At 36.3% G+C, this 144179-nt stretch overlaps 1 protein-coding gene and 1 pseudogene across 1 annotated transcript; one reads left to right on the top strand and one right to left on the bottom strand.

Moving 5' to 3' along the window:
• Positions 1-28225: 28225 nt before the first annotated feature.
• On the bottom strand, positions 28226-139046 carry IPCEF1 (interaction protein for cytohesin exchange factors 1). The gene is made up of 11 exons (XM_049764744.1): positions 138992-139046; positions 136833-136949; positions 129404-129622; positions 128600-128769; positions 81844-81917; positions 79456-79527; positions 74780-74838; positions 73204-73292; positions 58714-59083; positions 34457-34650; positions 28226-30004 (listed from the first exon to the last, which is right to left on the bottom strand). Exons 1-11 carry the CDS (start codon positions 139044-139046, stop codon positions 29798-29800), a joined length of 1626 nt encoding a protein of 541 aa, XP_049620701.1. The 3' UTR covers positions 28226-29797.
• Positions 35760-37096, top strand: LOC125996238 (elongation factor 1-alpha 1-like; annotated as a pseudogene).
• Positions 139047-144179: the final 5133 nt, after the last annotated feature.

Raw genomic sequence — 144179 nt, 5'->3', positions numbered from 1 at the left:
AATGATCAAACAATGGAAGAATTACTCAAAGAATGGGAACAGATGAAAATAGAAGTTTATGATAAGCTCAAAAGAAACAACTTAAGAATCATTGGAGTCCCAGAGACCCAGGAAAAAAATCTCCAGGAAGAATCAACAGTCAAGAACATCATTAAAGAGAAACTACTAGAGCTAAAGAATACATGCAATCAAATCCTGCATGCCCAAACTAAAAGAGACCCCAGAAAGAAACACCCCAAAACACATCCTCGTCAAAATGACGAATCCCACAGATAGAGACAGAATTCTGAAAGCAGCAAGATCAAAAAGAGAAATTACATTCAAGGGAACATCCTTGAGATTTACTGCAGACCTGTCACCGGAAACACTCAAGGCAGTGGTGGTACATAGTGACAAAACTCAATGAAATAAATGCTTCACCTAGAATACTGCACCCAGCAAAACTCACTTTCCGGTTTGACCGAAGAATACATAGTTTCACAGAAAAAAACAGCTCAGAAACTGTACAGACACAAAAACATTCTTAAAAGAAAAACTGAATGGCCTACTTTAAGACAAGACTGACCAACAGACACACCAAACTCTGATATAAAGATGACACTAACTCCCAGAATAATTCTTTCTCTCAATATCAATGGACTAAATGCACCATTTAGGAGACACAGAGTGGCTAAATGAATCAAAAAACTCAATCCAACCTTCTGCTGCCTACAAGAAACACACCTGAATAGTCAGAACAAACATAGACTCAAAATAAGAGGCTGGAGGAAAACCATCCAAGCAAACAACACCTATAAAAAAGCTGGAGTGGCCATACTAATATAAGATGATGCAAACTTTATACTTAGGAAAGTTGTAAAAAACAAATATGGACATTTTGTATTAATCTAGGGATACATACAGCAGGAAGAAATCACTCTCCTAAACATATATGCACCGAATGAGAGGCCAGCAAAATATTTAATAAAATTGTTGACAAATCTGAAAAATAATATCAATAACAACACAATAATTGTGGGAGACCTCAATATGGCATTGTCACCACTTGACAAGTCAACCAGACTGAAACCCAACAAGAATATACTAGACCTGAACAGAGAAATGGAAGAAAGAGGCCTAGTAGATATATACAGGACACTCTACCCCCAGAAGCCCGGATACACATTCTTCTCTAATGTACATGGGACATTCTCCAGGATAGATTACATGCTAGAAAATAAAACTTACCTCCATAATATCAAGAGGATAGAAATTTTGCAGGTTACCTTTGCTGACCACAACGCTCTGAAATAATATGTGAACCACAAAGGGACACAGAAGAAAAACTTTAATACCTAGAAGTTAAACAGCCTAATACTGAATAACCAGTTGGTCTGAGATTAAATCAAAGAGGAAATCAAAACCTTCCTAGAAACAAATGGCAATGGAGACACAAACTATCAGAATCTATGGGACACAGTAAAAGTGGTACTGAGAGGAAAATTTATAGCTTTGCAAGCACACATCAGGAAAGAAGAAGGGGCATACCTGAACAGCTTAATGACGCAGCTCATAGAATTAGAAAGTACTCAACAAACCCAAAAAATAGGGAGAAAGAAATAACAAAGCTGAGAAAAGAAATCAATGAAGTTTCCACTTCAAATCCAAAAAACAATTCAAAAGATCAACGAAAGCAGAAGTTGGTTCTTTGAAAAAATAAACAAGATTGATAGACCAATGTCAAAACTAACAAAGAAAGAGAGAGAGAGAGAAACTTGATAACTCGTATTAGGAATGAAAAAGGAGAGATCACTACTGATTTCGTAGAAAATCAAAGAGTAATCAGAAACTAATTTGAGAAACTCTGTGCCACTAAAAATAAAACCCTGGAAGAAATTGATAAATTCTTGGACTCATAATCTTCCACGGATGAATGAAGAAGATGTAGCATATCTAAACACACCCATCACTATTGAGGAAATTAAGACAGTAATCAAATGTCTGCCCAAAAACAAAAGTCCAGGCCCAGATGGATTTACTAGTGAATTCTTTCAAACCTTTCAAGAGGAACTACTACCAGTCCTGGCAAGACTCTTTCAAGAAATCAAAAAAACAGGAACACTTTCAAATAGCTGTTATAAAGCCAACATCACCTTGATACCTAAAACAGACAGAGATGTTACGAAAAAAGAAAATTACAGACCAATATCGCTGATGACTACAGATGCAAAGATCCTCAACAAATCCTGGCAAATAGGATTGAATGCCTCATTAAGAAGATCATCCACTAAGATCAAGTAGGTTTCATCCCAGGATTGCAAGGCTGGTTTAACATTCGTAAATCTATCAACATAATACACAACATCAACAACAAGAAAAATTAAAATCACATGAACATATCAATAGACGCAGAGAAAGCATTTGATAAGGTCCAACACCCATTCTTGATCAAAACTCTCAGCAAGATGGGAAAGGAAGGAACCTTTCTCAATATAGTTAAGGCCATCTACCACAAGCCAGAGACAAATATTATCCTCAATGGAGAAAAACTGAAAGCCTTTCCTCTAAATTCTGGCACAAAACAAAGCTGTCCTCTCTCACCACACCTATTCAACATAGCACTGGAAGTACTTGCTATAGCGATTAGGCAAGAAAAAGATATTAAGGGAATCCAGATAGGAAAGGAAGAAGTCAAGCTCTCACTGTTTGCAGTTTTCTACTTAGAAAACCCTAAAGTCTCTACAAAAAAACTTCTAGAAACAATAGACTCATATAGCAAGGTGGCAGGCTACAAAATCAACGCACAAAAATTAATGGCCTTTCTATACACCAATAGGAATAAGGAATAAATAGACATTAAGAAAACAACCCCATTCACAATAGTGCCACACAAACTCAAATATCTTGGAATCAACTTGACTAAAAATGTGAAGGACCTATACAAAGAAAACTATAAAACTCTGCTCCAAGATATAAGAAAGGACACGCAGAAATGGAAGCACATACCCTGCTCATGGATTGGCATGATTAACATCATTAAAATGGCAATACTCCCCAAAGCATTGTACAGATTTAAAGCGATCCCTCTAAATATACCCCATGACATTCTTCAAAGAAGTGGATCAGGCACTTTTGAAATTCGTTTGGAACAATAAACACCCTAGTAATAGCTAAAGCAATCATTGGGAAAAAGAATATGGAAGGAATTACTTTTCCCAACTTTAAACTTTAATACAATGCAAAAGTTATCAAAACAGCATGGTATTGGACTAAAGACAGGTCATCTGATCAGTGGAATAGGCGTGAATACTCAGATAATATTCCCCAGACATACAACCACCTAATTTTTGATAAAGGAGCAAGAAATCCTAAATGGAGCAAAGAAAGCCTCTTCAACAAGTGGTGTTGGCACAACTGGCTAGCCACTTGCAAACAATTGAACTTAGACAACCAGTTAACATCATGTACGAAGGTAAAATCCAAATGGATGAAAGACCTCGATATCAGACCCGAAACCATAGATATATAGAACAACAGGTAGATAAAACACTCCAGGACATTGAGACTAAAGGCATATTCAAGGAGGAAACTGCACTCTCCAAGCAAGTGAAAGCAGAGATTAACAGATGGGAATATATTAAACTGATAAGCTTCTCACTCAAAAGAGATAGTGCCCAGGATAGAAGAGCCACCCACTGAGTGGGAGAAACTATTCACCCAATACCCATCAGATAAGGGGCTAATCTCCAAAATATACAAGGCATTTTGGAACTTTGCAAGAAAAAACATCTAATCCCATCAAAAAATGGGGAGAAGAATTGGACAGACACTTTGACAAAGAAAAAATACATATGGCCAAAAGACACATGAAAAAATTCTCCACATCACTAATCATCAGGGAGATGCAAATCAAAACAACTATGAGGTACCACCTTACACTCCAGAGATTGGCACACATCACAAAGAATGAGAACAAGCAGTGTTGGCGGGAATGTGGAGAGAAAGGAACTCTTATCCACTGCTGGTAGGAATGCCATCTAGTTCAACCTTTATGGAAAGCAATATGGAGATTCCTCCAAAAACTGGAAATCAAGCTCCCATATGACCCAGCTATACCACTCCTAGGAATATACCCTAGGAACACAAAAATACAGTACAAAAATCCCTTCCTTACACCTATATTTATTGCAGCACTATTTACCATAGCAAGACTCTGGAAACAGCCAAGATACCCTTCAGTAGATGAATGGCTAAAGATACAGTGGTACATATACACAATGGAATATTATGCAGCTGTCAGGAGATGAAGTCATGAAATTTTCCTATACATGGATGTACATGGAATCTATTAAGGTGAGTGAAATAAGTCAGAGAATGAAAAGACGCAGAATGGTCTCACTCATCTATGGGTTTTAAGAAAAATGAAAGACATTCTTGCAATAATAACTTTCAGACACAAAGGAGAAAAAATCTGGAAGTTATAGCTCACCTGATGAAGCTCACCACAAACAGGGATGATTTTAGTTAGAGAAATAACTACGTTTTGAACTATCCGAATAATGAGAATGTACGAAGGAAATAGAAAGCCTGTCTAGATTACAGGCAGGGGTTGGGTGAGGAGGAGGGAGATTTGGGACATTGGTGATGGGAATGTTGCACTGGTGATGGGTGGTGTTCTTTACATGACAAACCCAAACACAATCATATATGTAATAGAGTTGTTTAAATAAAAAAATCAGAAAAATAAATAATAAATAAATAAATAAATAAATAAATAAATAAATAAATAAATAAAAAGAAATGAGAGAAGGTTTTGTGAGTATTTTGAACCTTGACTCTTCTAGTACTATATTTAGCTGAATGGAATAAAAATGTATGTGAGATCTGGACAAATCATTTTGAAAGTTAAACTGATCTGATTTTTTGCTCGTCTTCTATTCCCTCTCTACAATACCTTGAAGAACCTTTTATCCCAGCTAAATATTTAGACCCTCAGCCCTCTTCCTGAGTCCTCTTCCACTAATGGTCCAGCATTCCCATAGGAAGAAACCAAGCCACAGGCAAAACAAGACTCAGAGTCCCCAAAACAGATAGAAAACTTCATGAAAACTAGAAATACCTTTTTAGAAGTTTTACTCCAAGCAATTCTCATCCAGATGATATGGATGGGCCTAGATTTTGAAGGGATTCCAGCCATTGTCATGCGAAGGTGAAAAAATAAGACAAGCTACCATGGTGTTTAAATTAAAAAAAAAAAAAGCAAGTTGAGTAGAAGGAAGCTGCTTACAAGTACTTCCCCTCAAAAGATTCCCAATTACTGGTAATTGAAAATTTAAAGACATTTGAAGGCCACTTCATTTAAGTTGTTTTCAATGATCATGGATAAATCTGTTCATTATGAGATTGTGAATATTTATTGAAAGAAAACTACGTAGTCATCCCATTTGGTGATTTAGATTAACCACATTTAATCTTCACAACCACCTTAGCAGTTAAACAACAGCAATCCATTTTACAGCTAAGAAAGTCAAGACTAAGACACTATGTTCCCCATAATAAAGCAGAGAGTTAATTATTTCAAAACTGCACTCTTACCTGCCATATCACACTACTTCTGTCAAAAATTATTTTTTGAAAGTAATTGTCATCTGTAGACAATGTGCCAATAGAATATAAAAAATGGATTAAAAAATACAGGTAAAGCGGACTTATTATAAGATTATCACTGTATACAATGAAAAAGAAAGGATAGAATATTTGTAAATTAAAATTCACATTACCATGAATATGTTTGTTTTCTGTGGTATTATTTTTTTTGGGGGGGGCACACCAGTTAATGCTCAGGGGTTACTCCTGAGTAACTGGAGAGTAACTGGAAGTCAAGAACAGATATCTTTTCTGTTAGAATATTATAGACTATCTAAGGAAGTCACTCCTGGCTTGAGGGACCATATGAGACTCCAGGGATTAAACCGAGGTCCATCCTGGGTCGGCCATGTGCAAGGCAAACATCCTACCACTGAGCTATCGCTCCGGCCCTGATCTGTAGTATTCTTTATAATAATGAATACATTATTTTATGGGAAAACAAATACACTTTCACATACCATTTATTTAATCAATTTATTTTCTGTTAAAAACATGTTTATAAAATTTTGACATAATATGTTAAACAGAATTAATTAGCCAGGACCATCTGCCTGGAATATTAAAAATTTAAAATAAGGGAGTGGGGTGGGATGGATGGAGATTTGGGACATTGGTGGTGGGAATGTTACACTGGTGAAGGGGGGTGTTCTTTACATGACTGAAACATAATCACAATCATACTTGCTTTTTGTTTTTTGTTTTTTTTGGGGGGGTTCCTTTTTTATTTAACCAACTTTATTACATACATGGTTGTATTTGGGTTTCAGTCATATTTGTAATCAAGATGTTTAAATAAAGGAAAAAAAAGAAATTTAAAATAAAAATATTTTGTGCTGTTTGTAATTTGACATTATCTTTCAGATTCAAATGGAAACATATGTATGGTTTTTATAAACAATACATATTAAGTATGTCAAACAGCACAATACTTTTTATCTGCTCTGATAATTCAGAAAAATAAAAAGTTACTTCTGTCAAATTTGGTCTGGAAAAAGAATATGCAGGTAAGATGAAAGAAGTATGGAAAGGAGATTAGTGGATAATAAGGAGCATTCGAGGCAAAGGGAGTCTCAGATGGACAAATAGGACCAGAGCAATGACTTGTGTTTAAAATATGGCAATGAATGCTAAACAGAGTCACTTGTGCTAACCCCCAAGTGAAGACTCAGTTTGCAGTTTTGGTTTCTTTCTGATACAGAATTTTAAACCTATCAATTTTAAATCTATTAATCATCTGAACAGAAAATGGCCTTGCAACAACTCTACACTTTTTCTGTTATACAACTTTCTAGTTTCTCTGTCCCTTTAGGCCTGGCTTTGTAGGGAACACTGGGACTCCTTTCTATCCACTAGGTTGCATGCTGAAGTCATGAATCCCTGAATAAAGCTAACAAGATCTATAAAATTGACTGTGTTTTTTTTTAACACGCTGAAGATATAGATCTCAGTGTGAAGACTAACCTCTCTGCTTCAGGGAATCAGCATCCACAAGTAGTATTTAGTGATCCAGTTAGCATCAAAATTAGAAAAAATTATCAGAACTAGAAAGAGATAAAAGACAGTCTCATGCTACAAAACGCTTAGAGGTCAATGTAAAACAGGAGAACAAAAATAGCAGAGTAATAAAAATTCTAGCAGAGTAAAATACTAGCAGAGTAATAAAAATTCTGAGCTTTAGTGTCACACTGACCAGGCTTATCCCCTTATATTTTCCACTGGCATATTCTGAAACTTTGAACCTATTCCTGCATCTGCAAAAATTGCTAATAACTAATATGATCATTTGTGTAGACAATATAGAAATCTTTTAGTTAAAATAAAATGAAAATTAAGTGGTTTCAAATAATGTTAACATTTTTGGATACCTTTGTACAGTATTTAGTGTTGCACAATAGAAGCCAAGGCCCAGTCATATTATATCAAGGAAAAACTTTTACTGGCAATTTAGGAATAAGAACCAGATAAATCAAGACTAGGGAATCCCTCATATTGTGCACATAAGAATCAATAGTGTGCAAGACCCCACTCAAGTCAGGTCTATTTAAATTGGGCTTTTACTATTGTAGTTCTGATTGGTGGAAAGTTCTACAAGCAGTGATTTGTCAGAATTCAATCTTAGATGACTTTTGGGCTCACTTTTTCTAAGAGATGGACACATGTCAACATGCTCAAGGGTACATTGAAAACTATGCATTGGGATTACAATAGACTTTTTTATCAAGACTCAGATGACTCTATCTTATTTTATTTTTTTGCTTGTTTGTTTTGTATTATGTATACATTTATTTTGAGTTTTGGGGTCATATTCAGCTGTGCTCCATGGATCATTCCTTGCTTCACACTTAGGTATCAGTTTCAATGGTGCTTAGCATGACCATAGTGATGCTAGGGATCAAAACAGGTTGGCAGCATGCAAAAAAATGTCCTACTCTCTGTGAGATTGCCTCAGTCTTACATGTCAATCTTGTTTCAATTAATAGTTAAAGTCATCTGATTATTTTAAAATTAAAAACAAGCAATATGTGGGCACTGCACCATATGAATTAGGTCAGTTAAGTCTTTGGACAGAATTCTTTGCCTCCCATCAAAACTTATAAATGTTTCCTGCTTTTCTGATATGCTTCTTTTGAGGCTTAACCCATGAACAAAAGAAATGTTGAAATTTTACTTTATCTACCTTACTAGATACATAATGTGTTTGTTACCTATGGATAGAGGAAGCAGAAAGAAGTAAGATGGAAAAGATTCCTGACTTTTGCAGCTAAACAAGTTCAATAATCCAGCAGAAAGATAAAAAGATAATCATATGTGTACCAAACATTAGAGAGGCTGGAAGAAGGAATGCATACCTCTATTTGTAGACTCAGAAATGGTTATGCTTTCTGGTGCATCTCAAATTCATTGAGGTCTAATCCAGTTTATTAAGTTTCTCTCACTCCCTTTCATTTTGAGTTTTGCTAGTAGTTTATCAATCTTGTTTATTTTTTTCAAAGAACCAACTTTTGCTTTCATGATCTTTTGATTGGTTTTTGGATTTCCATTTCATTGATTTCTGCTCTAAGCTTTATTATTTCCTGTTGCCCACCTATTTTTGGTTACATTATTGATCATTTTCTAATTTTATAAGCTGTGTCATTAAGCTATTTATGTAGGCTCCTTCTTCCTTCCTGATGTGCTTGCAAAGCTATAAATTTTCCTCTTAGTACTGCTTTTGTATACTCACAAATTCTGATAATTTGTGTTTTCATTCGCATTTATTTTCAAGAATTTTTTTATTTCCTTTTTATTTCATCTACAGTCCACTGGTAGTTAAGTAGTGAGCTTTTTAATTTTCAGGTGTTAAAGTTTTTCTTCTGTGTCCCTTTGTAGTTCACTTGTATTTTCAGTGTCCTGTGATCTGAGAAGATAGTCTGTACAATTTTTATTTTATGGAGCTATGTTTATGGGCCAGCATGTAGTCTATCCTAGAGAATGATCCATATGCATTGGAGAAGAATGTGTATTCAGTTTTCTGAGGAAGGAATGCCATATATATATTGACTAGGCCACTTTCTTCCATATCTCTTTGCAGAGCTAGTATATTATTCTTGCCTTTCAGTCTGATTGACCTATCAAGAGCTGACAGGCTGGTGTTGAAGTAACCCATTATTATTGTGTTGCTATTGATGTCTTTTTTCAGATTTGTCAATGATTGTATTAAGTATTATGCTGATCCAAAATTGGGTGCATATATGTTTAGGAGTCTGATTTCTTCCAGTTGTACATACCCCTTGATTATTATACAATGTCCATCTTTGTCTTTTTTAACTTTTTCTGAGTCTAAAGTTTGTGACATCTGATAATAATATGGCCACTCCAGATTTTCTATGGTAGCTGTTTTCTTGGATGTTTTACCTCCAACCTTTGATTTTGAGTCTATGTTTGTTCTTACTATTCAGGTGTGTTTCTAATAGGCAGCAGAATGTTGTATTCAGCTTTTTGATCCATTTTACCACTCTGTGTCTCTTAACTAGTGTATTTAGTCCATTGATGTTGAGAGAAATAATTGTCATGGGATTTATGTCATCTTTGTGTAGAAGTTTTATGTGTCTGTTGGTCTGTCTTATATTAAAGAAGACCTTTCAGTTTTTCTTTTTTGAGGCTGGTTTTGAGTCTGTAAAGTATCTGACATGTTGTTTATCCATAAGATATGTACTTCCTTCAAACCTGAAAGTGAATCTGGCTGGGTGCATTTTTCTAGGTGGAGCATTAATTTCAACAAGTTTAGTCACTACATCCCACCACTTCCTTCTGGTCTGGGGGGTTTCTTGTGACAGGTTTGCTGTAAATCTTAGAAATGCTCCTTTGAATGTAATTTTTCTTTTTGATATTTATGCTTTAAGCATTTTATTCCTATCTATGGGAATCATCATAGTTACTAAGATGTGGTTTTTCTTTTTTTGGGGGGGGGGATGTCAGGTCTCTTTTAGCTGGTACTCATAGGGCATGTAGGATTTGGTTGCCTGTAATCTTTAGCTCTGGGAGATTCTCTGCAATGATGTTCTTGAATGTTTTCATCCTGGGAATTTTCTTCCTAGGTCTCTTGGACTCCAATGATTCTTATGTTATTTCTGTTGCGTTTATCAAAGACTTCTATTTTCCTCTGTTCATATTTTTGGGTATTTTTCCATTGTCTGATCATTTGCTTTAAGGTTCTTTTCCAATATCTTTTGTTGTATGGAGTTGTTATGCATCTCATTTTCCAGCTTATTGATTCAGTCTTCAGCTGCTCTTACTCTGTTGGAGAGGCTTTCCAGTGAGGTTTTTATTTCACCTACCAAGTTTTTCAATCTTGTTATTTCAGTTTGTACTACTCTGAGTTCTATTATCATATCCTCTTGATTCTTATTTGTGGCTCATTCAGCTCGATCAATGCTTTCCTTGAGTTCTATGAGGATCCTTCATATTTCTTCTCTCAACTCCTTATCTGAGAGGCTAAATAGATAGCTGGCACTTTTCAGGTCATCAGAGCTGCCATCTTCATCCCCTATGCATGGTGTTGTCTTGCTATGTTTCTCCATTGTCACGCTTGTAATATCGTGTTTTCTACATGTTGTGGTGGGGTTCATTGGCTAGAAGATGTGCATGGCTGTGTCCACTGCTCTTCCCTTCATGGGCAGAGACAGCCTACCTCATTGACGTGCCTTTGGAGATGTGTTTACTGGGGTGTTTCACTTCCACCTCAAGGATCAGATCAGAGAAATGAGCAGAGGCCATTTAAAATGTCTCCAGTGCCAAAGCACATGGCCACTTCACTAATGGCCCTGCTTCACCTCTCCTCTATGATTCTCTGAAGAGATACTTATATGACCATATCTAACTCTAACTATGGTTTTATTTGTTCAGGACTTTTTGGGAGTGAGTATGGAAACCCATCCATCCCAATTTCTCATACTCCAAACATTCTGACAACTGAAAACAAGCCCCACAAAGGACATAGAATCAGTAATAGCAGTTGGAATTCCTGGACACATGGTTAACTTTGTAGTGACTCAGTAACTCCAATTTTTTTAAATACTGTAATGCCTATAGGAACGCAACAATTTAGATGCCAGTGTGCATCTGAAGCAACCTAATGTTCAAAACCAAAAGAAATAATAGAATGTTTAAATATTTGCTTAATAGATTTAGATGCTATGTTTGGTATATTTATATTTATAATTTGTATATCTTCTTGTTGGTGTGACATTGGCAGGGTGGGAACTTAGCCTACCTCTCTTTCCAAGATTGCCAGCCTTCAGCTGCATAGATGTTGTACCCATAATTTTTAGTGGCTTGGTTTAAATCTCTTTCAGTAATAGTTAAATCTAAGGATCTGGCCAACTGCAGAAAAATGCAATTGTGGAGCATGTTTTCAGCTGACAGGTCCCTTCTGGAAGTCCCAGGATAAATATTCTTATTATGAAAAAACTATTTTAGGGGCCAGAGCAATGGCGCAAGCAGTAAGGCATCTGCTTTGCCTGTGCTAAACTAGGACAGACCATGTTTAGATCCCCCGGAGTCCCATATGGTCCCCAAACCAGGAAAGTTTTCTGAATGCATAGCCAGGAGTAACCCCTGAGCATCACTGGGTGTGGCCAAACAAACAAACAAACAAACAAAGAACTATTTCAGGGGCTGGAGTCATAGCACAGCTGTAGGTAATTTGCCTTGCATGCAGAGGACCCAGGACAGGCCCCAGCATCCCATATGGTCTTCAGAGCCTGCCAGGAGTGATTTCTGAGTGTGGCCCTAAAACAACAACAAAAATATATTTTGAATAAAAGTCTAGTTATGGCTCTGTGATTTATAAGAATTAACTAATGGTAAAGTAAACAGAATCAGGAAATAGTAAAGGTTAAACTGATATGCTAGAAAAACAACAAAAATATGGAAGATAATAGGAGTTATTTTGCTAAAATAGAATTGTTTTTAAATGAGAAAACCATTATCTAGATTAAAAAATAAAAATAAATAATAAATGATTCATTTTAACAAGCATCACAAAAATATAAGGAACACTAGGCTACTAAAAAGAATTATATATTAACAGATAGTATAGCCGAATGGAAGCTTAAACATTTCTTAAAACATATGATATGTCAATACCAAATTGGAAGGAAAAATATCTGAGTAACAATAGAATAAATTAGTAATAAATACACTAATAATAAATAAATAACAAAAAGATCAATATCTCTTGGTTTCTCTGCTGGAGCCTACCAAACAAAAAAATTTTAATAGCAATTATTTTCAAATTCTTGCTAAAGATAAAATACTTCCAAACATGCTTTAAAAATTCACAATTAGGGGGCCGGGCGGTGGCGCTGGAGGTAAGGTGCCTGCCTTGCCTGTGCTAGCCTAGGACAGACCACGGTTCGATCCCCCGGTGTCCCATATGGTCCCCCAAGAAGCCAGGAGCAACTTCTGAGCGCATAGCCAGGAGTAACCCCTGAGCGTCACAGGGTGTGGCCCAAAAACCAAAAAAAAAAAAATTCACAATTAGGGTCCTGAGAGATAGCACAGTGGCAATTGCCTTGCAAGAGGCTGATCCAGGACCTAAGGTGGTTGGTTCGAGTCCTGGCATCCCATATGGTCTCCTGTGCCTGCCAGGAGCTATTTTTGAGCAGATAACCAGAAGTAATCCCTGAGCACCGCCGGGTGTGGCCCAAAAACAAACAAACAAAAAAATTCACAATTATCCTAATGCCAAAGCAAAGCAAAGATACTATGAGAAAAATATAGACAGATTTCCTTGAGTAAAACAGATAGATATATATTCCCAACAATTTGTAGCAAAATTAATTCAATAGTACATTGAAAGAATTATATATTATGATCATGTGGGATTTATCCCTGGTATACAAGGATGTTTCAGTCATACAAAACAATCTAATATATCACTTTCTAAGAAATAAAAAGAAAAATTATGACAATCTCAGCAAAAGATGCACTTATCATGATATTGAACATCTTAATAAATTATGTGTACAAAATCATACTTTAAATTAATAAATGTGATATACATTAATCCAACAGTGACATAGTTCTCAGTAATAAAACGCTGAGAACTTCATACTTAAAATCAGAATCTGTCAGGAATGCATACATGATCACTTTTATTCAATATCATACTGAAATCCTTATCTTAACAGTTGAGACAGAGAAAGTCATCCAAATCAGAAAAAAAAAAATAAAATAGCTCCTTTTTGTAAGTGATATGGTTTTATATAAAGAAAATCTAAAGAGACTACAAAAAAATTGTCAAAACTAATACAGGAACAGAGTAACTCAGAAAACAAAACCAGCACACAAAGATCAGTTTTGTTGTTATATACTAGCAATGAACTAATAAAAAATGGAATAAGGGGAGTAATTTCACTAAGAATAGAATCACAACAGAAAAGATATGGAATCAGCCCGTGTCCATTCATTGATAGATGTAATTAAAATATGGGCTACACATGTGGATAGAGAAGTCTATATATTTCAATTAAACACATGGAGATCTATAGTCACACTTTACATAATTATACATGTTTATATATCTATAAATTTAGGAATTGCACACAATGAAAAATACTGTTTTATCTTTAAAAATTAGAAAACCCTATCATTTACAACTTAAATACACTTAGCAAAATGTATGTAACTCAGGCGTAGAAAGAAAAACATTGAGAATTCATTTGTGTGGAATTTATAACAGTAGAACTCAGAGAAACAAAGTGTAGAATAGTAGCTGCCTGGGAAGCAGGGATGAGTCAAAGGGGAGATATTTGTCAGAATTTAAGTGAATAGCAGTCTACTTTATGTATGATAATATTGATTAAAAACACTGTACTATGTGCTTAAATTTATGAAAAGATCATGTATTTTCTCAATACAAATAAATTATAAATGCAAAATTTAGTAGATATTGAATATTTTGACTATAATAGTCATTTTGCAATGGAAACAAAGAAACTTTATCATAAATGGCATCAATCGTACTTCATTAAGTCTAGAAAAATAGACAATATTATACTTAATGCAATTTAAAAAATAATAGAAGAAGAATCTGATAAATTTCGATATGTGCTTTGAGTAGGTACTGGTAAAAATAATAGACAGATCATATGAATAGAATAGAACAGATAACCCAGAAATAAGACAAATTGATCTTTGATAAAGGTTCAAAAGCAATTCAAAGGAGAAAAAAATAGCTTTTTTGCCAAATGAGTTGAAAACAGTTGGACACAAAAGCAAAACAAATGAATCTAAATTTATAAAGTTTGTATCATACCTGTTCAAAAATAATTATGCTGTCTTGATTAGATACTAATAATAACACAATGTTAGAACAAAGCATCTCTGCAAAATTGATAGAAAGATTTGCTTAATTTGAATGTTATTGGTGAAGAAAATGGTGGAGAGAATCTCATGCCATTTGTTGTGATAAACATTTTGTAATGGTGAAGATTACTAAAGTAATTTAAATTCCAATAAAGATTTTGTATAGATGCAAGTGAGCATTTTATAAAAAAAATATTTTAAAAATCAGTGTTTTCCATGTAATTTCTAATGGATGAAGTGTGACATTCATTCATAGTTTGGGTGAATGCTAAGGTTACAGGCTTAGAGTTGGAAGGAAAAACATTTTGCTTTCTGAACTCATCCAGGGCTAAAAACTATTCATCAAGGAGAAATATATCTTTGCTCTGCTTCCTATGCAGCACAGAGCAAAATGCAACTTTCCATATGAAAGAATCATGGGAGAATAACTTTCTTAAGATAGGTTTCACAGAAAAAAATGTTCAGAGAGAGGGATTTCTGATAAGATGATGTATTGCAGACCCTCTCCAGAGAAGGGCACAGACCCAGCAGCATACAGCAAGTGAAGAGAGCTAATGAACAAGTGGTCTCTATGGTAACTGGTTTTAATATGGTATCAGGGGTGCTCTGAAGTACACATTGTACCACTGAGTTTTTCTGCTCTTAAGATAAAAGAGATGGATTTTTGTGCTCCGTATTAAACAGTTATTGGTTACAGGTTGTTAAAAAAAATATGTGGGAACAGGAGGCAGGAAAACAATCTCTCTAGGGAAACATGAACATGCATGGGAGTTAAAAGTCAAACTCCGGAGGTGTTTGTGCTATTCTGTTAGCAGCCAACATCTTCTGGGATTGGGATAAAGGTGTCTGGGTGTCTGGACAGAGAATATAATCTAGATACTGTCAACAGCCAATGGAATTCATCCCCTGTTTTATCTAGGTCCTCTTGTTTTTCATATAAAGTTTAATCATTTATTGATGTTTAACAACAGTATCCAAGCAATATACTAAGAGATGAATTAGAGTCATAGACTATAGACCTACTGTGAAATTTATTATAAAGTCCGAAGCAACATGTAATTTCCCTCAATCACAGTGCATTTTAGATTTCCTTTTCCTCACATTTCTCTATAATATTCTTTCCCCTCATACTGGAGTTGCCTGAGCCCACACTATTTGGCCCCTAGTTAACTTACCAAATAGGTTCCTGAAGTTGGAATTTTACTGAAAAAGTATTATTGGGAATGGAGGTACAATCCCAGTAGATCATCTGAATAACAAATATATTAATCCTTCCTTTATTGTTTAGCAATAATCCTAACTCTTGTAATTTTTATGATCATTGATCTCTGACAATGTGGAAGATCCATTCAGTGATGCCTTTGAGTGTCCTGAAACAAGGAATCCAAAGTAATGAAGTGAGAATTATAGCTTTAGATTTTCTGAGATTCAGTGATTGAAGCTCCACCATTAAACTCACAAGTTTAAATCTGTAGAGTCCAAAAATCTTTGCGAGTGGAGAGATAGGATAGTGATAAGCACTTCCAGACATAATTGCTAAATACATAATAGATAGAAATATGGCATGAGTGTGCTGACCTTTGCGATTTCCCCAAATGTGGGAAAATCGACTGTGTAATTTGTGGTAGTGGGGGACTGCATGCATGCTCTCCCCTGAAAAAGAGAAAAAAATATATGGCATGAAAATAACTGTGAGTGACCTCTCCCTAAAAATGTACATTTGAAATTTAAATTTTGTGGATAAGAAATAAAAAATTCCGAACTGTATTACTTAAAGTGATTAAAAAAAACTGGTCTGTTTTTTATCCCTGGTTCCCCTTTACTATGTAATTTAACCTGTTTTCACCAGGATACATTAACTATCCTATTCATGTTTTGAAAAAGCAAACATCATCCTAGATGGAGAAATAGTATTCTATACTCACTGGGTCCTTATGCTGGTAGATATATCAACAATACTCTCAAGAAAATTTTCCAAAATTTTCAGTCCAGCACCTTCTGAATACACAGTATATTATGGAACTTTTGGATCCCATGGTTTATTCTCACTGCTTTGATCTCTTGACCATGCATTTGGCTGTTTATCTAAATAAATGTGCTTGGCTCCCTTTGCTGTTACAAAATACTTTAAATCAGACAATTTAATACCATACAATCTCACCATTGTAGAGGCTCAAAGTCTGATATTTGGGAGCCAGTAGGGTAGAGAATTGGTGAGAGGTTTGTTAGATAGCAGACTAACTTTTCCTTGTATCACATGTCAAATGAATGGGATAGATTTCTGGCATCCTCTTCTGAAGGGCACTAATGTTACCCATAAGGGTTCCAACTTTATGTCCTGATTACTTCAAAATGTTTCAACCTTTAAATCTTACAGCCATGACCTGGAATTGAACTTAAACATAAAAAATTTGAAAAAGAACAACATTCAGTCAATTACAGTCATGTTATATGATATTCCTTGCACCAATTAGTAATTCTGTGAACCTTGAACAACCAAGTTGACTTAAGTTCTATAGAAAAGGAAAGCAAATCCATTTGTAGATTCCTGTCAATTCTAAATAAGAAGAAACAGTGCCTTTATAAACCTTACCAGCTTGACAACTAGTAGGTACTAGGTCTACTAAAAAGCATGATGACTTTTTATGACAGCCTCTATCTAAATTACTACTGAGCAACACTTAGCCTTCATGAGAGAGTTTATATTTAGGATCTCAGGATTAACCTCATCTTTGCCACCATGCTTTCTTGGGTTGGGAGCCATGACACATAACAGTAGCCAGCAGACTATGAAGTGACACACATTTTGTCCACTTGGTTATTTAGTGTCCCTTCAGATATAAATGCTCTCTTTTATATATTAATTCCAATCCAAAGATTAGAGTGTTCTGCCTTGTACCTACTTATAAGGGAACATCCTCAACTGTCTCCTCCAGCTCCCTCTTCTTCGTAGCCTATATGACTTACTATCCCATATTACTTGGGCCATTTCTCTCTGCACACACATTGAAGGATTCAGATACATTTTCTGAAGCACTGACTCCAGAGAAGTTTTCAGAGTGACATATCAATGAAGCTTTAGCGAATTGTAGATAATTTTCAACCTGAACTCACTCATGACAACCACTAATGAACTAAGTTCAGGTACTTTTTACTCTGACTTGCACTAAGAAATTTTACTATCAGATCAAATGCGTTTGCTGAAGAAGTGACTCTACTCACAGTCTAAGTAACCGAATCATCTTTGTAATTTTATAGCGCCCTCTAGAGATATTCAATGTGCTCACATTTAACAGTTTCCATGTTTACAAGTCTCTGGAAACCATCCTAAATTTATGTCTAACAGCACTTGCTTCTTGGGGGATGCTTCTGGTTGAAAAGTCAGCTGATAATATATATTTAGATTCTCTATTATCAGTTATATCCTCCAGAGTTGACTAGCATGCCAGGAGATATTTTGAATGGCGATTCTTGTTACATATGCATGACTTTTTTCCAGAACCCCTAGATACATGTGCTGTAAGTTTCATACTAGTAATTTTTGTAGACTTCACACTGCTTCTTTCTATATTGTGTACATCTCTGCATGGGACCTTATAGGTCATATGGCCTGAGGGATAAAACTGTTTGTTTTTAGCCTATTTCTGCTGAAGAGTCAGTTAGTAATCTGGGAACCCCTTATGAGTAGGAACATACCAATAAATTAACATACTCAATAAATTAAGTCAAAACAAATGCTTAAATACAAAATATCTTGCCTTGAACTTAGTAGACCTTTTCTAAATATAATACTTCCTTAAATTATATTACAATGATATCATAAATGTGAATTGCTCCTGACTACCCTCATCACAATGGATCTTGAAGAGGCACAGAGTTGTGTGCAAAATGGATATTAAAAGGGCACAGATTTCTTTTGTTTGTTTTTCGGCCACACCTGGTGACACTCGGATGTTACTCCTGGCTATGCACTTAGAAATCGCTCCTGTCTTGGGGCACCATATGGGACACTGGGGGATCGAACAGATGTCCATTCTAGGCAGATGCCCTACTACTTGTGCCACAGCTCCAGCCCAAAAAAGGCACAAACTTTTGAAAGGACAAAGTTTAGGATCTAGAGAGATGGTACAGCGGTAAGGCATTTGCCTTGAATATGGTAAAGCCAGATTTGATCTCTGGTGTCTCATATCATTCCAGGATCATAGCCAGAAGTGAGTTCTAAGTGCTGATTTAGAAATAACCCCTGAGCATGTCTGATGTGGCACCCAACCCAACAAAAATAAAAAGACAAATTTTATATCCTTGAGGTTGCATATACTCTAGGAAAAAAACACTATAACACCATCTTCACCAGTCTCAAATTGGGTTTTGGTTAAGATTTCATAATTCACCATTTTATGTCAAGGGGGTAAATTGAATATATGAGTAGGAACCACTACACTTGTGCCTTAAAATCCCTCATATTGGTACAATCTTTTAAATTGTTCTATGTTGTCACATGATGTCCAAGATTTTCTTTGTGAGAAAAATGTTTTTTTCTCTAGACCTGGCCCAAAAGATTAAACAAGGAATTATTACTCCCTTTTGAGACTGCCAACCTGAACCTTCTTCATGACCATTATATGTTAACATATATTCATGGAAGCCAGAGTAATAATACGTGCCTTGCATGCAGGTAACCTTAGTTCAATCTTCATCATCGCATATGGTCTCCTGAGTACCTGGATTAACCTCTGAGCATTGCTGGGTGTTGCCCCAGAACAAAACAAAAATATTTCAAATATATATCACATATACATGTCCTTGCTGACTTGTCATATATATGTGAAAAAGACCCATATAACCAAGACCCTTGTCTCGGGTCTCATGGCTGTAATTTTTACTAACTTATTTGTAATAGGAAGCTACTACCTATCCTCTGTACTTCAGCATTCTTCCATCCTGTAGCCAGTAAAAAAAATTGTTCCCTTACATCACCTACTTACAAACTCAGCCATGGCTACCATATGCTTTTAAAGATGCTGATAATACCTTGACCAATTTTTTTTTATTTTGGGCCACACCCGATGATACTCAGGGATTACTCCTGGCTATGTGCTCAGAAATAGCTCTTGGCTTGGGGGACCATATGGGACACCAGGAGATCAAACTGCAGTTCGTTCTGATTCAGCTGAGCAATGGCTCTGGCCCCAACCAACATTATTCTTGGTAAATAGTGTTCTCCTACTTGGTTCACCAAGTAATATAATCAGTGGCAAATTTCCTAATCTTAGATACAATAAAAATTGTGGAACTTGTTTTCCACTTTGTTGACTTTTTAATCTTTCTCCACATTCATCAAAAGTAATTCTGAGAACTTCACTTGATTAAATATGACTTAATAAATGTCTAAGCTTCTAAAAAAACCTTCTCAGCAGTATGTTGAACCTCTTCACCACAACTTTCATCAGAACATCAAATCCTGTGTCACAGAAGAGATGTCAAGTTCTAGGACTACTTACAGCATGAAGTGTAGAGTCCCATACTTTCCAATCATAAATTCAATTTTCCTCAGTGTATTTATCCATGTATTTCCATATGAATCTCTGTTTTCCCCTATGAGGTTCCTAAATTTGATTTTGATGATCAGTCAAATCTCTATGAAATTCTATAACTCTTAATTTAAACTTGAACCAGGTATCCAACTTTCTTAGTCTCTGACTACAGAATTTTAGTGTTTCTCTAAATGTTGTGAAATATCTCCCTCCAACATTTGCTTTAAACAGTTAATGAGTAGATATGAATCCTGTCATACCCCTCCTGGTCGCAGTGGTACTTACCAACAACTTTCATGCATATTTTGTCAATAGAGCCAGTGAAACATGAATTTCTTTCCATATCTTGCCTCATTTCAACATAGGATAAAGGTCCTAACAATACACCATTACAGTACAGTAGGGTCAATCCAATGTTCAACAAACTGGTTCAGCAACCAAGGAGCTAGATCTCTCTAATGCCCATCAATCTTAGAATCTCTCTGTTCAGGTTCCATGTTCAGTACTAAGTACCTTGAGGTACTTTAAAGAAAAACCTGAAAGAGTCCTGTGGTGTACTGTAGGAAGGTGTACAGGAGGAAGTGAGGGAAACTGAATCAAAATAGAGAAAGGTGATTAAGGCTAAAGTTATAACTGTTAAATCATTTTGCATGAATCCTCAGTAAAGCTCTGGAAATAGCCGTACACCAGAATAGGACTCAGCAGAGACTAAGGACTATTTTCTTCTATGCCATCTGTTAACCATTGGCAATGGTTACCCTATTTGGGGATGAACAGCATATTATCTTGACCTACCCACAGTTAATTATGGACCATTTTGGAGATGGGATACTATCACTAGGAAACCTCATGTTACTTGAGGCTATAAGCACAGGCTGTGTGGTAGCATGTGGGCAGGTCATCTGGAGCACTCACCACAGACTTCTTTGGCACAAAAATTAATAACTGACTGAGTAACCTTCTCCTCCCTCCACAACAGTGGGTGTCCCCCTAGACTTCTCACTCTGGACAAAACTGCTGAGACACCCTAAAAAGAAACTTCAGTATTGGTATAAGACTATGAGTTCCTAAATATCTAAGATGCTCATCAATACAAGTTGGTCTGTTGTCTTTAAAAAGAAAACACAAGCAGCCTAGTCAGCAGTGATTTGCAGTGGCCAAGACACAAAAATTTCGGTGCTCATTGTTGGACAGCAAGATCCATTCATTCAAATGTTCATTCCCTTTCTCAGAAGGCAAGGTCAACTGGTCAGTCTGACATAAGCAGCAAGCTCATAAACCCCTGATTTGAAGACCTGAACTGTTCTTTGCTTTATGATACCTGGATTTCAAGACGGTTTTTTATTTTATTTGCTTTATTTAAAGAGCATGTATCACATAGTAAACAAACCGTATTTTCCGGCATATGAGAGGATCTGTCAGGAGAGAAAGAAAAAGAAAGAAAGAAAGAAAGAAAGAAAGAAAGAAAGAAAGAAAGAAAGAAAGAAAGAAAGAAAGAAAGAAAGAAAGAAAGAAAGAAAGAAAGAAAGAAAGAAAGAAAGAAAGAAAGAAAGAAAGAAAGAAAGAAAGAAAGAAAGAAAGAAAGAAAGAAAGAAAGAAAGAAAGAAAGAAAGAGAGAAAGAGAGAGAAAGAAAGAAAGAAAGAAAAAAAGAAAGAAAGAAAGAAAGAAAGAAAGAAAGAAAGAAAGAAAGAAAGAAAGAAAGAAAGAAAGAAAGAAAGAGAGAGAGAGAGAAAGAGAAAGAAAGAGAGAGAGAAAGAAAGAGAGAAAGAAAGAAAGAGAGAAAGAAAGAAAGAGAAAGAAAGAAAGAAAGAAAGAAAGAAAGAAAGAAAGAAAGAAAGAAAGAAAGAAAGAAAGAAAGAGAAAGAAGGAAGGAAGAAAGAAAAGAAGGAAGGAAGAAAGAAAGAAAGGGGGGAGGAAGAAAGGAGGGAAGGAACGAGGAGGAATGAGGGAAGGAAGGAAAGAAGGAGGGAGGGAAGCAAGGAGAGAAGGAAGGGAGGAGGGAAGAAGAGGGAAAGAAGAAGAGAAGGAAGAAGGGAGGGAAATAGGAGGGAAGAGAGAAAGAAAAGACAGGTGAAAGGAAGGGGGAAAGGAAGGAAGGAGGGAAGAAGGAAGCAGGAAAGAAAGGAAGAATGGAGGGAAGGAAGGAGGGAGGAAGAAAGCGGTGAAAGAAGGAGGGAAGGAAGGAGGGAAGAAAGTAGGGGGAGGAAGGAAGGAGGGAGGGAGGGAAGGAAAGAGGGAGGGAAGGAAGGAAAGAAAGAAGGAGGGAGGGAAGGAAGGAAGGAAAGAAGGAGGGAGGGAAGGAAGGAAAGGGGAAGAAAGGAAGGAGGGAAGGAAGGAAAGAGGGAGGGAAGGAAGGAAAGAAGGAAGGAAAAAAGAAGGAAGGAAGGAAAGAGAGAGGGAAGGAAGGAAGCTAGGAGGGAAGCAAGGAAGGAGGGAAGGAAGGAGGAAAGACAGATGGAAGGAGGGAAGGAGGGAAGGAAGGAGGGAGGGTAGGAAGGATGTAGAGAAGAAAGGAAGGAAGGAAAGACAGATGGAAGGGGGAAGTAAGGAAGGAGAGAGGGTAGGAAGGATGGAGGGAAGGAAGAAAGGAAAGAAGGAAAAGGGAAGGAAGGAAGGGAGGGAGGGAGGGAGGGAGGAAGGAAGGAGGGAAGGAAGGAAAGAAGGAGGGAGGGAGGAAGGAAGGAAGGAAGGAAGGAAGGAAGGAAGGAGGGAGGAAGGAAGGAAGGAAGGAAGGAAGGAAGGAAGGAAAGAAGGGAGGAAGCGAGGAAGAAAGGGAGGAAGAGAGGAAGAAAGGAAGGAAGGAAGGAAAGAAGGGAGGAAGCAAGGAAGAAAGGGAGGAAGAGAGGAAGAAAGGAAGGAAGAAAGGAAGGAAGGAGGAAGAAAGGAAGGAGGGAGGGAGGGAAGGAGGGGGAAGGAGGTAGGGAAGGAAGGAAAGAAGGAGGGAGGAAATTAAGGAAAGAGGGAGGAAAGGAAAAGGAAGAAAGAAAGGAAAAAAGAAGGAAGGAAGGAGGGAGGAAAGGAAGGAGGAAAGACGGATGGAAGGAGGGAAGTAAGGAAGGAGGGAAGGAAGGGAGGGAGGGAGGAAGAGGGAAGGAGGGAAGGAAGAAGGAAATGAAAGATGGAGGGAAGGAGGGAAGGGAGGGAAGGAAAAAAGGGAGTGAGGGAGGGAGGGAGGAAGGAAGGAAGGAAGGAAGGAAGGAAGGAAGGAAGGAAGGAAGGAAGGAAGGAAGGAAGGAAGGAAGGAAGGAAGGAAGGAAGGAAGGAAGGAAGGAAGGAAGGAAGGAAGGAAAGATTTAGGACATACCGCAGTTCAATCCCCAGAGTCCCGTATAGTCCCCAAAGCCAGGAGCGATTTCTGAGCACATAGCCAGGCGTAACCCCTGAGCGTCTCTGAGTGTTGGCTCCAAAACAAACAAAACAAAAAGTTGACCTGATATTAAGGTCTAAAGAAATCTAGGGTCTCTGTGAGTCAGTCTGAGGAGTAGGATAAGCAGGAAGAAGTACTTTGTAGATAAAAGTTAGGTCAAGAATGAAGTGGAGGAGATTTGCCCAAACTCCCTTGAATTTCCAGCCCCATATGTCCCCCAAGTTTCACCAAATATGGCCTTGGAGCCCCCTTCCCAGCATCACTGAGTGTGACCTTGGTGTTTCCAAGCATCCCTGCATTCTCAGTATTAAACTGCAGTTTAAAAAACTGAATATTACTGAGAATAACCCGGGGCATCCTGAGCATGGTTGGGTTCCTCCTATTTTCCCAGATGAGAATGTCTTGAAGAGAATCAAGGAAATGTCTTCCTTCAGCCCCTGGCCTCTAGAAAGAACAGGATCTTGCAAACACTTTGATTTTAGTCCAGAGAAATCAGTGTCAGACTTGTGACCTACAGAAAAATGCATTTTCAAGCTGCTAAATTTATAAATTTGATAGTTTATAAATATATAAATTTGATAGTTTGTGTGAGCGATAGATCAGTCACACAGAACTGGAACACACAAAAATTGGCACTGTTTCTCTGTGGAAACCTAGACATGTCTTGTGGTGTCAGGATGGACCCAAAAACAGTAGGAGGTGGAGCTCAGTACATAAATGAGAATGAGAAGAGGAAATAAAAAAGCATCATTTTTTTTTTGTCTACAGACAGCTAAGGGGTGGTACCAGACTCATTTCCTCTGTATAGTGGATACAAACTAAAGCATTATAGTAAGGACTCAATGTTGTCTCTGTTCCCTTTCACAGAAGTTCCATCTCTATTTTCAAGGAAATTGTATGGCACAATTCCCTCTGAGAAGAAAAATTCCCTAAACAAATTTAGAATGGGCTAGTCAAATTTTGTGGAGCAACAGTAATTTATAAATATATATATTGGTATTAATACATCAGGAAATGAATAATCAAAGCAGAACATTTGTCACTTAGCTATTGAAATAGGTATTAGCTTAGAAATAGATATTTTCCAAGACAGGCAAATCTTTTATTTGGGATCATCAAATGTAGACTCAGGTTTCCCATTGCCACCAGAGGGCGCGAGAACCTTTGTGAAGATCAAAGTTCAGTCATCAATGTTACACACAGCAAGTTAGGAAATGAAAACCAGTTGTATATTTCACTTTTTGTCCCCATGTCGTTTGACTATATACATTTTCTCTCATTTTTATTTGTTCATTACAAGACAACCTCAAAAGCATAAACAGTAGAAAGGAACCACGCCTGTTTTTGTTTTTCATTTAATCAGAGGGTAGGAATTTTTGACAAAATATGAAACCACAGTGAAAGTTAAGGTATTTTCATATTGACACTTGTCCCCAAATACCATGCAGTGCTGAAAGTCACATCGTGGTCATGCACAGACAGTAGCTCCACATGGGGTCACAAACTCCTGAATGTGGTGAAAGAGCAGAAAATGGATATAGGGGCATGCTTCCCCAGAGGACTGAAGGGAAGAACAACCAATTGACACCCAGCAGTGAAGACCCCTCAGAGCAAAAGAAATGAGGGAAGAAGCAGTGTTCTATGTCCAGTCTATTTTCTATGTATCTCTGTGGTGAAGAGAGAAGACATGTAAGAAAATTGTTTCCCTCACAGGTCAGATTTTTCCTCACTAGTACCAGGACTTCGTGGGAGAGGTGGGATTAGTCCATCTTCCATGGTTCTTTGCAGGAGTCATGATTTTCTCTAGGTTTCTGGAACTTTACTCTTCGATGATCATCTAACATTTCTAAGACCCAATTCCTGCGGTGAGAAAAGTAGACCAAGAACAGGAAAAGAAATAAATTGGAACACCTCAGTGGAATACCATTGTGAGGCTGGAGGATACAGCCTATGGTAGTACGTAGATATACAAACTTTCCCCATAGAATTACTTTGGGGAGAATACCCACACACACACCTACAAAGCTTTTCATCTTCACTGTGGCCCCCATGACTTTCCCATGCCACCTCTCTTCAAACACTTAAAAGCATTGTTTTGCATTTGTTGTTTCCATTTATTCTTCCATCTCTAGAATATTATTTGTAATTGAGTTAAAGGCTACTTCAGGAAATCACATGAGAAGAAATTGACAGAGGAAGGTTCAGGGCCTAAGCCCCCTGACTAAACTCAATCTCTAAAGATATTTCCTGGCATGCTTTGAAAGAAAACAAAATCACATCTCACTTCTTTGTAGCTCTTTCTTCCAAGCACCTCCCAGCACCCAACATGTGGTACCACTGATAGAAAGAAGAGAGGAATAACAGAATTAGGAGGTTAAAAACCCAAGCCCAAATTTAACATCTAAAAAACCAGTGACTTTGGGGGACAAGAGTACAAGAAAAGCCTATGCACAGGAAAAGAGTCCCACCACCACCATGAACCCCTTTCAGTGCCTGGAGACACATATGTGACCCCAAAATCCCAATCTGCTTTCTTTTTTTACTGAGCATGTATTTATATGCCTGCTAAAAATCATCCCACCCCATGAACTAAGGCTTATTGTACACTCGAAGTTAAACTATTGGGGACCCCACAGTGGGAGTTGGAGGGGAATCCAATCCTAGGAAATGGATGACAATCCCAAGGAAGGAGATTCAAGTTCAAGGTCAGCTAGTGCCTTTAGGGATTTTTTCCCACAACCCCACTTCTCAGCATGTATTCTCCTTCATCTTAAGACGTCCTGATAATTCACAATTGTCCCACAAAGACCACTTTGAGGTGGTTTTGAAATTCCCTGAGCCATACCCATGGCAAACAACAAAGTGCTATGGAAATGTAAGGCATTGGCTTCACGTTGAAATCAGACTTGCTACACCGTATCTTTCTTTGGCTTTCTGGAGTCTTTGCCATAATATGTTGTCCAGGCCTTTGATGGTCTGCTGAGACTGAAACAGGAAAGAACAATCAAGAGCAACAGATGTTTTTCATTGCCAGATAATCATATTTGGGTACAAACTGGATGGGTGCTGCAAAGAAGCAACCATTAGAAGTGTTTTGTCAGGCACCAGTTTGGGTCTAAAGCTACAACCGAAAATTGTGGCCTTCTGTAGCCTCAAAAAGGGGTACATTGTGAATTCCACCCCAAGGAGGTCCCCAGCTGTATTTTGATGATGCTCCAAAATAATCCCTACCTTCCTGGAAGGGGGGGGTCAATAGTCTGCCATGAAACAATCCTCAGATTAGTGAAGAGGGCTTTCCCCCTGTTGACCCCATAAACCAACCCAAAGTATACTTCAGAGATGGCATAATCCCTAGTAATAATTTGGAATAAACCAGTTTTCCTAATATCCTTTGGATCAAGAAATGGTGAAAGCCAGCAGAAATTAGCATTACCCCTAAACAGTGTTACAGAACATGTCACCCACATTCCCTCACATCCCACAGCTCTTCACCCTCCTCCTAATGGCCTCAAAGAAGCAGCCTCCTGCTACATAAAATAGAACAGAGCAAAAGCTCTTAAAGAGGAAAAACCCTAATGGGTCTCCTCTAAGTGAGGAAGATGCAGAAATGTGCAGTTCAGCTGACATTTTGATTGGGAGATTCAGCCATACAACCAAGCTAGCCAAAAAGGGAAAAGTATACCTAGACTAATGGGATTATAAAAATCAATAGAAAAGTTTGAGCAAGCAATTTCGTTGGACAAATCACTTCTAGTTGGACAACTAGTTGAAGGGATTCTAAGGAAAAGAGCCCTAAAAGTAAGTTCAATGATTAATGTAAATTAATATAAAGCCAGATAGTACAGCAGGGAGGGCATTTGTCTTGCATGCAGCTGACCCTGGTTAGATCCCCAGCATCCTATATGGTTCCCTGAGCCTGTCAGGAGTAATTCCTGAGTTCAGAGCCAGGAGTAATCGCTGAGCACCTCTGGGTGTGGTAACCCCCCCCCCCCCCGCCAATAAAAAGGCTTAAGTAAAACAAGTCCTGACCAGAAGCACCTGGAGCACTTCAGTGCAGTAAAAACTATTTCAGAGAGCATTAGCTGGTGTTGCAAAGCAAAGAAAATAGCAGGGAAGAACAGTTCATGTCTCTCCACTGTTTTCTGCCTTCAATACTGGCTTATATTGTGAATCCTAAACAACCCCCCATATTAACTGCTGCTAATTACAGTAATAATCAACTATTGAGTAAAAAAAAGTTCAAGCACTGATCTCTTAAAACAATAACAGTTTGCAGAGTTCAACCTGGGTTTCTAATAGTGACCTCTCTCAGGTGCCAACTGTCAAACTATCTCTTTTATATGACCCCCACCACCACTTTCAGCAGGAGCTCTGAGATGTAGCTGGTCCAACTGACCTGAACTTATCTTACAGATAAGTAATTACATATGGTACTAAATGGCAGTATATCTTGTTTCCTGTTGGTTACCCTCTTGTTTCTGATGTTGCTGTTTTTTATTTACAAAGCATTAAAGCTTCTTAGTAAAGGAAATATTCAACAACTATTTCCATTTACAGATCAAGATTTACGGGGTTATTTTCATCTGAATGTCAAGCCACACATTGACTCTAGCAAGTAAACTGTTATGCTGACAATCTGCTAAGGGTAAGACCAAAAAAAAAAATGTGGGTTTGAGGTGGGATGTGGTTATTCTTACAGTGAGAAATGCTAGTGATGATTAGTAAAGGAAGATTTTCATATTGTTTCTAGAGTACAATATTGAGTTCTCTTGAACAACCGGCCCCAATATTTCATTAGTCTTTGGACAAAAACAAGCAAACAAACCAAAAACAACCTATATGACATGTTTCATTTGGTTTAGGGGTTGTAGGCATAAATGGCAGAAAGCTTAAAGTTTTGCTACGGGGTAATCTAAAATGAAAGTTCTTTTCTGTTTCCAGAGTGAGGTACCACTAACAGAGAAATCTAAACTCTGAATTGACAGAGAGAGAGAAAGAGCAGAGAAGATGAGAGATTATTAATACATGCCCCACATTCATCCTACAAGATTTCCTGAGCATTCTTCATACATTAGAGTGCAATATAATAGTTCCAGTGAATCAATAATATTCCAATTTCTCTCAAGAAAAAAGCACAGACTTTGAGGTTATATATTGAGCAAAACATGATAGCATATCATCTTTTTAAACACTAGTAATTTGATATTCTATAAATATCTTAAATAACATATTATATATAGCTATTCACATAAGACTCAAAAGAGCACATATAGACATACAAAAATAAAACAATCATGATTTAAATCCTTAATTGGCTTTGTTTGGTTTTTGGTTAACATTACTAAAACCATTCAAATGCCATCATCACCATGGCCATAGCACCCCCGGGGAAAATGGATATAAATTCATGAGGTGTGTATGTTCTATACTAGCACAAAAGAAAGCTTTCCTTCTTGAACTTACTGTTTCCCTCAGGGAGTTAGAAATTATGGACTCAATAGAGGTCTCCAAGTTTAATGAAATAGCTGTTTTTAGTTTTACCCTTGAAAAGGAAGAGACTAATCAGATTCCATATCCCCACCAAGTAGCAAATAAAATTATCAAATTATAGTTTGATTCCTCAAGTGGAATACAGAAGATGCCTTCTCATGAGCCTTCACAAACACTATGTATCATCAAGTAGTTCTTCATCACGAGAAAAGTCCCAATATTCTGAAACAAAAGCAGGACAATTCTACATGGCCTGCTCCAGTGTTGCTATAGAAACAGTTCTCCATTCAGCAAAGGGTTTAGAGAATTCAACTTCCTGGGAAGGAAGAATATTTGTACTATTCTCTGGGAATATAGAATCTTTCTAATTGAAGAGAAGCAGTTGTCCATTGGTTTGGTTTTTTATTTGGGGGCCACACCCGGTGGTGTTCAGGGCTTCTCCTGGCTCTGCTCTCATGAATCACTCCTGGCAGTTTGGGGAAGTTGGGGACATAGCAGGTTGAGATGCTGGGATTGAATCCAGGTCAGCAACATGCAAGGCAAATACCCTACTCATGGTACCATCACTCCATTTTTTTTCTAGGAATGTTAATCCCTAGTAAAAGCAGTCTTCTGTCCAAAGAACATGGTAAGTCTCTTTAGAGCAAGGAACAGAAGAGAAATTTCTCACATCCCACCTAGAGCATTCATTCCATAGCTACAAGCTGCCAGAAGAAACAGAAAAACTGTTCAATGGCCTCAATCTCTTCAGGTTCCATGACATCACTTCAACCCAAGTTCCAATTCTCTTGTGTCATCGAAGATGCCTTGTTAGAGCTGGAGTGATGGTTGAAAAAGAAGAGGGTTTTAGTCTTCCTTTACAAGGGATAAGTCACATTTCTGGCAACATCTGAATAGTTGCTTGGGGTAAGTTATAAGGGTCTGTTCTCAAATGGAACTTTCAACACAGACTGAGGAGGGTGGCTCTTCATGTTCCTGTGTGGTGTCTTCAGGGGCTGATGTAGATAAGCGCTGCTGCTGATAGATGTCCTGGATCAGCAGAGTGTTCATCACCTTCCATTCCCTGTACTTCCTGGCGGTCAGTTTGGGATCATCCAGCAACTGGTTAATCATGGCCAAGTCATGTTCCTTGCACTAGACAAGCAGAGAAAAGGGAAGAGAAGAGAATGGGATGAAGTATCTTAATTTCAACAAACTTTCTTCTACTCATTATCAAATGAATGCATACATACAAACTCTATTTTGAAACTGAGAAAATCCTTCTCATAATGTTATTTATACATATAATTTACATGTGTTATATTTTATGTATATGTGTTGCATATATGGAATATCTATACTTGCATATAAATCTAAAATTGTTACCATTTGTTTCACCTAAACAAGATTTATGATTGTAGGTTAATACAACTATTAGCGACAACAAATGTATTATTTGCACTCTATCATTCACTTTATATCCTATTTTGAACACTTTATCATATTTTTATTGTCCTACTTATAAAATGTTCAAATAACATAAATTTCAAAGGAAAGTATCACATATAGCATTATCTTAGTAGTGAGAGTTATCACTTTGAAGCAAGATAGTCTTGCTTGAAATAATAAATCTGGCTTTTAGTATGAAGAGGAGAATTGCACAGTGCAGCAAATACATAGCTTAAGAGGGATAAGGAACAGTAGAGAGTACCGAGAGCATTGGGAGGAAAGTAAAACTTGGTAAACAGGTGGTATTTGTCAGAATCCAACCAAACCAGAAAAACTTTCTTCTCTATGATCTTACTATCTACACCTCACAAATCTGAGCAATAGTACTTCAGCCAGGGTGTTTGCCTTGTACACCTGCTGATCTCAATTCAATCCCCCAACACCAGATGGTTAGTTTTCTGAGCTCTGTCAGAAATGATCCCTGAGCAAAAACAAAAAAAAACAAAACTACACTTCAAAGAAACAATCATTTCCCCAAAACCATACTTTTGTTCACTTGAAGTTCTTCAGTTTTACTTTGTGCTTAAGAAATTTTGACATTTACTTTTAGAAAGAAAACTTGCTGTTTTCATAGAAACTGAGATATACTCATATTAATAAATATAGAAAATATATTTCTAAAAGAAAAAACAGGTCAACCACCTCCTCTAAATCTGATCAAAGATTTATTTAGGAAAGGTTTTCTTGAACTTTGGGTTAACATTTCTCATATGATTGTCATTTCTCAAAATTTTAAATTTCTTCCCAGAATTGGCTCAATTCTGTCAGATATTTTTATGCATAAAATAAAAAATACTAGAGACAAGAATAGAAATGAAGAAAATTAATGAAAAACAAAGTCAGTTGAACCCTTTCTAACCAACCAGACATAGCTACTCAGCAGCATCACAGGAGTACGGCTGTGCTTCTCATCAGGGGTGCAAAGAGATGGTTTACCCACTGCTTTGAATTGCTTCTACATCTTCCTTATTTTCTGCCAGGAAGTTAAGATGGAATTCCCCAAAAGTACTGTGAAAGAGAAAATGCTAAATTTTGATTTTTCTTTCTAATGCTATTGCATTGTCTTGAGTCAAGTCTGAAACAGTTAAAATGTATTCTATGAGAATAGTTAGGGAAAATGAAGAGCTTGTTTCTCTTTGGATATATCTGGGTAAGTAAACCAAGACAAAGTTCTAGTTGAACCCATAAAACATTCATTTCTACTTAAGTCAAAGCTAGTGGGTGTGATGCTACCTGGTCCCTAACATTTCTGGTAAAGGAAATGAAATGAAGCAAGTGTCATTATGTACTGCATAAATAAACAGTACATGCCACTTCTCATCAATTTCCATAAAGTTCATCCTGGGAAAAGACTTCTCTTTGGGGGAGGTATTTTCCTGTAATTTACATAAACACAATTATTAAATGTCTTCCTGTTTCTACATAAAATTCTGTGGTCTTTAATTGTTTGTGCTCTAGTTTTAAATACCCCCATTATTATTTAATAAATAAAAGTATAGACTGCAGAAATTAAAATAAATGTGCATATTGCAAATTTAGCATATGATGAATTATAACTTGGATATATTTTAAAAGAGTGATTAGAAGGTAGTTCTCAAAGTTTTGTATATGAAAAGACACATTTGTATGTAATTGTTTTCCCCCAATGACATTATTAACGTGCTTCTTTCCCCCAGTAAAGCCAATTCTCACATCATCTAGCTTCCTGTCTCATCTGGGAGGGCTGGAAGCAAGAACACCTACCCAAGTCACATCCAGAGAATCCTGACTCAGACAGTTAAATGGTGGTTTTGCTTGTAGTTGCTTGCTGGTATTTTTGTTACATCACAATAGATAAGTAGCAAAGCAAAAAGGATGCTACTGAGCTAATTGATTCTATGGCCATCATCCAGAAAATATAAGGGAGCAAATAGAAACCTAAGCATCTATAAAATCTTTGATTCTACATAGAACCTGGGCTTACTGTGGCCAGAAAAGAGAAAGATCTATGTAGGTCTTGCTTTCAGAGATGTCTGTTCTATGGAAAGCTGAGATCATTCTTTATCTGGCTAGAAATGTCCTCAACTGTTCAAGCTCACCTTAGACTCTAGTCACTATTTTTCCCAACGTAACAGTAATATGTCATCCTCTATTATATATTTACTTATAATAGTTGCTCCTTCTCAAAATGTATTCCTTCTCTTTCTCATAGTCTTCCTCTCTTACACAAGTCAATTTTCAATGCCTCTATGACACTGTCTCTAATAGCCTCAGGATACAAAAATACTTCAAACTTGTGCCAACTGCAATGTATTCTAATTCTTTTCCTCTTCCTTCAATCAATAGGGTACATATTCATTCCATAGGGTCTCAGTACCCTAGAATAGCACCCAAACAAAACAAAACAAAAGAAGATTCAGGAAATATCTGTTCAATGACAAATGTATCTTCTCATATCAGTTATCCAAGCAGAGCAGTAGATTTCTAACATGCTATGACATATATATTGAATGACCACACATATTTATCAACTCTGTATTTTCAATCAAATTTAACATTTTTGTCATTGAAATGAGTGGGAAGAAAGTCTTTCATCACCAAAGAATAGGGTGTTTTCTGATTTTGTGATTTTTTAATAACATAATAAAAAGACACATTTGTCTTTTATTTAAATGCTTCTTATAGGGGCCGGGCGGTGGCGCTCGAGGTAAGGTGCCTGCCTTACCTGCGCTAGCCTAGGAGACGGACCGCGGTTCGATCCCCCGGCGTCCCATATGGTCCCCCAAGCCAGGAGCGACTTCTGAGCGCATAGCCAGGAGTAACCCCTGAGCGTCACCGGGTGTGGCCCAAAAACCAAAAAAAAAAAAAAAAAAAAAAAAAAAAAAAATGCTTCTTATAATCTTTTAAGGAACTGATTTTCCCTGTTAATTAAGAGTATATCTGAATTATAGTTATATCTCTGTTACCTAGTACTTTTTCATTGCTTCCTGGAGAAGAATTCAGATATTTAATCTAAAAGGGCATAACAGGAATTCTTTGTAAATTGAGAGATCTATCAAGGCTTTTCAGAATCCACAAATCTGTTAATTGAGGAGTGTTTCACAAAATACTCTGGTTGCTTACAGTGCATGAAATAATCTGCATTCAAAGTTAGAGTGTATCTATTATTACGAACCATTTTAGTTTCAGGTGGCCCCTAAAAATAACTTTAGTACATCTGACACTGTCCCTTATTCCTATTGTGAAAACATCTACGGGTGTATTATCATAAATTGCATTTCCAAATGCCCAGTTCTCACTGTTTCTTGAATCCACATAGTATCACTAAAAAGTACTATTATTGCTTTCTCTGAAATGAGATATATTCTTTGGGAAGTAGTATCATAGAATGAAACCTTTTATACGTCAAATGAGATTGGACATTTTATTAATATAACTCTATTATCAACATCTTATTGACATAGTTTTGAGGCAAAACAAAAAGAAACAATTCACACAGGGCCCTGCTCTCCAGAAGCTTAAGATTTGAAATTTTCCATTAGAGAAAATGCAGAAATCAAGGTATTGTCAAAAAATATGTTGGCAAAATGTGCTAGAACTTTTAGAAAATTAAGCCAACTCACAATAAAGATAATATTTGCTTTCACTGTAAAGCCCTTCAGCCACATAAGCACATTGTGTGTGCAAGAATTTTTGCACACACAAATCTCTGTAGCATTAACCCTTCCCTACCTCTATAGACCTCATCCACAAACTGAAATGTGCTACCCTTTTAATAATATCTTTAAGCACCATGATTACAAACATGTTTGTAGTTGGGTTTCAGTTATAAAAAAGAACAACCAACTCCCTTCACCACTGCAACCTTCCCACCACCAATGCCCCCCAAGTCCCTCCTCCCCATCCCCTGCCTGTATTCAAGACAAGCATTCTATTTCTCACACTCACTAGCATTATCATGATAGTTGTGAGGGTAGTTATTTCTCTAACTACACTCACCACTCTTAGTGGTAAGCTTCATATCCTTGGCCAGTCCTTCCTACCCTCATCTCTATTGTTTCTAGGTATTATTACAATAACCGTACTGCAGTGCTCTGACTCTAGCCTGAAATGTGTTACCTTTAATGTGCTATTCAACGTGCGAATTTTGTGGAGTTTCTCATTGATGGAAGGATTTTTGCACCGCTTCACGAAGGATTTTCTCAACTCCTTTTTTGTTGAAGGGCGTCGGTCACCAAGAGGAGATAGACTTGCTTGCTCTAATGATTTGTAGAGCTTCTCCATTTCATCATCTTCAGACACTTTTGTTTCATCTATTACAATTTAAAAACCAATAATAGTTACTCCAATTTTAAAGTCAGGGACACAATATTAGACAATGCTATCTTAAAACAAGATCCTCTAATCCCCCTACATCAGTTTTTCTATTCTCCAGAAGTATGAGAAGATACATTTGGACTGTCCAAGCTACTCAATTTCTTTGTTCTGATGGAACCCTGTGGCCACTTAAGGAAGTGAGAGTTTATCTGTTCAAGACCTCTCTTGCAGCTCCTTGGCTTATTGGCAGCAAAACACAAATCTTTATATGTAGATATTGTTTATGCATTCATGAAAATGTCCAAATTTTCTACTTTTATAAAGAAACTATTGAATTAGGAACTCACTTTGACAATTTAATCTGAACAAATTATATCTGTGATAATACTACCCCTAAAGAGAGGATTCTTGGGGTTAGGTTTACTATAAGAGTATTAAAGAACAAAATTAACTCATTAGAATTCTATCAACTTACTATTCCCAATCATTTGCGATCCCATACTAAATATATTGGCACCATCCCAATGTCTTTGGAGCTCTCAATCTATTATAATACTAATATTAATCTAATATTTAATTCAAATATAACTAAATTAAACATTGATATGATTTATTTAAACAAAGAGTATTCCTCATTCCAGTTCAAACTTCCAGTTTTTTTCTAACCATGCTTTTCCAAAATTAGCCCAAATAATTCCAGGAACATGATTCCACTCAGGAACCATGAGGGGTCCCATGTGCTCTATTTTCCTAATCAATTATATTGTTTTTGCCATAATCATTGATTCATGAATGAGCATATGCTTTAGGACAAATCAACAAAAGTCAGAAATTCAGTTCTGCAACTTGGATTTTGGGTATTATAGAAGCACTATCTTTTATTCCAAAACTGAGTGATGTGAAATACTACAGAAATTATTTCAAGAACGTGAGAATGGTGTCAAGTTACTGAGTATAATTGAGGCATAGTTTATGATTATACTATGGAAAATTTTCAGCTAATTGGTTGACTTTCATTAAAATAATACTCAGGGTGCTTTTTTACAACAGGTTTGTCATCAGAACATAAGTGTCATGAAAACTGCACAGTTAAATGCAAACCCAAATGGGAAGGGAAAAGACTCATATCAACATCATGGTCATTGGGCATATCGACTTTAGCAAGTCCACCACCACTGGCCATCTTATCTACAAATGTGGTGACTACAACAAAAGAATATCAAGAAATTTGATAAGGAGGCCACCGAGATGAGAAAGGGCTCTTTCAAGTATGCCTGGGTCTTGGATAAGCTAAAAGCTGAGCATAAACATGCTATCACCTTTGATATCTCCCTTGTGGAAGTTTGAGACCAGTAAGTATTATGTGACCATCATTGATGTCCCAGAACACAGAGACTTTATTAAAATATGACTATGGGCACCTCTCAGGCTGACTGTGCTGTCCTAATAGTTGCTGCTGGTGTAAGTAAATCTAAGGCTGGTATCTCCAAGAATGACAAATCTGCAAGCATGCCCTTCTGGCTTTCACATGTGTGAAGCAGCTTATTGCTCTTGTTAACAAAATAGATTCCACTGAGCCATCCTACAGCCAGAGGAGATTTGAGGAAATTGTCAAGGAAGTTAGCACCTACATTAAAAAATCAGTAACAGCCCAGATACTGTAGCATTTGTGTCAATTTCTGGTTGGACCTGTGACAATATGCTAGAGCCAAGTACTAACATGCCATGGTTCAAGGGATAAAAGGTCACCTGTAAAGATGGCAATGCCAGTGGAATAACGCTGCTTGAAGCCTTGTATTGCATTCTGCCACTCACTCATCCAACTAACAAAACCTCTGTACCTGCCCATCCAGGATGTGTACAAGATTGGAGATAATGGGTCTGTCCCTGTGGGCCAAGTTGAGACTGATGTTCTCAAACCTGGCATGGTGATCACATTTGCTTCAGTCAATGTTACAACTAAAATCAAGTCTGTTGGAATGTACTATGAAGCTCTTAGTGAAGTTCTTTCTGGAGATAACATGGGTTTCAATGTCAAGAGGTTTGTCATGGCAATGTGGCTGGTGATAGCAAAAATGACTCTCAAATGAAAGCAGCAGACTTCATTGCTCAAGTTATTATCCTGAACCATCCAGGTCAAATCCATGCTGGCTATGCACCTATGCTGGATTGTCACACAGCCCACATTGCAAGTTTGCTGAGCTGAGGAGAAGATTGATCGTCATTGTGGGAAAAATATGGAAGATGGCCCTAAATTCCTGAAGTCTGGCGATGCTCCCATTGTTGATATGGTCACCATATCAACTTGAGAGCTTCCCTGACTAACCTCCCCTGTGTCGTTTTGCTGTTGGTGACTTGAGATAGACTGTTGCTGTGGGCATCATCAAACAGAGGACAAGAATGATGATGACAACACTATTCATAATAGACAACTTAAGATAGGAAGATCCTAAATGTTCATCAGCTAGTGAAGGGAAAAAAGATAGATTTGCATAAAATGGGGGATTTATTCAACACTTGAAAGAAATAAGATTCTTATAAATATTAAGATATAGATTAACATGAAAATATTTCTTTATAAAAAAGTCAGTCACATGTTGTATTAGCCCATTTATGTGAAATGTCCAGAATAGGCATATTAACAGAGACAAAAAGTATATTTGAGCTTGCATTAACTAGGAAGAGGACAGCAGGAACTGTTACTGAATACAGGTTTATTTCTAGGCTGCAAAAATGCTTCTCAAATTTCATTGTGAATATAACTGCAAAAATCTATGCATAAACTACCATATTTTTGACTCTATAAGACGTACCTGACCATAAAATGCACATAGTTTTTAGACAAGAAAAACAAGAAAAAATATTCTAAAGCAAATGATGCAATGCGAGACAACATCAGGAGAAGGCAGCTGGAACAACCAGCCTGTGAGGCCAAAATATATTTTCAATATGCTAATCCACAACTAGTTAAACACATTTATCTAACTTTTTTACATCAGCAAAAATAACATTTTAAACACTTTTTGTTAATATAAAAATATAAAAGTCGTAGCAATGAACAAAAAGTCTTAAACCAAAGCTTTATATGTGAGGGTAAAGTGCATTAATTAACATGATTGTTCATACTATGTAGTATGCCTGTGCAATAAAGGGGCATAACATTAAGGATATCAAGTGGTTAGTAAATGCTCTCCTCCCTTGCACTCAGACTCAGATTCAGGCATTCACTCCATAAGATGCACAGACATTTTCCCCCATTAGGGGTGGGGGGAAGAGTGTCTTATGATATGAAAAGTATGATAAAATTCCATAGCAAGACTCTGGAAACAACCAAGATACCCTTCAACAGATGAATGGCTAAAGAAACTGTGGTACATATACACAATAGAATATTATGCAGCTGTCAGGAGTGATGAAGTCATGAAATTTTCTTATACATGGATGTATATGGAATCTACTAGGCTGAGTGAAGTAAATCAGAGAGAGAGAGAAACGCAGAATGGTCTCACTCATCTATGGGTTTTAAGAAAAATGAAAGACATTCTTGCAATAATAATTTCAGACACAAAAGAGGGAAGGGTTGGGAGTTACAGCTCACCTCATGAAGCTCACCACAAAACAGGGATGAGTTTAGTTAGAGAAATAACTACATTTTGAACTATCCTAATAATGAGAATGTATGAGGGAAATAGAAAGCCTGTCTAGGGCACAGGCAGGGGTTGGGTGGGGAGAGGGGAGATTTGGGACATTGGTGATGGGAATGTTGCACTGGTGATGGGTAGTGTTCTTTAAATGACTGAAACCCAAACACAATCATGTATGAAATCATGGTGTTTAAATAAAATATATATAAAAAGAAAAGTATGGTAAAATTGGACTTTTGTAGCATATAAAATAGATCTCAAGAAAGCTTTCAAAGTGAACTTTTATTACTAAAAGTGGAAATAGCATATGATCTATCAATTCTACTCCTAGAAATATCAGGATATAAAAACACATGTGAAAAAACATTTACATTTCTATGTTTATAGCAGCTTTATTCATAGTAGCTACAACCTGGAATTAACCTAAATAACCACTGACAAGTGGCCTGATAAAGAAATTGTGGTCTCTGTATACGATGGAATATTAAGTTGCAATTTTATAAAAGATCAAATTATGCTTTGGGGAATAAAATGGACAGAACATATGGAGATTATGCTCAATGAAATAAATAAGGAGTAAAAGGAAATTATTAAAAATTATTTCATTCAGATGCAGACTATAAATAACTAAGGGGGGAAATGGAAAAATACAAAAAAACTAACTCAAACTCTGCAAAAATTTGGAGGAAGGGGGTGAGAGGAATAAGTAGGAGAAAGGAGCTGAGAGTATGAGTATAGGCATCATTTGTTAGATGATACTGGAATTTCCAGGGTGAATATGGTGAATCTTTTGGAAGTAAAGAATGATGAAGCTGAAAGTTTATTGTTATTGTCATTCAATAATAAATCAATTTTATTATCTGAATTTTTTCTCTTTTTTAGCATTAATAACTATATTTTAAAAGACCTATATATTGGAAAATCATTGAAAGTTTAGTCAATAAAATAGAGAAGCAAAATAGACAATAAGTGTGTATCTTTATAACTCTACACATATACTTCAATCAATTGTCCATAAGTATAACTTAGTTTTATCAGCAAAACAAATTGAAACACGAGAGCATGTTTTATTCAGGGAATTAATATTTCATATATAGTGGAAACATTAAGCTTAAAACAGTCCTCTAGAAAACCTTAAAAGGTAAAATAAAAAATATCTGAGCCATCAAGTATATAACAAAAAAATTAACAATTTTCTTTATATTTCTGTAGTTACCAAGGAACTCAACTATGCTTCTAAAGATTATGATAGAAAATAAAATTTTAAATTTTAAAATTATAAAAATTAAAAATAATAGAAAATAAATTAGTTTATAAAGATGGTTAGCTAAATTTTGTATGCTAAAGTCACAATAACTAGTTCAACAGATACTAAGGTAGGAACAAAAGTAATTTCAGAATCTTGGGATAACATGGCATAAAAAACATTTTTCTTCTGGAAAGAAGGCTGACACAACTGGCTGTGTTCAGGCCTAATTACTGGCTCTTTTCTCTGGGGTCACTCCTTGAGGTGCTAAGGGAATCAGGTATCAAAATTCAAATCTGGGTTAGCCACATGTTGTACTTACTATTTCTCAGGCCCCCAAAGTACATTTTCTAAATGAAAAACAAATGGGCCTATTTTCCTTTTTGATAATTAAATAATTATTTATTACATTGAATGTATATATTCTTTTTATGCTTAAAAGGTTGTTCTTTCTTCTCTTTTTACCAGCATACACATTTCCCCCTGATATTTGGGGTGATAGGAGGCAGTATGCATGCTGGTGTGTGTGTAACTCGATCCTTTAAGAAATAATGGAACCCTGAAACATAATCCTTAAGGTAACATGAATCTTATGGATTTACTCTCTTCAATACAGAATTCACATCAAGTATAACCAAATTCTGTTCCAAAGTAGAATATTCTCTATTTAGACTTACTTAGAAATTGGAGTAACACTAAGGAATAAGGATGTTCATAGGAGGTTGGAGCTGTTAAGAAGGTGAGAAACTGTGAGCTGTTAAAAAAAAGAGAAGGAAAAAAGAAGAAACATGGTACCTCTTAGCTATTCATCTCTCCTCTGAGAACACCTAAACTTGCTCTGAGAGAAACTCTGTCCTTTGCTGACCTGTTTCCAACCTTCCCACAAACTAAACAACAGAATAACCAATGGTAACTCGAGGCACTAAAAGATACCTTGATGGATTTTTGTGTATGGCTGAGATGAAGCACATATTGCTAGCTCCTTGATGTGGATCCTATCAATGGTCTACACAAGTCCATGATCTGTTCAGATACTTAATGTTGTTTCTGCTAGTGGCCACTGCTGAGGTCTTCTGGGGCCATAAATGAGTATTCAACAATAACATGAGCAATGATCAATAATATCATAAATCAGAAAATACCCACAGGCTCAAGCACACAATAAAACACAGCTCACACCTGACTGGAGCAGAGCTAAGAGTCTATTCATTGACACACGGAAGGGGCAGTGCTGATTTATTAACCCTCTACTATCCTGATACCTCTAAGATATATCTGTGCAGTTAGCTTTGAAAAATATATCTTTTTATGTATACATTTCTTTTCAAATTGATAAGTTCCTATTATAAAGTTCCAGATCATTTTCATTACTTGGTCAGAATGATCTTTTTGTTTGTTTGTTCCGGAGTCACAACTATAGATGCTCAGGGGTTACTCCTGGCTCTAAAGAATTACTCCTGGTGGTGCTTGAGGGTAAGAGAATGCCCGGGATAAAACCCAGGTTGGCTATGTGCAAGGCGAACACCCTACCTGCTATACTAACACCATAGCCCCAGAATAATATTTAAAAAACAAAAACAAGAATAAAGATTCCCAGAAACCACCACATACTGATTTCTATCCCATTGGAAAGAGAAGCCAAGTTCATTATCTCCACCTGCTTTGTCTTCTGAAGCAAAAGAAGTAAATTTAGTCTGAAATCAAGTGTTTCCAAGGTCATCACTGTCCTTTCTCCCCAGTGCATGTCCATCTTCTCACAATAAATAGAAGAGTCCATTTTTCTGTACTATAGAAGCACTTCATGTTCTGTCTCAAACACTGGGTCTTTGCCAAATTGCAGCCAGAAAACATCACATTTTAGTATAGCTTATATATATATATATATATATATATATATATATTATATATATATATATATATATATATATATATATGTAAAATGCAGCTTCTCATTCTGTAAGTCTGGAGTTTGCTGAAACTCAACATTTTGGAAAAAATAAACTCAAAAGTTCAAATCTGTCTTGAGACAGCAGAACTGCTTGTCCTTGAACCAAACTTGCCTTGTTCATTAGAAGACCACAGATACTAGAAGAATGGCTAGAACATTGAGACCCAACAGAACCAGACATTTTTTCTGTGGTGGCACCCAATTTGAAAGGAACCACATTGGTTTTACTGGAAGGAGAATTTGAAGAAGCCCTGCTCTAAAGCAATATGTTACCAGGGTTGAGTTTGTGGGAATTTGAAGTAAGTATTAGTGAATCTCTCCATCCACTAGCCTTGCTCAAATTGTCTCCAGACATGAACAGCCTCCAAACATAGATCAGAATAAAATCATTTCGGGGCCGGCGAGGTGGCACTAGAGGTAAGGTGTCTGCCTTGCAAGACTTAGCCAAGGAAGGACCATGGTTCGATCCCCCGGCATCCCATATGGTCCCCCCAAGCCAGGGGCAATTTATGAGCCCTTAGCCAGGAGTAACCCCTGAGCATCAAATGAGTGTGGCCCGAAAAACCAAAAAAAAGAATAAAATAATTTCACTAAAAAAAAGGAATCGTCAATGGTGTTTGAAAGATAATTCCATGGGCTTTGAGCATGTTTCTCATACAAAAGGACTGGGTTCAATCCTCAAATTTTTCAGGAAAAATTCTCAATCCTGTAGCCAGGAGTAGCTCCTGAGTACCATTGGTGTAACCCTCCAAAACAAAACAGACACTGAAAAATAAAGAAACAGTAGATTTTTAATAAGATCCTCTGGGTGACTTTTGCAAAATGAGACAAAACAACACTTTTAACTAGTGGTTAAGGGCTCTCTTCTTTCAAGATTCTGCCAAATGAATGAGCCATTCCTGGCTCATCCTCCCACATGGCCCAAGCTATTGTGTGCTCCTGACAAGACAGGCATGCTCTGGTGGGCCCAGAATCTTACTGTCGAGAACACTCTACGCAGATTCTCTCTAAATGCTACATTTGCAACTATGCCTCCCCCACTATTCTTATTTTTGGTATTTCCTGGTGCTTTCTAGCCTGTGGTTTTTCTTTCTCTATTTAGAACATAAAAGCTGGCTTCAGGAGATGGTGTGTGGAGGAAAATATTCATATGCCCTATTTCATATCCAATTTTGAACAGAAACATTTCTGCAGTTTGGAAAAACTCAAGTACTATCCCAAGGAATATCCTGTTAGCAGCTGCCAAACATAAAGCACTTAGAAAGGTTGAGGCAGAAAACTGTTCCTTGGTGCCTATGCAAAGTGTCAATGTCAGAAAGGAAAGGCTCTTATTACAAAGAGAGGAAATGACTACATTGTCATTCAGATATTCTGAGACCCCTTTTAGAATAAATGTTATTCAACAGAGCACGTGATGGTAAGAAATGGAAAGTTTTTTTTAAAAAAACAGGCTTTCTCTAATTAGTGTATCTGACACATTTAGAGCAGAGCAAAAGACTTCAAATCAGTGACAGAGATAAATAAGGAGGATTCATTTTTAACAGTATGGATTCTACTGACCCAGAAAGTTGGCATATTACAATTTGCAAAAAAGGTAACTCGTTCTCATGTCCCTGCTGCTTATAGAGATAGTTATCACAAACAGATATTTTACAATGTGACAGACCCTGTGAACTACTTTTGCTAACATGATATCTTTGTCATCGTATTAACCTTTAAGGAAAATGTTACTACCCCTATGCTAAAGACAGAATGTCAAGACATGGAAGATTAGAAAAGAATGACCAAGGTTGTCAAGAAATAAACTGAGATTCCAAGCCAAAATTTCTTGTTTTAAATATTATGCTATATGGGGCTGGAGTGATAGCACAGTGGGCTGGGCCTTACATGGGCCAACCCAAGCTCAATATCAGGCATCCCATATGCCCACCCATCCCCCCTAAAGTGCTAGTATGATTCCTGAGTGTTGAACCAGGAGTAGCCCCTGAGCATCACAGGTGTGGTCCAAGAGCCAAAAAAAAATACAATGCTATATGATATATGTAATTGTTTCTTTCCTTTTGAATTTAAGGATTTATTTTGAAGACTATTTTAAAACAGGTACTACAAAGTCACCAAACTGGCCAAACCCAATAGCTGGCAGGAATAGATGAGTCGATTGAAGGCTCAGATCCCTATTCCGACTATTCTATCTTCCAAGAGAGAAGTCTGCTCCTAAAGTACACAGCTTTTTTATCTCAAATTCACAACCATAGAACACCTTTACAGGAAATATAAAAATTCATATATGAAAATATATGAAAATATAAAAATTCATATATGAATTTTTATATTTCCTGTAAAGGTGTTCTATGGTTGTGAATTTGAGATAAAAAAGCTGTGTAATTTAGGAGCAGACTTCTCTCTTGGAAGATAGAATAGTCGGAATAGGGATCTGAGCCTTCAATCGACTCATCTATTCCTGCCAGCTATTATATATATATATATATATATATATATATATATATATATATATATATATATATATATATATAAATCTGGTCAACCACCTCAGAAACAGGTGAAATAATCAGATTCTCCTTGCTTGGGCAAGCACTTAAAGATCATGAACCAGCGAAATCAGCAGGTAAGTCACAGTCAAAATGATTTGTGGCGTTGTATACACCATCAAATGCTTAGAATTGGGGAACACAGAGTTGGGAAATACTAGTTGGAGAAGAAATGATTTTAAAAAGCAAATAAACAAAAGTACATACAATAAGTTCTAGATGATAAAATTCAACTAGGAAGCTTGTTTCCTTCTAAGCCTGGGAGAGAAGTAGTCCTACTTTTATTTCCTTCCATTTCCTATATTTGCTTTACCTTCCCTGTGAGAAGAGTGAACATGCTTTTTCTCTGGGATATTTGATATTTAAACTAAGCAAGATAACTCAATACTCTTCTGTTGTTTGTTGATGTAATGGCTAAGAACAAAGTTATGCTATCAGGTAATCTTCAATAACATTATTTTGTTTTATTGTTTTATTAGCACCTAGCAGTAATTTTTCTTTTTATAAATAATCTCAGGCTAAGTTCATTTTCCAAATATCTTATACACAGCTTTAAATTCTTAAAATAAACATATCATTGTTTTTCAAAAATGTATTTATCCAGACAACTAATCGTGAAAAGAATATCAAGAGCTAAATCATCCCAGGCAGGAGAACTCTGGAGCCTTCTTGGAATGAGGACAGAAAGATTCCCTCCAGATCTTACATTCCCCCATTAGAAGGCCACATTCACACTCAACATTTTCTGCATAAAAAGAGCCCAGCTACAAAAGTAATCTTAAAAAAAATGTGATGCCACTGAATCATCCTAGGTAGACTAGTTTGGGCTGAGAACTCTGGGGCCTTCTTGGAATGGGAGCAGGAAGATTCTCCCTTTCTGCCTGAAGGCCAAGTAGCCCACCCACACTTGACACTTTCCACCATATAAATGACCCAGATTCACCACTGAACCTCGTCAAGACACCAAGCCATCAAATGTTCCAATTCCATCTATTAAGGTCTATTTCAGCAGATACATAACTATCCACTGTACAAACAGTGAAGTGATATTTTAAAAATATAGAAGATACACCTTCTATACCAACCCACCTCCCCAAAAGAGAACATCCCATGATAATTAGAACAGAGTTCAATTTCTTGAAAATTCATTGGCATCCACATAAGTCAACTGCTATGAAGGTCTTAAATTTCTTCTTATAGATCTCCAATTCCAGAGGTCTGATTGAGACAATAGCAACTGAACAGGTCTTCCAGAAACATAATGAAAGACTCTATCCCAGGCTCCATCCTAGGAGCAACATAATGACCAAGACCACCAACTACAGAAGATGGATTAAAATGACACTGAAGAAACAGAACTGCTAGAACCACAAAGAAAGACTTCATCATAAGCTTCATTCCTTGAGCTGTACAGACACCAGGATCTCTATATACAGAGGTCTGATTATACCATCCATGACGAAGCAGAAGTCTTCCATACACCACAAAAGCACTAAGGAGAAGTAAATGATCATGGAAGAAGTCTATAGTTAATCCCATGACAGTATACTTCAAGGGTGGAGAAACCCTGTATCTCCTAGGCCAAGGGAATTCCCTCTATAATGTCCCCAATAGTTACTATGCCTATGCAGGGGGGGGAGGAAAAAAAAGCACAAAATAATCTTTTTATCCACTTATATATTTAATTATTGGTTGATTTTTTTGACTTCTTTATTTTGATGTAGATATTGAAGTTGATGTCTCCAATTTTATTTTATTCTATTTTATCTTTCTCTTTGTTTTTGCACTCCAGCATGGTTTGATTTCAGGGCCAAGACTATTGTGTGGTGCTTGTCTTAGTTGCTGCAGTGCTCACTGGATATTTTATTTGATATTTCTTTCTGTATTGTTGCGGTGTTTCAATTACCTTTTTCCTGTCCTTTCTCAAACTGAGGTTGAAAACCTCTAGAAGGACTCTGCCCATTTTCAGCTTATTTGATTTTTTACCCCATTCTATTGCTTTTCTTTCCTTCAAACAAAACCACATAACTTGAACTATCTAGCTCCACCTCTCAAATAGAGGGGGAAACTAGGGAGGGTACCAGGACCAAACAGATATATGATCACTAGTAGTAATCTAGACACAGAGGGAACCAGTTACTTTAACAGCCCAGGGAGTGATGGTGGGGAATATGGGTTGCACGAAGGGAATGGGGGTGGAGGAAGGATAAATTTGGTGATGGGAATTCCCCTGATTCAATGTTAATATGTACCTAAAATACTACTGTGAAAGATATGTAAGCCAATATGGTCAAAATAAAAATTAAAAATAATTCTTATATTTTCTTGATCACTACGATCCAATAATATTGATTCTTTTCCTTGAATGGCAAAAATGTACCATTTCTAGAACATGTGCACTTCATGTTCTCTCTATTCTGGGTACTTTTACAGGTACAGTTAATGTTATAAACTCCTTACTGTTCCAGATCAGTCCTCCCTGATCAATGTCACGAATAAAGGTCTTTTCTACATCAATTCTCTCCTTTCATGAACACTTACGTTTTTGCCTTATTGAGTTTATTCATTATCAAAAATCATTCTACTTATGTATTCATTAGCTAATTGCCTCCCTACCTTTCTCATATCCATACATGCCACATCCAAACAACAAGTTCTATATGAAGGGACTGTTGCATTCATTATTATTAATAAACATATCTTCAAATGCCATAACTGTGTCATATTGCAATTTTTAATATATATATATCTATTGAATGGGCGCTGTTTGGTAAAAAGTTCCATTCCGTAATCTCATTCAAATTTTTCCTTCTATCTGTATATAAAATAATCTTAGTGAGGTAACTTAGGTAGAGCAATTTTTAAAATATCAATAAGGAGTTTACTTATTGAATTCCAAGTATATAACTAGCAATAAAGTAATAAAATAATCTAGTTTTTAAATTTTTAAAAAATGTTCTAGTTATTTGAAAATAGAATTCTAGTATCATAAATAAAAATGAAGGGTATCTGCTTATGTTGTGGATGTTGAAAAGCCAAAAAATCTAATACTTTAAAGAATTCTATGACACAATTTTATAAATTAGACCCAATAAACCAATCACTTGATAGACTTGGTACCAAAAATATATGTATAAAGGAATAAATACATCTATGTATTATAATTAACACATATATAAATTAGCATAGATGTATAAATAATAACTTTCTGAAATCTTTTTAGAAAGTCTCAAGAGAATTAACTGGTGATTTTACGAACAATTTGAGAGTGATGCCAATTTTCTACAAGCTTTTTCAGAAAATAAAAGGAAAACTTCCAATTCACCAGTTCACAAAATCTTCACCAATTTAGTATAGCTGAGGCAAATATATTTTAAAAGTTCAGAGACAGTAAATGAAAAAATTTACTAATATTTCACATGAGCACAGCAAAAAGACTTTAATAAAATGTTAATAAATTGGGGCTGGCAAGGTGGCGCTAGAGGTAAGGTGTCAGCCTTGTGAGCGCTAGCCAAGGAAGGACTGCGGTTAGATCCCCAGCGTCCCATATGGTCCCCCCAAGCCAGGGGCAGTTTCTGAGCGCTTAGCCAGGAGTTACCCCTGAGCATCAAATGGATGTGTGGCCCGAAAAACCAAAAAAAAAATGTTAATAAATTGAAATATAAAAAGAATTATATAGCACAACCAAGTAGAATTAATCCCATAAAAGCAAGCTCTCTTAACATTTGAAAACCAACTAACAAAATGCATCAATACCAATTGGCAAAGAAAAATAATCATCTAAATTCTATCAATAGATGCATTTTACAGTATCTGATACTCATGTTAAAAAAATCTAACTTAAAAAAACAGCTCTTAGTAAACTCAGAAAAATCAAAATACCCTAAATTTATAAGTAATATATGCCCCAAATACTTATATCCACTTGCTTCAAACTTTTGTGAGTTAGAGAATTAGAAGTTTCCACTAAAATTAGGGACAAGGCAACTCTATCCCCATCCTTACCAGTTATTCCGAACACTGAAGTTATAGAGAATTCAATTTTTAAACTGAAAGGTAAACATATTGAGAAGAAATAAAAATGTTTTTCAGTTGACATGAGCTATTCTGGGAAATACAAAGACAGTATCAAGAACGATTTAAACAATGTCAGTGAGTGAGGGATGTAGAAAGCCTGTCTCTAATACAGACAGGTGGGGCATGGGGGAGGGAAGAGATGGGAGCATTGGTGATGGGAAGGTTACACGGGTGAACGGGGGTGCTCTTGTTATGACTGAAACCCAACTAAAATTGTTTGTAATCACAGTGTTTAAATAAAGAATTTTGTTTAAAAAAAGAAACAAAATAGATAAGCAAACTGAAAAAAAAAACAATGTACGACAATTAAATTTTCTCTAATAAAAGTGAAATAAAAAAAAGTCAATGATCTTTAAGACTCAGGGAAAAGGAGGACTGAATAAGTAAGGTAGATAGAGCTCTGAAAAAAAAGGTACACTGTAGGATAATATATATTGGTAGTCACACTTATAGTAGTCACAGAAAATGGTAGTCATTATGCATTTACCCCAACCCCTCAAATGTTGAATAACCATACACCCTATCAAAAACTATGGACCCCAGGTTATAAAGATGAGTTAATATAGTAACATCAGTTTCACCAAATATTCTACTTTAGTGTAAGGAAAGTTGATAATGTAGGTATGATAATTATGGGGCAGGATCAATGGGAAATCACTATACTTTCTGCTTAATTTTGTAATGAGCTCAATATCTAAAAATATATCGATTTTTTTCTTAAAATATTTAATAATTGTGCAATGTTTCTAAAAATGTTGTTAATTGCTTGCTATGATCTATGTAGTTTTTGGCAAATAAACTCTTACTACCTTTAGATTTAACTGGGAAAGCAAAACGAAAAAAATAGAAATTAATAATGGAAAGATAGTGCTGAATGACCTCAAGGACTTTAAACTCTTGCCCTGATTATAAGGGTAATTTGGAATATTGACATGAGATTTGTTCTTTTTAGTTGAGACAGGGCACATAGTAGAAAAGATATGTATGCCTATTTTCAGATTACTTCTGAAATCATAGTTTAAAAAAATCCTAAAAACAGGTATGTGATGATCTAGAAACCTAATTAAGTATATATAACACAAAGAACAAGATCAGTCCTAATACAACAGCTTCTTAATGTATATCTCCTGATTTCCCTTTTTACCCCATATTTTATTTGTTTCTTATTGATTAGATTTTGTGGCTTAAAATACTGTTAATAATGGTTTCTCATGCATATAATTCCAACAACTCATCTATCCTGTGTACCCATCTCCTCCCACGAACCTTAATACCTCTTCTTCTTAATACCTCCCCACCAATTCAATTGTGTGGATCAATTCTCTTAATTTTTCCTTGTGTCCTTTTTTTTTGTTACTTGCTATGTATCTTTATGTCACACATAAAAGAGAGATTTTCTTCTGTATATATTTCTGACTGATTTCACTCAGCACATACTCTAATTCTATCCAGGTCATTACAAATCACATGGTTTTGTTTTTCCTTTAGGTTGCATAGTTTTCCATTGTGTTTATATACCACAACTTCTTTCTTTTATTTATAGTAGAGCATTTGTATTACGTTCACATATTTGCTATTATACTAGATGTAGTGATGAATATGGGTGTGTATATAATCTTTTAATGACTGCTTTTGTGTTTGGGGCATAAATGCCAATAAGTAGTATCATTAAAGCTAAAAGAATCTTCAAGGATGAAACACCATTGACCTAACAAGTAGAAGCAAAGATAATCAAAAGCAATATATTAAATTAAGAAGTTTTTGTAACTGCATCAAGAAAAAACATGTTTAAATAGGGGTTGTTGAGAACACTCTAGGTCCCAGAGTATAGCGATGAAAAGGAAAGAAATTGAATAGAGGAGGAGAAACACAAATATGAAAAGATGGAGGACAGAGGCCAAGAAGTCTTAGCTGCATTGGTGGTGTCAAGAAATAACAGAACTAAATATCCAGGCAGAGTCAACAACAATGAAAGAATAAGATCCAAATTTTAACGACAAACATGTAAAATGGGTCTGTTATGCTATCAGGCTGGGGTTGGGGTTAGAAGGTGGCCTACCACCGTTCTGGTATTGAATTACTCCAAAGAGTGCTCTCAACATCCAGATGACTTAGCAACAACCTGCTTGTAGGGCAGGTCTCTCCGTATCTAATAGTGAGGTGAAACTAGAGGATGCTTCACATCAGCCTGACTTCGATGAAGGAAATGCACAGAATCCAGAATCTTTGAATACAGGAACCTGACACCACCAACAGCTAAATTGAAAAAAAGTTTCACCGGGACTATGGATAATGACTCAGGGGTTGGACAGACTGGTATGCCTGGATCCCAGAGTCGGTCTTATGCCAATAAACTTCTGGGGTGAGGCCTTCTTGTAATCAGGCCAAGGATCTTTTTTCCCATTTTCCCCATATTTTTCTGGGCCTATGCAAACAACAGCAATTGCCACTTTTATATCTTTACTACTGTATTTTTTTAAACACTTATCCTTTAGGGGAAAAAATCAGCTTACTGAACTTAAAAAAAAAATAACTGTAGTAGAATGCCTGTCTCAAATATATGCAGGGGATGGGAAGGAGGGGGAACATTGGGGGTGGGAATGTTGCACTGGTGAAGGGGGAGTGTTCTGTTTGTGACTGAAACCCAACTATAATCATGTTTGTAATCATGGTGCTTAAATTGAAAAAAAAAAAAAAAAGGAAGGTGGATGGACTCTGGGAACTTAGGTGGATGGAGGTCGACATTAGTGGTGGGATTGGTCCTGAAACATTATATGTTTCAAAGCCAGCTAATTAACTTTGTAAATCATAATGGTTTTAATTTAAAATTTTTTTTAATTTTGGCCACACCTGACAAAGCACAGGGATTACTCCTACCTCTGAGCTCAGGAATCCTCCTGGTGGGCTCAGGGACCATAGAGGTTGCTGAGGATCAAACCTGGGTTAGCTACATGAAGACAAATACCCTACTCATTGTACTGTTGTTCTGGCCCCCTGAATAATTTTTTTAAAAAATAAAAATAAAAACTTCTGTGCCTCAAAGGAAATAACCAGAATACAAGGACAGCCAATGAATTGGGAGAAATTATTTACCCACCGATCATCTGATAAATGATTAAAATCAAATATATATAAGGTACTGATAGAACTTTACGAAAAATACACCCCTTAAAAACTAGAAAGAGATGACCAAAATCTTCTTAAAAGAATTCAACTGGCCAAAAGTCATATGAAAAAATATTCTGCATCACTAATTATCAGAGAAATGCAAAGCAAAGCAATAGTTAAATATCAACTCATACCAAAGATTGGAAAGTATCAAAAAGAACAAGAATAAGCAATCTGACATGGATGTAGGGTCAAAGGTGAGAATGTCAACTAGTTCAGCCTTTCTGTAAAACAATATGGGTCTTACTTAAAATTTTAGAAATTGGCCTTCCACTTGAACCAGCAACTTCATTTTTTGGACACTATCCCAAAGGCCCCAAAACAAAATTGAGCAAATACACTTGTACCCTACACCTCTATGTTCTTTAGAGTGCTACCAAAATAGCCAAAATCTGGAAGCAACTCAAGTGTCCATGATGACAGGATAAAGAAAGCATGGCACATATACACAATGTTATATTACTCAGCGATAAAAATCTAAAGTCGTGAAATGTGCCACTACATGAAGGTACCTGAAGAGTATCACACTGAGTGAAGCTAGTAAGAGAGAGTGAGAGACTCACACAGTATGATCTCTCTCGTGTGCAGGATATAAACACACATAATGGCAGAATACAAAAACCAAAGGACAATGGAAACAAAGAACCTGAGAAGTGATATTCAGTAGGAAGCATGCCACACTTGAGGGGTTCGACAACAGGACATGGAGAGGACAACATCTATGGTGGAGGGAAGTGTTCAACCAGGAGAAAGAGATGGTGCTGAAAGGTGGAATATGTTGAGTATGAACCCCTGTCAGTGATAGTACAGTAAACAACCATGCAAATGGATATATGTGGGACCGGAGCAGTGACACAATAGTAGGGCATCTCTGCCTTGCATGCGCTAACCTAAAACAGAGCGCTGCTCGCTCCCCAGGCATCCCATATTGTCCCCAAAGCCAGAAGAGATTTCTGAGTGCATAGCCTGAGCGTCACCAGGTGTGGCCCAAAGACAAAAAGGCAAAAAAATGTATATATGTATGTATGTATGTATGTGTGTATGTATGAAATATATATATATACTTATTTTTAAAAGTCTCTTGTAGAAGTGGACTGGTTAAATGTGAGGCAAATGGAGGTGAACAAGGAACACTGGAGAAGGTAATTGGACATTGGTAAATGACTTTGGTGTTGAAACATTGTATGCCTGAAACCCAACCATGAATAACTTTGTCATTTCATGGTGACCAAATAAAAAATAATTTTAAGATGGTATCATCATTGTTATGTCTACCCTACCTTTTAAAGTCAATAGAATTTTTCAAAAGTATAGTAGTTTTGCTGCTTAAATAAGATATTATTTTTTTAAAGTATAATAGTTTCTAAAACATTGAAAATGTGTAGAAAAACAGAAAAATGTGGCTCCAGTTTTGTGCCACTATGATTAGAAATTCTTGTAATTAATCTATTGAAATTAACTAGCAACGCGGTCAGTTTTCAACTTCTTCACTTCCTCATTCCTCTGTGTTCTCTTTCCTCTCTTTGTGCACAGCTACTCTTTTTTTTAACCTAACAGTTATTTTATATATATATATATATATATATATATTTATTTATTTATTTATTTATTTATGGTTCTTGGGTCACACCCAGCAGCACTCAGGGATTACTCCTGGCTCTATGCTCAGAAATAGCTCCGAGCGAGCCTGGAGAGATAGCAGAGTGGTGTTTGCCTTGCAAGCAGCCAATCCAGGACCAAAGGTGATTGGTTTGAATCCAGGTGTCCCATATGGTCCCCCGTGCCTGCCAGGAGCTATTTCTGAGCAGAAAGCCAGGAGTAATCCCTGAGCACCGCCGGGTGTGGCCCAAAAACAAAAAAGAAAAGAAAAGAAAAGAAATAGCTCCTGGCAGGCTCAGGGATGCAATATGGGATGCCGGGATTTGAACCACAGTCCTTCTGCATGCAAGGCAAATGCTTTACCTCCATGCTATCTTTCCAGCCCCAGTTATTTTATTTTTTTTGTCAGTTAGCTGATTGTAGAGATAAAGATGCACAGTTACTCTTATTGAGATTTTTATTTCTACATTAATTCCTTCAGAAATACATCTTAGGGCCTCAGAAAAAATAATGCATATAATTCTATATTAAGTAGAGATCAATATGTTACCTTTTTCTTAGCTTCTTACTTCCAAGAGATATATTCCATAATCCCATGTCAATATCTGAGGTAGCTAGATAAAACACTATAGTATCTGTAAATTCACTTGAAATCCTGTAAACATTTTGGCAACATTGCGAAATTCTAAAATTGATATCCTTTATGTCATATCCCTAAGATTGTGGCTATTCTAGAACATTTCCCTAAAAATGCTTTTTATTCAACCTGTTTCCTATGTTGAAAATCCATTATGGCAGTCCTTGTGCTTCATAATTTATTGACATCAATTGGGTAATGGCTATTATTTCTTTTTTCAGCATCTGGGTCCTGGACACTCCATTCATAGAGTAAGTACAAATGAAATCACCTCCACACTATTAGGAGAATGCAAGTAGAGCTACATAATGTATCTTATCACATTACAGGCAAAGTTATGGACCAAACGACCTCTCACAAAATAACATGTGAGTAAACATCCATTGTGATGAGCAAAGTTGAAAATCCTATCACCTTTTACACACTATGCTTTGCGGACAGGTTCATCCAAGAATCCAAATAATCATTTGTCTCTAAACTATTCAATGTAGAAAAGCAATAGGAATTAGTTCTTAACCCCTGATTTTTTAAAATTTGCTTATACTTCAGGGGAGAACTATTTGAAACACTATATAAATTCAGTGAGAAATAATTTTAGCACAATTTTATCACAATTTACCATAACTTTAAATGCATATCAAATATCAAGTATTTTTCTTATTTTTTACATAAAAATAAGGATATTATATGTGTTGGCAGCTTGGGTTAGGAACATTGACTAATTTTGGGGGGAGGTCACACCCAGCAGCATTCAGGGGCTACTCCGGGCTTTACACTCAGAAATCGCCCCTGGCAGGCTTGGGGGACCATATGGGATGCCGGGGTTCGAACCACTGTCCTGCATGCAAGGCAAATGCCTTACCGCTGTGCTATCTCTCCGGCTCCACATTGACTAATTTTTTAAACATAATTTTTATTTTAATTGTAGTGGCTTACATATTGTTCACAGTAATATTCCAGGTACATCTTTACATTGAATCAGGGGAATTTCCACCACCAAATTGTCCTCCCACAACCGCTCCCATCCTGCCTTCCATATCCTACACTCTTCCCCCCAGGGGCTGATAGAATGCGTGGTCCCCTCTGTGTCTAGTTAATTACTTAGTGGGCTTATAACTGTTTGGTCTTGGTGCCTCCATTATTGCCCCCTTTGACTAATTTTTAAAAAATATTTTGAGTGGAACTAGATAGTATAGTCAGTAAGCACTTCCTTTGCTTGGCCAACTTAGGGTTGATATCTGGCACTATATTTAGTCCCCTGAGTCCCACCAGGAATGAATGATCTCTGAGCAGAGAGTCAGGAGTAACCCTTGAGCATCACTGAATGTAGCCCAATAACTCTCCACCCCCAACCATTTCAAAATATATTATAGGATCAAAGCCAACATATCTCTAGCAAACATATCTCGAGACTGGAATTTAATCTCAAATTTCAACTCATATTTCAGACCATATCAACACTTCAATCATTATCATAAAATTACATGAACAATATTTCAGACAGAAATTTTTATCAGAAGCTATAAAATAACAATATTGATAGTGACAAAATTGAAATACTATCATCTCCAAAACACACATTTAAAATGCACTATTCTAAGCAATCTTATTACTCACCAGTAAGTTATTTCAAAGACAAGCAAAGAGACTAGGTTGCAGTTTCCATAGCAATGACTTTATGTAGTTTAACTCTTCTGGTAATTCAACCAAATCCCCAAGAGAAAAAGAATATGATCAGCAAAAAGTTTGTGACCTATGACCACTGTCAGCAAATTGGTGAAGAGAAAATAGCTTAATTTCCTCTTGTACCAATCAAAATACCTTAATATTAAGTTACTCAATGAATCATGTCATTTTGGATTGTCACTCTGTACTTTATTTTTCTCTAATGGCACAATAGCTTAAAGGAATGAGAATCATGCTTTGCACACACATGACCCTGAATTCAATTTCTGATACCTAAAGGCTACCTGAGCACCATCATGTATGGTCCAGTTAACACAAGTATCATCAGGTTTGTACATCATATTAACCTGTGCCAAGGGGACAATTATCTTTAGCACAGATCCAATGGCCCTGAGTATGACAGAGGAAGCCCCTATCTAAATAGCTCAATAAAATAAATAAACCTACTTCCCTAGGTTTCTCCTTGAGATTTAAAAAAAAAAAAGCCATCAGTAGTCTGCCAGGTATGTACTTGCCTTCTCCCAGAATATATCACAGTGGCAAAAGTAAACTTTTTTCACGACTTCCAGGCTATTGGTACATTCTAAAGGAAAAATCAATCTATAGGATTATATCTTGGGGAAGAATTCAAATGGAATTTTGTGGCCAATATTGGTTTTGAGACTATCCTTATCCTAGGCTGTTATATATTCACAGGAAACTTTTTAGTTTTTAGTTCCTTATTTTCTATAATCCCACCAGTTCTACTCCTAGAAGCACTTCTTACAGACTATCTACTTCAAAATGCTTAAATTCTCTCTTCAGTATGATAAGCTTCATAAGAAAAAGTACTGTGATAAAAGCGTGCAATAAGAACACAATACCTCATGAAAATTATAGCTAAGTGAGTAAAGAATCCTAATGATAACCGTATAGTTTTTCCAAAGAGCTTGTTTTATTCTGAATTTGCCTCGAGGTTAAATTTTTATGCTGAACCTAAAATAATTTCCTTCATGATTGCATCACTGGCTTCCAATTTTGTATCTACTTTGTAATTCAAAAAATAAACAAAGGAGTTGAGCCCACACTACTACATAATAGTACCACACACGGTCCTACCCTGAACAATAGTCTTGATTTCCTATATCCTTCTATAATCGATTCATTATATCTTTCCGATTTCATTCAACTCTAACAGCAGGTTATTTTGCTGATGTATTTATTTCATTAACTCCCTCTAACATAAAATATTTTTCTTCCCTGGGTCCAGAAAGATAGAACAGTGGGTAGGTTATTTGCCTTGTACATACCTGACCTAGGTTTGATCCCAGCATCCCATTTGGTCCCAAAAGTAATCTAAGTGCAGAGCGAGGAGCAATCCCTGAACACCTCTGGGTGTGACCCAAAAACAATACAATATATATACATATTTTCTGCCCTAAATTACCAGTGTCCAATGAAAATTCAATTAGAAGTTAGGCAACTAACTGAAGCATATTAAGTAAGCAAGTAACAGAAATACATTAACATCTATAGAAGCAATCATAGGCAGTTTTTTTTTGGGGGGGGGGCACACCCGGTGGTGCTCAGGGGTTACTCCTGGCTCTCTGCTCAGAAATAGCTCCTGGCAGGCACAGGGGACCATATGGGACACCGGGATTCGAACCAACCACCTTTGGTCCTAGATCGGCTGCTTGCAAGGCAAACGCCACTGTGCTATCTCTCCGGGCCCCAATCATAGGCAGTTTTAATCTGGAAAATAGTTCCCAAACTTGGCATCCATAGTCAGATTTTGAAGGTCCCTAAGCAGTACGCAGTAGTATCAGGATTTACTTTCAGTAATATTAAGTCAAGCAGACTGAACAGCTCAATGTTGAAGCCCAAGAAGACAGAGCTGCAAACTATTAAATCATACCAGTAATGCTTAGGGCCCTCCAGTGCTACACCTTTAATGATGCCAGGCTTTGAACCTTGCCTGAGTGCATGCAAAGTATGAGTCTCTAACTGCTGAACTAGCTCCTCACATATTTAGGGATGCACTCCACCCAGTTTATGCCACATTCCTGTCTCTGTGCTCAGAGATCACTTTTGGAAGTGCTTGGAGGGACTATCACATGGTGTCAGAGATAGAACCAGGGTCATCTGAATAAAAGAAAAGGAAACTTCTGCACTATCTCTACAGCCTAGTATATAATTTTTATTTTATTAAAGCACCAAGTTATTTACCATTGGTTTTAGACATAGTGTTCTAGCACCAACCCACCCACACCACCATCCTAGCTTTGTTGAAATGTGGATTTCCTGTTTTCAGTGTTGTTGACTCCATAGCTATACCAGTTCTTTATAACACTAATGTGTTCTGGTTCTCTTGACCCTTGATACCCATCTATCTTTTCTCTTCATCTTCCCTTAGATTCTTTCCTTCTCTGCAACCAAGGGTGATCTAGCCATCCCCACCTTCAAACATTGCTTTCCTTCATCCAGTTCTTCTACATACTACAGATATCCTGAGATATCCTGTGGTATTTCCTTCTTCTCTAGTATATTTTTAAAATATTGTGTGCTCATACCTGTACTCACATGTGCACACACATAACTGGATTTGAAGTAGTAACTCTTCATCTAACTCTGAAACCTGTACCAGGTTAGTAGTTAGTAGGATACACTCCAAAATATGAAACTTTGAAAGAAACTTTGGGCTAGTGGAGAGAAGAGAGTAACTATCAGGTCGGTATAAATAGGTGTCCAGGGATTTATCCAATCATCTTTGTCTTACCAGCAAACCAAAACAATAAAAACCAGGCCCATCATTCTCACATTACCAACTGTCTTATTCAGATTACACTCATTTTACAACAGAATAAACAAAGCATAGACCATCAGAAAAGACTTATCATGGCAGAAGACTCATTTTTAAGTTAGGCTGAATAAAAGCTAATGAGCACAGTTTTCAGAAAGCTCATGTTATTAATTCTACACTCCATTAACTCTTTTCTTTGTTAAGACTATAATGGTTTTCAGCAATCTAAGTTTTCTTTTGTTTAAAAGGTCTATTACTGCCTTGCAAAAGCTTACAAATTGTCTTTCTACTTACTGCAAAGTCACCTTCAGAAGCCTACTAGCAAAAGGACTGAGCTTCTACTCTGACCCAAAGATAGTGCTTGCTCTAACTTGATTTAGAACAATTAGTGCAATGATAGGAATTTCAGTATAAAATTCTAACCTTACAAGCTCAAAGCCTTGGACATGGAGCTTTTCTTTAGATTTGGCACCAAAGTATTATTCTTTTCATCAATATCAATGCTCTAAGCATTTGGTTAGTGGATGACTAAATGCCCTTGAAACTAGTTTTTGAGTATAAATTCATCTATAGAACTCTCTTGGACTAGGTTCCACTTGATATACTTGGTTTAATTACTTAATGATGTTTCATGACCTTAAATATGCCTTCTTCCAATTTACATGAAGGTTCCATCTCACAGAGAAATACATTCTTAACTTAGAAGTGAGCAATGTCTTGGTTTACCTTTGTCTCTCGTCTTTGATCCAGGAGGCTTGTCGGGGACAGTGAGATGGTCTAAGTTGCTATTCAATGAAGAAGTGTCATCACTGGATAAAGAGTTCAAAAATCCACTTTCAGCGGTGACACGGCTGTTTTCTGGGGCCTGGTGACTATTTGCTTCTGAGGGTACAGGTGAATGAACCTGCACAGAAAACATCAGAGGTTGCCCGACAGCTTCAGCAGCAGAACTGTTGACAATAGCGATCCAGGATTGTCTTTCTTTGGGTAAATTAGAAGATGATGTGCTGGGTGTCGCCATTGCATTTTCCAAGGAAGAGGAGGAGCGTGATGTTTCACTAAGTTTGGGCGAGGATGAAGATGCTTTCTGTGCAACCTAGTTTTCAGAAATGAAAGAGCAACAACAATAAAAAAGGTATAAATAAACCATGATTATAAAAGCATTTTCTACTTTTTTATCATTTATTTAAGCACTGTGGTTACAGAAATGTTCAGGATTGGTTTCAGTCATGGTATGTACTCGGTACTTCATCAGTGCAACTTTCTCACCACCAACAAATCCCATTTCCAGTCCACTACCCACTCCCTGCCTGTCTCTGGAATAGACATTCTGCTTCTCTCTCACACATAATCTCTCTCTTTTTCTTTTCTGACATTATAGGTTGCACCATTTTCATTGGGGAGTGCCATGCATATAACTTAAAGGTACATGAAAAATGCTCCACATCACTAATCATTGGGAAAATGAAAATCAAAATAAAATGAGTTATCATCTGATGGCACAGAGACTGGCACACATCACAAAGAACAAGAACAACTAGTGCTGGTGTGGATGCAAGGAGAGAGGAACCCTCATTCACTGTTAGCGAGAATGCTGTCTAGTCCAGACTGTCTAGAAAACAATATCATTGTTCCTCAAAAAGTATTTGAGCTCCCATATTATCTAGCAATAAAACTTCTAGGGATATATCCTATGAGCACAAAAACACAATACAAAAATGCCCTCTGCATTTCTATGTTTATTGCAGCACTATTTACAATATCCAGGATCTGTAACCAATCCAGGGACCCAACAACAGATGAGTGGCTAAAAAACTGGGGTACATCTACACAATGGAATACTATGCAGTCATTAGGGGAAATAAGGTCATGAAATTTGCTTATACATGGTTGAGCATGGAGATTATTATTCTGAGTGAAATGAGGTAGAGGGAGAGGCATAGACAACTATAGTCTCAGTCATTTGTGAAATATAAGAAAAATAAGAGACAATATGGTAATAATATCCAGAGACATTAGAGAGAGGGTCTGGGAGGACCAACCCATGATATAAAATTTTTACCAAAGTAAAATTTGCCACAAGAGTTATGAGTGCAGTTAGAGATCTAATTGTACTGAAAACTATCATGACAATAATAGTTGGAACTGATCACTCTGGACAAGAACTGGGAGCTGAAATGTTGCTGAAAATAATATGCATTCTCTACTTTTCAATGAAAGTGTTTACACTGGTGTATCCAAACAATCTTTTATCAATGATAAAAGATTCGAAATGAATAAAAATTACTGATATAGTTACACCTGAGTGATACTCATTATGTCATTTTCTACTATCAGTTGTGTAACATAACCTTACTTTCTTAGGATAGGAAAATAAGAATTTTCCCCATTCTTCAATCCATAAATTTCAAAGGTATCATCAAGTAATTCTTTAAGAGACTGGAGGATACTTTCAACAATCAGTTAATCAATCAATAAACTAGATATGCATGACTATTATCTAGGTGAGTCAAATGTCTTAAGAAAAGTCATAAAGAGAAAGAAAATTTAAAGTTGGAGACAAAAAGCAAAATCTATTACCTGAGTGGAGAGAGAAATAAGGGTCAAACATTTATATTTAAACAAATTTCTTTTATAAGTCCCTCAGCATATGACCAATATCAGCTCATAACTACAACATATAAAAATACAGACAGAAGTGAGAATACTGGTGTTGGAATTAAAAAAAAAATTGCTGTGCCTATGCAAACAACAACTACTGCCACAAACACACATTTTTCAGTGTATCTCTTATCTTTAAAAAAAAAAGAGCATTCTAAACCTTCTGCTAATTTATTAATGACTTTGTTGGTGATATAACAATTTTCATGAATATAACTGCTGCTAATGAACTCTCCTCTTTTTCCAATTCCTTTTATTTTAGACTTTCTAATTGCTTTCTACTTTTTAATAACTTTGCTTTCTGTCATCCTGAAACAAATGTTTTATGATCAGTTATGTCAATTATGTGATACATTTTCTTTAAATAAATAAATTTATTAAAATAAAAAATTTAAAACTAAAAAAAGAGAAACCATCATCATTATTGTAATGACAATAAAACATTGCAGATGTGTTCACTCCTCAATAATTAACTAAATTAAATTTTAGCAAAGTAGATAAGAATATAGTTTTCTTTATAAACTGATTTGCTTATTTTTATTGATTGAGGCTCTAATTTACAATACTGTGATCAGTGTTTTCTCATGCATGTAATTCCAAAACTATGCTCATCACCAGTTCACCCATCTTCGTTCTTCAAGAACTCCAATGCTCTTCCATTCAATACACCCAACCACCAACTCTATTTTGTGGGTTAATTCTTCTTTGACCTTTGTGTACCATTAGGTTCAATATAGGAGTGAAATTATTTTGTATCTATTCCTTTTTTTCTGACTTCACTTAGCATTTTTAACTTATTTATTTATTTACTTATTTTTGGGTTTGGGGCCACACCCGTTGATGCTCAGGGGTTACTCCTGGCTCTGCACTCAGAAATCGTTCCTGGCTCAGAGGACCAGATGGGATGCCAGGAATCAAACCCAGGTCCGCCATGAGTCAGCAGCATGCAAGGCAAACGCCCTACCACTGTGCTATCATTTCAACCCCTTCCTGCCCCACCACCCTGCCTCTAGAATAGGCACTGTTGCCATCCACAATTTCCTAGTGTTCCCTTCCCTAACTAATCCCCCACCAGCAATTCAATCTCAGGTTCTTTACTGAAAAGTAGTTCTCTAGCTCTTTATTTCTATTCCCTTTATGACTTTGTTATTTCCTTATGAAGTATCTATGAGTATGAGAGAGATAATTCTGTGTCTATCACTCTTTCTCTTCCTCTAACTTCTAATTTCACTAAACATAATATTATCCAGAGCCATTGACATAGCAAATTGCATGTCTTTACTTTTTCTTACTGCCAAGCAGTTTTCCATTGCATATATGTACTATAATTTTTTTAATCAGTAATCTGTTCTTGAGCATTTGAGTTGTTCCCAGATTTTAACTACTGTGAATAGTGCTATTATTTATAATAAATAAAAATTGACAATGTCTTTTCTGGAGACTTAAGTTATATTCCAAGGAGTGGGATTGTTGAGTCCTATGAAATGTCAATTACTAGTTTTTTGATTAATGATCATATTGACTTCCAAAAAGACTGAATCAGTTGATATTTCTACCTCAAAATTTCCTATATAGTAGTTACAGGTGATTAATCCTGATCCCATGATCCCAGGGTCTGATGGTGCATTCACAATATGAGTTCATAACTGCTTCTGAGATAATCCATTGTAGTTTAACAATGGAATGGAATGCAACTTTATTTGTGTTTAAACACTTGAGATTTTTATTTCTAAATTATAAAATTAAAGGAATTTTAAATATCTTCATTCTAATAAACAGACTATCTATTTTTCAAATTAATATTGTTTTTCTAATTTCCTTTCTTTTTCTATAGGTTCTTTTTATAGTACAGCTTTAACTGCTATGCTATCTCTCTGGACAATAGTGTAGAATATTAAGACTGCTAATTCTCTAAATTCTTTTTATTTAAGTTGCTTGAAAAAAAAGTTTGCAAAGAAAAAATAATTTAAAATGACCATTCAAAGACTAAAATTAGAAAGAAATGGCTCAATATCAAATGATTAAGGAACATTAGTCAATATATATAAATAGAAAACACAAAAGTAACAAGACAAAACATAATAAAATTAAATAGGCTTTTCTTTCCATGTAATGGCTACACCTACGTACAAAAACAGACCCGTCAATTATAATCAGGCCCTTAAAAATTGTGAATTTTATATTAATATCAGGTGCTATTTTCTACTCTAAAACAATAAAAAAGTATTATTCCTCGAGGTCTTATCTACTAGGGATTAAGAACCCATGTATTTTATAATACAGGGTGCCTCCCACCCTGAAAATGTTCCATGTGGACCCAACTTAGACTCCATGTGATCAGAGAACAACTGCTTGATCCTGAGCCCTAGAGCCCAGACATAGAACGGACACAATTCCCTGCAACAGAACCAGGAACCAAACTACCTCTGGGACCCAAAAACCACAAAAAAAGAAAAAAAAAAAAAGAAAAAAAAAAAAAGAAATTCCTAACACCCTTCTATCACCTACTTGTGCCAGTTTTATATGACATCTTGACAAAGAGGAACCGGTAACAGCTTGGTCTAAGAGCAGGCTATCCTATCTAATCACATAATGGTAAGAGGAAATCAGAAGACATGTCATTCTTTGATCTGTGCAAAAACAAAGATCGCTAAATACAGAAGACAGACTTTGACAACCATGACTGGGCAGAACTTATCCTGGGACCAATAAGAAAGACCCTAGTCTAGGCTTCGGCCTAGGATTTGTACAATAACCAACATATCTAATTTCAGAGGTCTGACTTTGACAACTGTGACTGAGCAGAACTTCTGGAAACATAATGACTCTATCTTAAGCTTCATCTTAGTAACTGTGCAAAAACCAAGACCACCAATAAAAGAAGACTGATTACAACAGTGGTGGAACAGAACTACTAGAACCATAAAGAAAGGTGCTATCCTAGGCTTCATCCTATGACTTGCTACCAAGATCTCTAGTTAGAGGCCTGAATCATCAGCCAAACTGAGCAGAAAGTTTCCTGGCACCATAAAATGTTCTTGGGGTGTGAAAAGACGTGTGCACTGAGCCTGTAATTATTCCCATGAAAATATGCTTCAAGGGCAGAGAAACCCTGTATCTTTTAGGCCAAGGGAATTCCCTTTCTAATTTCCCCAATATTTACTGTGCCTATGCAAAAACAAACAAATAAAAACAAAAAATAAAACCCTTGCCACACCAGCCCTCCTTTCTTTTATCTTTCTTTTGTTCTCATGGTTATTTTGTGGTTGTTGTATTTGTTGCTGTGGTGCTGTTTTGTAGTTGCTGGTTTTGGTTTTTTGTTTGATTTTTTTTGTTTGGTTTATTTTGTTGTTGTTGGTGGTGGTGGTGGTGGTAGGATTTTTTGGGGGGTGGGTTTTTTTGGTACATTTTTCTTCTTCTTTTTTTCTTCTCTTCTTTTTATTTTTTTATTTTTTTTTTTGGTTTTTTTTTTCTCTTTATTTGGATATCTTGATTACATAAATGATTGTGATAAGGTTTCAGTCCTATAAAGATCACCCCTCTTCACCAGTGCAACATTCCCGCCACCAAAGTCCCAAATCTCCCTCCATCCCACCCCACCCCCACCTGTACTCCAGACAGGCTTTCCAGTTCCCTCATTCATTCACTTGATTATGGTAGTTCTCAGTGTAGTTATTTCTATAACTGTGCTCACCACTCTTGTGGTGAGCTTCATGGAGTGAGCTGGTGTTCCAGCTCTCCTCTAATTGTCTCTGAGGATTGTTACAAAAATGACTTTTATTTTTCTTAAGACCCATAGATGAGTGAGACTATTCTGCGTCTCTCTCTCTCCCTCTGACTTATTTCACTGAGCATGATAGATTCCATGTACATCCATGTATAGGAAAATTTCATGACTTCATCTCTCCTGACGGCTGCATAATATTCCATTGTGTATATGTACCACAATTTCTTTAGCCATTCATCTGTTGAAGGGCATCTTGGTTGTTTCCAGAGCCTGGCTATTGTGAATAGTGCTGCAATAAATATAGGTGTGAGGAAGGGGTTTTTGTATTGTATTCTTGTGCTCCTAGGGTATATCCCTAGGAGTGGAATAGCTGGGTCGAATGGGAGCTCAATTTCCAGTTTTTGAAGAAGGACTCCTCTTAGTTTTGTGTGTATATGTGTGTGGTTGTTGTTTATTTTTTGTTGTTGTTGTCTTTATTTTAAAATAGAACCACATAACTTGCATCATCTTGTTCTACCTCAAATTGAGGGGAAAGAATAGATGGTAACAAAACCAAACAGTTGTATGAACATTGAGTAGAAATAAAAAAGGATCAGACTTAAACACCAACCCCAAAGTCAATGACGACCGAATTGCTACCCAATCTTCAACAAGCTATACACAAGGGGATCAATTATACTAGTAGTCCAGGGAACAAAGGAAGGAGATACTGGGAACAGGGCTCAAGGGAGGACAATATTGGTGTTGGGAATACCTCTGATTCAGTGTCACTCTGTACCTTAAATATAACCTTAAATATAAAGATTGATAATTCACATGGGTCACAATAAAAATTATTAAAAAATAATGTTTCTGAAACTCACTGATCTTTTAATAATAAGATAATAATAATAAGATAATAGGATACTAACTCCTTAACTCCAAGTCATAGAATACAGATGACTTTAGTGACACTGCCTTATCTTTAATTCCTATCCTCCTGTCCCAATTATTTTCTTCTACCTACTCAACACATTCTATCCTCAAACAATGGCTATAGTATTTCCAAAACAAACTATATTAGATATCACATTATTTTCTGCTTGAAAATTCTCTAATTACTGTCCATTACATGTGAAAAAGTAGACAGCCTATTTTTTATTAGAATGTGCTAATAACCCTCTATGACACTCTGCAGAGACACCAATCGAAGCAGATCTCCAGGTATACTGGTATTTGGGCTGACAGCACCGGTTGGATAAGTGTAAGCACCCTCCTCCCACCTTCTTGTACTTCCAGAAAGCTTGGATGCCATAAACACTCTATAAAAGCTGCTGTACCAGCAAGACTACTTGGAATTCTTGAACTTTGCAGGCACATTGAAGACATGCTGAACCTCCAAATTTTAATATTGTCATTCCCATGGGAACACACTACTTTAGATAACAGCTTATATCTAAAGCCACCTAATATTTAGAAACAAAATAATTTAACAGAATGACCATCTAGCAACAATGACCTCATTGAGAGGTACAATGATTTTCTAATTTTCTTGTTACTTTCTTTTCTTTCTTCTTTCTTTCTTTCTCTTTCTTTTTCTTTCTTTTCTTTCTTTCTTTCTTCTTTCTTTTCTTTCTTCTTTCTTTTTTTCTTTCTTTCTTTCTTTCTTTCTTTCTTTCTTTCTTCTTTCTTTCTTTCCTCTTTCTTCTTTTTTCTTTCTTTCTTCTTCTTCTTTCTTTCTTTCTTTCTTTCTTTCTTTCTTATTTCTTTCTTTCTTTCTTTCTTTCCTTTTCTTTTCTTTTTTAAATAATTTTGCTCTCACTTACCTGAAAACAAATGTATTATGATCAACTGTGCAAGACATGGTCTTTAAATAAAGTAAGTTATATTTTAAAAAGAATTATTCTACAATTTTGGGGCCAGAGAGATAGCATGGAGGTAAGGCAAAAATTATTCTACGATTTTAACTCCTCAGCAAGAGCTATTGTAGTTCCCTTCGGGGAATGCCAAAGAAAGCATGAAAGAGGTCCTAAAATACCATGTCTATGTTTGACTGACACAGAATAAACTGAGAAGTGGACTGATAAAATAGGAAGTAAATATGTGAATGCTGGTTTGATAAGTACTAAAATCAGGTAAATGTCCAATCACTAAGTTTATGATAATTTTTGCATCTTGCAGAAAAGGACTTATCTTAACCTCATATTCTTATAGATAGTTACATGTCTTATATACAATCTCATTTGTTTTAGTTTATGTCATGCTTATATTGGAAGATCAAGTACACTTTAAGTAACTTTGCAAGCTTCATATACTAAGATTGTTGGTGAATGAGTTATTGTGTCAGGGGTTGCTTCTTTGATTTGTGTTAGATAATTAATTTTTTTGTAATTTGGATGTAAAAAGATCTATACTTCTGAAAAGCATCAAGCCATGAGAACTATCCTGTTAAAATGCATGATATACTAGTAGCTGGAGTTATAAATATTTATCTTCTAAGTTTCATCATATCCATGCAATTTATTCAGTGGCCTACTTTCCAACCCTATTAAAATCCAGTCATTGCATATCTCAACCATTAGTCTCTTTGCATCTTAGCTCATCTCTCCTGACCTCTGCTAAAAAGCAACCTGCCCAATTCTTTCAAACTGGAAATTTATCACATCACCCCTCTGCTCATAATGTTCATACTACCTTAATAATTCAAAATACCAAAGACCCTAGCTGCTTCTTATCACAAGGCCACTACGAGAATTCACTATAACTAACTATTTTCATCTTGGTTCACTCGGTTACAGCCATGCTGACCTCCTGAAATTACCATCTAGGCACCATTAAGATTTAAACTCAAATTATTGCTTTAGCTTGGAAAGTTATTATTCACTGATACCACTTAGCTGATATCATCTTTGAAAGCTTTTGCCTAGATCTCAGTTCTCACTACAGCCTGTCCTGGCAGCACTATTTGTTCTGACTACCAAAAATTAAAACTTTTCATAATCATGGTCTCCCTCAAAAATTCTTCTCTGCTTCCATGGACAGAGTATTTATTTAAGATTTTTATTGCTATAAGGATAAGGAAGTAAACCAGGCATCCAAAGACAGATGAGTGGATAATGAAGTGTGGTATGCATATGTAATGGAACACTACACAGCCATAAAAAAGTGATATAAACAGGCAATTTGTTGAAACGTGGATGCGACGTGGGAGATCTCACCCTAAGTGAGATGGGCAAGGACAAATACCAGATGGTCTCACTAAATCTGTAAATTATAGAATAACATAAAAAGAGACCAGAAGGTATCAAACATGTATAAACCCTTGACTCCTGACTATAGAAACAAAAATGCCAAGGAGGAAAAGAAATGAAATGAAGGACAAGAAGATTATCTGGCAGTAACAAAGAGGCAAGAATCAGGGACTTTGAAACCCAACTATGGTGTAAACATGAGATAACTGTGAATATCTAAACCACTAGGCCCAACACAATTGTCAGCATGGGACTCAAACTACAATAATAAAATCTAAAAATGTTCCTGTATGAGACGAAACATGGGCCATTAGTGGAGGAACAACAAATACTTGTGGTGGGATTAAAGTTGTAAATCTGCATAGCTAAAATTATTTGGCAATAACTTTTTTATTAAATTTATTTAAAGAAAATGCATCACATAGTTGACATAACTGATCGTAATATATATGCTTCAAGATGTTTGGCAATAACTTTTTAAATCAGAGTACCTAAGAGAAAAAAAGTAATATTGGATCTTCCAGTGCAAGTCTCACTCAATTAATACTTTGGCTTTGGGAAGGAATTAATTTATAATAATTAATTAATATTAAGTTATATTTTCACATTTTGTTTCCCAAATATTTCGATGAGCTGTTTTTAACAAATATTTATTAGGTAACAAAAAAGCATTGGAACAGGACCATGGAGAAATAATGATGGGTTAAATGTACAACTGATTTGGGTTTAATCCCCAGTACCACATGATCCTCCAAGAATTTTTGGTGTAACCCTGAAGTTTCCCATGGTTCTAATGGCTCCTAATACTGAAAGGTCTAAACATTACTATTGTTTGGGGAACTTCAAGAATTTCTACACAGGGAAATCTGCAGTGTTTCTGAGTTTTATTTTTTCCATAAGCCTGTGATCCCTCACTTCTTTTTAATTTATCTATGAAAAAATTGATATTCATTTCATTATCTCTTCTCTGAGGCATTCTCAAGTATCAGGAATATGACCAAAACTTCTCCACTGATGAAGATCAGAGGTATCTATTGTTTTCTACAATTCAACATATAAGAAGCAAAAGTCAAAATAAGCTATTGATAAAGTCAAAGTTTTATGCTTTGTTCAATGCCCTTAGAATAATATATATTTAATTTAATGTAATTGATGGTCTAAGAACTTTTAGAAAATGTTCTTGTTACAAGAAAAAAATCTAACCCCATCAAAAATGGGGAGAAGAAATGAACAGACACTTTGTCAAAGAAGAAATACAAATGGCCAAAAGACACATGAAAAAAAATGCTCTACATCAAAATTATCAGGGAGATACAAAGCAAAACAACTATGAGTTTGTTTTGATGATGAGACTGGCTCACATCAAAAAGAGCAAAAACAATGCTGGTGGGGATATGGAGAGAAAGGAACTCTTATTCACTGCTAGTGGGAATGTTGTCTAGTCCAGCCTTTATGGAAAACAATATGGAGATTCCTCAAAAAACTGGAAATTGAGCTCCCATTTGATTCAGCTATACCACTTCTAGGGATATACCCTAGGAACATAGAAATACAATTCATAAATTTCTTCCTTACACCTATATTCATTGCAGTGCTATTTACAATAACCAGACTCTGGAAACAACTAAAATGCCCTTCAATGGATAAATGACTAAAGAAAATGTGGTACATATACACAATAGAATATTATGCAGCTGTCAGGAGAGATGAAATCATAAAATTTTCCTATACATGGATGTACATGGGATCTCTTATGCTGAGTGAAATAATTCAGAGGGAGAGATAGACACAGAATAGTCTCACTCATCTATGGGTTTTTAAAAAATTAATGACATTATTGTAATAAGGCCAGAGACATTAGAGTTTAAGGGCCAGAAAGACTGGTTCACAATATGAAGCTCACCACAAAGAGTGGTGAATGCTGTTAGGGAAATAACTACACTAACAACTAGCATGACCATGTTAATGAGTGAGAGAAGTAGAATGCCTGTCTTGAATACAGGCAGGGATGGGGGAGGTAAGAGGAGGCACTGGTAGTGGGAAGGTTGCACTAGTGAAGGGGGGGTGTTCTCTTCATGACTGAAACCCAACTACAATCATGCTTATAATTATGGTGCTTAAATAAAAATTTATTAAAAAAGAAAAGAAAAGAAAGAAAATGTTCCTAAATATTTGTAATTCATTATTTTAAAATTAAGGTTTATTAACCAAAATGTTTTTGAAAAACTGCAGAATTTCATATAATTCATTTTTGGATAATCTATATTCTATTGTATAATGAGTTAAACAACAATTTATTCACATTCTAGGTAAATAAAAAGTTATCATGATTTATTCCATCTAGTTGAGTAAATAATTTAAATGTTATTTCAGTAAAGTGTCTCGCAAGTCTGTTTTTTCCAAAACAAGAGGAAACAAAAACAAAGTCTGCAGGAAAATATGTGAGCAGGAGAAACATATTTTGCTTCCAAGGAAATCTTATCTTATTTGACATTTATATATTTCAAATATTTCCCCAAAAATTAGCCTAATGACTGTCCAAAAATAGCTAAACTTAGAACCTCGAAGAAATAATATTTTATTTATGACTGAAAAAATTCTAAATAATTCTTCTACTTTGAAGAACTAACTTTAATTTAGTAGCCTCAGAAACATTCCATCATTTATAAGGTTTGAAGCAATCAAGGCCTGATAATCACCAAGGCTGAAGCTATGGTGAACAGGATTTTTACCCTCACTCAAAATGGCAAAATGTAGTATGTGTTTAATATATTATTGTTAAAATTATATGCTTTTGTGTGTTTGTATGTTTTGGCAGGTCACTACGTGGTGTGGCTCTCTGACTCTCACAGTTTAAAATTTTGGCTCTTTGTGTTGAACTTGTTCGCCACCCCTGTATTAGTCATTCAACAAAGACAATTAGGTTGTTTTGCTTTAAAAAGCAGATGTCAAAGTGCTAGAGAGATAGCACAGAAGGTCAGGCATTTGCATTACATGCAGTTGGCTCAGGTTCAATCCCCAGCACCATCAGGAGTGATTCCTGAGCAGAACTAGGCATAATCCTTAAACAGCATCAGGTGTGGCCCCCAAAACAATAAATAAATCAATAAATTAAATTATTTAAAAAGTTAAAACTGTAGAGGTTTGAGGTCAGAGCGGTGGTGCAGCAGTAGAGCATTTGCCTTGCACACAGCTGACCTAGGACAGATCTCAGTTCGATCTAGGGCGTCCCATATGGTCCCCCAAGCCAGGGGTAATTTCTAAAGCATATAGCCAGGAGTAACCCCTGAGCATCACCTGTAAAGGCCTAACAATGCTCTTAATAATCTGTAATATTTGTTTGCTACTATATAATGGGAAATGTTAGCACCTGAAAACTAAACTAAATCATACAGGGAAAGGCACTATGAGAGGAGTGGGAATTTCTGGGAGAAAAGGGAAGATAACCTAAGTAAGTGTGTGATATTGGTTAAAATTGGATAGGAAGACAAAGGCACAGAAAAAAGCATAGCCATGAACATATACATACTCAGAGAGTAAGAATTTATAAATATATACTTCTCTATGAAGTTAGTAGATAATATGTTGCCCCTACTCAATACTAGAGTTATGATTTTTATGTACAATAAAGGGTAATCAACCAAAAAATGTATTTCAACATACCTGTGAAATTTCTTTAAATCTGCAGAAATCCCAAAATTTGAATCATATAGAGTAACTAAAAGCCTTTCCTAATTTAAAAACTAACATCAAAAGAGAAGAAACACTATGTAATGAAAAAAGATTAAAAAAGATATATGCATTAATTCTCACTAAAAAATCTAAATATTTCCATATTCAAAGTTAATTGTATTTATAACATGCTTAATTTGAACCAATTATCTATTAGAGAGATTTTCATAACATTTTCCTTCAACAAATGCTTATTTATATTTTGAACATTAGCCAAATAAATTAGACAAGAGACCATAATTTCACATTAAAAATATAAAAATAATGGTTGCCATTATTTACATTATATAACTATTAAGCTTGACTTAATGATAGTTTTTAGTAAATAAGCTTTATTTATTATATGGAAGTACACATCAGATAAAGCTTCATCATACAAAATGAAATGTTCTTTGAAGCCAAAGCCATAGTTGAGAAGGTAGGGAGCTTGTCTTGCATGTGCTGACCTGGCATCAATCCAGAGCCGCCCATATGGTCCCCTAAATACCACCAGGAGTATTACTCAGGAGTAATTCCTGAGTGCAGAGGCAAGAATAACCTGTGAGCATTGCCAGGTGTGGCCCCAAAACAAAAACAAAACAAAGTGTTCTAGCTGAAGAGAGGTAGTAACTGAAAGAAATTTCATCACCTATCAGATTCCACAGTTTTCTGGATTCTTGAATGAGTGACATTGCAACATAATGAGAAAAAATATGGTCTAATAAACTAAGCACACTAAGATTTCCATTTGAGATATTTATTAATTATCTGACCCAGCCTTTGTACCCCTCAGGACCTTTGTTTCCTATCTATGAAAGTAGAATAGCAGTGCCTGCTTCATCAAGAAACATTCAAAAAACGTTCAACAAGACGTTTTAAATCCAAAACAAATGCTCTAATCACAATGAAAGAAATAAATCTGATATACTGAAATCAAGAAAACTTATGCACTTACAAAAAAGAAACCATAAAATATTTTTTCAAAAAAATTAAATTTCTGGAGTGGGAAATGAGATTTTCCCCTGTCAACAAACAAAGGAGTAATACATAGAATAACTAAAATATCGTATAAAAACATGGTAAAAATGCAGTTAAAATAGACAAAAGAGATAGTTGCATTTACTTAATGAAACAGAAATGGCCTGTACACTGGAAAACATCATTGTGCTCAGTAGTAATCAGTGAAAAACAGTCTTAAATATAACAGTTCTCAGGATTTTAGGTGATTTAATGGCTATATACACTTATACAAGTTCTGGCACTTAGTTGGTATAAAAATAAATAATCCACTCTCTCAAAAACCCTTTGAGACCTCTTTGGAACCATCACTATCTAATCAATGAGCATTCAAATCACTATCTAGTCAATGAGCATTCAAATATAAAGCAACTCTCTAGCACTTTAACATACATTAAGAACTTAAACAATACTTTGGAAACTTCCAATGCTTAAAGTCAAACTAGGTCTTATCTTGAGTCTTATGCTTTATATATATTTGTTCATCTTCTGCTTTGATTTTATATCATCCTAATGCATGCTCTTAGGTACTTTCCATTCTTTCTGAGTACTATTAGGGTGTACACACATTATAAAACGCGTCTTTAGTGACAATGGCTCACTACTTAGAATCTTTTAGCTTTTTTCTAATAAATCTCTTGAATGGGGTACATCTGTGGATTGCACACAAATACTCTTGTGTTTGTCAAACTAGTGAGTAATTGGAAAAAGCTCAACACCAGCACACTGAGGACTGGATTCCCCTTGATAATTTCTTGAATTTAGTGTGTTCTCAGATTCTATCAGCTGAGATCCTCTCTATGTAGTTGAATGGAATGTTGTCCATGCATTTGTTCCAGGACCCAGGACCCTAATCACAGAAATACATACCAACGGAGACAGAGTATCTGAAGAGTTTGGAGGAGGTGTTGTCTCCCCTGCTATTTCAGGATCTTCCTGTTCACTCTCGCTGTAACATTCTACAACGAAAGCAAAAATCTTTTCAACTTTCAGCAGCAGCACTTATTCCATAACTCCTGAGCAGAGGTTTTTAATCCATCTGGCCACTTCCATTCTAATCCAATTCAGAAAACAGCTTATTTAGTGAGCAACTTGTGCAAGGGGAAATTACAGGGGGAAACTTCTGCCCTCGAATGGCCAATGTGCAGAAAAAGATTGACCAAAATGATCATAAACATTTTTTTCAAAAGAAGTATAAATCATATAATAATAAAAGAGAATGACAACCATAATAATGTAATATTATAATTTTGATTATCTAAGGATAAGAAAACCCGAGTTGGGAACACAGTGTGAAGAAAGTACCCAGCCAAGAGTATAGGTTGAACCAAATATCCCGAGATCTCCATGGGTTATGATGAAAAGTAGAAAAAGCTGAAAGATTATTTGAAGCACTTTATATATCAATGCTTTTACATTGTTCTTTTCCTTTATAATCTATAAAGTTACCTAAATATACAATGGCATTTAGTTTATGGAAAGGGTTTTAAGATGTTAGTTAGAACACTGATTTCACAGTATCATATTGTACTTCTTTTGTTCTTTTAAGCCTAGTTATTCTCTTTTCTATTTCTAAATTTAATATTTTGTGATATGTTCACCTAAAGTTTTAAATTGGAATAATACATTCCAATTTTTAAAATGTATATAGTTGAAACATTTTAAAAACAATGTTAGTTCTGGTGGCCTAGTACCTGAAGCTTCCTCTTCCTGTTAATAAAGAATATTATTAAAAATATATATTCTTGAGGCCTGTGCTATAGCACAGTGATAGGGTCTTTGCCTTGCACATGGCTGACCAGGAGGGACCGGGGTTCGATCCCCATTTTTCCATATCAAGAGCAATTTCTGAGCAAAGAGCCAGGAGTAACCCCTGAGCGTCAGTGGGTGTGGCCCAAAAAACAAACAAACAAAAAAAGATATATTCTTGTATCCTTGAGCCCTGGAAGTTTTTGGCCATATAGCCTGTGTCAAAAAAATAAATAAAAAATTTTGTGTCCCAATCTGACCTTCAGGCTCATAATATATTCATAGAGAAATCATGTCAGCACATACCTGGTGGAAATATGAAAATGTCAGAGAGGAAATAGAGGGGTGGACATTGTTCATCTATTCTAGATCATGACAAGGTAGTGTCTATGAGTAAGACCCCAGTAAGTGGGGCAATATAACATTTTCTTTGCCTATTGCTCGAGATGTCAGTGGAGTTACAGCTGCTAATGTGTGGGTGAAGTGTGAAAAGCATTCATAGCCAGGATGGGAAGCTCTATTCCATGTTGGTGAGACTGTGTGAATGTCTGTCTCTACATATTTTCAGATAATTTTAAATGTCAAAGTATGTTTTTTTGGGAAGACTATACATAGAATTTGACATTGTTTTCTTATTACATTTCATCATACACAAAATATTCTTGCTAAAGTTTCAGAAATTTAAAATCAAGCATACCTTCATCCTTTGTAGTGGATTCCTTGTGGATTACAGCTAATCCGAGTTTGTTTAACCACCTAAAATTCAGATAGAAAATAAAAATTTGACCAAAGGAAGTTTAACAACCCCCTAAATATTCACTTTGTTGCAAACCCTGAAATAAGAGGTGTTTCAGACTTTGTAATAAAGTTAAATCATAATTCTATAATCAATCAAACATTTTCAAAAGCAGCAAAAATATAGTTGGAGTACTGTGAGCAGGATGCTAGTACCTGGTTGACCTGGATTCCATCCTCAGGCCCCATAAAGGTGCCCCAAGTCCTACCAAGAGTGATCCTTGAGCTAGAGCAAACACTGAGATTTTCAGGATGTGGTACAGAAACAAATCAAAATTAAGAGGGAAGTCTCACTTTGCATGGGATCAACCCCAGTTCTGTATATAGCCCCCTTATACTGCCAGGAGTCAAACCCTGAGCCAGGAGTACTGTATTTTCCAGCGTATAAGACAAGTTTTTGAAAAAAAAAAAAAAAAAAGTCAACCGAAAATCGGGGATCATCTTATACGCCGAGTATATCCCAAAAAATGTTTCAATATGCCGCTAAACTCAGTCAATCCAAGCAGGCTTTTTATGCATGCAAATTAGACAATGTTCTGGACCCAAATCTACACTGTAAAAAGTCTGCTCAGATTGGCTAGTGTCAGAGAAGAAGGTTATTACAGTATAACCTTTGAACATTTGCTTGTTGTGATTGCCTCACTGTGGTACATGAGCACAGGAACACATGCAGCACATGCAGCACAGGAACGTTCTGTCTGATACAGCGAATATAGGCCTAAATCTATGTTTTAACTGCAAAATTAGGGGGTCGTCTTATATACCCAGTCGTCTTATACGCCGGCAGATATGGTATATCCTGAACATCATCAGACGTGTCCTTTTTCCCAAAAAAGATAAAACAGAAATATGTCTGTTTTATATATTCCTAAATATATAACATTATACTTCAAGATAAAATATAATCTCCCTCTCAGTAACAGTATAAGTGACTAATTCCCCACTCTTTTCCAATTTTCTGCAAGTTTAAAGATACTTTTTATTATCCATATTAAATTATTTTTTATAAACCAGAACATTTTGTAGTGGCTTAAGTTATCTAATATCTATAAAAGCAAATTCATGATCTTATATTTCATTTTAAATTTGCATTTATTCTAAACTTATGATGCTTTATGAAGTATTCAACATGCTACGTTTCCACTATCTCAGAAATATCTCACATTCCCAAATTTACAATTGCCAATTAATTCAGAATCTTATTCATCTCTCAAAATGATATGTTCTAGCTGTGTTCAGTAATTTGTAGACATTATTATATAACAAATTTAATGTTGAAATAAAGCAATTTTACTAAGAACAAAGGTAAGTCCAGTCTCTTTCAAAAAGTTCCCATAAGTATTATGTTAAGCAATAACTATCTAATTTTTCCTTAAAACTGAGTTACAACAGGATCCAGATCACGCCACAGAAAATCAAAAATGCTTTTCAAGAACCAACAGAATAATAAGTAAAATGAAAACAGGAAATCATAAAAGCATACATTAATAAATACTTATTTTTAAGTGCATATTCAGATATGGGAAATATTTTTACCACTAAATTAAAAAAAATTATCACTAAATTCAAAAATTTGAAAGGATATATTCTTATCCTCTGTTGGGTTGAACTTGAAAATATATAAAACCAGGTTTTTGTTTTGTTTTGCTTTCTTTTTTTCATCACACCCGGTGATGCTCAGGTGTCACTCCTGGCTATGTGTTCAGAAATCGCTCCTGGCTTGGGGGACCATATGGGATGCTAGGAATGGAACCAGACTAAACATTTGTTACTCCTGGCTCTGTACTCAGAAATTGCTCCTGGCATGAGGGACCATATGGGATGTTGGGAATCAAACCCAGGTCTGTCCTGGGTCAGCAGCATGCAAGACAAAAGACCAACTGCTGCGCCATCTCTCCAGTCCCTATAAAACCAGTTAAGTGGACAATTTGATGATACTAACCAATTTTGAATATCCATCCCCTTTACCCAGCATCTCTAATTATAATTAAAAATCCTGCAAATCTTCACCTTTACATATAAAATTAATTGTGCAAAAATATTAATTCAATGTGGCCTATATCCAAAAAAGTCACATTGATACAATATAGTTATATCTATTAATAGTGAGATAGAGAAATACTACATAATCATATATAGTATTACAATGATGCTAATCAAGAGAATGAAATGGGGCTTATCATGAATGGAAAATCAAATTGTTGAGTATACAAAGAAATCATGAACAATTTGTTTAGTCTGGTTGAATATAAACTAACCTGTTTATGAAAACTGAAAGTAAAACAGAATAATTTTTCAGTCAAAACAAAAATGTTTTGAACTGATAATACTCAAAAGAAAAAAATTATTTCTAAGCTCAGGGAAAACTAGAATTACAAAGAAATAAAATGTAAATAATAAAGAAAACATACCACTTAGTTTCTCACCTAAAACACATTTTAATGTGAAGCTTGATTGTTTAGAATTTGGCTGTTTTCTTGAGTACCTCCTTTACTTACCAACTTAAAAATAAAATTGAACACCAAGAAAACTTTGTGACTAGAGAGATGGGATTACAAAAAGACTTATATTTACATAAAAGCAGATGACAGCTGTTTCCTGGGTCTTTGTTGTATATTAAATTGAAGTACGTCTGTGTGTTGGAGGAGTGCAATGTTAAGAAATTGATGTACAAAACAAGCACATTCTTCCCACAAACACTGTCTGAGAAAAGCAGCTACTCCAGTCTTGTTTAGAAAGCAACTCTCTCATTATTCTTAATGCTTAGCCCTGAGCTTTTAAATTGAGGGTCCCCACAGAACACGAGGCATTTCTATTAAACTTAATTGCCCTTCCCTTCATAGTCCCTGAGAAATATCCCCACCCAAAATTCAGTTATCAAAGAAGAGGAGCTAAAACTAAATCCATCACTCCAGAGGCCACCCCCGCCTTCCCCAATATTTATGCCTCTCACTGAAAAATACCCAGATACAACAGCATCTAGATAAAATCAGCCTCATATCAGAAAGTAAGCTTTTCAGATATGATTGCAGAATGAATCTCCCCCTTCCTGCCCCACCCCATCTCCTAGGAGAAGGCAAGATTTAGCATCAAATGCAGAGACCCATTATTAGCTACTCAAAGAACCATAGTCAGGACCAGAAAGATAATGTAGGGATTAAGGCACTTGTCTTGCATGCAGCCAATTTTAGGACCTCCACATTTAAAACAAAACAAAAACTATTTAAACTAATAGGAGTAAATTATGATATTATATATTAACAAAATTAGGATAACTGCAGGTATGATAGAGCCATGTACATTGGAGAGGCCAGATTGACAGTTTTCAAATATGAGCTTCATTCAAAGATTCCATAGCATGGAGTTATGACATCTTAAAATTCCATTTTCAAGTCACATCTTGTTTGTATGTCAAAATGCTAGCATATATGTTATCATGTAATAATAATATTATTATCCAATAACAATTTACTTGTTAAACAATATTAAATATTAATTTATATATTAAATAATAATAAATAAATAAAATATAATAAAATAAATTTATATATTAAATATTAAAATATTAAATATTAAATAACAATATTACTTGTTAACAATGAATATTGGCATACAAAATGAACAAATATTGAACCCTTCATAACAGAAATGAGAAATCATTTATTTTCTTTGATATTATGAAAGGCTTTGATTTCAAATCATACAGGGCACACATGTAGTATGGATACCTATTCCTCATGAAACCTTACTTGCTGTTTTGATAGAAATCTACAAAGAGAAAGCAAGAAAATGGCAGAAAGCTAGACATATAAGCAAAAAGTAGAGAGGTGGGTGAATAGAGGACTAAATAACTACTCTGTGTCATTTAAATGTCAAATGGGCCTGAAATAGAACAGATTAAGCTAAACATGTAAGAGCCTCACACATTTATTGATTTAAGAATATATTTTTCTATATATGGGGGAGAGTGAGTGGGAAAATAGTAGATAATCAAATACTTAGCAATGATTTGATGAAAATAAAAATTTGTCTCATGCCTCTGTTTTGGGACAAAATAAAGATACTCTGAAAGAGCAATCCAAAGGATGGATGGCAATGATGGAAGTAGAAATTAAGTTGGAGATACAAGAAATTATTTTAAAAAATCCAGGGACAATGGGAAGCTACAAGGACGATTTGATGGGAAGTGTTGGCAATGAGAAAAGGTCAAGAAAGACCAGTGGGAACTATTTGATGGTTTCACTCCAGTAAAGCTTCTCTCTACCACAGAGCAGGTACCAGATTGGGGTGACTTTAAGTCTTTCCCACACTACTTTCACACTTCAAATTTGCTAATCAATAGAATTTAAGTTACTAATAAAATAAAAAGAACAATTTTCTTAATATACTTATATTGTATGAATGTTTTTTAAATACTTCCAAATATTAGATAAACAGCAAGAAAATCTGGTTCCAAGAGAGTCAATCTAAAAGCAGCAAAAATAGAATAACTGATCTAAACAAAACATGTTAAAAATTCAACATCTCACCAAAAGAAATCTATATCCATAACATGATATAGTAATTTCCTATACTTACACATTCATTTCCTGCAAATTCTCAGCAGCAAAATAAAAGGTCTTGACCTGTGGGTGGCTGATCTTAAAAGCACTTGAAAGAGGGAAAAGCATAAATACAGAAATTAGTTTTGTAATAATCAATAGGAAATAAAAGTCAAATACAACTATTATAAGTCCATCTACTTTTGCTTTGCATGTGGCTGACCTGGGTTCAATACCCAGCAGCCCATAAGGTACCTTAAACACCACAGAAATGATTCCTGAGTACAAAGTCAGGAGTAACCCCAGAGTATCCACTGAGTGTGACAAAAAATAAAAACCACATAAATATATAAATATTGGGGGCCGGGAAGATGGCGCTAGAGTTAAGATGTCTGCCTTGCAAGCTCTAGTGTAGGAAGGACCGCGGTTAGATCCCCCAGTGTCCCATATGGTCCCCCCAAAGCCAGGGGCGATTTCTGAGCGCATAGCCAGGAGTAACCCCTGAGCGTCAAATGGGTGTGCCCCCCAAAAAATATATATATAACTATTGTCCAACCGTAAATGAAAAGGAGAGGTCAATTTCCCATGATGGGAATCTAGAATTGCACCAAGTTGACGTAGAGAGATAGTTATAGCAGATACGGTGCTTGCCTAGCGTGCAGCCCACCTGATTTGATTCCCAATACCACCCTCAGTCTCATTAGGAGTGGTCCCCAAGCAAAGTGTCAGGAACAAGCCCTGAGAACTACCAGGTAGGTCCCCAAAATTAAAACAGTCAGAACCATGTCAAGATTGACCAATAGTTCCTACCTAAAATATATACATATATAAAATATATCCTACCTAAAATATATTTTCATCTGTGAACTGCTTTGTTATAAAAATTACAGCCAATTAAAATTTAGGAAACAGAAGTATTACTTCAAAATTCTCAGATTTACTCCTTTAAGCAAAATAGTCAGTTTTTTTGATCATATCGTTGTAAGAAAGTTATTTTCAGGATAACAATATATATACATATAAAACTACAATGACAATGGGGCCAGCGAGGTGGCGCTATAGGTAAGGTGTCTGCCTTGCAAGCGCTAGCCATGGAAGGACTCGGCGTCCCATATGGTCCCCTCAAGCCAGGGACAATTTCTGAGCACTTAGCCAGGAGTAACCCCTGAGCATCAAACGGGTGTGGACCAAAAAAAAAAAAAACCCTACAATGACAAAATAAAGTCAAAGCCTTACTCAGCTCATCCTCTGTTAATAAAATAAAAATATAAGGTCATAAATATAAGGTCATGGTAATTTGTGGACTTTTTAAAAATTGAAAACATTGAAGATAATATACCATGTGTTTCCACTCTACTAAATTTAACCAAAAGTTCTGCAATATGGGCCATGTGTGGGTTTTTTGTTCCAATAACCAGTTTGGGGCAAAACCACAAAAGTCTTCCCCCAACACACACACACACACACACACACACACACACACACACACATCAATTTGAATGTACAACTGCATCAGAGAAGGAAAAACTTGATGTTTCTTAGAGAATAAGAAAATAAAATGTTGCTATGACCTATAGGGAAATGTACACTTCTGTAAAAGGCAGGAAAATGATGTCCAAGAAGGAACTTAAGAAAAGGTTAATTGAAAAAGGTTATGAAGAGTAGGTCTAGAGCTAGCTCTCCATTGAACTCCAGTTTGAATCAGAGTCTTAGCCATTACCTTCTCCATAAAGCCAGAACTACGGGAGCCAAAGAGATGGTAAAGTCAGCAGAACACTTGTATTGCATGGAACTGACTGGAGTTTGTTCCGAAAACACCAGTCTTCTGAGTCTAATCAAAAGTGATCCCTGAACATGGCCATATGTGGCCCCAAAATAAAAACAAGCAAGCAAAGAAAAGAACAGAACCACAGACTGGTGGTATCATTACTTTCCATTGATTATCAAATCTTTTGGATTTCATTTACAACAAGATGTAAACTTCATACCTAGGATGTGCCACAGAATTATATTTCAAGTACTACTGATGCTTCTATAAAATAAGCAAAATTAGTCAGAATTTCATAACTGCAAGTCTGCAGGGTAGCATTCAACTAGTCTTCACTTGGACAAAATCATGACATCTGTCATCCTAGCCAGCCTTGAACAAGAGCTTATTTTCCATTCCATCTCAAATACAGTTATCAGCAACATACCATGCCAACGCTCCTTGGGGTTTTAATATCCATCTGCTCCACAAAAGTAAATTCCAGAAAACAATATGTATCTCCTATTTTTAGGGTATCAAAAAGCTTCTCTGTTGAAGGTACAAATGCATAATGTTCAAAATTTTTTACACATTTGCATGCTGCTTTCACTGATTTCCAAATCACCACATCACATTGTGCAGGGATAAAATCTTTGTGGGAAATTACAGACAACTTACTGCTTTTTCTTGCATTCAGATGCTCTTTCCACAGTGAAATCAGGAAGGTTGACAAATCCATCGGCTTTCTCTGCCTGAAATTAATATATAGCATATATATAAGTATATAAACATAAATAAATAATCATAGATATTGGAATATTGTGACCACATATGTGGAATAGTAATCATAGAAGTGAAGGAAATTCAAAGATGTCCCATAATAGGGATTAGGCTTATTTTGAATATGTAGTTGACAGAAATTAACAATCTACAGATAAATTAGCTGGTATCTGTAAGTGAGAAGTAACATGGCAGCTCCAGGATAACCAACAGGTGGTGTGCAGAGGCCCTGCCCTGTTTCCTTCCCCAAATCTACCCATCAGCTCAATGTTTTCCTGGTCCTATAGCCTCAATCTTTCTTGCACTCGATCGCTCTAGTAAATCAAAAGCCCCCAAATGAGCTGAACATTAGAAACATAAAACATAAAAAACCAATTTTAGAGTTAGTAATTCCATGCTCTTATCACTTAATGGTTGTGGTGAAACTTATATCAGCTCCAGTGAATATAATACAGCTGAGACATGTCCCACAACTATCACCATGTCAGCTCCATAGACTCATTTTCTTCTAAAAGCTGGGACACTCTTTGGGGAGAGAGGTCTCCTTGCCCTGCCAAAACCTCCGTAGCCTCATCCACAATGTACAATTGCTGTCACTCCAATGGCCCAACTTCATCACTTTACCACTGACCTCTGTAGAGATGCCTAACTGACCAAAAACACAGGGGTTCCATTTTGGGGACTGGGAACTCTGGGGTTTTTTTCTCAGTGAGAGCAGACAGGCTCAATCACTTTTCCATAATTCCGGAAACTCTGGCAGCCACAGTAATGTTCCACAACCACCACCAGACACAGATCCTGAAATTCCTGGAATGTGGCCACAATACAGCTTCAAAACTTTCCAATACTGACACTCCAGTAGTAATGCACCAAATTATAGGTCAAAATAGAATAAAAGCCACCTAAGATCAATAACAAAGCCAAAAATTTAGAATAATCAACTAACAGCAAACAGCTTATTAAGCCTTCAGAAAATGACTTAAAGTTTCAATTATGAGATTTCATTGCGAGAACAATCTTCACAAAATTTCTTTTACTAAAGTTTTTTCAATAATTCTACTATAACTTAGTTGTAACAAGCAATATAAGGTAAATTATTTCATGGTTGTCCAAGTGGGCAGGCTTGAGAGTGGCTGGGCAATTGGAGACAATGTTGAATGGAATGATACACTGGCAGTGGGATTGGTATTGGAGCATAAAATGCCAGAAACTATGAGAAATTATGTAAACCACAGTGTTTGAATAAAGTAATCAAATTTTGTTAAAGAAGAAAGCAACACAACTGACATTTGTCAAATATTTTTTTCTTCTGATACATCTATAAGAATGTCCTTGGGCTTAAATCAGAAAGCCATATTATGGGAGAGATGAGTTCTATGATATAGTCTAAGGAGTTTTTTCATTATTAAGAAAAAAGTTTCCAAAGAAATGACACTTGTGAAAACAAAGGATAAATTTTTCTTTTAAATAGAAATCACAGGATCATATCAATAGACGCAGAAAAAGCATTTAATAAGGCCCAACACCCATTCTTTTTTTAATATAATTTTTATTTTGATCATAGTGGCCTACATATGTTGACAATAATATTTTAGGTACATATTTACATAAAGTCAGGGGGGTATTCCCATCACCAAATTGTCCTCCCTACACCTCCGTTTTTGTCCTACCTCCCATATCATCTTCCCTCACCCCCAGGGTTGCTAGAATATGTGGTCCCCTCTGTATCTAGCCTACTACTTAGTAGTCTTGTGCCTCCAATACCCATTCTTGATCAAAACTCTCAGCAAAATGGGAATGGAAGGAACCTTACTCAATATAGTTAAGGCCATCTACCGCAAGCCAGAGGCAAATATTGTCCTCAATGCAGAAAAACGGAAAGCCTTTTCTCTCAATTCTGGAACAAGACAAGGCTGTCCTCAATGCAGAAAAACGGAAAGCCTTTTCTCTCAATTCTGGCACAAGACAAGGCTGTCCTATCTCACCACTCCTATTCAACATAGCACTGGAAGTACTTGCTATAGCGATTAGGCAAGAAAAAAATATCAAGGGAATCCAGATAGGAAAGGAAGAAGTCAAGCTCTCACTGTTTACAGATGACATGATACTCTATCTAGAAAACACTAAAGACTCGACCAAAAAGCTTCTACAAACAATAGACTCATACAGCAAGGTGGCAGGCTACAAAATTAACACACAAAAATAAATGGCCTTTCTATACACCAATAGTAATAAGGAAGAAATAGACATTAAGAAAACAACCCCATTCACAATAGTGCCACACAAACTCAAATATCTTGGAATCAACTTGACTAAAAACGTGAAGGACCTATACAAAGAAAACTATAAAACTCTGCTCCAAGAAATAAGAGAGGACATGCGGAAATGGAAGCACATACCCTGCTCATGGATTAGCAGAATTAACATCATTAAAATGGCAATACTCCCCAAAGCATTGTACAGATTTAATGCAATCCCTCTAAAGATACCCATGACATTCTTCAAAGAAGTGGATCAGGCACTTTTGAAATTCATTTGGAACAATAAACACCCTAGAATAGCTAAAGCAATCATTGGGAAAAAGAATATGGAAGAAATCACTTTCCACAACTTTAAACTGTACTACAAAGCAATAGTTATCAAAACAGCATGGTATTGGAATAAACACAGGCCCTCAGATCAGTGGAATAGGCTTGAATACTCAGAAAATGTTCCCTAGTCATACAATCACCTATTATGCTGAGTGAAATAAGTTAGAGGGAGAGAGAAAGATGCAGAATGGTGGGGGCCGGGCGGTGGCGCTAAAGGTAAGGTGCCTGCCTTGCCTGCGCTAACCTTGGACGGACCGCGGTTCGATCCCCCGGTGTCCCATATGGTCCCCCAAGCCAGGAGCAACTTCTGAGCACATAGCCAGGAGTAACCCCTGAGCGTTACTGGGTGTGGCCCAAAAACCAAAAAAAAAAAAAAAAGATGCAGAATGGTCTCAGTCATTTATAGGTTTTAAGAAAAATGAAAGTCATTCTTGCTATAATAACTTTCAGACACAAAAGAGAAAAGAGCTGGAAGTTACAGCTCACCTCATGAAGCTCACCACAAACAGGGATGAGTTTAGTTAGAGAAATAACTAAGTTTTGAACTATCGTACCACACCTTGGTACATTCAGGCATTACTCCTGGCTATGAGCTCATAAATCACTCCTGACTAATATCTAAGATACACAAGATACCGACAGAACCAACAAGAAAATAAATATCTAAACCCCTCAAAAATGAGGAGAAGAAATGAACAGACACTTCCTCAAAGAAGAAATACAGATGTTCAAAGGGTACATGAAAAAAATGCTCCACATGACTAGTCATAAGGAAGATGCATATCATAACAACAGGTACTATCTCATTCCACAGAAACTGGCACACATCACAAAGAACAAGAAAAATCAGTGCTAGTGGGAATATAGAGAGAAAAGAACTCTCATTCACTGTTGGGTGGAATACCATCTAGTCCAGCTTTTATGGAAAACAATATGGAGATTCCTCAGAAAACTGGAAATTGATCTCCCATATGATCCAGCAATACCACTCCTAGGGATATACAATAGAAACAAAAAAACACAGTACAGATATGCCTTCTTCATACCTATTTTCATATTAGTGTTATTTATGATAGCCAGAATCTGGAAACAACCAGATACCCAACAACAGATGAGTGGCTAAAGAAACTCTGGTACATATATACAATGGAATACTATGCAGCTGTCAGGAAAAATGAAGTCATGGCTTTTTTATACATAGAAACTATTATTCTGAGTGAAATGTGTCAGAGGGAGAGAGATAGACACAGAATAGTCTTGCTGATCTGTGGGATTTTTGAAAAATAAGACAGTATGGTAATAATATCCAGAGACAATAGAGATGAGTGCTGGAAGGACTGGCCCATGATATGAAGTTTACCACAGAGTGGTGAGTCCACTAATTAGATAAATAACTATACTAACAATCATGACAATGGTAATGAGTGAGAGAAATAGTATGCCCATTTCAAAGACAGGCAGGGTTGGTGGAAGAGGGAGTTGGAAGGTGTTGATGGCAGGAAGGTTTCACTGGTAAAGGGGCATGTACCTTTTATGACTGAAACCCAACTACAAACATCTTTGTAACCATGGTGCTTAAATAAAGATATTATAAACAAAAGAAAATGCAACTCAAATGAAAACACATCATTCCATAAAGAAAAAAATTGTTATCTAAACTTTCATCTCTCATACCTTCTTATACAACTCAAAACTCACAAAGGACACTCTACTCCTTAGGAAAAATTATATATACACACAGATACACACACACACACACACACACACACACACACATATATATAAATACATACTCATTCACTCAATTTATTTCTTGGCAATCTGTTAAATTATTATTTAATTCACCAACCCTATTTTAAAGAAAATGCCAAGTACTCAAAATCACAAACTGTTTAAGTCAACTTTGTATATAATCTCCTTTCTATAGTTCTCAACTGGTGTTATAAAAATATCTAATTTTTGCTCCTCGGCCTCCTGGCCACGCTGCTGCTCGGTGGGGCTGTGGCCTTGCTAGCCTGCTGCGCCTACTTCCACCGCCAACACGGCGCCATGAGTGTGGGGTGCAGGCGGGGGGACCCCAGGCCGTAGTGGCCGCTGCCTCTCAGTGCCTTCAATCTCACCTTTGCAGGGAGAAGAGCCCAGCAGCACCCCAGGGCCTGGGATCAGGCTGTGCAGAAAAGCAAAGTTAAATATAAGAACACTTCATTCGGTGACGTCAGGCTGGGAAAATCCACGAAACTATAATTGCCCACTGGGACCTGACTGAAAAATTGTGAGTGCTGCCTGTGTGTGTCTGTCTACTGTCCTGCTGCTTGAACCTCTTGGGAGTGGGCTGAAAAGAGGCTCCAGCAGAGCACAGCCTCTCAGCTTCGCTATGCGGCCATGCATTCTCTCTAAGAAAAGAACACCATCGCAACAAGAAGAAAAATCACTCTAAGAACTGTGCTGTATCACTGAAGCAAGCATTTCTCTACAGACTGTATTCTCTGCTGCATGCCCGGCCTAAGATTTGATCCAGTGTGAGGCTTCATCCACGAAGGACTCCCCTCCCTTGGAGGCAAGTCAACTCATCCAGAAAGGGCGGAGCCAGAGGAGTGTGGCTGCCTGCATCATTTAGCAAATGAATACCACCACAACACTTAGAAAAACCAACAATACAAGTGTGAATATGGGGAAACAACGCAGGCTAGCATCAGACATAGAGAATGAAGATGACAATGGTGATGAGGAGATAATGACCAGCCAACTAATCAACCTCTCAGATAAGAACTTTAGACTAGCAACATGGAAGATTCTCAACGAACTCAAAGAAACCATGGAGAGAGTTGAACAGAACACTAATAAGAACCAAGAAAATATGAAGACAGAAATCACAAAACTCCAAACTGAAATAACACGTCAACTAACAGGCCTGAAAAACTCAGTAAACAAAGTGAATGAAAAAATGGATAAGCTCTGGGACAGGGTATCAGAAGGTGAGAATAGACTTGGTGCTGTAGAAGATGAGATAAATAACAATTCCAAACAGTGGGAGAAATTGGAAAAAAAACTTAAAGCAAATGAACAGACAATGGAAAAATTAGTCAAAGAATGGGAACAGATGAAAATAGAAGTCTATGATAAGCTCAAAGAAACAACTTAAGAATCATTGGAGTCCCAGAGACCCAGGAAGAAAATTACCAGGAAGAATCAATGGTCAAGAACATCATTAAAGAGAAACGTCCAGAGCTAAAGAATATATGTGATCAATTCCTCCATGCTCGAAGAGTACCAACCAAAAGAGACCCAGAAAAAATATCCCAAGACACACCCTAGTCACAATGACAAATCCCACAGATAGAGACAGAATTCTGAAAACAGCAAGATCAAAAAAGGAAATTATATTCAAGGGAGCATCCTTGAGATGTACAGCAGACCTGTCACCAGAAACACTCAAGGCCAGAAAGCAGTGGTGGAATATTGTGACAAGACTGAATGAAATGAATACTTCACCTAGAATACTGTACCCAGCAAAATTCACTATCCAGTTTGACAGAAGAATACATGGTTTCATAGACAAAAAACAGCTCAGAAACTTTACAGACTCAAAACCAGTCTTAAGAGAAAAAATGAAAGACTTAATTTAAGACGAGACTAACCAAAAGACACACCAAATTTCAATATAAAGATGGCATTAAATCCCAGGACAATTCTTTCTCTCAACGTCAATGGATTAAATGCACCAGTTAAGAGACACAGAGTGGCTAAATGGATTAAAAAACTCAATCCAACCTTCTACTGCTTACAAGAAACGCACCTGAATAGTCAGAACAATCATAGACTCAAAATAAAAGGCTGGAGAAAAATTATCCAAGCAAACAACACCCATAAAAAAGCTGGAGTGGCCATATTAATATCAGATAATGCAAACTTTATACTCAGGAAGGTTGTAAGGAACAAAGATGAACATTTTATATTAATTAAGGGGTATGTAGAGCAGGAAGAAATAACTCTCCTAAACAAATATGCACCGAATGAGGGGCCAGCAAAATATTTAATACAATTGTTGACAAATCTGAAAAATAATATAAATAACAACACAATAATTGTGGGGGACCTCAACATGGTTTTGTCAACACTGGATAGGTCAATCAGACTGAAACCCAACAAGAATATACTAGACCTGAGGAGAGAATGGAAGAAAGAGGCCTAGTGGATATATATAGGACACTCCAGCCCCAGAAACCTGGATACACATTCTTCTCCAATGTACATGGGACATTCTCCAGGATAAACTACATGCTGGCACATAAAACATACTTCCTTAATATCAGATAATAGAAATTTTGCTGACTACCTACGCTGACACAAGGCTCTGAAATTATTTGTGAATTCCAAAGGGACACAGAAGAAAACTTTAACACCTGGAAGTTAAACAGCCTCATACTGAGTAACCAATGGGTCCAAGATGAAATCAAGGAGGAAATCAAAAGGTTCCTGGAAACAAATGACAATAAAGACACAGCAAAAGCAGTACTGAGAGGAAAATTTATAGCTTTGCAAGCACACATCAGGAAGGAAGAAGGAGCTTAATGACACAACTAATAGAACTAGAAAGTGCTCAAAAAAAGGACCCAAAAATAGGGAGAAAAAAGGAAATAACAAAGCTGAGAGCAGAAATCAACAAAGTGGAAAACCAAGAAAACAATCCGAAATATCAACGAAAGCAGTAGTTGGTTCTTTGAAAAAATAAACAAGATTGATAGACCACTGGCAAAACTAATAAAGAAAGAGAGAGAGAAACTTGGTAACTCGTATTAGGAATGAAAAAGGAGAGATCACTACTGATATGACAGATATTTAAAGGGTAATCAGAAACTACTTTGAGAAACTACACCACTAAAAATGAGAACCTGGAAGAAATGGATAAGTTCTTGGACTCTTATAATCTTCCACTGTTGAAGGAAGAGGATGTAGCAAATCTAAACACCCCCATAACCATTGATGAAAAAAAAACAGTAATCAAATGTCTGCCGAAAAACAAAAGCCCAGGCCCAGATGGATTAACTAATGAATTCTTTCAAACTTTCCAAGAGGAACTACTACCAATCCTAGCAAAACTCTTACATGAAATTGAACAAACGGAAACACTTCAAAATAGATTTTATGAAGCCAACATCACCTTGATACCTAAACCAGACAGAGATGCTACAAAAAAAGAAAATTACAGACCAATACCGCTGATGAATGCAGATGCAAAGATCCTCAACAAAATCTTGGCAAATAGGATTCAATGCCTCATTAAGAAGATCATCCACTATGACCAAGTAGGTTTCATCCCAGGAATGCAAAGATGGTTTAACATCCGTAAATCTATCAACATAATACACAACATCAACAACAAGAAAAATAAAAACCACATGATCATATCAATAGATGCAGAGAAAGCATTTGAAAAGGTCCAACACCCATTCTTGATCAAAACTCTCAGCAAGATGGGAATGGAAGGGACCTTTCTCAATATAGTGAAGGCCATCTACCACAAGCCAGTGACAAATATTATCCTCAATGGAGAAAAACTAAAATCATTCCCTCCAAATTCTGGCACAAGACAAGGCTGTGTTCTCTCACCACTCCTATTCAACATAGCACTAGAAGTACTTGCTATAGCGATTAGGCATGAAAAAGATATCAAGGGAATCCAGATAGGAAAGGAAGAAGTCAAGCTCTCACTGTTTGCAGATGACATGATACTCTACCTAGAAAACACTAAAGACTCGACCAAAAAGCTTCTACAAACAATAGACTCATATAGCAAGGTAGCAGGCTACAAAATTAACACACAAAAATAAATGGCCTTTCTATACACCAATAGTAATAAGGAAGAAATGGACATTAAGAAAATAACCCCATTCACAATATTGCCACACAAACTCAAATATCTTGGAATCAACTTGACTAAAAATGTGAAGGACCTATACAAAGAAAACTATAAAACTCTGCTCCAAGAAATAAGAGAGGACACGTGGAAATGGAAACGCATACCCTGCTCGTGGATTGGCAGGATTAACATCATCAAAATGGCAATACTCCCCAAGGCATTATGCAGATATAATATGATCCCTCTAAAGATACCCATGACATTCTTCAAAGAAGTGGATCAGGCACTTTTGAAATTCATTTGGAACAATAAACACCCTAGAATAGCTAAAGCAATCATTGGGAAAAAGAATATGGGAGGAATTACTTTCCACAACTTTAAACTGTACTACAAAGCAATGGTTATCAAAGCAGCATGGTATTGGAATAAGGACAGTCCCTCAGATCAGTGGAATAGGCTTGAATACTCAGAAAATGTTCCCCAGACATACAATCACCTAATTTTTTATAAAGGAGCAAGGAATCTTAAATGGAGCAAAGAGAGCTTCTTCAACAAGTGGTGTTGTCACAACTGGCTAGCTACCTACAGAAAAATTAAACTTAGGCCCCCAGCTAACATCATGTATGAAGGTTAAATCCAAATGGATGAAAGACCTCAATATCAGACCCAAAACCATAAGATATATAGAACAACACATAGGCAAAACACTCCAGGACATTGAGACTACAGGCATATTCAAGCAAGTGAAAGCAGAGATTAACAGATGGGAATATATTAAACTGAGAAGCTTCTGCACCTCAAAGGAAATAGCGCCCAGGATACAAGAGCCACCCTCTGAGTGGGAGAAACTATTCACCCAATACCCATCAGATAAGGGGCTAATCTCCAAAATATACAAGCCACTGACAGAATTTTACAAGAAAAAAGCATCTAATCCCCTCAAAAATGTGGAGAAGAAATGAACAGACACTTTGGCAAAGAAGAAATACAAATGGCCAAAAGACACATGAGAAAATGCTCCACATTACTAATCATCAGGGAGATGCAAATCAAAACAACTATGAGGTACCACCTCACACCACAGAGAATGGCACACATCACAAGGAATGAGAATAAACAGTGTTGGCGGGGATGTGGAGAGAAAGGAACTCTTATCCACTGCTGGTGGGAATGCCGTCTAGTTCAACCTTTATGGAAAGCAATATGGAGATTCCTCCAAAAACTGGAAATCGAGCTCCCATATGATCCATCTATACCACTCCTAGGAATATACCCTAGGAACACAAAAGTACAATACAAAACCCCCTTCCTTATACTTATATTCATTGCAGCACTCTTTACCATAGCAAGACTCTGGAAACAACCAAGATGCCCTTCAACAGACAAATGGCTAAAGAAACTGTGGTACATATACACAATGGGATATTATGCAGCTGTCAGGAGAGATGAAGTCATGAAAATTTTCTATACATGGATATACACGGAATCTATTATGCTGAGTGAAGTAAGTCAGAGAGAGAGAGAAAAACGCAGAATGGTCTCACTCATCTATGGGTCTTAAGAAAAATGAAAGACATTCTTGCAATAATAACTTTCAGACACAAAAGAGAAAAGAGCTGGAAGTTCCAGCTCACCTCAGGAAGCTCACCACAAGAGTGATGAGTTTAGTTAGAGAAATAACTACATTTTGAACTGTCCTAATAATGAGAATATATGAGGAAAATGAAAAGTCTGTCTAGAGTACAGGCGGGGGTCAGTTGGGGAGGAGGGAGATTTGGTGGTGGGAATGATGCACTGGTGAAGGGTGGTGTTCTTTTTATGTTATTTACATGTTCTTTACATGACTGAAACCCAAACACAATCATGTATGTAATCAAGGTGTTTAAATAAAATATATTAAAATGTCTAATTAAAATACATTAGGTTCTAGTAATGTACAAATAACAAAATTTAAGAAAATTTCATGTAAATGCATGTTCAAAGAAGCACTATTTTCAATGGCCTATAGGGAGACTCATATCACATGTACAACAGCAGAAAAAAATGCTATGATAAATTCTTTTACAATTTTAGTCAGCCATAAAAATAATGAAGTATTAGGACATGCTACAATGTCGATGAACTTTGAGACAATTAAGCAAATTCAAAGAAGCCATACTGAAAAGATCTCAGAGCATGTGATTTTATTTACATGAAATACAATAAAAGATAAATCCATGGAGACAAAAGCACAGATCAGGAGCTCTCTGAATTGTTTCAGAGAATGGGGATAAACTATATAAAGTGATGACCTTTTCCTTAGGGTGATGATAATATCTCAGAGCTAGATGAAATAGTTATTGCACAATGTGAGTATACTAAATATAAAGTAATCATCTACTTTTAAAAGGTTAAACTGTATGAGTTACACATCAATGTAATAATAACCTATGTTAAACTATTTTATATATGTTCCTATAATTGGATTAGAAAAAATTGATATCCATAATTTGTTTCTCTTTTTCCCATTCATTGCTGTGCTTACTGTTCTACAGAAAATGTGCTAACCTGAACTCCAATACCTTTCAGAACACTAAATTACATCCATCTTTGTCAGCTCTCACTTAACTGAATGCTCCTATCTGATGTTAATGTCAACTCCTTTTTTTCTCTTGAAATGTTTATATCTGAATTTTCTGATTTTACATTACTGCATTTCTTCTTTTAACAATTTCTTTCTCTCTTTCTTATGGTCTTTTCCTGTCAGCTTCCTGTCAGTCTAGGTGTTTCCAAGATTTCTCATTTCCAAGATTATCTCATCATTTCTAACATCTCTAGGGTAGGTCATTTAGTGTCACCATCACACACATATCTCCAAAATCCATAACCCAAACTGGGACATAAGTCTGAAAGTCCTGTACCAAATAACCAACTATCCCATGTAACTATGTATATTGGCATCCCAAAGTCTCTATTAGACTGAACGTGTCCCATTTTTCTCAAATTCTAATATTAACATGCTAATACAGAAGGTTGCAGTAGTAGAAATAAACCCTTCAGGAAGTAATTTGGTCATCATAAGCATGATGATCCCAAAATGAGATATGTGCTTATAATAATAGAAAGTTGACTAGAGTCTCTTTTCTCTTCAGTATGCAAGATATAGCAAGAAGACCACGATCAAAAGAAAAATGTCCTCATCAGACACAATCCTGACACCACCAGACACCATTCTGATCTCTGATGACTTAATATCCATAAATGTGAAGTGTCTGGATAAGTCAGCCCATCTGTGGTAATCTTATAGTAGCTCAAATTGATTAGAACATTTCTAAGTGTGACAACTGCAAACCAGACTCATCATTCTCTTCCATAATGCTTTGCTATTTTCTCTCTAATGAACATAACTCTGCAAGAGTTCAGAAAAAGAAACAATGAAAGACATCTCTAATCCCAGTTTTCCTCTCAGCATCCAAGCTCATAATCACTACCTCATACAATGGCTCCCACTCTTAGAGCGCATCTGTCCTGCCATTATCTTCTACCTCCTTTAGCTTTCCATGAACTACTGCTAGTCTCCTCAACCAACCCCCCCAATTCAATCGTATCATCTAATTATCACTCAAATTGACTTCACAGCAAATCTTAGCTCACGAACATTCTTCACATCACATTTTTCATTAGAATTGTGCATGGTTCCTAATGGCCCTTGGGTAAAATCTAAGTGTTTTACCAAAACACAAAAGACCCTATGCAATTGAACCTTGCTTTGATTTCACAGTTTCATCTCCCTCAGAGTCCAACTCCTTTACTCAACCCAAAATGAACAGAAATTTAAGTCAAATTAAAATAAAAATAAAAGTCAAAGCAATCCTTCCAATGAACTGAATTAAAACTGACACCCAATTTTATGCTACTTTTAGTCTAGGCGATTTTCTTTCAGAACAAGAAGTCAGTCTTAAATAACAATATAAAAGTCTACCAACAAATAATAAAAAGATATAGGTGTAAAAGAGAAGTTTTCATTTGGTGGGCTTCATTTATTTGAATAATTGAAATAGCTGAGATTCCTTTTGCCTAGCTATGTCTTTCTTTAATCAGGATAGATTATTGTTCCACCAATAATGATTTTTTTATTATCAAGGTATTTTATTCATCCTACTGAAAATATTCAATCTGTCTTTAATAAATCTCTGTCTCTTTCAAAAAATATCCTTACAACCTTGGCTTTCAAACATATGTTTAAAAATGACATCTTAATGAGGAAATTATCAACCTCCTCTTCCTCTATTTCCTTCTTTCTACCCCACTCAAGTTTCATTTCTTCAATCTTAACTAAGTATTATTCAACTTTGGAGTATAGAAATATTAGAAAATATATATACTAATATATATATCACATACCAAAATAAAAAATTGTATTCATATATAATTTCTATACATGCAACAGTCTTTTTTATTTGTTTTTAAGTCACACCCAGCAGCGCTCAGGCTCTATGCTCAGAAATCACTCCTGGCAGGCTCAGGGGACCACATGGAATGCCGAGATTTGAACCACCGACCTTCTGTATGCAAGGCAAAAGCCTTACATCCATGCTATCTCTCCGACCCCCACATGTAACATTCTTATAAAATGTAATTAAAGGAGGATATTACATTTTAATACTTACATGAAAAATAAATATTCTTTGTCATCATACAGATTGGCTTTTTCATACTACAACCACCTTGTAAAATAGAAAAGTGACTACCAAATGAGTCACATGTAGAAAGATAGACAGGTAGACCTAGAAACATGAGATATATATATATATTACATATATAGATATTGATCTAAACATAGATATATATTTTTCCAGAGGCTAAGTAGGTTAAAGAATATCAAACCATAAACAAATAAGGAAAATTATTATGTATTGTATAGTATAAAGAAAAAATAAACTACCTATTTTAGTGGCACCATTTTTCTATGATTCTAAGAAAGCTGATTTTATTTAATGCTACAATAATTCTACAATTGAAGAAGTACCTTAGAATTTAGAATTTAAATTCATTTCAATGTAGTATTTTCTCCTAAAACCTATTATTAAATTGTAACTGTTTAATTAAATATAACCTTAAGAAAAAATAGTTGAATAGTCAAAATACAAATCTATTTGTAATATATTTGTAATATGGTGCTTCATGTGTGAAGGTGAATTTAAGTTAATACTTTAAACAAATTTGAGTTACTCAATGGAGTCAGAATCAGGGTAAATTGAAACTTCATTTATTTCATAAATTTGTGGTTCATCGGTTCTGCCCTAAAATCCCAGCACATACAAAAATGACAAAGTATACTCTAAAACAAATTGTCTATTCTGATGTCATCTTGGCACAAATACCCTAAAGTAAGATTTGGGAGCACAAAAGAAACCTGCATATAGGAAAAGCAACAAGTAAGTGATATGCAAATTTAAAAAATGCCTTTGGGGGGGGGTTGGGGTTTGGGTTTTGGGTTACACTCTGCGGCCCTCAGGAGTTACTCCTGCCTCTGAGTTCAGAAATCTCTTCGGGAAGGCTCAGGGGACCATATAGATGCTGGGAACCAAAACCAGGTCCAATCTGGATCTGTTTCAGGTTGGTTAGCCACGTATAAAGCAAACGCCTGCCACTGTGAAATTGCTCCAGTCCCCTAAAAATTGCCATGTATTTAAAGGCTAAGTGAAATTTCTAGTTCTTTAGAGAAATTCTGCTGGTGGTAACACAAATGGGTACTACCACCAATGGGAGGATACTGAGTAGAAACAAGCAAAAATGAATCTACCCTTTGATCCAGAAATTTCATGGTAAGAATCTGGTCTAAATATACAGAAATGGACATAAAGAATCTAAAATTCTATCTTCTATGACTAAATTACAATGAGCAAATATGAACTTGACATATATACCCAGAGCTTAATAATTAAACTACAATAAAAGAAAAAAAAAAGCTTTGGAATATATATATATATATATATATATATATATATATATATATATATATGTTACAATAGATATAAGTGTATTGACAATGTGTAATCAAAAAGAAATGGTATATGAGTTAGTGTGTTTTTTTGCTTGTATTTGTAAAAAACAAATAGAAAAAAATTTGAAAGCGTGAAAGGAAAAAAAAGGGTAGAAAAGGAATGAATCAAAGCTTATGTAGTAAGTTGCCACTTTTATATAGTAGTGAATGTGAAATTGGTCACTTATATTTAAAAGATTATAGTAATATTTTTAATATTTAAAAGATATGTTTTAAATGTATTTAAAGTACTTTTAAATTTTAAAGAAAAAGGGCAATTTCCCAAATTAAAATAAATAGAAATTAATGAATCTCTCTAGCTATAGATGATTACAGAAACTTCACCAAAAGCAATTTCTTCAAAAGACCTTAGGGCACAATAGAATCTAGAGGCCTAAACTTTAACAATCTAAACTCAAAGGGGCCTGTTATACTGGCAGGCCAGGGAGCAAAGGGTAGTGGTATAGGATGCATTCTAGGTCCAGTGGTGGAGAGAGGTTGACACTGGTGGTGGGAGTGGCCCTGACTCACTGTATATCTGAAATTCAATTATGAAGGACTCTGTAGATGACAATTTTTTTTTTTTGGTTTTTGGGCCACACCCGGCTGTGCTCAGGGGTTACACCTGGCTATCTACTCAGAAATAGCTCCTGGCAGGCACGGGGGACCATATGGGACGCCGGGATTCGAACCTGGATTAGGTCCTGGTCCTGAATCGGCTGCTTGCAAGGCAAACATCGCTGTGCTATCTCTCCGGCCCCAGATCACAACTGTTTTAATAAAATAAAATTTTATATATATTATATATATACACACATTGCAGATACACAGGAGGATAACAGAAGAGAATAGGAGTTGAAGACTGAGGTTCCTATCTCTATGGCCCAAATGGGAGTATTAGTGGAGCCTAAAGCTCCAAAATGATGGTCTGGTGAGATACAGGCCTGGAAGCAAGTGTTGACACAGGAGACAATTCACATAGGGAAGAGATACAAAAACAGGTTCAAGAAATCCAACACTCAAGCAAGGAATTCACCCACCCAAGCTTTCTGCTCCTAAGAAGAAATGCAGCTTAGTGGAAGACCGAAGAATGAGCCTCTGCCTTCCTCAGACCCCTGCTTTTACTGTTAATTTCTACCTTTACTATTTTGCATAGTACATATGTAAGATGTTGTGTGACAAAAGTATTTGATAGTCAAATAATGAATGTTAAATAATGTTAAATAAATAAATAAAATAATAATAAAATAATGATTTGTATGGCCTTGGGGCACATCATTTTTAGGAGATGTAGGTTGTGGAGATTTTTAATAGTAATGCTGTTATTATTATTTGATAGATTATTTATTAGGTTTTGTTTATTTTCCTTTCCTCTCACATTGAAGGATTTATGAGTTTCACCCTCCTTCTATGAGATTTAGTTCATGATACTGATCAGTTCTGATAAGCAGCTCATCTGCTTTCTGGCAACAAGAAGTTGCCATGTCATGGAGGAAATATTGTGTGTATGTGTGCATGTGTAGTCTGTGTATGCATGTATGTGTGTAGAGGGCAGAAAGATTAATCATACCAAAGGACCACAGCTGACAAAACTGTTTAGTTTTTAATCTAAAAATTTAATTTAGATCAGAACTTAGCAATCAGCTAAATAATTATTTTGGTGGGGATTGGGGCCACATCTGAGAGCACTAAGGGGTTACTCCTGGCTCTGTGCTTAGAAATCATTCCTGGCTCTGGGGACTATAGAAGATGCCAGGGATCGAACCCACATCCATCCTGGGTCAGATGCATGCTTGGCATATGCCCTACCACTGTGTTCCACTCAGGACCCATCAACTAAATAATTTTAATACACACAAGATTATCTGAACTGAGGGCTGGATCAGATAGGGCTTTTGCTTTGCACACAGCTGACCCAGGTTTAATCCTGGACATTCCATCCCCTACACTCCATCTGCCCACCTGCCAGGAGTGATTTCTGAGCACAGAGCTGGAAGTAACCCCTGAGCACCACCAGGTGTGGCCCAAAATCAAAAACAATAAAAGCAAACTATAATATGATGTTGTGACTGCCCTCTGGGTAATAACCATAAGAATTGAAAGCAGGGTCTTACAGAAATATTTATAGACCCATATTTCTATCATCATTAAATAGCTAAAAAGTAGGTAAAACCCATTGTTTCATCAGCAGATGGGAGTGGATTAAAAAAAAACAAAAAAGAACATCTGGGCTGAGGTAGAAGAGAATCTGCAATCAACCAATTGCACAGAAGAAGGAATCCAATATAAAATTCAGAATATTTTGACAGAATCATCTAACATGTGATCTTGGGCAAAGCACTTAGCTTCTCTGGTGAGTAAACACACAATGAAAAAGCCCAGAATAATCAGAAATTCAGGTGAATCTATATTAACTAGAATGAAGATAGAGTGAAATAGTTCTGTCTGCTGAATGACTAATGCTTCACTGTTATTAATTCTTTACACATAATTAGCAAAATCAGTTTAAAATGGAAAATAAAAAAGATAGGAATGACCCAGAAACCCTAAGGAGAAATACAAGAAAGTTTTTGTACTGCCCATTGTCTGCCAAGTTCTCTATATCGCAGTTCTGTGTCTCAATCCTCCCTGCTCTTTTTTGCAGCATCCAATTAATTTTGGAAAAAAATATTAGAATTCTTTGGAAAACAATGAATGATAATAAGCTCACTGCATCCTAGTGTACACATATCTAGGGTACATTTTTTAAATTAAAATAGCTTCACGTTTTGCATCTCTCTAACATTACCCAATAACTATAATGAGATTCTGATCCAAAGGGACTAACTTCTTACAAATGTCTAGAAATAGCTGCTCTACATAGAAAGCACTTAGTAAATGTTTCTGAGTAGTAAACAGCCCCAATTTCCTAATGGACCCACACATTACTGGTATGATCTTTTTCTTTCTTTCTTTTTTTTTTTAGTTTTGGGATATCCTCAATGGCCCTTTGGTGTTTACTCCCGGAAAACGTGGGAGACCAGATGGGATGCCAGGGATCAAACCCCAGTGGGCCATGTGCAAAGCAAATGCCCTACATGCTATGCTATTGCTCCAGGCCCCAGGCCCCACCCCATCCATGAATATTTGAAGTGGAGTAAAGATGTTTCATGGTGATTATCAGGATGTAGCCGAGAATGATGAGCTCCAGCTAGAAGGAGAAAGGACACTAGAGGCTGCATCCGCATCTACTGTCATGGTCTCAATCACTTCACGCCTCCTCTCCCACCTATCACCCCCTCGAAGCATACTCACTTCCCATAAACCCACTGCCAACATCTGAATCTCTATGAGACAGGGTTTCTTTGATACCAGATTCCACTTCTCTTGTCCAGAGGAGCCACGGAGCGACGGAGTGTCCCCCAAAACTTGGGAATAACTACACATGTGAGTATAAATCCCCCAGCTCCCCTACCTCATGTTAGCTCAACTGCTCAGAGATGCATATATTTTTTATTTATTTATAATGTATTTTATAGGTTCTCAAAGTTTCCACCCCCAAGAATTAGCTTTAGTAACTACAGTTATTACTTACTTCTATGGAGAATTTTATTAGCTAACTCTTCACCTTTGATCACTTCCCCAATCTCTTTCAAAGTATTTCCAGTATCGCTTCCCAAATAAACTGTATACCCAAATTTTCTCAGGGTCCTAAACCTAAACCAAGATGCCTTTTCTCTCTCTAAAAATGTTTCTACCCATGGTTCTTCCTCAGATACAACTTAACTGCTCCTTCCATACTCTTTCTTCATCATTCACTCCTAAAAGTCACCAAGAACAAGTTAACTGACTGATATGTAAGTGGGTGATGACCAAGTAATTGATGGGCATCTTATTCTGTGATTTATAAGTCTGTTTTCCTAGTCAGCCAACTATTACTTACTCTTACTATTCCTTCACCCTGGACTCATATCTTAATTGAAATTAGATTACTATCTAATAGTATATATTAGAAATTAGATTACTATCTAATAGTAGAGAGATAGCATGGAGGTAGTGTATTTGCCTTGCATGCAGAAGGACAGTGGTTCGAATCCCTAATATCCCATATGGTCCCGAGCCTGCCAGGAGTGATTTCTAAGCATAGAGTCAGAAGTAACCTCTAAGCACTGCCAGCGTGCCCCTCCTAAAAAAAGAAATTAGATTACTAGTAAACTTTCTGGTAGTCTGACATATGAAGACTGTTACTTTGGAAGCTTACTCAGTAAAACACTTGTGTAACTGATCTCTTTCATACAAAATACATGAAGGACAAGCTTAGCATGTGAAATCATTCATGATCTAGTGTACCCAATTTCATTCTGGACATGTTCTTTTGGTTTTTGAGGTTGTTTTTAAAGTTTTTGAGGGGCTGTTGCTCTCCCCTTCTCAGGGTTGATCTCTTCAAAAGTACAGTCAAACAATACATAAACAAGAAAGTACTAAACAATGTCAGTTTTTCTTTAGGAAATGAGCCCAATACATAAGATGCAGAGGACGATACTACATAAAGTAGCCACCTCTTATAGTACTACCACATTGCTTAGGACTCTAGATGGAAAAACTACATGCATCCTAAAATGCTCCAGCCACTATCTAACCCTGAAACCTTCATTTAGCAAAGATCATCTCTGTCAGTGATGAAGTGCCTAGAGATTGCAAAACCTTCCAACTCTGATCACTGGCCCAATTTTTTTGACTTATTTTACCTTATTTACTTATTTTTTATTTCTCTTCTCTCTTATCCTTTGTGTTTCCTTTCTTTCTCTCCTACTCTATATTTAAGCTAATTATTTATATTTTCTTAATTCAACTATTTCTTAAGAGCTCAGACCCATCCTATGAGGGTCAGGCCTCCAACAACAACTTAAGGATAGATCACTAATGTCTGTCTTTATGTGGCATGAGTTTGTAGACAGTGGACTCCTCTTTGATTGTCAAACCCAAAATGTAAACAATCCATGCCAATAGTGTATACAGCCCCGTTTATATATTATCCCTCCTCCTCCTTCAGAAATCCTTCTATAATTTCATCCCCTAATCATGATCCAATATCCCTCCTTACTCAACCCTCTGTATCCTCAGTTCTTAACTCATTAGGTACTAAAACTGACCTCCTGCCCTAATAAGCCACCACTAGCTCTCAAAGCAAAAGGACACCCTTTCAGCCCCAATTCTCGTGCCCCGAAAAGAAACTACAACCAACACTCCTGCTGACTCATGCTTTGTAGCCCTTCTTCTCACTCCCCCAAATGTAGACTGTTGCATGCTACCAGATTCAGCTCCAGAAGGACCCCCAGCTCAAGGACACTACCTGATCCCTTAATGTTGCAAATCATTTCCCAAACTCAACAAGACCATAATGTATGATGAAATTGTGCTCTGGATTTCACACCCACAAAAATATCTTTAAAGACTTAATGGGGAAGCCTATATTTCCTTTATATGTTTAATACCTCTATAATAATACCTCTTAGTCTGCTTATTCCCAAAAGTAAGGTAGCTTCTTACATCACTTTTTTCTTTAATTACTTTTTAAATTTATTTAAATTTTTTCTTCTATTTTTTTAGTTTATACTTTTTTCCTTAACTTCACCTGTTTTGGTTCTTGCCTGGGATAAAAGCTCAGGTCTAAACAAGGGCACAGAGATTGTGTAGCCTGTCATTCTTACCCACAAAATGCACCGGTAATATAATATGGTGCCTTTTCTTTTTGCAAAGGCATACTAAAAAAAAGAAAAATTTTATGTATAAAAACAAGTTCTTATCTACTAGGGATAAGAACTCATACATTTTATTATAAAGGAGTGCCTCCCACCTTGAACATGTATCATGTGGACCCAACTTAGATTCCATGTGATATGATAGCAACCGTCCAATCCTGAACCCTAGATTCCAGGCATAGAATGGACACAGTTCCCTGCAACAGGACCAGTAACCAAACTCCCCCTAGGAAATTCCTAATACTGCTCTGGCATCAACATGTGACAGTTTTGATATGAGGAAATGGCAACAACTTGAGCAGGTTGTCTTATCTCATCACCTAAGAGTAAGATAAAATCAGAAGACATGTCATCCTTTGATCTGTGAATAAAACAGGATAGCTAACTATAGAAGACTGACTTTATTCTAGGCTTCATCCTAGGATCTGTGCAAAAACTAAGACCACTAATTACAGAAGACTGATTACAACAACAATGATAGAACAGAACTTCTAGACCCACAAAGAACGAATCTATCCTAGGCTTCATCTTATGACCTGTGCAAATACCAAGATCTCTAGCTACAGAGGCCTAATTTTTATCATGCACAACTGAGCAGAAAGCTTCCTGGCACCATAAAAAGACCTTGGGCAGTGAAAATGACTGTGTACAGAGCCTATAGTTGTTCCCATGAGAGTATGCTTCAAGGACAGAGAAATCCTGTAACTCTTAGGCCAAGGGAATTCCCTTTCTAATTTCCCCAATACTTACTGTGCCTATGCAAAAAAACAAAACCACAAAACCTTGCCACACCAACCCTCCCTCCTCTTCTGCTTTTTATTTTTTTGTTCTCGTGGTTATTATTTGGTTGTTGTTTGTTTGTTGCTGTTGTGCTTTTTTTGTTGTAGTTGCTGGTTTTGGTTTTTTTGGTCGTTTTTTTGTTTGTTTTGTTGTTTGGGTTTTGTTTTTGTTATGTTTTTCTTCTTATTTTCCCCTTTATTCTCTTGAATTGATATTTATAATCTCTAGATGGACTTCTCCCAGTTTTTTTTTCTTTCAAACAGTACATGACTTGAATTATCTTGTGCTGCCTCATAAATTGAGGAAAGGGGGAATGGATGGTACCAAGACCAAACAGTTGTATGAACATTGAGTGGAAATAAAATATGGTCAAACTTAAACACCAAACCCAAAGTCAACAACAACAGGATCGATACCCAATGTACAACAAGCTATAAACACAGGGGATCAGTTATACTAGCAGTCTAGGGGGCAAAATGGGTAGATATGGGATGGATGCTAGGAACAGAGTTGGAGGGAAAACAACACTTGTGGTGGGAATATCCCTGATTCATTGTTACTATGTTACTTAAATATTACTGTGAAAGACTCATAATTCATTTTGTTCACAATAAAACTTAAAAAAATAAAGAATAAAATACTAAACAGAAATAAAAATTTTAATTAATATAAAGAATTTGAGTTAAATATAATTACTATCAAATAAAATCTGTCTCTCTTAGTCTCTAATAAATGTTACCTACCAGACAGGATTAGATAAGTGATAACAAAACAGTAAATAAAGAACCTTATTTAAGAAAATAAAAAGTTTGTATATATGCTGTCAATATTATGAATTTTAACTAAATATCAGGGTATATGTCAGTATATCAATATCTTCTTTATACATCTTTATATAACTCCAAATATTTTCAAAATATTTTTATGATATTCATATTATAACATTAAGATACCATTTATAGTATTTTAGTATTCTTTTATAGTATTCTTTATAGTATTCTTCTATTTAAATAGACACAAGAAAATAAACAAACCAATTTAAAAATATAAAAAGACAATTCCACAAAGAAGATGTACAAATGGAAAAAGAAATAAGCATGACAAGATGCTCAAGATCAAGAACCATTAGTAAAATGCAAATTGTAAAGCACTGGTAGAATTGTGCAAGAAAATAAAATAAACAATCCCATTAAAAATGGGGGTAAGGGCCAGAGTGATAGCACAGTGTAGGGTGTTTGTCTTGCACCTGGCTGACCCAGGACAGACCTTGGTTCAATCCGCAGGAGTCCTATATGGTTCCTGAACCAGGAGCGATTTCTGAGTGCATAACCTGGAATAATCCTTGAGAGTCACCAGGCGTGGACCCAAAACAAAAAAGGAACAAAAAATGAGGTAAGATATTAACATAAACTTCATAAAAATAGACATGCAAGGGCAAAAGATTTATGAAAAAGTTCTCAGCATCACTTTTATAAGAAAAATGAAAATAAAGAATAACAGTGAGATACCATCTCACACCAGTAACTGTAAGACAAGCACTCACCACAAAGAACAAAGGTTGATATGGATGTAGGAATATAGATGTAGGAATAACTTCAGGGGCAATGTAATCATTCATTCTTTTCAGGAAAACAATATGGACATTTCTCAAAAAACTAGGAATTCACTTTTTGGCATAGACCCCAAAGACCCAAAGACTCTATTCAGAATAAACACCTGGGTTCTTTTGCTCTTTGCAGCACAATTCACAAAAGCCAAGATCTGAAAACTGTCAAAATTAGATGACTGAGTAAAGAAACTATATATACACAATGGAACACTACTTGACCATAAGAAAAGATAAAATAATGCAATTTTAAGATACATGGAAAGATCTAGACTATCAAACAGATAAAATCAGGAGAGGAGCAGACAGAGAATGATCTCTCTCATATTGAAATACCAAGAAAGGTTGTAAGGGAATAATAAATAAATGCGCAAAGGCAATAGAAACGGAAAATTTACTTTTGTAACAATCATAACTTGTGTAACAATCTTACCAGCATAGGAAGATTGGCTGGAAGAATTGGATAAGGTCGGAACTGAAATAATAATGTAGGGAATTTGACATTGGTGGAGTTAGAATGTTTCAGATGTAAAATCCCACAATTAACAGTATCCTGAATAACGATGCCTTAAAATTAAATAAAAATACTACTATTATGAATAATAATAATAAATAACTAGTATTGGCAAGGGAATGGAAAAACTGATATGGTATGGTGATATGAAAAATAATGTATGCATTATAGAAAACACAACGGCAGTTTCTCAAAGAATTAAAAAGTGAACTCTCATATGATGTAGTGATTGCCCTCTGGGTAATAACCATAAGAATTGAAAGCAGGGTCTTACAGAAATATTTATAGACACGTTTCCATCATCATTACCCAAAGAGCCAAAAAGTGGATAAAAGCCATTGTTTCATCAACAGACAGGAGTGGGTAACAAAATATGGTATATACATTTTTATTGACCTATGCTGATATATTAGTCTTCAAAAGAAATTCTGACACAGGGTACAGAGTGGATGAACTTGAAAATGTCATGCTAAATGAAACAAGCCAATCACAAGAGAACAAATAATATTTAGCATCGATTTTATGAAAGCAATCACATCCACAAAGATAAAAAATGTAAGATTGCATGGATTGAAAAAAAGGAGAGTTACTCACTAATGGGTACAGTTTCTGTTTAGTAAAGTGAAAAGTTTGACAGCTGCTTATACAAAGACCTGAATGTACTTAATGTCACTGAACCACACTTTTAATCAGTAGTTACTGCAAAGGACAGGGAGAAAGATGTCATTAAGAACAAAGGGCACACACAGGCTGATTCTCAAGTATGACAAACTAAAACCTATAAAATGTTAAAATGATGATACACTGAAGTTCTTATAATGTTGCGATGAACATACACAGAAACCTGCATAATATTAAAATGATGATGCACTACAATAAAAGAGAGAAAGGCAAAAAATATTTGAAATGGAAAATTCTGTGAGGTTAGCAATTCATCACATTAAAAAAAAATTTGGGACCAGAGCAATATTACAGCAAGTGGAGCCTTGCATACAGCCAACTTGAGAAAAACTCGGGCTTGATTTCCAGTATCCCATATGGTCTCCGGAGCCTGCCAGGAGCAATTTGTGAGTGCAGAGTCAGGAGTATCCCCTGAGCACTGCAGCATGTGGCCCAAAAGCCAAAAAATAAAAAATAAATACATGAAGATTAAAAATATAGAGAGGGGCTGGAGCAATAGTACAGCAAATAGAACACTTGCCTTGCAAGCCACTTACACAGGTTCAATTCCTGGCATCCCATGTGGTCCCCCAAGCCTTCCAGAAGTGATCTCTGAGCAAGAGTCGAGTCATCCCTGAGCACTGTCAAGTGCGGCCCCCAAACAAAACAATTAAAAGTTAAAGGAAATTGAAACTAAAATGAGATCAATATTTGTTAATAAAGCTAAAAATCCATTTGCCACAGTAAATTTTATTAGATTCAAAGAGTGAAATTAGTACTGGGTAAGGAGTTATTGATGAGCACGCTTCTTTTCAGAGGTTATACACATCAGAGCATGTCTGTCTGCAGAGGAGGAGATGGAGACTAAGGACAGGGGTTAGTTTGCCTGAGTTAAGTAAGTGAATGCCACACTAGAACAAATCATGGACTCCAGGGAAAACTTTTGATATAAGCTAGGAATTCCCTGCATCATTTTCTGGAGACAGTATTTTAATTATGGTCTCCAAAAATGATTAAAGAATATTCCAATTTTTCAAAAATTTCTACTGTGTTTACCTGGGCGTATAATTCTATTCTTTTATCCTACCCTGACAGATAATTATGGTGAAATATTTTATTTTGTAATATTCCCTTTTCTTATTTTTCTAATGTTCCATATTTTTGCCTGTGCCTTTTAATTTACCTTGTATATCACTCCTCTTTGTCTTTTTTTCATCAACTTTCTTTGAAACACCACTTCAGCTTTCAGATGTTTTCATATCTTTAACACTTTCTCCTCTGTCTTTTATGTTCAATTTGGACCCTGAGCAACTTGTAACATTTAACTTAGAGAAGAGAAAAACAAAATTGTGACTTGAATAGTCCCAATTCACTCACTAGCATTTGTGGAATACAGACTCAGTATAAGCCCAAGATCAAAATCATTTTATTGGTATCATTTTAAAGAGTGAAACCTAGTTAGGAAAATATAAGTACTCAAATTAAAAAAATAGAAGAAAATTAAATATTAGATATTAGTGGTGAAATGATGTTACAGTTTTGTAGTGAAATCGTATACACGCAATGCTGAGGTAACTAGATATTTGATATGTTAAAATTGTTTACTATTGGGGCCGGATGGTGGTGCAGCAGTAAGACATTTGCCTCGCACTCAGTTAACCTAAGATGGACCGAGGTTTGATCCCCCAGTATCCCATATGGACACCCAAGCCAGGACATCCAACCCTGAGCACAGAGCCAGGAGTAACCCCTGAGCATCACCAGGTGTGGTCGCCCAAAAAAGTTGTATACTATTTATGTAATTTAAGGACATATTATCTTAATATATTGATCATTACCATAAAGTATGGGAATGTAAAGTAATATGCTATAAAAAGAATTTAACACAGGCAAAGCAAACTAATCAGACTTTCATTGGATTTGTGAAATGCAAATTAAAGTTATCATGACATAATACTATGTTCTTATGAAAATATATTTTTTAAATCTTTTAGAAGATATAAGATAACTAAAATTTGTATGTATTATTGGTGGCAATGTAAAAATTTAGTTAGTATGGAGAGTTGTTTGAAAGTGTATTATAAAATTGTACCAATCATTCTAATAAAATCTAAAAAATTCATATCTAGAAATTCTTTTAGCTAATATAAATTAAAACCCATCTACACACAAATATCTATAAGTTTAAGTTTATAATGACTTCATTCAATAATTACCCCAAAGAGTTAAAAAAATAAGAAAAGACAAAATTTTCTTTAATTGACCAGCTTTTAAGACTTCCAAAATAATGAAATATCAAAAAATAAAAATGAAGGAAAGATTGATTTAAAAAATATTGCTGTATATCACCTCTCAAAAATGTGCTTATGAGTTACATACACAGAAAAGGCATACAGCTGCACAATGACAGATGAGTTTATCCCTTAACTGCAAAAGCACATGGAGTTATGGTCCAGCACATGGAGTTATGGTCCTTCAAAGAACCTGCTCCAAGGGAGGATACATCTTCAGGTAATTATTTCTCAGAAAAATCCCCAAACTGGACTATAAATTTAAGTTGTCCCACAGGACTATTTTTATTCTATTACTTGGGATGTGTGCATACGAACCAGCTTCACTAAATCACATATTTCTTGAACTCTTCCCTTAGGTTAAAACTGTGCTGAAGAATCCCTTCACAATTCCTAGTTACTTCATATTTATAACTTAAATCTGTCATGTACATCCTGGGTTAGTAGGCATATTTTTAAAATCTACAGAAGATATTTTTTTAATGCATAATATTTTTTATTTAAACACCTTGATTACATACATGATTGTGTTTGGGTTTCAGTCATAAAAGGAACACCACCCATCACCAGTGCAACATTCCCATCACCCAAGTCCCAAATCTCCCTCCTCCCCACCCAACCCCCGCCTGTACCCTAAACAGGCTCTACATTTCCCTCATACATTCTCAATATTAGGACAGTTCAAAATGTAGTTATTTCTCTAACTAAACTCATCACTCTTTGTGGTGAGCTTCCTGAGGTGAGCTGGAACTTCCAGCTCTTTTCTCTTTTGTGTCTGAAAGTTATTATTGCAAGAATGTCTTTCATTTTTCTTAAAACCCATAGATGAGTGAGACCATTCTGCGTTTTTCTCTCTCTCTCTGACTTATTTCACTCAGCATAATAGATTCCATGTACATCCATGTATAGGAAAATTTCATGACTTCATCTCTCCTGACAGCTGCATAATATTCCATTGTGTATATGTACCACAGTTTCTTTAGCCATTCGTCTGTTGAAGGGCATCTTGGTTGTTTCCAGAGTCTTGCTATGGTAAATAGAGCTGCAATGAATATAGGTGTAAGGAAGGGGTTTTTGTATTTTATTTTTGTGTTCCTAGGGTATATTCCTAGGAGTGGTATAGCTGGATCGTATGGGAGCTCGATTTCCAGTTTTTGGAGGAATCTCCATATCGCTTTCCATAAAGGTTGAACTAGACAGCATTCCCACCAGCAGTGGATAAGAGTTCCTTTCTCTCCACATCCCCGCCAACACTGTTTATTCTCATTCTTTGTGATGTGTGCCATTCTCTGGGGTGTGAGGTGGTATCTCATCGTTGTTTTGATTTGCATCTCCCTGATGATTAGTGATGTGGAACATTTTTTCATGTGTCTTTTGGCCATGCGTATTTCTTCTTTGTCAAAGTGTCTGTTCATTTCTTCTCCCCATTTTTTGATGGGGTTAGATGTTTTTTTCTTGTAAAGTTCTGTCAGTGCCTTGTATATTTTGGAGATTAGCCCCTTATCTGATGGGTATTGGGTGAATAGTTTCTCCCACTCAGTGGGTGGCTCTTGTATCCTGGGCACTATTTCCTTTGAGGTGCAGAAGCTTCTCAGCTTAATATATTCCCATCTGTTAATCTCTGCTTTCACTTGCTTGGAGAGTGCAGTTTCCTCCTTGAAGAAGCCTGTAATGTCCTGGAGTGTTTTGCCTATGTGCTGTTCTATATATCTTATGGTTTTGGGGCTGATATCAAGGTCTTTAATCCATTTGGATTTTACCTTTGTACATGATGTTAGCTGGGGGTCTAAGTTTAATTTTTTGCAAGTGGCTATCCAATTGTGCCAACACCACTTGTTGAAGAGGCTTTCCCTGCTCCATTTAGGATTTCCTGCTCCTTATCAAAAATTAGATGGTTGTATCTCTGGGGAACATTTTCTGAGTATTCAAGCCTATTCCACTGATCTGAGGACCTATCCTTATTCCAATACCATGCTGTTTTGATAACTGTTGCTTTGTAGTACAGTTTAAAGTTGGGAAAAGTAATTCCTCCCATATTCTTTTTCCCAATGATTGCTTTAGCTATTCGAGGGTGTTTATTGTTCCAAATGAATTTCGAAAGTGTCTGATCCACTTCTTTGAAGAATGTCATGGGTATCTTTAGAGGGATGGCATTAAATCTGTATAATGCCTTGGGGAGTATTGACATTTTGATGATGTTAATCCTGCCAATCCATGAGCAGGGTATGCGTTTCCATTTCCGTGTGTCCTCTCTTATTTCTTGGAGCAGAGTTTTATAGTTTTCTTTGTATAGGTCCTTCACATATTTAGTCAAGTTGATTCCAAGATATTTGAGTTTGTGTGGCACTATTGTGAATGGGGTTGTTTTCTTAATGTCCATTTCATCCTTATTACTATTGGTATATAGAAAGGCCATTGATTTTTGTGTGTTAATTTTGTAGCCTGCCACCTTGCTATATGAGTCTATTGTTTCTAGAAGCTTTTTGATAGAGTCTTTAGGGTTTTCTAAGTAGAGTATCATGTCATCTGCAAACAGTGAGAGCTTGACTTCTTCCTTTCCTATCTGGATTCCCTTGATATCCTTTTCTTGCCTAATCGCTATAGCAAGTACTTCCAGTGCTATGTTGAATAGGAGTGGTGAGAGAGGACAGCCTTGTCTTGTGCCAGAATTTAGAGGGAAGGCTTTCAGTTTTTCTCCATTGAGGATAATATTTGCCACTGGCTTGTGGTAGATGGCCTTCACTATATTGAGAAAGGTTCCCTCCATTCCCATCTTGCTGAGAGTTTTGATCAAGAATGGGTGTTGGACCTTATCAAATGCTTTCTCTGCATCTATTGATATGATCATGTGGTTTTTATTTTTCTTGTTATTGATGTTGTGTATTATGTTGATAGATTTACGGATGTTAAACCAGCCTTGCATTCCTGGGATGAAACCTACTTGATCGTAGTGGATGATCTTCTTAACGAGGCATTGAATCCTATTTGCCAGGATTTTGTTGAGGATCTTTGCATCTGCATTCATCACCAATATTGGTCTGTAATTTTCTTTTTTGGTAGCGTCTCTGTCTGGTTTAGGTATCAAGGTGATGTTGGCTTCATAAAAGCTATTTGGAAGTGTTTCTGTTTGTTCAATTTCATGAAAGAGTCTTGCCAAGATTGGCAGTAGTTCCTCTTGGAAAGTTTGATAGAATTCATTAGTGAATCCATCTGGACCTGGGGTTTTGTTTTTCGGCAGACATTTGATTACTGTTTTAATTTCATCAATGGTGATGGGGGTGTTTAGATATGCTACATCCTCTTCCTTCAACCGTGGAAGATTATAAGAGTCCAAGAATTTATCCATTTCTTCCAGGTTCTCATTTTTAGTGGTGTAGAGTTTTTCAAAGTAGTTTCTGATTACCCTTTGAATCTCTGTCATATCAGTAGTGATCTCTCCTTTTTCATTCCTGATACGAGTTATCAAGTTTCTCTCTCTCTCTTTCTTTGTTAGGTTTGCCAGTGGTCTATCAATCTTGTTTATTTTTTCAAAGAACCAACTTCTGCTTTCGTTGATCTTTCGAATTGTTTTTTGAGTTTCCACTTCGTTGATTTCTGCTCTCAGCTTTGTTATTTCCTTCTGTCTTCCTATTCTTGGGTCCTTTTGTTGAGCTTTTTCTAGTTCTATTAGCTGTGTCATTAAGCTACTCAGGTAAGCTCCTTCTTCCTTCCTGATGTGTGCTTGCAAAGCTATAAATTTTCCTCTCAGTACTGCTTTTGCTGTGTCCCATAAGTTCTGAGAGTTTGTGTCTTTATTGTCATTTGTTTCCAGGAACCTTTTTATTTCCTCCTTGATTTCATCTCGGACCCACTGGTTATTGAGCATGAGGCTGTTTAACTTCCAGGTGTTAAAGTGTTTCTTCTGAGTCCCTTTGGAGTTCACAAATAATTTCAAGCCTTGTGGTCAGCGAAGGTAGTCTGCAAAATTTCTATCCTCTTGATCTTATGGAGGTATGTTTTATGTGCCAGCATGTAGTCTATCCTGGAGAATGTCCCATGTACATTGGAGAAGAATGTGTATCCAGGTTTCTGGGGATGGAGTGTCCTATATATATCCACTAGGCCTCTTTCTTCCATTTCTCTCCTCAGGTCTAGTATATTCTTGTTGGGTTTCAGTCTGGTTGACCTGTCCAGTGTTGACAAAGCCGTGTTAAGGTCCCCCACAATTATTGTGTTGTTGTTGATATTATTTTTCAGATTTGTCAACAGTTGTATTAAATATTTTGCTGGCCCCTCATTCGGTGCATATATGTTTAGGAGAGTGAATTCTTCCTGCTCTACGTACCCCTTGATTAATATAAAATGTCCGTCTTTGTCCCTTACAACCTTCCTGAGTATAAAGTTTGCATTATCTGATATTAGTATGGCCACTCCAGCTTTTTTATGGGTGTTGTTTGCTTGGATAACTTTTCTCCAGCCTTTTATTTTGAGTCTATGTTTGTTCTGACTATTCAGGTGCGTTTCTTGTAGGCAGCAGAAGGTTGGATTGAGTTTTTTGATCCATTTAGCCACTCTGTGTCTCTTAACTGGTGCATTTAGTCCATTGACGTTGAGAGAAAGAATTGTCCTGGGATTTAACGCCATCTTTATTTCAAAATTTGGTGTGTCTTTTGGGTAGTCTTGTCTTAGATTAGGTCTTTCAGTTTTTCTCTTAAGACTGGTTTTGTGTCTGTGAAGTTTCTGAGCTGTTTTTTGTCTGTGAAACCATGTATTCTTCCATCAAACCGGAAAGTGAGTTTTGCTGGGTATAGTATTCTGGGTGAAGCATTCATTTCATTCAGTCTTGTCACAATATCCCACCACTGCTTTCTGGCATTGAGCATTTCTGGTGACAGGTCTGCTGTAAATCTCAGGGAAGCTTGCTTGAACATGATTTCCCCTTTTGATCTTGCTGTTTTCAGAATTCTGTCTCTATCTGTGGGATTCGTCATTGTGACTAGGATGTGTCTTGGGGTGGTTTTTCTGGGGTCTCTTTTGGTTGGTACTCTTCGGGCATGCAGGATTTGATCACATATATTCTTTAGCTCTGGAAGTTTCTCTTTAATGATGTTCTTGACCATTGATTCTTCCTGGAAATTTTCTTCCTGGGTCTCTGGGACTCCAATGATTCTTAAGTTGTTTCTGTTGATCTTATCATAGACTTCTATTTTCGTCTGTTCCCATTCTTTGACTAATTTTTCCATTGTCTGCTCATTTGCTTTAAGTTTTTTGTCCAATCTCTCCTGCTGTATGGAATTGTTATGTATCTCATCTTCCACAGCACCAAGTCTATTCTCAGCTTCTGATACCCTGTCCCAGAGCTTATCCATTTTGTCATTCACTTCGTTTACTGACTTTTTCAGTCCTGTTAGTTGACATGTTATTTCAGTTTGGAGTTTTGTCATTTCTGCCTTCATATTTTCTTGGTTCTTATTAGTGTTCTGTTCAACTCGATCCATGGTTTCTTTGAGTCTGTTGAGCACCTTCCATATTGCTAGTCTAAAGTCCTTATCTGAGAGGTTGATTAGTTGTTCAGTCATTATCTGGTCCTCAGAATTTTCATCTTCATTCTCTATGTCTGATGCTGGCCTGCGTTGTTTCCCCATTGTCACACTTGTATTGTGGGTTTTTCTACGTGTTGTGGTGGTATTCATTGTCTATATGATGTAGGCAGCACACTCCTCTGGCTCCTCCCTTTCTGGATGGGCTGACTTGCCTCTAAGGGAGGGGAGTCCTCCGTGGATGAAGCCTCACACTGGGTCAAATCTTAGGCCCGAGCATGCAACAGAGAAGACAGTCCAGAGAGAAATGTTTGCTTCTGTGATATAGCGCCGTTCTTAGTGTGATTTTTCCTTCTTGTTGCAATGGAGTTCTTTCCTTAGAAAGAGTGCACGGCCGCGTAGCGAAGCGGAGCTGCCGTGCTCCTCTGAGCCTCTTTTTGCCCCACTCACAAGAGTTTCACGCAAGAGGACAGTAGACAGACATAGACAGGTCACACTCACAGTCTTTCACAGCTGAGCCCCACTGGGTCGGTGTACTTTCGCGGATTTTCCCCGCCTGGTGTCACACACAGGGAGCCAGCTTTTGCAAAGGTTAGCCGGTTTTTATGCTCTGAAGTCCCTCCCTGAAAATGGCGTCTGGGCGAGCGAGGTTTCTGGAGGCTCTTTTTGCCCCACTCGCAAGAGTTTCACGCAAGAGGACAGTAGACAGACATAGACAGGTCACACTCACAGTCTTTCACAGCTGAGCCTCACTGGGCCGGTGTACTTTCACGGATTTTCCCCGCCTGGTGTCACACACAGGGAGCCAGCTTTTGCAAAGCTTAGCCGGTTTTTATGCTCTGAAGTCCCTCCCTGAAAATGGCGTCTGGGCGAGCGAGGTTTCTGGAGGCTCTTTTTGCCCCACTCGCAAGAGTTTCACGCAAGAGGACAGTAGACAGACATAGACAGGTCACACTCACAGTCTTTCACAGCTGAGCCCCACTGGGCCGGTGTACTTTCGCGGATTTTCCCCGCCTGGTGTCACACACAGGGAGCCAGCTTTTGCAAAGGTTAGCCGGTTTTTATGCCTACAGAAGATATTTTATGTGACCAAAAGAGATCATTTCTTGGAGCCAGAGTAATAGTACAGTGGGTAGGGTATTTGCCTTGAATGGACTCTGACCTGAGTTAAAGTCTCCAGCATTTGTCTTGCATGTAGCTGGCCCAGGTTCAATCCCTGGCATCCCATATGGTCCCTGAGTCTTCCAGGAGAGATTTGTGGGCTCAGAGCTAAGAGTATTCCCTGAGTACTACCTGGTGTGACCCAAATCCCCTTCCCACAAAAAAGAAATAATATTTCTGGTCTAAAAATCCTTTGCACAATTCTTCTACATCTTAAAAACACAACATAGGGGCCAGAGTGATGGCCTTGCATGGAATCTGACCTAAGTAAATCCTCCAGCATTCCATGTGATCCCCAGAACTCCACCAGGAATGATCCCTGAGCACAGTGACAAAAGAAAACCCAGCATATAACGGTTTTGATCTAAACACCAAAAAAGAAAAATTACAACATAAGAGAAGCACATTTCATCAAAGCCTGTCTAAAATTGCCTTTCTTTTGTATGTATGTCTTTGACTATTTTATATTACTATAAAATGTATTTCTTCTTGAGGCTGGAGTGATAGTAAGCTGGATAGGACATTTGCCTTGCATGGGGCCACCCAGATTTTATTCCTGGCATCCCATAAAATTCTCTAAGTACCGCCAAGAGTGATTCCTGAGTGTAGAGCAGAGAGTTACCCCTCAGTATAGCCAAGTGTGTCCCAAAAGCCAAACAAACAAAAAAGATGAGTTGTTCTTTCCAAAGCTTTTCTGAATTCTATGGTGATATTTGACTTGCTGGGAAACGCGTGCTTAAAATAAAATCAAAAGGCTGGGATTTACCCCCACTGCTCTAGAAGCATAAGAAAGTGCCTGCAGGACTTGAGGCATGAAATGGCTTAGAGACGAAAGTGCCATCTGTGTAAGCCTGAGGCCACAAACTTGATTCCCAGAGATGTCCCTAAGTGTTGAGTGAAGGCGCTGCTGAGCCTTCAACAGAGTGTTTTCCCTCTGAAGCACTGCAACCTGCTGTGGGTGTGAACGCCGTGACTAAACACCCTACAAGCAATGCAGCCAGAAAGAGCAGCCTGATTAAGCAGCACAGCAAGCCCGTGTCCACTTCAACCAAAATGAGTGTGAACATCACAGCTAAGGAGCGTGACCCCCAGCAAGCACTAGGGCTAATGTGTAAGCAATTCACCTGAGCTCGAGAGCTTCACAACTAGGTCAGGAGCGGTGGCGCAAGGGATAAGGTGTCTGCCTTGCCCGCGCTAGCCTAGGACGGACCACGGTCCAATACCCCCGGCGTCCCATATGGTTCCTCAAGCCAGGAGCGATCTCTGAATGCATAGCCAGGATAAGCCCTGAGTGTCACCGGGTATGGCCCAAAAACAAGAAAACGAAAAAGTAAAAAAATAAAAATTTTCACAACCTAGCACATGAGATCCCAGGTAAGGGTGACAATGGGAAAAGATGGGGAGGAACAAAGCACACTAGAATCCAAGTGGCCTTTCTCTGATGCTTTTTACACCCAACCTATCATCATCCTGATGCTAGTTTGAGACTCACTAAGAAATCTACACAATGTATTTATAAACATATACTAGGTGTTATAAAAACATTTACTTATCCATAAGTAAAATTCAAGTAGTTCTTGCTTTCTAAGAACGTTTTCCATATTTACTGATATCTTATGATATTTATCATTTTTAAGTCGGTATATGTGTTCTTGTGTAGTGTATCTCTTGTCAGTTATTTTCAATGACTTTATAATAAAATTTATTACTGTATAAGTTCATCATTATAAATGGCATATTAAATGTAATTTTCATGGTCAATGGAAATGACATTATGCAGATATATTGACATGGAAAGACTCATTGTCAATAGAAATTACATTATGCACATATCTATATTGATGTAGAAAAGTCAATGATATAAAACTTAATAGGCACATCACATTGTGACATCATGAAGTATCATTTTACTTTAGAAAAGAGAAAAATGATATGGGAGGAATTACTTTCCCCAACTTTAATCTTTACTACAAAGCAACAGTTATCAAAACAGCATGGTATTGGAATAAGGATAGGTCCTCAGATCAGTGGAATAGGCTTGAATACTCAGAAAATGTTCCCCAGACATACAATCACCTAATTTTTGACAAAGAAGCAGGAAATCCTAAATGGAGCAGGGAAAGCCTCTTCAACAAGTGGTGTTGGCACAATTGGATAGCCACTTGCAAAAAATTGAACTTAGACCCCCAGCTAACATCATGTACGAAGGTAAAATCCAAATGGATTAAAGACCTCGATATCAGACCCAAAACCATAATATACATAGAACAGCACATAGGCAAAACACTCCAGGACATTACAGGCATCTTCAAGGAGGAAACTGCACTCTCCAAGCAAGTGAAAGCAGAGATTAACAGATGGGAATATATTAAGCTAAGAAGCTTCTGCACCTCAAAGGAAATAGTGCCCAGGATACAAGAGCCACCCACTGAGTGGGAGAAACTATTCACCCAATACCCATCAGATAAGGGGCTAATCTCCAAAATATACAAGGCACTGACAGAACTTTACAAGAAAAAAACATCTAACCCCATCAAAAAATGGGGAGAAGAAATGAACAGACACTTTGACAAAGAAGAAATACACATGGCCAAAAGACACATGAAAAAATGTTCCACATCACTAATCATCAGGGAGATGCAAATCAAAACAATGATGAGATACTACCTCACACCCCAGAGAATGGCACACATCACAAAGAATGAGAATAAACAGTGTTGGCGGGGATGTGGAGAGAAAGGAACTCTTATCCACTGCTGGTGGGAATGCCGTCTAGTTCAACCTTTATGGAAAGCGATATGGAGATTCCTCCAAAAACTGGAAATCGAGCTCCCATACAATCCAGCTATACCACTCCTAGGAATATACCCTAGGAACACAAAAATACAATACAAAAACCCCTTTCTTACACCTATATTCATTGCAGCACTATTTACCATAGCAAGACTCTGGAAACAACCAAGATGCCCTTCAACAGACGAATGGCTAAAGAAACTGTGGTACATATACACAATGGAATATTATGCAGCTGTCAGGAGAGATGAAGTCATGAAATTTTCCTATACATGGATGTACACGGAATCTATTATGCTGAGCGAAGTAAGTCAGAGAGAGAGAGAGAAAAACGCAGAATGGTCTCACTCATCTATGGGTTTTAAGAAAATTGAAAGACACCCTTGTAATAATAATTTTCAGACACAAAAGAGAAAAGAGCTGGAAGTTCCAGCTCACCTCAGGAAGCTCACCACAAAGAGTGATGAGTTTAGTTAGGGAAATAACTACATTTTGAACTGTCCTAATAATGAGAATGTATGAGGAAAATGGAGAGCCTGTCTAGAGTACAGGCGGGGGTTGGGTGGGGTGAAGGGATACTTGGGACATTGGTGATGGGAATGTTGCACTGGTGATGGGTGGTGTTCTTTACATGACTGAAACCCAAACACAATCATGTATGTAATTAAGGTGTTTAAATAAATTAAAAAAAAAGAAAAGAGGAAAATGTTTGGACATATATATAGCAAATATTGGTGGTGGAACTGTTGATAAATCTAAATTAAAAAATGATGCTAATGCAATTCTGTCTGCCTCCCTTCTGACTATCTTGTATTTGCTTACTTACACTCTTTGATTTTTCTACAATAGACACTTATTATATATGTTAAATAATTTCCATTTTTTGCTCTCAGATTTATAAGAAGATAAATTCAATTTACAATGAAATAAAACAGCAAGTAGTGGCAACTTCAGAACATGTGTGATGCAAGAAAATTTTCAGGATGAAGAGAAAGCAAATATTTCATTTGCTAAATGGGCAAGTATCAGTCTAGGAACCAAGAGGACCACCTTGAGATTGAGCCCAACCTATGTCACGGCTCTCACTGCACCTCTTCCAAATAATCAGAGCTTAAGTTTGTCACTGGCTCCTGACAGTTAGACAAAAGAAATGAAGGATTTGGGGTCCTGAAAATTTGAAACTCATTTTTTGTTGACATTTGACAAGAATTGGAAGGAAAATGATGTTAGGAATATAAGTAATTGTTCCCATATAGAATGAATTTGCAATGAAAGTTCAAAAATTACTGAATACAGTCTTCCCACCAAGGATCCACTGACCTGCTGGTCAATTTAGCTATAGGGATTTAAAAATACAATTAGGACCTGACAGGAAAAATGAGTCCTAGGATATAGCACCTGTATCACAATCAACAGATTAAAACAGATGTCCATTGTAAAGACCTTCTCCATATAGCTAAAGTTATGAATTTATAGTAAGATTGCAAATTAGTTAATGAGTATAATGAGAGTTCCAAAGTCGCCATGATTTCTGCATTCAGTATTCTGACTGTTAGCTAAATATCATTTTAACCATTTTACCTATCAATGATCACCTTAGGAAAAATGCTCACCTACAGTACTGAAATATTATATTTTTGTAGTATGGACCTGTCCACATTTTACTTTCTTATTTTCTTCTCTAACACAAGCTCATATAATTGGCTTAAGACATCTTCACTGAGAAATGCTTTCAAATATGGGATTTGGGTCTGGATATCATTAAAATTTGATTGCTGGCATAAATAATAAATATAGAGTTCAAGTAAGTTAGAAACTTGGGATTGATAGAGAATCTCATTTATTTAAAATTCTGGGAGCATATCAGAAGTTTAGTGATACTTTAGATAACTAAAAGTAACTATTTATAATCAATATTTTTATATATCTACTTTTAAAAGTATTGATGTATGTGATGAAAACTAATTCTAGACTCTAGAGACAATTTAAACAAAAGGCAGCAAAAAATGTCCTCAAGTATTTACATTGCAGTAACTCAAAAAAATAATCTTAGAACAGATAGTATAGTAGGTAAAGCATTTGCCTTACATGAGGCCAACTGCAGATCAATTCCCAGCTCCATAATAGTTCCCAAATACCACCAAAAGTGATCCCTTCAACATAGAATCCAAAGTAAGCCCTGAATACCTCTGGGTGTAGCCCTGCAAAAATAATAATTATTACAATAATAATATGTGATCAAATTACTCATAAATTTTATTCCAGCCTGTGGTATACTTACTCTGACATTTCTCAAAAAAATCTATAGTACTAGGTTAATTACCAAAGCAAACTCCAAAAAACTTAAATATCTTTCCAAGAGAAAAATAAAGTCCTCATTTTTATGCTAAAATAAAGTTGGTCTATATCTATTAAAACTTATAAAGCAGCAGTCTCATAAAAAAATTTTGATTTTCAAGTATTCTTTTTGCATAAGTAATTATGCCAAATCTAAAAACTGTCAGATCTTCGCACTAAAGCTTCTCACAAAACAGATTCCAGGAAAAAATCTATCCAATTCTAAAATCCCAAATTCACATGAAGTGTATAAGGAGCTAAAGATAGAAAACATATGATACTGACATATTTCCTTGAGCCCACAGACATGTGGATCCAGATGCTGAGATCCAGATTTGGGAAGACAGATAGGATTCTCAAAGACTGAAAGTCTGCATCATTGGTTTTATAGAGAACATATTCTGTGTATTTGATCATTTTACCAGGCTCTTAAAGAAACCATGAGTTGGATGATTTACCTTTCCTATCTGGGGCCCAAGGATCCCCACATCATCCCTCCAACTATGTATACAATAACACAAAGAAGAACCCTAAATGGTTAGTTGATTACTCAAGAACATCAGTGTCCCAGGACTTTACATGAAGAACAAACTTACAAATGCAAAACAAATCCCCAAAGTCAAGGACCATAAGTTAAAATAAAATTCCCCATGCTTAGTCACAAGCTCTTCCTTTTGTAATGTTTAAATTGTCTTCCCTATTTCCTCAGGCTTCAACACTTGCAACATTCTTATTTTAACCTCAAATGCTTTATGTCCTATATTCGGATACTTAATATACCTTACTCTTTCTTAACAGTGCCATGTTCCAAACTCCATCCTTTTAATCCAGAAATTTATGTCTAAATGTCTGCATTTTGTCATCATTCCTTAGCTGACCTGAAAGTATCTGTATTTTCCAACATTTCCTATGGTGAATGGTCAAGTTCATTAAATGCTAAGTTCATTAAATCATTTTGGACACAAGAATATACAAAAGTTCCTACTGTCTATTGTCTCCAATCCACATGCCCACACTGCATTTGAAACCTTCATTGATGGACTTTAAGTCACCTCTAAATGAGGTGTCCATTGAGTCCCAGAAAAAGAGTATAGACTTGTATTGGTAAGCATTTTGTAAATTCCAGTTCTACTATTTACTTCCCATGTGACTTTAGGCAAGTTAAATTCCCTGAGCTTCATAAACTCCCTTGAAAATAGTAATAACAGTAATCTATCTTGCTAAATTATTTTAAAGATTCTGTCTGTACTGTCTCACTACATGGGTTGGAATAGCTCATTATATTTTCTTTTCTTTATATGTATCTGTTCTGCAACTAGAATGTCTACTCTCCTGCCCTCTCTTTGAAAAAAGAAAAGACAAATATCTGCCTCCTAAGGTTAATGTTAGAAATATCTTTACCCTAGAGTCTATAGGAATAGTTGATATCTAATCATTTTTTTGTTTTGGGGATACATCTAGCAAGCACTCAGTGGGTCACTCCTGCCTTGGCAATTCAGAAATTACACTTAGCAGGCTCTGGGAACCATGTGGGATGCAGGGGACCAAATCCAGGTTGCGGCAAATGCCCTACCAATTATGTTATTGCTCCAGCCATCTAATGATTTTTAAATATTTTGATGTAGTAAGGAAGACTAGCCACTTAGAATAAGAGAATCATGCAGGTTTAGAAAAATGAAAGATAAAGAAAGAAAAAGGAAGGAAGGAAGGAAGGAAGGAAGGAAGGAAGGAAGGAAGGAAGGAAGGAAGGAAGGAAGGAAGGAAGGAAGGAAGGAAGGAAGGAAGGAAGGAAGGAAGGAAGGAAGGAAGAAAAGAGAAGAAAAAGAAAGAGAGAAAGAATGAAAGAGAAATGAAAGAAAGAGAGGAAAGAAAGAAAAAGAATGAATGAAAAAAGAAAGAAAGAAGAAAGAGAAAGAAAAAGAAAGAGAGAATGAAAAGAAAGAAAGAAAGAAAGAAAGAAAGAAAGAAAGAAAGAAAGAAAGAAGGAAGGAAGGAAGGAAGGAAGGAAGGAAGGAAGGAAGGAAGGAAGGAAGGAAGGAAGGAAGGAAGGAAGGAAGAAAGAAAGAAAGAAAGAAAGAAAGAAAGAAAGAAAGAAAGAAAGAAAGAAAGAAAGAAAGAAAGAAAGAAAGAAGAAGAAAGAAAGAAAGAAAGAAAGAAAGAAAGAAGGAAGGAAGGAAAGAAAGAAGGAAGGAAGGAAAGAAAGAAAGAAAGAAAGATAAAGAAAGAAAGAAGAAAGAAAGAAGAAAGAAAGAGAAGAGAGAGAAAGAGAAAGAAAGAAAGAAAGAAAGAAAGAAAGAAGAAAGAAAGAAAGAAAGAGAAAGAAAGAAAGAAAGAGAAAGACGGAAGAAAGAAAGAAAGAAAGAAAGAAAGAAAGAAAGAAAGAGAGAGAAAGAACGGAAGAAAGAAAGAAAGAAAGAAAAAAGAAAGAAAGAAAGAAAGAAAGAAAGAAAGAAAAAGAAAGAAAGAAAGAAAGAAAGAAAGAAAGAAAGAAAGGAAAAAGAAGAAAGAAAGAAAGAAAATAGGAAGGAAGGAAGGAAAGAAGGAAGGAAGGAAGGAAGGAAGGAAGGAAGGAAGGAAGGAAGGGAAGGAAGGAAGGAAGGAAGGAAGGAAGGAAGGAAGGAGGAAGGGAGGGAGGGAGGGAGGGAGGGAGGGAGGAAGGAAGGAAGGAAGGAAGGAAGGAAGGAAGGAAGGAAGGAGGAAGGAAGGAAGGAAGGAAGGAAGGAAGGAAGGAAGGAAGGAAGGAAGGAAGGAAGGAAGGAAGGAAAGAAGGAAGGGACCTCTTTCTGCCTAGAACAGTATGCAAATATTCCAAGTAGAAAAATCACTATATAAAGGTACTTTTCCACACTTGGCCCCAAATGTATCACTCACCTATGGAATTTTGAGAATTCATTAATAGTATTAAAAGGCAGAACCATTTTTTTTACCAATTTTTCTTTTGTTATGTCATTTACAGAGTTTCTTTGCCTTTCCCCAAACCATAACCTTTTAACAGAGAGAAGAAATGTAATCTACGTCTATTTTTTTAATCTTATAATAACATTTCCAACTTTTAAATTTCACTAAGTCCTTTAGTAAATAGTGCTGGAAAGATAGGTAGGTGGGTGGGTGGGTGGATGATAATCTTTCCTGGTGGGTTCACTGACAAAGAGATTTTTAAAAATCAATGATCCATACCTAATATTATACTGTGCTTTGTAATTAAAGATTATACTGTTTGGCCAATGCCTCCACATTATATGCCAGCATGATATCTATGCCATTTCAATGTTGGTTTTGGGGGGTGGTTGGTTGGTTTTTGGTTTTGAGGGTTTTTTTGTATGGGGTAATTAATTCTATCTAGCAAATCCCTCTATAATTTTAAATTATTTAATAAATGATATTAAGAGAACTGTAGACAAAGAAATTTTATATTTTAAGTAGCATTGCATCATTTTACTGTAAAATAATAAAAATTTCCTTGTTCACCCTTACTCTGAAGTAACTTTAGTGTAGTGTATTTTGACAGTTCACATAAAGAAAATGCAGCACTAAGTAAAGGAAGTTGTGCTCTCCGAGAAGAAACATTTCAGAATGTTGCCACCCACCAACTTTCTTTAAAGTCTATCTTTGGGATCAATAAAATTGATCTATCCATACTATTTCTCAAGAAATGAAGCAAGATTTTAACTTAGAATATTTAGAAAAGAAAAATAGTTTTAGCAAAAGTGATTGATACTTTAAAAAATTGAATTATGAGTTAATTCTGTCAAATAAGTTAAAATATTTTGATTGTTTTTAAAAAGTCATAATATTTTTGAGATATAGAGGGTGGAGCCACACCAGCAGTGCTCAGCATTTCTGTACTCTGGCTCTGTATTTAGGATCACTCCAGGCAGACCTTGGGGGACAATATGGATGGTGGGGATCAAGCCCATGTTGGCTATGTGCAAAGCAAGAGCCCTGCCTTCTGTATTCTCTCCAGGCCCTGAGTAATAACATTGTAAAGACTTTGCCTTTCAGCATTTGGTAGTGACACAAGTGAAGGAAGGTATTAACCCTGCTTTGCCTTCTCTAGAGAGAGAACGGATACTGAAGTCTACTCTGCAGCTGGACATGGAATGTAGGTATAATAGGGCAGAGGAAAATGTGCTTAATATACCTCCCATCTATTGGTCAACAATTTTGTCTCCTATATGATAATCTTAATGGAGCCTTATTTTCACCGCAGGCCATAATTAGAAAGTATCTAATAAGAAAGCCCCTAATGAAATGTGTTTTAAAAATTAGAAGAGCCAACTGGTTTCAGGTGCATTGGTGAAGATAAAAAAAGAAAAAAGACAGGACTAAATATCCAAGCCTGTCAACAACAATAGAATTAAGAGATCAAAACTATAACAATCTAACCTTAAAACGAGCTTGTTATTCTGGCAGGCCAGGGTGCAAAACGTAGTGGTATAGGATGCACTCTGAAACATTGGTGGAAGGAGGTCAACACTGGTGGTGGGAATGACCCTGATTCACTGTATGTCTGAAATCCAACTATAAATGACTTTGTAAATCACAATGGTTTCAATAAAATGACATTTTATTTTGGTTTTTGGGTCACACCTAGTGGCACTCAGGGGTTACTCTGGGTTCTAGGCTCAGAAATCACTTATTGGCAGGCACGGGGGACCATATGGAATGCAGGAATTGGAACCGTCATTCATCCTGGATCAGCTGTGTGCAAGGCAAATGCCTTGCTATCTCTCTGGCCCAAAATGAATTTAAAAGAAAAAAAAGTAAAGGAACTGTATGGAGCCTCATTTAGATCTTGGAGGCTTTCTAGTAAATCTCAAAACTACTTTTCTCTATTTATATTTTAAGAAAAAGGTTTAAATTCCTTTAATATGAAGATTTTCCCCCCTGAAATGCAGTCCTCCAAAGCAGTCTTCATTTCATGCTCCAAATTCCCATGAGTAATATAATTACTGAGATACCTATATCTTATTTACTTCTTAATCAGCACCTACTTACTGCATGCCTAGTAAAGTGTCAGATACTACACAAGACAGTCAAAATGTACTACAGTCCTGTCCACATGTATTATTATAGTTTAAAAAAATCCAATACATATATGCACCCAAAAGAAAAAAGACTATTAAATAAGAGAAGTATAGGGCACTATGGGATCAGATAGAGTCCTCGTTTAGGTCATTTAGGATAAAGTATGACTACCGAGAGAAGTGTCTTTATCATAAAATTTGATGAAGAGACATAAGCAAAATAAAATTGAAGAAGTAAAAAGACTTCAGTGTTTTCTGAACAGAGTTTTCTCGGTATAGATAAGCAACCTAAGGGAAGCAAGACTGAAGGGGAGAACCAGCCCACATTTTAACAAGGAATTAAAAAAAATTTTTTTTTTTATTTCTCTACACAAATACACATATATTAAGCAAGACTTTCTGAAAGTCTACAAGGTAAACTAACAAAAATTCATTTCAGAAAAGGGACATAGAGACATTGACTGATATTTGAATGATGAGGGAGGGAATGAGGTAATATAAAAGCTATTAAGTTAGGGAAATTATCCAGAATTGGAAATGCAAAAGTATGTTTGATATCCTACAGACAAGAGAAGATAATGTATTGTGGCTTTTATTAATCCCAAATTTTAATCAACCTGCACTTTTGTGGCAGTGAAACTGAAACCTGGCTTTATATGATCAGACATGCACTCTACTGCTGGTTATTATCCAAGCATATGGCCAGGTTGTGGAAAATGGCAAGTGAATGAGTCTTTGATCTGGACCTTTCACAGAGTTATCCATGTTGCTCTGTGGCAAGAAGCAGTACCATGAAAGAAGGCACAACAGTGGAAATTTTTTAGCAACAGCAATCAAAGAGGGGTGCTTATGAGACAGCCTCCTCAGGAACCACGAGAGAACAACTGAAAGAAGCAAAGGGGACCCCAGAGATCACTTGTCATTTCTCATGAGTGTTGCCCTAGTTTTCATTTCTAGAGTTGTTCTCTCAAAACGTGTGAAAACAGAACATAGCGTCTAATCATGACACATGCCTGTCATGTAAGGGAGAGATTGACACATCCCAAACATCAGAGAATGAGGCCAGGATATGTCTGCTTCCTGGCCCCCTGCACCCTAATTGAGTTACTCTTACTTAGGGAAATTTAACACAATCTATCTGAGCCTCAGACATCACAACTTAAAGTGCAGTGGCAAGGACTCTTTGCAGGTGTTTTCAGGGAATTAAAAGAAGGCATGATGAAAAGTACCTGCCACATTCCTTGGCAGGTAGCAGGCATTGATGAAGATGGGGCTGTCAATGTGTTGCCACTGGCTCTTCGCCTCAGCAAAGGACACAAAAGAAGGAATAAGTAATAAGGAAGGCAAATGAAGAAAGGTTTGCTCATTAGGTGCAGGTGCCTTGGAAACTACTTTATTGACTCTGAATTCTTCCCGAGGCTGAAAGCAAATAAATGTTCGTTGCTGGAGGATAGGTGTTTGGCTTTCATTTCACAGCTAATATTCACAGGGATAGCAATTAATATGACAACTAATTATTAACGGAGTGGCTTGTTTCCCAAAATAAATAAGCATATCATCAAGATGCCAGAATGGGCATGTGCACATAAGTGAATATGCAAGGAGGAGAAAAGTTTTCTAGTATGTGGACTCAGAATCAGGGTGTTGACCTTTGATCAGGTAATTCTATGACCAGATAATTGACCTTAGTTATCTGCTTTTGATGTTGTTATAGATCTGTTGGAGAGCATGGTTTGTTACTTGGATATTGATTTATGCACTTTCATGAAAGTGAGTCAGTACAGGTATGCCTGAAGCTCTCTCCTGTTCATCTTTCTATTCTAATCTCAATTAACACTGCTGCCATGGAATAATTAAATTCCTAATGCCAAGAAATAGGAAATTCATTGCTCCTCTAAAAGACACATAAACCAAATGAGCTGATGCAGTCAAAAAGCCAAATTAGTAAGTTATGTTGTGCAGAGAACCTTCCTTTAAATTCCATGGCATTGAAGGCACTGCTCAGAATATTCACGTCTGGGAAAATGAATATCCTACTTTTATCTGAGCTTGCTATTTTCCACAGATGTGCCATGCGCCAAAGCAAATAAACCTCCTAATTTCCCCCTGAAAGCTCCTGAAGCACTATTAATACAAGGTAAAAATCAGTAAGTTTCTCCTTTTATTAAATAGTAGACAGTTATCACTTACCACAAGGGCGCAACAACAAAAGTCTAAAACATGATGCAACAATAAATTTTATATTTACCTTTATTCTTTTAAGAGGGAAACTGTATTTTTAATGAAAAAATTCCCTAGTGCCAATTAATTTGGATTAAACTGCAGTGTCCTGCGAGTTTTGTTTGCTTGTTTTGGGGTCAGACCTGGCACTGTTCATGGCTTACTTCTAGTTCTGTACTCTGAGATCACTCCTTCGGATTCAGGGTGGGGATATTAAACTACACTGCAATAGGCAGCATGATAAATGTACCCAAGAAAGAAGAAATAGAAGACAATAGAAAAGTATACTTTTCCAGTTAATTCTTTTCTGTGAACTTCCCAAGTCTGATACACTCATGAAAATTCACCAAAGACTTGAAGAAATATATTTTGTGGAACTCCATAATGAATTCTATATTATGTTTTGGAAGCCCAGGCAATTAGCTTGGGGATAGAGGGATAGTAGACACAGAGAGAAGGTACTCAGGGAAACGTGGGCAAAAATATTTTTATATCAACAGCCAATGAATGTAACTTCAGCTACAAATTTTTCCACAAACTAGCACAGCATTTTTTTCTTTACATTTATAAATTTTACATTCTCCAAAATTTCTTTTTTTAAGTGATGGGGACACATAGTCTTTTTTTAATGGTGTCACATCAAAAATAAATTTTCTGGTTTATATGAAAATTTTGGATCATTTTCTTTAATTGTCTTTCAGTACACACCCAAATATACTCAAAATTTTATAAAATCGGCAATTTCTTAGAGAGAGTGGAAAAAAATTCTATGTGAAACATGTCTACTCATTCAATACTCAACTTAGTCATTCCTGCAAAGTTTTAAGTCATTTAGTTTAAAAAAATAAAACTTCCAATTAAGATTTTACTTCCAAGTAGTAACCTAGCTTATGAAATAATCCAAAAATGTGTATACCTTTTTAGGCATAAATTAGGCAACCTAGTTATCAAATGCTATACAAGTATCTTCTATATTGACACTAAATAATCGAAGAAACAGGAAAACAGTCGCCAACACAATGCTGGCCTGTAGATTGGAGACTCCACAAGCAACCTACCTAATGAGGAAGGTCAAAGGCATAGTTAAGGAAGAGAGATGGAGTATTTGGGAGATATGGAATCAACATACACCCTTTGTGCATCTTAAGGCTTAGTTCCTCTTCAGGGGAGACCTTAACAGTCATCATGGACCCATCTCAAGTGCTGTCCAGGTCAGATCTGAAACAAAACCATCTATGGGAGGGTCCCAATCATCATGCCTGACTTCACAAAGATACATAGTTATGTAAATCAGAGGTGCTCCAAGTCAAGATTAATAAATCAGGCAGAATGGTTCTCTCTTCTGTGCAACACACCAGAATGACTCATGCAGCTATTGGCCCTGAAGAAGCATCTGCAACATGTTTATAAGCTCTCTTTCATGCCTCAGAAATCTAGATTCCCCTTTCCCCTCAGTCTCACCTGGGTCCTCTGGAATTCACCCTTGGTGAAGAGGTGGGAGAAGACAGGGTAGGAAGATGGGGACTCACCATTTGATTGCTGTACCAGTAGAGTGAGGATCCCTTCAGCACCACCCAGAACTTTTTCCATTTGTTGCTTAGGAAAGTTCCCTTTTCTTTTTTCTTATAGAGCCACCCTTGGCAGTCAGCGTGCCCCAGGTCTTTACAGGAGATCCTCCTCCGACTCATGGTGAAAAAACCTGCAACAATCCACACGCAAAAGGAAGATAAGCTAGTGCCCTGTTCTCTGGGACAGACAGACCAAACAGAAAGGCAGCTGTCCAGCTGGGAGGTGAACTAGTGACCCAAATGAAAGCGAAATCAAACGCAAAACAAAATGTCAAAAGAAAGAGCTCTTTATCTCTTTTATTTCATTTGGTACTTGGAGGACTAGAGATGCCCCTTCCCCCAGCAAACAGCCGGTCCCCAATGCAAGTATTAGTCTGGAGAGTGTTATTTTAGCACAAGCAAGTTGCAAGGATGAGGCTCCTCTGGAGGGCTAGCTGCACTGGCTCAGCTCCAGTCCACAAGCAGAGCTGCAGTTATGCAACTCAGGGGAAAGGGTTAAAGCCCACTTCAACGCACAATCACTTGGCGACTCGGCGCCAGTTTTTGTCAGCTCTATTGGCAGACCACGAGGGACTCATCGGCATGAACATCGTGCCAGCCCGTCTCCCCCATCTCTGCCCCCCAAGCACCCACTATGAATCTGGCATCCACCTCCGGCTGCTAGCATAAAGACTCGCCAATGAGCAGATCCCGGAGACCATAGCCAAGAGCAAGCAAAGCACCCCGCACCCCCAAAAGAGGGACACACAAAAGATATTTAATTACCTTGAGTTTTCTTTCTTGTTTTCTGACGCAAAGGAACCTGCTGAAAAGGCAAGAAGGGAAGAAAAGAGGAAATTTCTGATTGTGTGGTAACATTTGTAAAGAGAGAAGGCGGGAGGAGGTGGCAGGGTTTGTGAGCAGGATGGAAGAAGCTAAAAAAAAATACTCTCCAAGCAGAACTAACAGAGGGAGCCACTAGCTGAGGCACAAAATGTGCTAATTGGAATCAATAGACTCTGAGCTGAACCTGAAAAAAAAAAATAAGTCACAGTTTAGTATTGTTTCCTGTTCCCACCACAGGCAGCTCTCAGACTGAAGCTCTGAGCTACACAGAACATTGTTGCCCCAAGTTCTTAAAAAATAAGATTTCCCTTCTTACTGCCTTTTGTATTTTTTCTGAGAAAAATAAAATGTTTGCAGCTTTACTTTTGGTAGTTTCTAAATTACGGTGGCATTTTAGCATGTTCCTGCAAATAATCCTAATTCCCCAATCTGAGTGTAGACTTGACTTCGGAACCTCACATTCATGGTCCTGCTAACAGCAGCACACAGTGTTAACATCTAAACCACATGGATTAAATAGCACCGAAAAAGAGAGTGCACCGATGCTTAGGGTAGGAATTCTTACCTACAAATTTGAATTTCTTACTCCGTCTTTAAATATCTGTATAGTTTTCTCGTTTTTATGGAAGATAGATTCCCAACTTTTTTATTAGTTCTCCAAATAGTTAAATAAGACATTAGATATTCAGAGTATAAATATTTCACAAGATAGTTTATGCAATTTGTGTCAAAATTAAACTATTAGATAATGGATAATTAAAAAAAATTGCTTTTAGATGGTCTGTTGGGTACTGTATACCTGAGTGTATGTGTGTATACAAAAAGAAAAAGTTAGAAGAGATATTTAAGATTAAAGAAGAGTTTTTCTCTATAGTAGCTAATCTGAGTTTATTTCAATAACTCCATTTTTATGTTAACAAGCAGAAAATTTGCATTAAATTGAAAAGCAATTCCAAAAATTGGTTTGCAATCTTATTACAGCATTTTATTATGTTGTTCTAGATGCACCTGGACAGAATTTTATACATCTAACTATAGCTCTAAGGTCTATTGCATATGTTTGAAAAGGAGATATTAAATAGTATAAGATAAAAGGTATTTTTAATTCCAAAATTCCAATTAGCTCCTGACTGTCATAATTTATAGCATAACTCCCCACGGAAAATTTGGTTTTCTGCTCTGAAATTGTCTCCTCATTTGTAAAATGAGGAGTTTTATACTTTTCATAAATAGTTTGCAAGATTGTGTGTTTTAAATGCCCTGGGAATTTAAAGTCCTTTATGTAATTGTTGTAAGCAACGTGTTACATAATTGTAAGTATAAATTAGTGCTTTTTATCCAATAAACAAAACTTCACAATTTTTTAGGATGAGTAAGATTTTTGTTCCCTTTAGCAACAATGATGAAGTTTACTTGCTGAAACTGTGTCCTGGGAAACAGAACAACTGGTAGTCCTATACTGACTAAAAAGAGGATGTTAAAATAAAACATTTTGTGAATGTTAAAATAAAATTATATTATTGAAGAAGAATATATTTCCATGTGAAAAAAGTGACAAACTCAATAATTAGGCCTGGGAATATGACTTGATGATAGAACACATGCCATTTATATGTGATACCCTGGGTTGGATCACTGGCAGCACTCCACAATACCAAGTCAGATCCTTGGTGCCACAACCATGAAAATTAAAATAAAGATTTTTATGCTGGAGAGAGTCCAACAAAAAGTGTTTGTACAGAGGCTGATTTCTGGGAGCACCACGAGATAAGACAGCAAGTACAGAGTCAGAAGTAAGCCCTGACACTGAAAGGTCTGGATCAATAACCAAATAAATCAATTTTTTATTTTTAAATAAAACTTCCTGTAAGGAAATAAAGTGATATGTATGGTATCTCTTCATTAACAATAGTGCAAACCAGACTGTCTGAAATTAAACAGGGGGTGCTGGAGCAATTAGCACAGCAGGTGGGACTTTTGCCTTGCACACAGCCAACCTGGTTTAACCCCCAGCATGCCCTATGATCCTTCAAGCCTACTACAAGGGATTTCTGCACTCAAAACCAGGAGTAATACCTAAGCGCTGTCAGGTGTGGCTCAAAAAGAAAAAAAGAAAAAGAAAGAGAGAAGAGAGAGAAAAAGAGAAATATAAAATATTTTCCCCAGATGCAGGCAGTGGGGGAGAGGGAAACTTGGGACAGTGATCCCAAGAAATGTGCAGTGGTAAAGGGTGGTGTACATTGTATGACTAAAACTCAGTCATGAACATTTTGTAACCCTGGTTTTAAATAAAGTAATTTTAAAACATTTTAACAAAAAAATTCAAAAAAACTTTCTTTATGGAGAGGGACTTTCCGAGCAGTGCTCAAGAGTACCAGCAGGTCAGTGGTTGCATTTTAGGAGACGAGACTTACAAGATACAAGATAATCTGTGCTGCCAGTGGTTCTTGGAGATCTCCAAGGCTTCAACAGAAGCTCAGGAGGCATGTGGTGCTGAGGATCAAACCAGAGCCGCTCTCAAGCAAAGCATATGCCTTAATCCCCGTACTGTCTCTCCAGCCCAACTAAGATGTTTTCCTTTTTTTTTTTTTTTTTTTTTTTTTGGTTTTTGGGCCACACCCGGTAATGCTCAGGGGTTACTCCTGGCTATGTGCTCAGAAGTTGCTCCTGGCTTGGGGGACCATATGGGACACCAGGGGATCGAACCGCGGTCCGTCCAAGGCTAGCGCAGGCAAGGCAGGCACCTTACCTTTAGCGCCACCGCCCGGCCCGATGTTTTCCTTTTTTTAATGGCAAAAATACTCTTCTGTTTTAAACAAAAATGGGCATATTACAACTACATGTGACAAAAAAAATAGTCATGCTATCATCACAAGAACCAACCTCAGTTCACAAAATATTTCCCACACAAGATCTGCTAGTTGGTTTAAAATTCCCACCATTCCCACAAACCACCTCCTGGTTTGTTTTTTTGTTTTTGTTTTTGTTTTTTTGACTAATTAACTTAAATCAGTAAATTCTAGTTAGTTCCTATAAAAAATTTAGCCCAAAATACATATATTATTTGTACAGTTCAAACTTGATTCTAGAGAGTCATGATCTAAGGCCAATGAGAGATTGAGTAAACTAAGAAAGTGAAATGATTCTGTGAAATCTGGGATCCTAGGATCCCCAGGAAATAATAAATAAACTGAGAACCAGGAGCACAGGGAGAAAATAGTGTTGAGAAGAGGTAATCCTAGAGGAATATGGTCCTGGGTGAAAAGGTTACATCCCACTAATTCCTTCCAAGGAAAGCTATTGTGAAAAAGAAAAAAAGAATTGTAGCAATATGGAGGTACTGAGATGGTATTATTATGTTGAGTGAAATAAGACAGATAAAATACAAGCACTGTTTGATTTTCGTCATCTGGTATATATAGGGAAAATAAGCATAGATGAAGTTAATAAACAAAAAGTAAATTTGGGGAGTAAAATCTATGTAGTAAAATCTATGTTAGATTTTGCATCCATGCTGGATGAGTCTAAACAAAACAACAATCTTTCCAACACTCAGAAAAGATGATATTAAAATTTATTGTGGGGAGATTGTCGCTCAATTACTAACTGAACCTTTTGCAGATAGAACCTCTCCTAAAGCATATTATCATAATAAGGCTTCTATAACTTCAAACTGTTAAAACAGAAGGCACATTATAGGAACAAAAAAAATTACATGGATTTTCAAGTTTCAGCTTCATTAGATGTACTTGAATTTAAAACCAACTTGGTTAACATGAGAATGAAAACATTCTTGAGAACTTGAGAAGTTTGAGATATCGTTTCAATTTTCACAACAGGAAGTGGAACCTGAAAATGAGCCCGTTTCAAAACATATGTGGTTTTTTTTTTTTTCATGAGGTAAGTTAAAAAAAATTAAAGCCACTCCTTAGGCATTCATGCGAGTTCTTTAAAAAGGGAATTTTAACTGATTGTCATAACAAATATTCAGGACCTCATGAGGTCATTTTTTTCTCATAACAAATATCCCAAACCTAATGAACATCTTTAGGAATTAATGTACAGGTCAAATTTGCCTTACTGATTCTAAATTGTAGGGTAAATATTTTTAATTAAGGCTCCATGATTGGCAAAACTATTCAGAGTTGAGTTTTAATCCCACCACTAATCCTATCACCAGTGTCAATTTTTCTCCACTCCACCGGATCCCCTTGGTCCCTTCTACCAGCCCCCATCCTGTCTTGTTGACAGGCAAGTTTTATAAGTTGAATTGTTATGGTTTGGTTCTCCTGCTTTTATTATTATTAACTGCACTTTGACTATTTATAATAAGTAAATTATCATCTTATTTTACTTTGTATGTAGCTAAAAATTATTTTAACATTAATCACTCAAAAACACATTGAAAATAACAATAAACGTATAGTGAGTAAAGCCTTTTGCTTTGGTGTCAAATATGGCTTTAACACTCACAGAGTAACTGTTATCCAGACTTCCTATCTAGTTGTTCAATCTTATCAGCACAGTTTTCCACATACTATATTCAATTTCACGAAAGTATTGGTTTTCATTATAGAAAACTTTGTAATTATCAAGGCAAATATAATTTACCAAAATAGTTAGCAAAATAATTTACCAATACAGTAGTAGATGGATCCAGTTTTGTGCCAATGATCTGAGTTCAGTGGCATAAATCCTCATGTCAATAGGGTATCAATATCTTATCAATACCTTAACTATGGATCTAACAATACCTTAACAAGCAACCAAAATAAATTCTGAATAGTTCATATTTTTAAACTGACTCATCTTATTTCCCTCCTCAAATCCCTTCTCCACAGGTAAATTTGGTTCTCTTATCAATGTGCACTGGTTTATCTTTTTATCATGCTTAACCCATTCATTGATTTTATATTCTTACACTGCACACATAGGTTAAAAATATGAATATTTTTAATCAAACCAACTCTAGCAATCACTCATTCACTCATAGACCCATTAGAAATATAGCTCCATAAATATCTTTTTATCCTGAAAAATTAAACTCAATTCATAAAGGAAACTTTTAAACATTTTTAATTGGGGAGGCTGGCCCCCAAGCAATGTTCAGAGGATTCATAGGCCACTCCTGGAGATTCCTACTAACAAAGTAGGTAATTAAAAGTCAGAAAACGTGCTTTTATGGTATAAGTTTAATAAAATTTGTAAGCATTTGTTTGTTATTTACTATAGCCAATTCTTTATTTTATTCAGCAGCATGATTCACAAAGTTATTCATAGTTAAGTTTTAGACATATCATGTTCCAGCACTAATATCACCATTATCTTCCTTCTTCCCACTATCAGAGTTCCCAGGTTCCCCCCCAACGCCTCATCTCCAGCTTGCCACCATGAAAGGCAGATTTTTAAGTTTGGTTGGAGAAATTTTAATCTCTCATTTTAAGTGTTGTTGACTTTGATATTTAACTACACCACTCTTCTCCAGCACTGATGTACTAGGATCTCCTTAACCCCTCCCTACTCCCATTGTTTCAGATATTCCCCATTGTCTCTTCTTTCTTCCTTGATTTCTTTTCTTCTCGGTCCTCCCTATATGCTGGGATCAGGGTGATTTCAGCACTCCCCTTCGGAACACTGCATTCTTATACCACAATATAAGTAAGATTATCCTGTGTTTGTCCTCCTTCTGGCTTACTTCATTTAGCATATATTCCAGTTCTATCTATGTTATAGTGAAGTGTGTGGTTTTATCATTCCTTTTAGCTGCTTAGTGTTCCATTGCATATATTACATCTTCACAATCCACTTTCCTATTGTTGAAATAGAGAGACAAATCCTATAATTCCACAGCTTTATCATTTCTTTTAGCTGTGTAGTATTCCATTGCATATATCACATTTTCAGGATTCAATGTTCTATTGTTGAACACCTAGGTTAATTCTGTATCTAGCTATTATGCTAAATGCTGCAATGAACCATGGTGCCCTTTTGAATTAATGGCAGCTTAATTATTAAACATTCTACAAAAGCCTCAAATTTCACATTTTATTTTCCAAATTTTTTATGCTATTAAAAGTTTGGTTTTGAGACCTGAGAGATAGCATGGAGGTAGGGCATTTGCCTTGCATGTAGAAGGACAGTGATTTTAATCCTAGCATCCCATATGGTCCCCCAAGCCTGCCAGGAGTGATTTCTGAGCTTAGAACCGAGAGTATCCACTGAGCACAGCTGGGTGTGACTCAAAAACAACAACAACAACAACAACAAAAGTTTTGTTTCTAGAACTAAAATTTTGTTAGCATTTCTACTTATTTCCCACCTTTCTTAGAAGGTTTTCAGTTTGTTTTATATTTTTAGAATATTTTTTATTTAAAAAAATTTGTTGAAGTTTTATGGTATATGATACTATTAATAGTATTTTATTATACACTTAATTCCATTAATTAATCATTAATAATGATTATAAACTATTAATTTATTAATAAAATATCACTAATACTTCTTGTGTACATAATTACAACATCACAGTCACCACCAATGTACCCACTCCCAAGCACCTCAACACCCCTCTCTCTCAATTTGTATTCTTGTATATTATCTTTTATAACTATAAAGAGTAGCATATAACTAGATTTTACATAGTAGTATGTTCATTTGTATATTTTCATATGTTAATTTAATCTATATACATTATCATTTTTGTTTCAGTGTACATTCTTTTAATTTTTAAGTCCTCTTTTCTTTACATGCTCTTTTATTTATGTTAGATTTATTTTTTCTAAATTTATCATTTGCTTTAACATGTAATTTAGTACATTTTAACATTTATAATTAATACCTTCTCTCTTGTTGCTATAAGTCTTGGTTTCTATTTAAAATATTAAACAGTCATTCATCAATTGATAATTATATTTTGTGGCATTTTAATCAGTTTCTGTGGTCACTTTTTTCTTTTTTTGTTTTTGTCTTTGGGCCACAACCCAGCTGTGTTCAGGAATCACTCCTGGCCAAGCTTAGTTGCTTAATTTAGGTTGGGGCATATGGGGTGCCAAAGATCAAACCTGGGTCACAAAAGTGCAAGGCAAATACTCTACCACTATCTCCCCCAGACAGCACCCCCCATTCCATAAATTATAACATAGCCCTACTGAGTTCACTTTTCTATTATGTATATATCCTTTAACAACTATTTGAATGGGGATTTGTAGGCCATAAAATCATTGCCTGAAAACACACAGTAAAGTCCTTGGTATTGTCTCTATTCTGCCTTTCATATTTGGTGATAGTTTAACTGAGTGTAAAGTTAGTATTGCTATTTAAAGTATTGTTTTAAAGATTGTGATAAGTTGTCTTTTAATATCTATTTTACTTGTGATATCTGCTGCCAGTCTGATTTTGATTCTTTGTCTATAATCATATAAGACATATTTATCATCCTTGATATTTGGTGATCTTTTTAGTTTATCTTGTTGTAAATCTGTCTCTTCTATAAATGAATAATCAGAAAAAATGTATAATCAGATATTTGTAACCTCTTTCAAGAATCAACAGCTTTTTCTGGTTTGGGGGGGGAGTTGTTTGTTTTTTATTTTTTCATTCTTGGTGTTGTTTTGTTGTTTTTTAACTGCTGTTGTGTTTGTTTTGTTTTGTTTTTTATCATTGCTCGTTTTGTTGTTTTTTATTTTATTTTTCTTTTAAATCTATAGCTTCTAGATGGGCTCCTCTCAGCTATTTTTTTTTCTAATAGAACCACAGAACTTGAATCATCTTGTTCTGCCTCATAAACTGGGGGTTGGGGGGGGGGGAGTGGATAATACCAGGAACAAACAGTCGCATGAACATTAAGTGGAAATAAAAAATGATCAAATCTAAATACCAAATCCAAAGTCAATGACAACAGAATCAAGATAACCAGTTTACAAGTAAATTAACCAATTTACCAAATTAACCAAATTTACCAATTTAACCAATCAAGATAACCAATTTACAACAAAAGGGGCATGTTACACTAGCAGTTGAGGGGGCAAAGGGGGAAGGCATGGGATGCATGCTGGAAATAGAGGTGGAGGGAGGACATCACTGGTGGTGGAAATGGCCCTAAATAACTGTCACTATGTACCTTAAATATAACTGTGAAAGACTTGTAATTTACATTGGTCACAATAAAAATTATCAATAAATAAAAGAAGGTCACAAAAAAGACACATTACTATAATTTTTTATTCTATCCTTTAGGTATAACTATTTGATGTGAGTTACATATTTTTTTAAATCTGCTTATCTGTGATATATGTTTCCTGTATAATTTTCTACTTATTAATTACTAATACTCCTTTTAGAAGAGTTAAAATGTGAGTTGCTAACATTTATTAATCATTCTAGTTCATTTTGAATATAATCTTTCTGATATTTCTAAAATTTTCAAAGCCCACTTATTTGTACCTGGTTCTCTCTCAATTTTAAAAAACATTAGTTCAACTTCACAATTAAAATGGGGGGTTTTAGAGAGAGTACAGAAGATAGGGCATTTCTCTTGTATGTGGCCCACCCAGTTTCTAGCCCAGGAAATCCATATGGTCACCTGAGTACACCAAAGTAATGCCTCAATAAAGGATTATATAATCCTGAATTAAGGATTAGATGCAAGCACCACCAGCTGTAGTAAAATAAAAAAAATTGGGAGCTGGAGTGATATCACAGCAGGTAGGGCATTTGCCTTAAATGCAGCCAAAACTGGTTTGATCCCCTGCATCCCAATGAGCCTGCCAGGAGCAAGTTCTAAGCCCAGAGCCAAGAGTAAACCCTGAGTTCAACCAGATGTGAACCAAAAAACAAACAACAACAACAAAAATATCTGATTTATTTATCTATTTTATGTAAAATAGTAAGCTTTTATTTTATATTTTATGTTCATTAGCATTTTTAAATGCTTTAAAATTTTAAGGTCAGGGCCGGAGAGACAGCATGGAGGTAGGGCATTTGTCTTGCATGCAGAAGGACGGTGGTTCGGATCCGGGTATCCCATATGGTCTTCTGAGCCTGCCAGGAGCGATATCTGAACGTAGAGCCAGGAGTAGCCCCTGAGCGCTGCCGGGTGTGACCCCCCTCCAAAAGAAAAGAAACAAAAAATCCCTAAATTTTTAAGGTCAAAAAAATATGAGGGAAATGGTTTTATGCTCTCTCCTTTCACTCCATCTAGCCTTTGCTCTCTCACCCACTCCCCTCTGTGCTCATGATTTCCTTTTGGTTTTTGGAATTTCCTCTCCATAAGTATGGATTCAGTCCTACAGTCAAGATTTGAGACCATTCAGTTACTGTTGAGCTGGTTATGTTCTTGGTTTTGAGACTATATCACCACCTCCTCCCTCTCTGGGCATCAGAGAGCCAATAGCATAATTTCAGGCAGTGGCTTGACAACTGTTGTTTCTTATTAACACCTTCACAAGTTTAGGAGCCTTCTTTTACCACAGTCATCAAAAGCAAAGAGAACTCTGCACATTTAGTGGAGCATGTCTTTTACCCTGTTACCCTGGGGCAGAGGGCAACCACTTCCTGCTGCTAGAGGAAGTGCCATCAGGCCCATCCCTACAATCATGTTCACTGCTTTTCATATCTGCCACATTCATGACTCTGACTTCTATTTTTAGTTTTCCATGTTTCTGTTTGGCTATCATTGTTCTATACATGTAGCAGAAAAGTGTCAAAGTTTGAGTTCACAGGATCATTGGTGAATAAAAGTTTTTTTTTCAATTAAAAATTTCTATTTTAAAATCACAATCCACAATCCAAATGATAAGTCTGTTCACATACTGATGTTAATATAGCATCAAGACTTCTGTTCTTTTTCTCTCTCCCCAAACATTTTTATGTTCTTCAGAAATGCCTGCTCCTTTACCAATTTTTACTTTCAAAGAATTTATTCGCTCCCCTCATTTTCATCTGGTTGATGCTTACTCATCCTTTCAAACTCAAGTCAAGCTGATATCCTCCATGAAGCTTTCTGTGACTTTAGAAGGCCATTAGTTCTTAAAATAATTTTATGTCACTCATTATTAATTTGTAATGACTGTAACAATTAATCTGTTATCTCCCAAAGATTCATAATAGGCACTATTTTTATCTTCCACAAATGAGGGCTTTAATTTTGGTGTGGCTAAATAACTGCCCTCAGATCACACATAATAGCACAGCCAAGAATGATGAGCAGTTCAATTATATACCTAAGCCTATTGTTTAAACATGCTGGATTTTGTTGTTGTTGTTGTTGTTGTTGTTGTTTGGGGGTTTTTTTGGGGGGGGACACATCCTCCTGCTCTCAGGAGTTACTCCTGGCTCTGCACTCAGAAATTGCTCCAGGCTTGGGGGACCAAATGGGATGCCATGGATTGACGTAGGTCTGTCCCTGGTCATCCACATGCAAGGCAAATGTCCTACTGCTGTGCTATCACTCCAGCCCCACATGCTGTACTTCTTTCCTCTTTATTCCCACAATGTTCTGCTGATGATTCTGAAATAAAATATCTTATATCTATAGTACACTATAAGACATACATTGTGTTCATACTTTCCATTCTAGTGATCCAAATAAGAACCTGTAGAGTCATCAAAAATAAATTATTTTTCCTACTGCACACATTTGTTCAGGCATGACCTTTGTTCATGTTATTTCATTAAAGTTGATCAAATCTTTCGTATCTCATCTATAGTTGAATGACTGCAACATAGATGCAAGGATTAGTTAATACTTAAAACCAAAATTGATGGTCTTAAACATCAAGACTTTTGTATCTAGTACCTAGTTCAGTGTATAACAGTGAGTGACTGATACATTTTCACCAAGACATCGACTGCCTCCTATCGAGTGTTACTTCCTATGATGCCTTATTCATGCTTGGATTGGTAGAAATTCAACCAATCTCTAGAACATTATTTTTAAGGACTCAAAACCACAATAACAACAGAAAAAAAATGCCTCCTTTCAGTAATGCCATGAATTTCAACAGCAATCTGATTCAATAGGTTTCTTACCTAAATCAACATATACATAAAATCTCTGATATTGGTTATCATTAAATTTGGATCTGCCCTGACAATCGGCCATTGGTGTATCCTTGACAGTAAAATGACTCTTGCCAAACTAATTTCTACTATCAAAACACTCTCCCACAGCTGAAGAGAAATTATAATGGATTGGGCACTCAGATTCAAGCTTTGCCACCCTATGTGGTCATCTGAGCTACACTCACCAGGAATGATTCCTGAGCCAGAAGTAAAATGCAAACCAAAGTAAAAACCAAAAGTAAAATGCTTTTTCTCAAAAACAACAGTTGCTTTCTCAAGCACCCTATTCAGCCATAACCTCCAAATAGTAAGAAGCAGAATTCTCAGGGAAAAATTGCATGGTTGGAAAAGAGGGCTGTGTGAGGGGGTCAGAAGTTCTACCATGATAGCTACAGAGGACCCCCCATCCCTACCCTGTAGTGTAATGTGTTCTCCAGTTGGTGTCATGAGCTCCTCTACTGGTCATATTTGGGATAGAATATGAACAAACAACAGCCTTCAGAGTGTACTGTGTCACCCTTCTGCTCAGCAACAATGACACATTCAGAAACAAAGTCGTAAATAGATGTTAAAATACAAATTGCCACAAAATCAACTCTTTTTATTTGATCAGAAATGTACAAAATAAAGTCCTCAATTTCTTCCTGATTATTCTCACATCTTTGAGGCTCACAGAGATGGAATAGAGGCTATAGAAGATTGCCATGGAGGCTGAAAGAAATTCTGCCTGAGCAGATCACTGCATAGACTATGCAGTGATACATGTTTTGTCAGCAAATAAGACAGACTTTTCTTGTGAACTAAGTGCAGAATCAGTTTATTGCCAGACCCTTACATACACAGCTGAAACTGTAGGCACTAGCAGATAACCTAACTAACTAACCACAGTGCTCAGGATAATGTCCATCCACATCAACTGAATTTGTCTTTTACAGGTGAAATAGGGCAAAGTGACTGACCACAATTTAGATGCAATAGCTCTTGTTCTAGGAAACTGTCTTCACTTGACATTTAATTTTCAGGTCATATTTAATGAATAAACCTTTATTTAAAATAATTCTTCAGAAAACACTGCAAACATTTTGATCAAAGGCAATTCTGACACTTCCCTCAGTAAGAGCTATCCCTGTGAGCCAGAATGCTTGGGATCTCTGAATCAAAAATCAATGTACAGCAATAATAGAAATTAGACCAGGCAGCATTCCCATCAATAGTGGATGAAAGTTCCTTTCTCACCATATCCCCACCAAAAGAGATTATTGATATGTGCTATTACTTTTGATATGTGCCATCCTCACTGGTATAAGATATCTTAAAATGATATCTCATTGTTGTCTTGATTTGGATTTTCCTAATGATAAGTGATGATGAACATTTTTTATGTGCCTGTTGTCCATGTTTCAGTCTTCCTCAGAGAAGTACCTGCTCATTTCTTCTCCCCATTTTTTAATGGAATTATTATTTGTGAGTACTTTGTGTATTCTAAATATCAAACCTTTATTTGATGTATTGAGTGCAAAAATTTTCTCCCATTCAATTAGCTGTCTTCTCATTTTAGCCTGTGTTTCTTTTGCTATCCAGAAACTTTTCTGTTTGATGTAGTCCCATTTATTGATTTGATGCTCTAACCCTTGCTATTAGCATCATAGCATTAAAGACTTCTTTGAGGTCTAAGTCTTGGAGTGTTCTGCCTATGTTTTTCTCAATGAACTTTATAGCTCGAGATCTGATTTTAAGTTCTTTCATCCATTTTGAGTTGACTTTTGTGTAAGGTGTGAGATATTGATCAATCTTTAATTTCTTATGCATAGTCATCCAATTGTCCCAAAACCGTTAGCTGAAGAGACTTTTTTATTTCATTTCAAATTTTTAGCTTCTTTATCAAAGATTAATTGACCATATACTTGAGAGTTTGTCACTGTATATTCTATTCTGACTCATTGATTGAAAGTCTGTCTTTGTTCCAATACTATGCTTTTTTGATCAACATGCCTTTGTAGTAGAGATTCAAATAAGATAATTAGATGCCTCCCAGTTTTTTGTTTTCAATATGATTTGGCTATCCTAGGTCTTTTATATTCCACACAACTTTATAATTGATTGTTCTAAGTCCTTGAAGAATATCTTTAAGAATGTTGCCTGAATTTGAATAGGGTTTGCATTGAATCTATATAGTAGTTTATGTAAGATATTCATTTGAAGTGTTTTGAAGTTTTCATGGTATAGGTCTCTCGCCTCTCTTGTTAGGTTGTTTCCTAGGTGCTTGATAGTTTGGACACTATTTTAAATAATATTGACTCTTTGATCTCTTTCACTTCTGAGTTGTTTTATGCATGAAGGAAATGTGTTTTTCTTTTACAAATATATCTTTTGATAGTGACTTTGTAACCAGCCACTTTGCTGTATGGTTTATTGTTTCTAGGAGCTTTTTGTATACTCTTCGGGATCTTCAATGTATGGCATCATGTCATCTGCAAACAAACATAGTTTGACTTCCTCTTTTCCAATTTGGATTCTGTTGATTACCTTCTCTTGCCTGATTGCTATTGCTAGGTTGAATAAGAGTGGAGACAATGGACATTCTTTCCCAGTGCCTGATCTTAGTGGAAATGCTTTCAATTTTTCACCATTAAGAATAATGTTGGCTATAGGCTTTTGATAGATAACTGTTACTGTCTTGAGAAAGGTTCCTTCCACACCAATTTTGCTGAGGTTTTTAATTATGAATGGGTTTGAGATTTTGTCAAATGCTTTCTCTGCATTGATCGATATTATCGTTTGTTTTTTTTTCTTCCTTTTATTAATGTGGTGTATGATACTGATTGATTTGCATATAATAAACTATCCTGGCCTCTCTGGGATAAAGCCCACATTGTCATGATGTATAATCCTTTTGATGTGTTGTAACATTGGTTTGCTAAGATTTTTTTAAGAATTTTTGCCTCAATGTTCATCAATGAGATTGGTCTGCAGTTTTTTTTTTCTTAGTTTTATTTCTTAGTGTATCTCTCAGTTTTGGAAGTGAGCAAGTTAGCTTCATAGAATGTATTAGAAATGATTTCTGACTCTGATATTTTGGGAAAGTTCAAGGGTCAAAGGTAGCAACTCTTCTCAAATCTAATAATATTGTTAAAGATTTATCAACAACCTGTGACTTCAATCCTAAAAAATTGCACTTATTTCTTTTTCAGGCCACAATTGGATAAAGAATGGATTTTATTTGTTCAGCCACTGCATGGTTCTTCATCAATAACCAGAATTTCAATAATATTTTCACACTTATCAGAGTCACATCTTGAGAAAATAGAGAGCTATGTTGGGTCAGTTATGTCTCTGGAATAATGATAAATCAGAGAAGTATACCATACTTTGATAAAAAGCAAAGACCTGAAAGCTAAAGATCTAATACTAATCTAATCTAATCTAATACTAATACTAATCTAATCTAATACTAATACTAATCTAATCTAAAGCTAAAGATTCTAATACTGAGGCAGGAGCTTACCACAGCCGTAGGGCATTTGCCTTGCACTCAGCCAAACCTGGATAAACCCTGGTTTAATTCCCAGCATCCCATATGGTCCCCCGAGTCTGCCAGGAGAGATTTCTGAGCTCAGAGCCAGGAGAAATCCCTGGTCGCTGCTGGATGTGACCC

The sequence above is a fragment of the Suncus etruscus genome, chromosome 18 (assembly GCF_024139225.1).
Source record: "Suncus etruscus isolate mSunEtr1 chromosome 18, mSunEtr1.pri.cur, whole genome shotgun sequence".
NCBI lineage: Eukaryota > Metazoa > Chordata > Mammalia > Eulipotyphla > Soricidae > Suncus > Suncus etruscus.
The sequence above is the reverse complement of the archived record's forward strand: the minus strand, read 5'-3'. Positions and strand labels throughout refer to the sequence as shown.

Excerpts from the sequence above, each read along its gene's own strand:
- IPCEF1 (XM_049764744.1), bottom strand. The coding sequence starts at position 139,046 with ATGGGCCTGATGGCACTTCCTCTAGCAGCAGGAAGTGGTTGCCCTCTG. Across the intron at positions 129,623-136,832 it reads ACTGGCAGCAGATATCACAA|AATTAGCACATTTTGTGCCT; the intron begins GTAAAATAGATA and ends TCTATTGATTCC. Across the intron at positions 74,839-79,455 it reads AATTTGCAGGAAATGAATGT|GTGGTTAAACAAACTCGGAT; the intron begins GTAAGTATAGGA and ends TCTGAATTTTAG.